Source organism: Lutra lutra, chromosome 11 (genome assembly GCF_902655055.1).
Source record: "Lutra lutra chromosome 11, mLutLut1.2, whole genome shotgun sequence".
NCBI lineage: Eukaryota > Metazoa > Chordata > Mammalia > Carnivora > Mustelidae > Lutra > Lutra lutra.
This window is the reverse complement of record NC_062288.1, coordinates 81444809-81588987: the sequence shown is the minus strand read 5'-3', so window position 1 is coordinate 81588987 and position 144179 is coordinate 81444809. Positions and strand designations below refer to the sequence as shown.

The 144179-nt window shown below is 39.2% G+C and overlaps 1 protein-coding gene and 1 long non-coding RNA gene across 3 annotated transcripts; both read left to right on the top strand.

Moving 5' to 3' along the window:
- Nucleotides 1-29815: 29815 nt before the first annotated feature.
- LOC125081432 (uncharacterized) lies at nt 29816-107427 on the top strand. Of its 2 annotated transcripts, none has more exons than XR_007121680.1 (3): nt 29816-29898; nt 35333-35469; nt 106462-107427. It is a non-coding gene; the product is annotated as an uncharacterized LOC125081432 (long non-coding RNA). The 2 variants fall into 2 exon arrangements; XR_007121681.1 differs by lacking the exon at nt 106462-107427 and adding an exon at nt 53293-53620.
- TMEM229A (transmembrane protein 229A) lies at nt 90083-94299 on the top strand. The gene has a single exon (XM_047696075.1). It carries the CDS (start codon nt 90330-90332, stop codon nt 91845-91847), a length of 1518 nt encoding a protein of 505 aa, XP_047552031.1. The 5' UTR covers nt 90083-90329; the 3' UTR covers nt 91848-94299.
- Nucleotides 107428-144179: the final 36752 nt, after the last annotated feature.

Genomic DNA, 144179 nt, shown 5'->3' with positions numbered 1-144179 from the left:
AATCTTCTTGATGAGTAAATTGTAAAGTGGTAGAGACAAAAGTAACTTTTCATTATGTTTATTGCCCAACTATGATGCTGCTTCAGTGCACCATCCACCCACACAAAAATCCCATGCGAGGCCCTGTGCTAAGTACCATATGACTACCACTAATCAATATTGAAGGATGTCTGTAAGCCTGGAATGAGGTTCTTTACATAGATATGAAGTTATGTATGTATGTATAGATATGTATGAAGTTCTTTACATAGATAATCTCAATTACTCCTCACAACAACTTTATGAAGGATATACCATTATCACACCCATTCATCTAATTAGGACAATGAAGGACAGACATCATGTTAAGTCATGTTCACAAGGTGACCTAGAAATTTAAGTAATCAGCCTGGATTTTATTTCATTTCTCTAGCAGCGTCATAGATATCTTTATTGCTTTCCACAGAATAATTTTCTCTGTACTATTAAAGTTTTCTTAGAAAGATTAGTGTTAATTTACGGGAGGGCTCACTGGTCTATTGCCAAATTTTAGTCATCCTGTGTCTAGAAGTAGTCCCATAAAACTTGATTCCATGTTATCAAGGAAAACAGTGCTCCAAGAAGAAAATTTGAGTCCAGGTTGTAATAAACTCTTGGTGGATTTTACAAAGCCACGTTTCAATGTTGAGAGAGAATTCCATTCCATCTAAAAGTGAAGCCAATGACAGAGTTTTCTCTTACCCACAGGGCATGTGTGGTGCAGCATTCAAACAAGGAACTGGGACTTCATTCATTAACAATTAGGACAGCTGAGCAAACAGCTATTAAATGGAAACCACAGGACCCGTGACTTACATATGCCATGTGAGCAAATAACTTTATATCACTCTATAATCACTGCATGCCAGATATGATCACTATACAAAACAAGCCCATAAGGCAAATGTAGAGAAACATGTGTCTAAGATACAGTTGGTAGAACTAGAATCCAGTGGCAATTCCCTCCCATTAACATACAATTCTCCAACCCAAGTGACAAGCTAGGCACCTTTAATTGTGTACCAGATAATAAACTGTACCCTCATCACTGGCAGGTTGTGGTCATTAATAATGAAAAACGTGTTTGGATTACACAAATATTTTTCCACTTACATTTTTAGGCCTGATGGAAGAGTTCTTTTCCTATAATACAAAGAATGAAAGCTGAAGACATGACTTACACATTTAGTTTCCAGAATTAAAGACTAAGCAGAATAATAATTCATGAATTCACAAATCATCCGTTCCTGTCGCAACTATTACCTGACCATCAATACATTAGAGAAGTCCTATGTTTACATGTGTGTTACAGTTTTATTAAATTGCTAAAATGATGTGCCTACCACCTGGGGTGCAATTTTATTATTGTTTTCTGCTATAGATTTTCATTTAGCCTTTGGATAGAATCTATATTCACAAAGTGCTTTGTAGTTGTTTTGTACTACTTTTAGTGGCAGCACTCTAAGGCTATGTATAATATTGAATGAGAAACCAACTCTCTGGCTTTAAAGAAGGCTCAGGAAAGCCAGGGGAGAGAACATTTACTTTTTTTTTCCTGTGCTCACAAAATCTGAAATCCATATCTTGTCCGGTTTAAAAAAAAAAAAAAAAAAACAAAGAAAACAAAAACCCTCTATTTTGTTAGGGCAGTGCTCTTGAAGTTATTTGTGAAGATTTAAAGCACAGGGCTTTAAATATGTCTCCATATTGGAAATATGAAGTCAGTGGTCTAGATTCTAAGATCAGCAGTTTCTTCACTCATTTTCTCTGATGTTTTTCAAAACATGATTTTACATGCTCAATCCCCCTAGGACTAGTAGACAGAGCAGACAGCAGCCCCCTTAGGAAACTGACTTCATTTATTTAATAATTTGAATGATATTCATGCTGCTATATTGAAACACGCATGGAAGCAGATGTGTCCACGAAGTTCTCTAGCAAAGAACAAGCTTGCCTTGCCATAAGCCAAAGTTCATCACATCCAGTTGCCAAGCAAAGGAAAAGCAAAAGCAAGCTCTGTTTTCAGAGATTCTGAAAGCCAGACTTGTTTTGCTCAAGTTCTTCTTAGAATTGACTAATGGAAGCCCACTATGGGCACCACCCTGGGCTCTTTGCACACCACTGAGTGGGAATAATATCTGGTAAGGCCTTCAGGATCATCTTTCTCCATGTTACATGTGAGGAAGATGAAGCTCAGATGCAGCTATTTTCTGAGCTCGTCTGTGTTCTACTGTAGTGTAATGAAACACTAAAGAATTCACATCGACTACTTGCCTTCACCAACTTGGAATATCACTCACACTTAGCACTGAAATTTAATTCTTATTGTAAATTATTGAAAAAAAAAATGTTGTTTATCCCTGCCACCTACTAAAGTGTTAGACTAATACATGTAGATTTCCTTTTTTAAAAGTCAGGTAGGGGCACCTGGGTGGCTCAGTGGGTTAAAGCCTCTGCCTTCGGCTCAGGTCATGATCCCAGGGTCCTGGGATGGAGCGCCGCATGGCATCATGCTCTCTGCTCAGCAGGGAGCCTGCTTTCCCCTCTCTCTCTGCCTACTTGTGATCTCTGTCAAATAAATAAAATCTTTTAAAAAAAAAGCCAGGTTAATTGCATTTACGTTACAATTTATAGGTCTTAGTGTCACAGAATGTTAAAACATTCTTTTTGAAAAAAATTTTTTCTTTTGCATTGTCTTCATTCAAAGATAATTTGAATAAATCTCACAGAATAAATTCAAGTCAGTACCTACCATAGTCCTAAATGGCTTTACACATATTACACTATAGTGTTACAAAGAAACAGTTTGGATTCTGACCATAAAAAAGTTGAAATCATTGTAACTACTCCAGAGTGCTGTAATCATGATCTGGCCATGGGCAGAAGGACAGCATAATAAACTTTGTTTACTCTAATCCGGTCCCTGCCAGGAAGAAACTTGTTTCCGTTTCTTTGGCAAGATTGTAAGGTTGGTTTTGTTTTTGTTTTGAAATAAATTAGTAACTATGAGGCACGAAAACTGATTTCACATTATACATGAATGAATGCAAGAGTAAAAAGGATGCATAACCCAATTTTCTCTGGTTTCTGCCTACAAAGCAGCATATAGTACCCTCTGTTAATTATTATACACCATTTTAAAAGTGAAATACCAAAAGAATCATTTTTCTCCTAGATTTTGAATACTAGCACTAAGCATAGATTTTACATATTTACTAATATGTAAAAATGAATATCTTATAAACACTTGGTAGAATAAATTATAACAGGCTCACTATTATATAAATCAATATAGCATGGAATGCAGTGTATATTGGATACATATTAACGAACCTTAATGAGAATATATAATAAAGAAAGTAGCACATGAGCGTCTTTACATCATTAATTGAGTACTAAATTGTCAAGCTATGACTTTGAGAGGTACCACTGATGTTTTATTCTGATGAGAAATCAAGTGTGTATATGGTATCATTCCATAGGACATTTTCCAGAAGAAATATTTCAGAGGTCTCTAAGACATTCAACACACATCTCCTTCTTTTACGTATGCATCATTAGCTTGTACATTCAAGAATGCAAACCTAAATCAGATAAAATTGGATCATCAGCCATTTCTGTGTTTAAAAAAAAAATCAAACACTGGTCAATGGGTAAGTAACAGTAAATTCATGGACATGGGGATTCAAGACAGAGACACAAATATAAATGCTTCTGCCATTCCATGACCCCCTGGTAAGTTGTGCTTTTGAAACCACTTCTATCTGCAAAGTTTGGACATTTGAGGTTGATTCTGGCCCAGGCCAATAAGCATAGAATATAATTATAAAAGAACGAGATGGATTTGTTTATAATAAGGGTGTATATAGAGAGATGGTTTGGTCCTTTAACCTACAGGCAACCTTTACTTCCTAATGACTGAAATTTTTATAATTGACTAACAGAATTCAGTTAAAAATTCCATGTTATCAACTTGGGTCACTGTATTTTTTAAAGTAAGTAGGATGTACTTGTCGTATTATTTGTTTTGACTATTCATTTCAATTGGTTTTTTAGATATGTCCATTTGTGTAGTTTAGAAATTAGGTAAAATTATCTTGTTTACAGGAATAATAAAGCAGAGTTGGTCAAAACCGGCATTTGCCCATTCCACCAGCCCAATAATAGGTACCATAGAAATGAACTATGAGGCTGCTTCTTCATATGCTGTGAGCCAGACTCAGGCTTGGCTGGTCTCATAACCCTCCTCCTACCCTTCAGCCTTCCCTCATGGCCTCTGACACACGCACCAGAGTCTGTCTGTGGCATTCCTCAGACTGTTGTTTTCCGTTAAAGGGCAAATGAAGGAAAGAGGAGGAGGAAATGAATTGAGAGAAATAGGAAAGGGTAGGGGTGAGAGGGGAGTACACAGAAAGAAAATAAAATTATTTCTCTGTGTGTCTGGTACAGTCTTTTAAGGTGATTCTAAAAAATGAAGCTCCAGAGTTCAAAGCAAGGATGGAGATGGAGAATAACCTTCCTGTCCACCCCGGCCTGCTCATTCACCTTGCCCTGTCTGGCTCAGGCCTTTATCTCTAATTCGGCTGTCTCTTCCCATGCCTGTATCCCCAGACAGCAACACAGACTGACAAAGTGACATATTGGTCATCTGTGCCAGAATTCAGACTCTCTTTCCACTATAAATTCATGGGCTCAGGGCTCAGTATGGATGTCAAATCCAAGACCAAAGGATTCTGTCTTCCTGAAATCTAAAAGTAGGGACACAGATATTTCAATAGCCAGTAAGAAAATTTGAACTGAAAGACCAGATGTACCTCAGGATTAAGCATAAGTAGCCAATCTCTAAAAAGAAAAGAATGAAGCCAATGTACATTTAAGACAAAGATTGTATATGTGCCTTGTGTGTGCCTGTGTGTATATGTAAGAGAGAGAAAGAGACAGGGAAACAGAAAGGGGCTTGATGGTTTTCTCCTTTTCAGCTCCTCCAAGGACCAGCTGCACTTGCTGCATTTGGATCTTATAGAAGTCCCTGTATCCTCAATCATCCCCATCATAACCTCCTTGACTTAAGGTAATATTAAAAAGTAAACGGAGGCACATTAAAATTTTTGAGTTTATTTTGAGCAAAATTCGATTCGAAATGTGTTTAGAAGCACTCTGCTGACAAGAACGAGGGGAAACACTTATCACAGAGAAAGTGTGGAAGCAAAGAAAAGCAAATATTAGATCAGCTACAGCTTAACGCCCCATTGGCTGTTTGTGATTGGTTGCCCTTGGCATTTTTATTTCATAACCTTGAGGCATTTATAAGCTCAGAGTTTGGTTTTATGTCAGCCATGATGATGCGAGGCCACGTCAGTATAATGGCCTCCTTATTTCATTAATTTAATAGTAGTTTGAGGAAATTCTTGCTTCTTGTTATTTAGCTATAGACCTCCTACCAGCTAAAAAAACAGCTGTTTGGGGGGAAATAAGAAGAATCGTACTCTGGCAACTACTAATATTTTATTAGCCCAAGTAGTCTTTTGTTTAAATTGGTTGCAGATTTTTCATTGGGAGGACAAACATCCACACAATGGCTGGTTAGTAGTTTTAACACACACAGCACTGCGATCCGAGTGTCCTGGATAACAGAGAGATGTGGGTGCTTCTTCACTTGGCAAATGTTCAATCAGAAACATCCTGCAAACCTGCCATTCACGTTAACCACCAGCATTCTTTGCTTTCAATGAGGTCACATTTCTTCCCAAAGATGTTGGTTGGATTTAAATACAAAACTCATATTTTCTGGGTAATATGTGCTGTAACTATAAATTGGAAAAAGTAAGTCTAGGGCACCTAGGTGGCTCAGTCAGTTAAGCATCTGCTTTTGGCTCAGGTCATGATCTCAGGGTCCCGGGATTGAGCCCCGCATTGGGCTCCCTGTTCAGCAGGGAGTCTGCTTCTCCCTACCCTCTGCTTGTGTGTGCTCGCTCGCTCACTCTCTCCCTTAAATAAATAAGATGTTTTTTAAAAAAGGAAAAAATGTAAGTCTAATGTAGATTTTGCATTGGAACTTTCTTCTTTCTTTTTTTCAGTGAATCATTATTTTAACCACTTTTATTACTTTCATACACACACACAAAAAAACCCTGCACTGGAACTGAATTTGGTTTTACAAATGAATGATTATTATTCTAAAAGCTGAGGAAGTTTCTGAATAAAGGAACGTAAAAGTGGGCCAACATATAAACTCATTTTCTTAATGGAATTTTTATTACTTAAAAGAATAGTGAATTCCAGTCTACTTACATTTAGAATCCCAATGTATACTTTAACCAGATAAAGAGATGGGATTAATGAGTGAATTTTTCTCATACAGAAAACCATAAACACTGACTAAGGCATACTTAAATGCTGGGGCATTATCTTCTGTCAAATATTAAAAGTTAGTGGAGTCACTCAGCTAACTCCCTTTTTATCTCACCGGCTCTCCTTTTAAGTTCTTTCTGACACTCAGCCAAATGATTATATATAATAATAAGAGTATGAAATAGCGATTTAAATTCTCAAAAAAGATAGCCACACAAAGGTACATACTGAAAAATCATTAGGTAGACTTTGGATAGATAACAAGAATATAGTTTCCCACAAATCAGCTTCTCTGGTAGTTCAAGTACATTACAATTTTTTTTTTTTTGCATATTCTGCTTTTCTAAGTTTGTTTATTTATTTATTTATTTATTTAAGCAATCTTTACACCCATTATGGGGCTTGAATTTACAACCCTGCGATCAAGAGTCACATGTTATATAGAAGGAGCCACCCGGCACCCCCATTACAAAACTCCTAAAAAAATCATAAATGTCGTTGATGGAATTTCAGATCCTAAAGAAACACCTACTGTATCTCAAGCCCAGAAAAGATGCATAATAGCTGTGACAACCCTTTTTGGAGTTGCTATGATGTCTTATCATGGTATCTCTTGTCTCACAACAGTATTTTCTACTGCCCCTTACTTGTGAATTAAATCTGATATTATTTCACACTCTAAAATAATTGCCAACAGACCCAATCAGGGTGTCAAGGACTGGCAATCATCACAGCCCTATACTTTGCCATTTTGTGATGTGGCTTTATCACAAACTCACTAATATAATATAGCACCTTTACCTGCCACGACTGAAACCATGGCAAGGGGAACTTCATCTTTTCAAAGCAGAAAGCAAAAAGCTAGGCAGTTACACAGCAGCACTTGGGTGTGGGGGAATCTTCAAAACCAAAGTCTATTCTGGGGCACCTGGGTGCCTCAGTCAGTTCAGCGTCTGACTCTTGGTTTCAGCTCAGGCCATGATCTTGGGGTCATGAGACCAAGTCCTGTATGGGACTCCACACTCAACGTGGAGTCTACTTGTCCCTCTCCCTCTGCTCCCTCTCACACCCTGGCATGCACACACACTCTCTCTCTTAAATAAATAAATAAAATCTTAAACAAAACAAAATGAAAAACAAAGTCTGTCCTGCCACTAAAAAAAATTGAGATGTTTTTCCTTGGTGTTCTTTACCAAGTTACTTGATTATAAGCAAAAATTGGGGAACCACCCGTAAGACTGTCTTTGAAATGATGACATATTATATGAAGGGTCATCTTTCTTCTCAGCTGACAGAGTGAGGTTGAAGGGTGGCTCAGAAAGTCCCAGCTCATTCAAGATGGTGTATACTCCTTTAATTAAGGAATCAAGGTAAAAGACACCTTGTACACTCAGAGTAAGAGATTGGATCCCAACATGGTGACTTAAGATATAATGAATACTAGTACCTTTGGAATAGTAGGAAAGAGAGACAGTCTAAGAGCTCCTAAAGGACTGGATAAAACAGTCTCTGGAGGAAAGGCAGAACTGTGTGGGAAAAGTAAGCTGAGAGACTTAAAAGGACATTATAACATTGGCCAGGACAACCCCTATTTAATAAAGTTCTTAAGGTTCTTTAGACCTAAATTACTTGGAAGAAATCCAAAATGGTCCCACCTTAAAGTATATTCTATTTTATAGCAAGCTTCAAATGTATTGGCCTTGGTCATTTTTCTCTGCCATAATCTTCCAGCATATGTACCCATGACACGCTTCGCATTTTAAAAATCTTGCATCTTGCTTTATAATGTGTCCATGAAAGGATACGATTCATACCTTTTGTGCTGAAACAAAATATAAAATATTACCTGCTGCTAAAGATGGCAGACCATTTACAAAATCTATGACTGACCAGCACATCTCACTGCCATAGTTATTAACACTGGAGAATATAGAGGTGAGATGACAGTAATCTACTCACAAAAATGCACATACACACACCATCACTGGCCATCATCATTTCAGCTACAATTGTCACAGGGTTTAGTGCTTCAAAAGGGAGTCTTGTTAATTCAAATTCTTTTCTGAAATGAACATACTCTCTTTGATAAAGAAAGCCAGTGTCTCTGTAGAGTTCCAAAAATAATTTCTAGTCTACTTGCCTCAGAATACATAGACAAGTAATGGAATTGGGGTGGTTGTAATAGAAAAAAATAGAAGTCTACGAGGGAAATTATGCAGTAAATAAAAGACATTTAAAATGATATCATTTAGGGCTGCCTGGATGGGTCAGTTGGTTAAGCATCCAAGTCTTGATCTCAGGGTCGTGAGTTCAAGCTCTGTGTTGGGCTCCATGCTGGCCGTGGAGTCTCCTTACAAATAAAATAAATAAAATAAGACAAAATAAAAATAAAATAAAATGATATCATTTAAAGAATATACAAGAAACTGTTAATAGAAGCCTCTCTGATGAGTGAAAATTGGGAGTATAAGAGTGGAATGGGGGAGATATTTTTAATTTTAATTTTAAGGTTTTCCATCCTAATAGTTTTTATCTCTGAGCATGAATCACTTTATAATGAAATCAAAGCCCCCAAAATGTTCCAAGGAATATGTTTAAATACTTAAAAAAAAAAAAGGCAGTGATATTTTATAGAAGTCTTTTGACTGTCAGTGGCATCCAAGGGGAGTTCCTTTGACCCTTTTTTTTTAAAGCTAGACAAGTAGCCTTTGCAAATAAAATTGTCATTCTGTTAGTAAAAAAAGATGCAGAGGAGAGAAGACTTTGAGTTGGTATCTAGCAGTTTTCCACAGCATCCTAGACTCATGCAACACTATGAGGATAACAAGGTGAAAAGATGGGCTTTCAATATTGCCAGAAAGCTTCTGAGCTCAACATGGAGCTGTCTCGCTCCAGAACTTTTGTATGCAATAGTACTACCACTGTTAAAGTCACTTTCTTAGGGGATTCACTTATTTGCAACTGTAAGCTAGAGGACTACTGTAAGAAACCCACAGTCCTATAAGAAATAGGGGAAGTTTCCTGACTAAGACAGCACAGAGCTGGACCCCTGGGCCCCTTGGGGTTTGGAAGCAGTTGTCAATGAACAATGTACAGGTGGATATGCCCTGAACAGGAACCAGATTTTCTGATCTTCTGAACACCAGAGAATATATTCTTCATATGCAGCAATGACTAGCATAAACTCTGTCTCTAAAAGAAATCATTTCTATATGTCAGAATTACCTTGAGTTGTGAGAAATTAAAAAAGCAAGTATCTGTAAAGTAATAATACAAAAGTATAATTAAAACTACAAAAGTCTGCCAATTTGTTCTCTATTTCATGCATACAAAACTGCTATCTTGCTGAAGAATGTATATACATAAATGCATATATATATATCACAAAAAAAACTTATTTTGACTTGTGGAAAATTGTGCATAAGGTCAACAGTCACATAATAATAGTAAGTATCTACTGTGTGCTTATTATTTATCAGATATTACTCTAAGCTCTTCACATATATCAATTCAATTCTTACAACAACTTTATCAGGGAGATGCCATTTTTCCATCTTTACGAATGAGAATACAGAGAGGTTAAGTGACTTCTTCAAGCCCCACAGCTGGGACAGAGCAGAGACGGGATAAGAAGTCAAATAGTCTAAGTCCTACTGCCGGGATCTACTCTACCACTTCTCTATGTTAGTTGGGTACCATCTGTATATATTTCCTCCTTCTCAGGGTTACATCATACAGTCTATATGATTTCTGTATACTCTAGAATCCCAACCAATATATATCTAATGTTTTAACCATGAACTCTATTTTATTTTTCTTATTATCATATGATCATAAAAGAGTTATGTTCTTTCTATATGTATAGCTAGATGGATAGGTAGATACAGAAAGAATTCTTCATATGCAACAATGTTGTTTCTTTTCATTGGAAAACTCACTATAAATTGTGTTTTTCAAAAATGGATTTCGATTTATTTAGATCCACCCAAGCAGTTGCATATCTAATCCACCTGAGGCCAAATGTTTGTGCAGTAATGAGAAAAGAGCACAGGATTTGACCTTAAGAGGACCAACAAAAGATTACTTCAAAGAAAATCAGATATGTATCAACACAGTTCATAAGTTTGATTCATTCTGTAAAACTGACATTTTCCCTTACCTTTTTAGAAAGAAAGCTAAATGCAACCAGGAGAACAAGGAAAGAGAAACAATATGCATCATTGAAAAAAGAGCAAAATAATGAATCCTGCCCAAATTTAACAAGATGAAAAAGGTAAAAGAGGTGTCAAAAGCAGGGAGATGCAGTAGAGTATGAGGAAGAATTAAAACAGGATCTCATCTTAACAGAAAAAGAGTCAGGGTATACATATCCAGAATGCATCTTGATGTGTACAGTCTCAAGTACCAAACTAAAATTAACAAAACTACAAGCATGCTAGAGATGAAAGCTTCAGTTATTCCAGCTTGGTTCTAATAAACAGATTACAGTTAATATGGAATCATTCAGCTAAGCCATATTTGTTAGAAGAAACTGATCTATGAGGAGAGGAGAAAAATTTTGAATGGTAAGTAGACCTTCGGCTCTTGATGTCCTTTGGTTAGAAAAAGTAAGGACTAGGTGTATTCATAAGTGAATGCACTTATGGAAATGCAAGAACATAGGGAAAATGCCTACAATATTGAAACATTGAGTCTATCCTACTTCTAAAGTGTTAGTATAAAAAAATCAATCTCAACTCATTTAAAATTGAGTGATCAAAATGAAGCCAGCAGAACATCTTTTTTAAAGGATACCACAAGTATAAAGGAAGAAAATAATAAAAAAAGCAACAATAAAGAACATATACCACAAAAATATTGCCATAGAGCAGATGAGAAATCTAACAAAATATATCACCTTGAATGCAAAAATCTGGCTGAAACAATTGCTTCTGTAAAGCAAATGGATGACAACAAGATAGAAGGGACAATAAAAACAGGAGGTGGTGACATGCAAGAGAGAAAGGAAGAGGGTAGAAAATATCAGTATGAAGAATAACTCTTGGCCACACAGACCTTAAGAGGATAAAATGCTATCAACTTGTGGCACGAACTTGAAAATTTACATAAAATGGAATATTTCTAGAAAAGCACAAATATCAAAACTGAGACAAGAAGGTAGTGAATATCTGAGTAATCCTACAAACATTAAATAAAGTCTAGCCATAGTTACAAGCCTTGTCACAAAAATATCCCCAGGTATGCATGGCTTTATTAATAAATTCTACCAAACAGTTAAGAAACAACACCAACCTTATACACACACAGAATAGAGAAAAGTAGGGAAAACTTTCCAATTCATTGCATGAGGATAGAAATGCTGTAATATTAAAAACTGGCATTAAAACAAAAAACATATCTCAGGAAAATAAGTTCAAAATCTTAAGCAAAATATTACTAAGTCAAATCAACCAATTACAAAGAGTGTAATCTATTAGAATAAAATTGAGTTTATTCTAGGAAACCAAGTAATATCTTAACATGAACAATTTACCATGAACATGAATAATATAATTCACCACATTAATAGATTGTAGTAGAAAGTATTATTGCCTCAACTCTTCACGTTTCTTTGTATTCATGCCCTTGGTCACTTAAATTTGCATTTCCTTTCACTACATTGATTGGGAATATATTTCCTTTCTTTTTAACTTTGAGTTCAATCATGTGACTCTTCTGGCCAGTGAAATGTTGGTGGGGGGGTCGTAGGAGGGGCAGAGGCTTGAAATGGCTTAAATGGGTAGATTGATACCTACTGTTTCTGCCATCACCATTAGAAAAACATTCTGAGAGAAGATATTTTCAAATGACATATCAGGTAAAGGACTAGTATTCAAAATCTATAAAGAAGTTATCAAACTCAACATCCAAAGAACAAAATCCAATCAAGAAATGGACAGAAGTGGGACGCCTGAGTGGCTCAGTTGGTTAAGCAGCTGCCTTCGGCTCAGGTCATGATCCCAGCGTCCTGGGATCGAGTCCCACATCGGGCTCCTTGCTTGGTGGGGAGCCTGCTTCTCCCTCTGCCTCTGCCTGCCATTCTGTCTGCCTGTGCTTGCTCTCTCTCCCTCTCTCTCTGACAAATAAATTAAAAAAAAAAAAAAAGAAAGAAAAGAAATGGGCAGAAGACATGAACAGACATTTCAGCAAAGAAGACATCCAAATGGCCAACAGACACATGAAAAAGTGCTCCACATCACTCCACATCAGGGAAATACAAATCAAAACCATAGGGAGATACTACCTCACACTAGTCAGAATGGCTAAAATTAACAATTGAGAAAACAATAGGTTCCCTGGGAGGGGAACCCTCCTACACTGTTGGTGGGGATGCAAGCTGGTGCAGCCACTCTGGAAAACAGTATGGAAGTTTTTCAAAAAGTTGAAAATAGAGCTACCCTATGACCCAGCAATCACACTAGTGGATATTTACCCTAAAGATACAAATGTAGTGATCTGAAGGGCACATGCACCCAAATGTTTATAGCAGCAATGTCTACAATAGCCAAACTATGGAAAGAACCTAGATGTCCATCAACTGATGAATGGATAAAGAAGATGTGGTATGTGTATACACACACACACACACACACACACACACACACGATGGAATACTAAGCAGCCATCAAAAAACACTGAAATCTTGCCATTTGCAATGACGTGGATGGAACTAGAGGGTATTATGCTAAGCGAAATAAGTCAATCAGAGAAAGACAATTATCATATGATCTCTCTGATATGAGGAATTTGAGAGGCAGGGCAGGGCATTGTGGCGGGGAGGGAAGGAAAAAAATGAAACAAGAGGGATCAGGAGGGAGACAAACCATAAGAGACTCTCAATCTCAGGAAACAAACTAAGTGTTGCTGGTGGTGGGAGGGGGAGGGATAAGGTGAGATAAGGGGAGGGATAAGGTTATGCACATTGGGGAGGGTATGTGCTATGGTGAGTGCTGTGAATTATTTTAAGAGTGATGATTCACAGACCTGTACCCCTGAAGCAAATAATACATTATATGTTAATTTAAAAAAAGAAAAGAAAAGAAAAACATGCTCCAACTAGACCACTGGTCCCAAGATGAGTCTGATAAACATGAACAGAGCCACTCCAGCTAACCTGGAGACCTGTGAGAATAAATGATCGCTGCTTAAGGCATTGAGTTTTAGAAAGGTTTGCTGGCAGCATTGTTGTAGCAATAGTTAAACAAAATGGAAATGAATGCTACCATCATATGTAGCATTGGTTTGAAACCAGATAGTGGAAAGTGGGAAAATGTTATGAGTCTGAAAAGTGGCAAAGGAACTATTACAGGACACTGAAAAAAAAAAGATGACCTTTGTTATTTAGTGGCAAAACTGTTGCCTAGTATAACATGCAAGATAAAAAATGTACCTAATCAATGTGTAGTCTTGGGAAAGATGTTTTTCAGGCAGGATGTTCAAAACTTCAACTTTTCCTTTTTGCTTGTACAAAATGACACTACAAAGTAAAGACAAATTCAGAAAAGTATGGCCAGCTTATAAGCAGACTTTAGAAGGCATATAAAGAGTCCAGAACTTGCTAGGCTGAAAAATAAAAGTGCCTCTCATCAATGCCTCTCCAGAGAATAGAATATTTTCAAATTATGATGGGGAGGGGAGGCAGAGGAGATTAAAGCAAGACTGTGGCCATTTGATTAAGCTTGGTAGTAAAAAACAAATCCAAGATTAAATAGTCATGCCCTTTGTTAAAAAACTATGAAAAAATTCAAGTGGTACCTAGTAGACCCTTCCAGATGAATAAAAAGACACCTAGAGAGACGCCTGGGTGGCTCAGTTGGTCAAGCGTCTGCCTTTGGCCCAGGTCATGATCCCAGGGTCCTGAAATTGATTACCCAGCTCCTTGCTCGAGGGGGAACCTGCTTCTCCCTCTGCCCCTCTCCCATGTGTACTCTCACTCTCTCTGACATATAAATAAGTAAAATCTCAAAAAAAAATAAAGACACCTAGAAAGCTTAAAGATATGGTTCTATAGAAATAGGATCCAAAAATACCCATAATTAAGCCTAAAGGAAGAAGTACCTTTAAAAGAGCTATAGGGGCAGCATTTGACAAAGGAATTGAGTGAAATCAAATGCAAAGGTCATCAACAAACTTTTAAATAGATCTCTATTAGCGAAAGTGCCACCAGCCTGGGCTAAAGGGACTGATACTCTTGGAGATTAAAAAAAAAAAACAGTCCTCAACTTTCTACAGGCGGTATGCAGGACAATAAAGCTGCGCAGTGCTCCCCCTAAAAGCACACTCTCTAATGCCTTCCTTAGAAGAGTCCAGGAAGGATAATGAGAAACGAGTAATATTCCAGAGCTTAGAGGCAAGAGCCAAAGAAACAGTTGATGGGAAGTCATTGTTAGACAGCAATGTAAGTTGATCAAGTAATATTTCCCACCTCCATATAAGTGGAGATGGTAGCATTTTCAGAATTGTCTTTAACTAGTGATTGCTATAAGCCTCCCTTCTCCCATTATCTGAGAGCATTTATGGTTATTCTGTCCGTGGTTCAATGTTGCCTATAAATGAGGATGATAATTTGACTTTTGTTTATTGGTCTCTAGATCAAGAGGAGCAACATATTGATCTGATCTTAAGCCTCTGGCTATGCATAGTGAGATTCTGGAGATCCTGGATGGGAATAAATGTATTCTGCATGGAAAGGGTTGTGAATAACTGTAGCCAAGGACTGAAGTGTGGATTATCTCTTACTGACCCCTCCCTCTACCCATGCCCTTTGCCATGGAATTTTGAAGTTCTCACTGGTGGCAGAGTGAACTTTCTTCCTTTTATCCTAGGACTAAGCCAGGTTACTTACTATGGCCAGAGAGAAATTAACAGATTTGACAGATGATTGTTGTTTTAAATCACTAAGTTTCAAAACAAAAGAAAGAAAGAAAGAAAGAAAGAAAGAAAGAAAGAAAGAAAGGAAGAAAAGAAAGAAAAGAAAAAAAATCACTGAGTTTTGGGGTGATTTGCAGTTGTTTAGTGACAGTGGCTTTCCAATACAGACTAAAGAAGAAAAAGAATATGATCATTCCAGTGAATGAAGATAAAGCATTTGATTTAATTCAATATCAATTCATGATAAAATTTAAAAATCTCAGAAACTAAAAATAGAAGAGATTTTCCTTATTTTGATAAAGGATCAACATCAAAAAAGAGGAACTACAGCAAATATGTTGAATGGCACAATGTTGAAAACTTTCTAAGATCATAAATGAGATAGACATATCTTCCCTCCCCATTTCTATTCAAATGGCACTAGAGAGAAAAGTGTAATGATTAAAGAGAAAAAAAATTAAACTGTTATTCATACACACATATTACATAAGTAGAAAAATCCCAAAGACGGTGCAGATAAATTAATAGAATTAAAAATCAATATATAAAAATCAATTGCATTTCTCTATAACATCTACAAACAAAACATGTTATTTGTGCAATAAAAAAATAAAAAGTAATGGCACCTGGGTGGCTCAGAGGGTTAAGCATTGTACTTAGCTGAGGTCATGACCTTGGGGTCCTGGGATAGAGCTACGCATGGGGCTCCAGGCTCAACAAGGAATCTGCTTGTCCCTCTCCCTCTGCCCTTCTACCTACTCGTACTCTCTCCCTCTTTTAAATAAAGGCATAAAATCTTTTAAAAAAATAAATGAATAATAAAAGACTCAAGATTTATTCATTCAGCAAATACTGTTTAGAGTATCATTAACAACAATGCTCATTAAAGGAAAAGCCCTTATACAAGAACTAAGATACTACTTGGGGTGTGGGTTTGTTTTTTACCCACTAGAATTTATTCAAGGAACGCTTGAAACTAAGAGTAAGATTTTTACTTAGTTTGGGTACCTCTTTCAGGTCTAACAGGTCTTGTGGGTGTGAAAAGTCTGACAGAAAATCCTGAAGGATATCCACTCAATTTCCTGCCCACAGTCGCTGACTTGTTTTGAACCGGGCGTTATTATCCTCAGCTTTCAAGGGTCAACATCAGGCTCGGATTCAAGATGGCGACGTCAGAGGAGCCTGAGCTCAGTCCCTCCGTGGGACATTCCGAATCTGGAGCTACAGGGGGAGCAGCTGGCTGTGCGACTCCAAAGCATCCCACCACGAGAGAAAGCTCCCCTAGAGGCAGGTAGGAGAGGCTGGACACCGCCTGGCCATAAACCACACCCGGGGGCGCCGCCACCCACACTCGGGAGGGAACTCAAACCCTGGAGCTTCTCCCTGAGAACCGAAGGATTTGAACCCACACCAGGTACCCCCAAACTTTTAAGTCCTGCACCTGAGAGAGGAGCCTCCAAAGCACCCAGCTTTGAAATCCTATGGAGTTCCTGGGTCCAGCAGAGCCCTGGGGTTGTAAAGACCGAGAGGCGGCCGGCGTGCACAGACTCGCTTCTCGCGGTACTGCCGGGCGCCCGGCGTGTGTGTGGGCGGGGCTCGCGGGTTCGGCCTGGAGGGCAGGCGTGGGGTTTGGGGAACGTTTGAGGTCCTGCTAGGGTATTCTCTGAGGACGGAGACTAGCCGGTGCCATCTTTCCTTTTTTCTTTTCTTTCTTTCTTTCTCTCTCTCTCCCTTCCTTCCTTTCTTTCTTCCTTACTTTTCTTTCTTTCTTTTCTCTTTTTTCCCCGTGTTCGTTGCTGGTGGGCCTGTTCTCCACTCGCTGTCTGCGTCGCTGCGGCTCGCTGGTATCTCCACAGGGAACACGCTGGTCTGGAGCCCGGACTCTAGCAGCCCCAGCCCAGGCGGCCCCTGCAGATCACCTAGCACTGGTGGCCGTTGGGGCTCTGACCGTATATATTTTTGTATATATTCGCACACTGAGATCAACCCCTTCCGGTCCCCGACCGGTGTTAACACACCCTTAACCACTGGGGGCCATTAAAGAGAAAATTAGTTGCTGGGACAATCACCGAGGTTTGAAGGGACATCCAAAAGGTAGGCCAGGGTGGAAAGGTAAGGCCGCTCCTTCACGGCAGGGAGAGGTGACTGTCTTAACGGAATGCATGGAAACCCACACAGAGTCAAGCAAAATAAAGAGAATAGGTTCCAAACAAAAGAATAAAATAAAACCTTGGAGAAGTCAGCGCGGTTTTCAGCTTTGTCATAAAAGGCCTTGTCAAATAGAAACAGATTTCTTCTATAAAATTGTTGTATCATGGTTTTATTAGTAAAAAAAAAAAAAAAAGCCTCTTTTTCTATGTCTACAGGTGTTCCTTGGTCAATGTAAGTCCCAATAAACTTAAACAGGGGTTTAGGTGTCCTTAATCATCTTTACTCCAAGATAGAATATTGTCCCTTTGTGCTCTCACACTGGAATTTGGTGGTCTTTGAAAGTGTTCTGGCATGAGCTAGCCCCAAACATTAGTGGTTCCTTGCTTTTAGTTTCTTATCCTTGTCTTCAAGTTGACCAGACCCACTTCTGAGTGCAAACAGCGTGCACTTGTGGTCATAACATCCAGGATTTGTTGAAAGTGATTAAGTTTTAGAGTATAGGTGAGGTTCAGTGGCATGGAGTCCGGAGCCGACGACCAAGAAAGAATTCTTGAGACGTCTTTGGTGCAAAATAGTGATTTATTAAAGCACGGGGACAGGACCCGTGGGCAGAAAGAGCTGCTGCCCTGGGCTTGTGAGGGGTGGCAGGTTATATATCATGGGGTTGGGGGAGGTAAGGAAAAATGGAGGTTTCAAAAGAACTTTAATATGCTAAAGAGGACCTACAGGATATCAGATACCAGAGGTCTTGCCATCCTCAAGGTTTTCCCCTCTAGCAAGGCTAAGATAGTTGGGAGATTCCTGGAAGAATGTCACACATGTCCCATCCAGGAAACGGGGGGGGGGGGGGGGGGGTGCAGGGTGTCAGCTTCTGCTTTGTCCTCAGCTTGCCTCTGTTCCCTCATCAAAAGGTACATCAGATCAGCCAGTGAATGGAGTTTTACAGTTAGGCACGTTGGGAGGCAAAAACAGTACTTGCCTGCGGTTTGGCTTTGGTTTTATTTTGTATTTTTATTTCTGTTTCAAAAGAGACCACTCTTAAAAGGCATCAGAGATGAAACTGTGTCTGTTCTGTCGATTAGCACTGTGTTCAAACTTCTAGTGTACACAGATGTAAATAATGCAGTTCTCATTAATTACACAAAAATGGGAGTATGGGGAACAAATAGCTTTCTGAGCAGCATGTTGGAAACAAATGTCTGATTTTAGCAATATCTGTACAGCTAAGGAGCTCCCCTTTTTACCCACTCTTCTCAGAAGGAAACCCACAGCTTACAAAAGTGAAGAAAAAAAAATGCAGGGCAGTTAGAGGGGGCAGCACAGACTGTCTGTTTCCAATTATCTTTCTCATTATGAAGGACTGTACCTTTCATATTATTTTGCATCAGCTTTTAGTGCGCTGAGTTGAAAAGCAGTTTCACCTTGCTCTGGGAAAATAAGAATCTGAATCCCCAGTTGAAGAAAAAGAAATGTGTACCAGCCATCATTATTTAAGCACACCTCGAGTTTCGGATTTGACTAAAAATGTGAATAGCAGGAAAACACAAAAGAGTCCATTCTTTGTAACCGTCTGAAACCAGGAAGTGATGAATCCCACTGGAGCGGGTTTGTTTCTACTTGGTTCCAAACCCAGTTTTCAGATGAAAGCCTTTGGAGAGGTAAAGCCTTGCTTTGTTAAGCAAATGGTCGGCTTACCTCCAATGCTTTTACCAGCAGGCCTTGTTCTTTCTATTCTGTCCTGAACCAGTTTCAAGAGCTAAAGGATGTTTGTTGTTTCAGGATTGGATGTTATGAAGGACCTTTGGAAACCAAATAGTTTCGAGTACATGCTCTCGCATACCAATGTTTCTAGAACTCAGCTGGCTTTCGCAGATAATTTAAAGTTGCATATGTCCTAAAATAGTTGAGTATGTTTCTCTCTTGCTATAGCACATTTTAAAGAAGGAAAGTAACTAACTTAACATTTTAAAAAACCTAAAAATTATGAAAAAAATAGAATAAAATTGAAACTAGGACTCTAGATATAAAAAGAAAAAATAAGTCTCCTTTTTTTTTCTCTATTTGGAAATGAAGACAGCATAAAAAGAGAAAGATCAAGTTGGATGAGAAGGAGGGAGAATGAAAATATGAGATAGACTCAAAAAATCTGGATAATGGGGTTTGTACCTTGCTGAGGAGGAAAAAAATTTTTATCTTCCCTTTAGAGTTCTTCTAGCTGGCTCTAAGAATCAAATTGACATGAGACAGATTAACAAGAGAAAATCAGTTTAAGGACATGCTTCTGTACACATCGCAGAGGTCCTGGAAAACTGAGTAACTCCTCAAAATGGTCAAAGATATCACCTTAAGTGCCATCTCCAGCTAAAGGAGATGTTGGGAGTGGGGAGTCCGTTGTGGGACGTTACCAGAAAAAGCACAGTGAACAAGGGCAAGGTTGCTACCAGATTTAAGTGCATGCCTTCTCCATTGATAATAGTTCCTAGAGATTTAAGTTAAGAGTCATCCCCATCTCCCCGGTACTGAGGGAGATACTCTTAACAAATGGAGGTTTCCCTTATACTTTTAAATGTCTCTTACAAAAGGGTAACTTCTACTTAGTTTCCAGAGCTTCTCTTGTGTCTGCAGTTTTCTTAAAAATAACCAGTCTAAGGGGTACCTGGCTGGCTCAGTTAGAAGAATATGTGACTCTTGATCTTAGGGTTGTGAGTTGGAACCTCATTTTGGGTATAGAGACTACTTTAAAAAAATAAGTAAATAAACTTTAAAAAAAATCAACCACTTAAGGAAAACAATATACAAAAAGGCATATCTTGGGGAGGCAAAATTTGCTCCCATGTAACCTATATGAAAGAAACAGACATTGAAACACAATAAAAAATGTGAAACATTTCCATGTTATTCCTCTTTTTTTCCCTCCTCCATATCACAATATATATTGGCATGTTATTGTTTCTTGTAAATCATAGTAATTTAATCAGGGCAAGGCCACTGGGAAATGAGGCCCAAGAGTTTTCCAAAGCCTATCATCATAAACCAGAATGTACAAATTAGCCAAATTTCTGTCCAAAATGACTTCAAAAATAATTTTATATACATTTTTTTCCACATTCTAAGCTCTAATATCTTCAGCTGTTTAATTCACTACTGCATTGACAAGGACTCTGTCTTTGACCAAAATCTAGCCAGGCTCCTGAGTCCTCCCCTCACCCCTACTTCTCACCTTGGGCTACTGAACTCAGTTGGGTTTTGTTTGTTTGTTTGTTTACTTTAATTAACTTATAAGGTATTACTTGTTTCAGGGGGACAGGTCTGTGATTCACCAGTCTTACACAATTCACAGAACTCACCATAGCACATACCCTCCCCAGTGTCCATCACCCAGCCACCCTATCCTTCCCACCCCCTCCACTCCAGCAATTCTCTGTTTCCTGAGATGAAGAGTCTCTTACGGTTTGTCTTCCTCTCTGGTTTCTTCTCCTTTCATTTTTCTCTCCCTTCCCCTATGATCCTCTGTCTTATTTCTCAAATTCCTCATATCAGTGAGATCATATGATAATTGTCTTTCTCTGATTGACTTATTTTCCTCAGCATAACACTCTCTAGTTCCATCCATGTGGTTGCAAATGGCAAAATTTCATTTTTTGATGGCTGCATAATATTCCATTGTATCTATATACCACATCTTCTTTATCCATTCATCAGTTGATGGACATCTAGGTTCTTTCCATAGTTTGGCTATTGTGGACATTGCTGCTATAAACATTGGGGTGCACGTGCCTCTTCATATCATTACATTTGTATTTTGGGGGTAAATACCCAGTAGTGCAATTGCTGGGTTATAGGGCAGCTGATCTCAGTTTTAACAAAGAATCCTGCTAAACAAGTTAAACAAGAATCCCCACCCTTGATATCCATTCTAACTCCTTTTCCTTCACCCTTGATGTCTAATCAACTTCCTCTTTCTCTCACCCTTGATATCTAACTAAGTTCCACTTAGTAATTTTCTATCCACTGCCTCACATTACCCATTGGTATACAGCTCAACTTGTCCCAATTGTATTCAAAGTTGAGTTCATTCTCTCTCTTGCATTGCAATAGTCTGAACCCCCTACTGCAATAGTTTTGAATAAAATCTTTCTTGCCATTTTAAACAACTGTACAGTGCAATTTTTTTTCATAACAGCATCTGACTCAGGATATCAATGTGGTTAATATTGGTGTTCTGCAATAGTCTTATTGGGTTCAGGTCCAACTATAGCATTTGCATTGGACATGATATTTATCTTGTGAAATTCTAGTTTTCTTACCCATAAAGTAAGAATAATGGTTTTTGAGGGGGCCAAGGAAGAGGATCTTTGGAAAGCTGTCCTTGTGTTTGGTGCAGAGTTGGCTTTTGTTTCTTTAGAAAGGAACTAAATCAAAAATCAATAACCTTCTCCTTCAATATGCTGATACTACTGGACAAGCCAGACCATCTTCATTTGGTATTAGGCATCATTAGGCTTTCCTGATAGCCAGTGCTTTTCCCTGGATATAGGAAAAAGAAGGATAAACCACGAATAGCCAGAGGACCAAACATATGTTCTGCTTGCCGCTATTGCTCTAGCATGTGATGTTGAATTGAAAGCCACCAACGGCTCCAACCATTCCAGCAGTAACCAGTCTTCAATCTTTCTTTGCAGAAACTTGAGTTCTTAACATTATGATATCTTATCTTTAGTTTTTAAGTATATCTTCATTATTCATTGCACTCATACTATGCATTTATTCCCTAATAAATAATAAATTCAAATCGTGTCTCCTGTTTTCAATGGAGTGGACTAAGGGAGGGAGAGATGCTGGATGACTTCCAGGGCAAGTAAGATGGCTAGAAAAATGAAGGGGTGAGATACAACCTGAAAATATGTAAGTGGGAAGGATAGATGAGGACTAGACAGAAAGAGGGAATATTGAGCATCACTTTAGGTTTGACCCACAAGCTCAGTACCTGGCATGATTTTCCACTTCTACCTCGAAGCCTTCTCCACTTGACTCTGCAGAATTGGTTAAAAACAGTTAAAACATCAATTCCTACTAAAGACCGAAGGGGGCAAGAAGTTCTTAATTGACTGGTACACCGTACTCTCTTCTCACTCTATGGGTGTGCCAGTGGTTTAAAACTTCTCTCCTGAGTACTTTCATGGTTCCCTGGAGCTCCTCTCACCTGTTGACCAAGATGGCCTTAATGATCCTCTCAGCCGGACTTAAGTTTAGACACTTTCTTTTGACCTATAGGCCCTTGACTTCTGTTTACTTGGCAAATTTGCAAGTCTAAATTCTTCTGTGCCTTTGAGATGTAAATCTTCTCCCAGAAATGTAAACATCTATAAGGTTAGTGCCCTTATCTCCAAGTCCCTGGGACAAAGTTAGGAGCTCAATGATAAGCACTGGTGGACAAACCCTGGGGCCTAATCACATTGACAAGCCCCCTCCTTAGGGTCCTCCAGCACTCTCCCAGCAGCTCATGCCAGAGCTTCTGAACTCACCTCCCTTTTGTTTCAATGTAGTTGACCCACATTGCAGTAGTTTGAATGGAGTCTTAACATTTTTGACAAGCATCCAGAGCAATTTTTTTTTTAATATTGTGAATATTTCAGTTGGAATTTCTTAGGCCAGCCTGAATGAATCTCTGTTATCATGTCTTGTGGTTCCTCTTTCAGCCCAGAAGAATCCCAGGAATACAGATTTGCTGATCTAAAGACAACTTAAATGGGATACGGATTCTCCCATGCAATTCATTAGTTTTGAAAGGAGGTCTGGAGTCGCTTGCACTGATAGTATATCATTGCAGCAATGGCACTCTACCGCAGAAGGTCTAGCTGAGGAAATTTCACATTTGGAATTCTGGGCCTCCTATCTTCTGCCTTGCAACTCTTTTTTTTTTTTTTTTAAAGATTTTATTTATTTATTTGACAGAGAGAGATCATAAGTAGATGGAGAGGCAGACAGAGAGAGAGAGAGGGAAGCAGGATCTCCACTGAGCAGAGAACCTGATGTGGCACTCGATCCCAGGACTCTGAGATCATGACCTGAGCCGAAGGCAGCGGCTTAACCCACTGAGCCACCCAGGCGCCCTGCCTTGCAACTCTAGCTTTTATAGAGCCTGTAGCTTTGTGAGGGCAGATAGGGCAGGCAGTGCTGAGGCTATTCCTTTAAACTGGTTACGCAGTCAGGCTGTCCTAGTGAAGAGGCTCATAATGCAACGAAGATTCATTTTTCTCCAAATTAATATTCATGCTCTAGAAAGTACTAACCAGGCGGTTCTATAATCATGCCACTGGTCAGAATATTCCCTTCATGGCACAGGCAGACCATCTTGGACTACAAGGAGCCAGTTTAAGACTGTATGTATGCAACCTGAAAACAATCTAAAATAGCCAATAAAATGAATTCAGGCCAGAGTCCTTTGCACAGAACCTAAGAGCAAAGACAGAATACAAGTGGAAATGCCTACTCCAAAGGGCAGGAGAAAGTGAGGTCATTAGTTAAAGACAGTGTTTAAGTTCTAAACATACCAGGTCTAAAACCTAGTATTAAATACTTAAAGCAGTAATAGTTGAAGCACAAAGGAGGAGAGAAAGAAAAGTAACAGGGAATATTCACCTTTAGGACTATGGATAAATAAATAAAGGATAAATAGGATAAATAAAAGGATAAATAGGATAAATAAAACCACTACATGTTAAGTTTCCAATATTCACCTGTAATTATAACTATATCTGTAATTAAAGAAAGGAGCAGAAGAAAGATGGAGCCAACGACTAGGTGTTATTATAGTACACTGTGTCTGCAAATAAATTTGTGTTGCAAAAAAGAAGTCAAGACAGAGCTTATAAATTCTAATTATAGGCCAAGTCATTCAGAACAACTTTATACCTCATAATCTAAAAAAATTCTCAAATAACTGCCTGTTAAAACGGCATCCAAATATCATACCAGATGTAAAGGGAAATCTGTAGTTTGGTAGGCTTTTCAAAGATGGTCTCTTAGCAAATATACCTCTAGGTTTTTGTTTTGTTTTCTTTTAAGTAGTTACAGTGACCAAGTAATTGCATCAATTTGGCTTTCTGCTGTTAAAATCAACAACTTTAACACATGTCTAGGGTTGAAAACAATATTTGTCAGACCTAAATTGGCTCATTTTAGCTGCAATTTTTTTGAATTGGGACCATTTGAACAACTATGTTCAATTGAAAACAGCCTTTGAAACAGCCTAAGTAGTGTTTAGACTGTCATTTAAATATTTTATAAAATATTATTTTCTGTCCAAAAGAAAACCCCTGCTTTTGAAACATTTATACCACATAACTCTTTAATTTTTACCTGGATACTCTTAGAAGATAAAAATTCTTTTTCCAAATTTTACAAGTTCCTCAGTTTTTTTTCTGAACATATATAATATATATATATATTCTTGTTCTCAACTTGATAGTTAACTGAATACATGGTTTCAAAAATTCATTTAAATTTTTTTATTTGCAGATATAAGTGCTTGAAACTGCAGTGTTGTATCTTCTATATTATAACATTTAGGAATTAAGAGAATACTTTAGAATTGAACCCTTAATGAATGTTAGCACAATTTAATAAATTCTAAAAAGCAGCATTTTAAAGAGATTTTTTTCATATCATGAAGATACCTTTTAATTTGTTTTATTAATTTTCTATCACCCAATTTTAATTTGAAATAATCTCATAAGAAAGGTTGCAAAAATACTACAAGATAGGACCTATGCTCTTCACCCAATGTCTCAAGTATTAGCATTCTACGTAACCATTGTGCAGTTATAAAATCAGGAATATGTTTTTCTCCAACCATTCACTTTGAGTCTATATTTGCCTTTATATTTAGAGCAAATTTTTTGTAGACAAATACAGTTGTGTCCTATTTTTGATCCATTTATAATCCCTTAGAACTGGTGCATTTAAATTGCTGACATTCAAAGTGACTATTGATACACTTGGATTATTGGCCATATTTGTTGGTTTTCTTTTTGTTACTCTTGTTCTTTGTTTCCATTTTTGTCTTCCATTTCCTTTTCTGCCTTTTGTGGTTTTGAGCATTTTATATCATTCATGTTTCACCTTTCTTATATATCATTTATACTTCTTTTTTTTTTTTTTTACTCTTTTTGGTGGTTATCCTAGAGTGTGCAATATACATTTACAGTTTGTCAAAGTCCATTTTCAAAGAACACCATACCACTTCCCAGGTTGTATGAATACTTATAGTATGAGTAATTGTATTATAATATAATATATAATATAATATTTTATTATAGTATGAATAATAATAAAATAATCCTAATTCTTCCCTCTCATCAGTTGTGTATCATTGCTCTCATTCTTTTCACTTCTGTATAAGCGCTTTCAAGGGATAATTTCACAGAGTTCAGAATTCTAGGTTGGTGGGAGTTTTTCTCTCAATATTTTAATAATCATTACACTCTCTTCTTGAAGTTTGTATGGTTTCTGAGGAAAAGTCTGCTATAATTCTTATCTTGGTTCCTCTGTAGGTAAGGTTCTTTTTCTCCCTGTAGCTTCTTTCAGGATTTTTCCTTACCTTTGATTTTCTGTAGTTTGAATATAATATTCCTAACTGTAGCTTTTATTATTATTATTACTATACTGTTATTATTACGTTTATTGTTTGGTGATCTCTGAGATTCCTGGATCTGTGGTTTGATGTCTAACATTAATGGAGAAATTCATTATCGTTTCAAATATTTCATCTGTTTCTTTCCCTCCTCCTTCTCCTCCTGGTATTCTCATTACATGAACATTTGTAGTTGTAGTTGTCCCACAGGACCTTGAATATTCTGTTTTATCTCTTTACAGTCTTTGTTTTCTTGGCTTTCAGTTTGAAGATTCCTATAAAGATATCCTTAAGCTCAGAGATTCTTTCCTCAGCCATGTCCAGTCTATTTATAAGCCCATTAGAGGTATTCTTCATTTCTCTTTCAGTGTTTTTTGTTGTTGTTGTTTTGTTTTGTTTTTAATCTCTAGCAGTTCTTTTTGGTTCTTTCTCAAACTTCCCTCTCTTATAGTGCCATCTGTTTTTGCATGCTGTCTACTTTCCATTAGAGCCCTTAGCATTTTAATCATGGTTGTTTTAAATTCCCATCTGGTTTTAGATTTTCCATAGTCCTTTAATTCCAGCATCCCTGCCATGACGGTTCTGAGGCTTGCTCTTTCTCTCCAAGTTGTACTTTTTGCATTTTGATATACCTTGTAATTTTTTTAAAAGATTTTATTTATTTGAGAAAGAGATAGAAGAGGACACACACATGAGCAGGAAGAGGGGCAGAGGGAGAGAGAGAATTGACTCCCTGATGAGGAGGGAGCCAGACACGGGGCTCGATCCCAGGATCCTGAGATCACAACTTGTGCGGAAGGTGATGCTTAACCAACTGAGCCACCCAAGTGCCCCTGTAATGTTTTCTTGATAGCTGGACACAATGTACTGAATTAAAGAACTACTATAAGTAGTCCTTTAGTATTGTATGGAAAAGTGTGCAGGAAGGGAAGGCATTCTATAGTGCTATGCTTAGGTCCCAAACTTTTAGTGAGACTATAACCTCTGGACTGTGAACTTCACAAGTATTTTTCAGAGTTGTTTTTTTTTTTCCCCCTCCCCTTTAGGGAAAGGCTGACTAGAGTAGACTGGAGTGAGTATTTTCCTTTTCCCAGATTGGTTAGTCTCTCATAACACCCCAGCAAGATAGCCTCTGGTTAACTAGTTTCTCCTGAGGGCAGGCCTTGTTAAGAAACTAAATCTTAAGAGTCTCTGTTCCAGTAAGCTGTAACTCCTTGTATTCACCTGACTGCCTGTCCATTTTGGGGGTTTGCCTTCTGTCCTCACTTCTCTTAAGAATTCAAGAGTTGATTTTTCAGCCTGTTCAGCTTTTTACTTGTTAGGACAGAGTGGTAGTATCCAAGCTCCTTACATGCAAAACCTTCAACTGTCCTTTAATTTGTTAGAGGTACTCTTTACATGCAAATAATTATATTTTTTTGTAGTCAAACTTTCAATTTATTTATTGCCTCTAGATCTTGAGATTTTATTTATTTGTCAGAGAGAGAGAGTGAGTGAGTGGGCAAGCAGGCAGAGGCAGAGAGAGAAGAAGGCTCCCTGCTGAGCAAGGAGCCTGATGCAGGACTTGACTTCAGGACGCTGGGTTCATGACCTGAGCCAAAGGCAGCGGCTTAACAGACTGAGCCACTCAGGCCTCCCTGCTTCTAGATTTTGAATAGAGCTTAAAAACCTTTCCCAATACTGAGGTAGGGGAATAATCCACCTATGTTCTCTTCTATTACTTCTATGGTTATCTATCTATTCTCTATCTATTTTTATCCCTTTGTGTATGTTTAGATTAGTATACTATCCTATAAATAGTATAGGAGTTTATTCTTGTCTGTAGCATAAGGTCTAAAATCTAATTTTGTTTTTTCTCCATATTGTTACCCAGTTGTCTCAGCACCATTTACTATAAAGTCCATCTTTCCTGTGGTAATTTGAAATGCCACTTTTACCTTATACTAATTCCATATGTGCTGTATCTATTTTTGGAATTTTTTTTCCAGTTCTTTTCCTTTAGTCTGTTTGTCTATTCAAGAGCCAGTACTGGGTTGATTTAATTATGGTGACTTTGTGGTGTGTTTTAATGTCTCATAGGGCTAGTCCATCTTGTAATTTTACCTCTTCCTTGTTTTCATGGCTTTCCTTGAATTTATTTAATATAAACTTTAGAATCAATTTGTTCTGTTCCATTAGGTATTTGTTGGTATTTTTATTGAATTAAATTAAAATTATAATTTAGGGAATACTGACAACTTCATGAAGGTGAGTCATCCTACCAAGAACAGGGAATTTTTTTTTTTTCATTTGCCCAAGTTTACCTCTGTGTCTTTTAAGAGAAATTCACTGTATAAGTGTATATGTAAGTGTATATTCATTTAACAAGTCAAGGACAGTAATCTTTCCAATCCAGATTCCTCTTGGTTATATCCTGAGACCCAGAGCCCAGTAGAAATCCATGCATGGACTTCAAGATGATAATGAAACCCTTAAAATTATATATAAAACTCATGTGTGTGTGTGTTTTAAATGAAATTTCATTTTATCCTGTTTTCTCTGAGAGGTCATTGTAGTTTTCCTCTGCATCCTTACTCAAGTATAAACTTTCTAGTGTGTGAGATTTCCCCAACAATAGCAATCTTATATGTTTATAAAGAAAGAAACAAATACACATGACTTGTTTGTTGTTAGTGCTTCTAAGGCCAATGACCCAAGCAACAAATAGTTTCTCTCCACCCAAAACTGAGCCAAGCACTATGATAGAAAAAGATATGAGAATGATCCTTATACTCAAAAAAAAAAAAAAAAAATGCAGCTTATCTGGGACAAAGCACTAAAATCGACTAGAGAACCACAGCAGTCACAACCTAATTCAACACGAAGTTCAGTAAGGAAGAGATCACAGAAAGAACACTGCAGAGATGCCTTAAACTTAGCCCTTTCTGTCTGGGAAAAGGAGAGAAGATGTTCCAGATAACATGATGTAAGTTATAAAAACATGACTGTATTACTGCTTTTTCCCAACATTTTCCACATTAAGGATTTTCATTTCCCAACAGTGACAACAGAGTCAAAGGTATGGAACGGAGGGTGAAGGAAAACGTGGTTTCTTTTTTTTTAATGGAGTAATTGTCTTCATTAAATCTCCCAGATGCGTTGACAAGTTGAGTTAGAAGGATCCCCACCAGGGACACTCTATTCTTCTGTATTCTTCCCAGATTTATAAGTTAGATCTACTCTCTTTTACTTTTTTCCCTTGTATGCTTTTCCACTCCAGGCTTATGCCCATACCTTTCACTAGTGTTAAGAATGTTGTTTATCTTAAAAATTTAAAAAAAAAAAAAAAAGAATGTTGTTTATCTCCAGTAAAGGTTTTTAGCTTTATTATCCTCTTGGTTATCTAGATTAGTGGTTTTTAACCTTGTCTATACCCTAGAATTGTAGAGCACTTTTTAACAACTACTAACATCTGGGTATACCTCCAGAGGTGGTTTTAGTTTGTCTGGGTGGGGCCCAGCCATTGCTATAATTCAAAATTCTCCCCAGTGAACCAGATATGAAGCCAGAGTTAGTAGTACTGACCCAGAGTTACAATCCACCTACAAACTAGTTCTGTGCAAGAACCAGTAGATTAACTTTTCATAAGGCATGAAAACCTGTCAGCCTGTATCCCTTAATGGTTAAACTTCAATTACGTTTCCCCCTTACTCTATAGTTCTATTTGGCAGCCGTAGAATTTTAGAACTGTAGTATCCATAGATTATCCCACTTAATTTTGTGACCTAAACCCCAGAGAGGAAAAAACCCTTTCCCACAATCAGATATCTTATAAGTGAAGTACCAGGACTACAGTAAGTAATGCCATTAAACTATGGTTTTACCACTTTATTTTTTTTATATTTTTTATATTTTTTAAGATATATTTATATTTTTTAAAATAACCCTAGATACATGTTCAGTTGTTATTAGCTCTCTCTTCCCAAACCTCTGTCTTCCTTTTTGCTTTCAAGCTTGTATCCTTCCCACCCTGTGATAATAAGATTATGACCTTCTATTTGTCGGGAGAGCTTTTAGATATTTACTCCTCTCACTTTCTATCACAAATTCTTCCTCACTGAAAATTTCATTCCTTCTTGCAATTTCACCCCCAAACTCTGCCTACATCCATAAAATAAGCACACAAAGTCATTAGGTAAAGACTTGGTAGCCCAGAGGACCATCTTAAAAATGACAAAACGTGAAACATCATACTGCTTTGACTTAATTATCAATATAAGGAAATGTGAAATGTTTGGCAACATAAAAATCTGAAAGCAAAAATACACTGAGAGCGCCATCTCCTGGAGAGAACATTCAACTTGTGCATGTGCCCGCCCTCTCTGCCACATGGGGAGTATTTTGCTGTCATTCTTCATTTTATTAGTTCATTGACTTATTACTGTTCCATGGTAGATTGAAGGTAGCGTACAAAATAGAGAAACAGAGAAAAGTAAAAATTTAATTTAAAATATCCATTGGAAAAGAAAGCATAAGACCAGGAGGAAAAACAAAATGCTGATAATGAGGATTTCCACACAGCAGCAAAGGAGGTATAAATTTAGTGAAGGGTTTGGAAGAGATAAATGATGAGTTTAATTTATCTTATAAGTTTGAATTGCCTGTAGGAATGCATGAGGAACTTTCAGGTGTGTGCTGTGTGTTTAAAGCTCATGAGGTAGATCTGAGAGAGAAATATGGCTTTGAAGGTGATCAGCATGTGATCACTGAAGCATAGGGCTGCATGGGATTGTCCAGAGTGTGGAGAGAAAGAATAAAATAGGATCCAGCACAGAGCCCTGAGGAATATTGATATTTAAAAGATAGTCAGTATGGGGCACCTGGGTGGCTCAGTGGGTTAAAGCCTCTGCCTTCAGCTCAGGTCATGATCCCAGGGTCCTGGGATCGAGCCCCACATCGGGCTCTCTGCTCCGCGGGGAGCCTGCTTCCTCCTCTCTCTCTCTGCCTGCCTCTCTGCTTACTTGTGATCTCTGTCTGTCAAATAAATAAATAAAATCTTTGAAAAAAAAAAAAAAGATAGTCAGTAAAAGCAGGTGGTATAAAATGTATGGCCTTTGGAGCCAAACTATATATATATATATATATTTTTTTTTTTAAGATTCATTTATTTATTTATTTGACAGATAGAGGTCACAAGTAGGCAGAGAGGCAGGCAGAGAGAGAGGGGGAAGCAGGCTTCCCGCTGAGCAGAGAGCCTGATGGACCCTGGGATCATGACCTGAGCTGAAGGCAGAGGCTTTAACCCACTGAGCCACCCAGGCGCCCCCGAACTATATGGTTTTAATCCCTGTTCCTCTACTGACTAGGAATAACATTTAAGCACATTGAAAAAAATAATTTAAAATTGGTTTTGCATATAACTTCATTATGTTAAATTGACTTAGAGGAGTTTTTCTTGTTTGCTTGTTCTTAAATCTTTCTCTAACCAGGAATTCCTGAACACTTTGGAACTACTGTTCCTGATACCTAAAACTCTAATCTCTGACCTGGGAGGGGTCTGGACCAAAAGACTGGTCTTCTGGACACAAAATAATTGTGTCTTATATTATTTCTATTTCTAAAGATGGATGTCAGCGGGGCTGACTGGCTTTCTGTCCTTCTCCACCTGCCTCCCAGGCTGTATAATCCTAGGTGAGGCAAGGAACAGAGGCCTCCGTACCTCTGCCTGTCTACCCTTGCCAACAGTCCTTCTTGGTCACTTACTCAGCTATAATACGACTTCCTGCTCTTGAGAAGGAACATGGGAAGAATGGCCATGATTTTCCTGGCTGCATCTTACTTTCTTGGAATTATTTAGAATGCTTTTCTTTTTGCTCTTTTTAAATATCTCGTATGCTTATGAACGTTGCTTGTTTCAGTACAAACCTCATTTCAGTTATTTTCCATTGTGAACCAGATGATCTATTTCACTGCAACAGTCACACTGCCTCATTGAATTTCAGGTCACTTGCAATTTCTTTTTTCTTAATTCCACAGAGAGAAGAGGACTGAATTCCTAAAAACGGCACTACTCTCACTTACCCTGCCCTGGTAGAGCTCCATTTCAGTTGAAATTACTTCTTTTTCTTTTCAGGAGTGTCTTCAAAGGAAATATCTTCTATAGAGCCTGGAAACTTGGATAAATGGTTCTGTAACTCTTTATGACCAATTCCTTCAGCATTTTCCCTCTCAGAGCTCTGTAATGACTTCTATCCAGGTTTAAACGACGAGTTATAAATTTCCTTAATCTACTGGAATGTTCTATGCCTTTGACTACTTTAATCTATTAGAAAAATATGGCCTTTCTTTCCATCTGTGCCAGTAGCATAACCAGCTGCTGGTATTTCTTCCAGCCTAGGAACTGTAGCATTTTCCTCTAGCACTTTCCATATGTTCACTTCATATAGGTCTTTTATCTACTTCAGCTCTCTTTTAATTCCATTCCATACTTAAATGATGCATTTTATCTCTAAGGTAATATTTCATATGTATACTCTGAATTTCCTTGTTCAATTCAGGGGTAATTTTTAATGTGGAATCATATCATATGAGCAGCCCAGGAGATTGCATATGAATTCTTAATATGAGTAATATTTACTTAATAAAACCAAACGGAAGGAACAAGCAATTTAATAACAATAAGATTTAAAAAAAAGAGTTGCTTTTGAAATTTTGATTGTATAACCACATTATTCCGTTAGCACTTAAGGTGAAAACAAGAGTTACAAGGTTAAAAGAAAGTATAAAGTAGGGATGCCTGGGTGGCTCAGTTGGTTAAGCGTTTGCCTTGGGCTCAGGTCATGATCACAGGGTCTTGGGATTGAGTGCTGCTTTGGGCTCCCTGCTCAGCAGAGAGAGTACTTCTCCTTCTCCTTCTGTTGCTCCCCCCTGCCTGCTTGTGCTCGCTCTCTCTCAAATAAAATACATTTTTTTTAAACTATAATATAGGGGCGCCTGGGTGGCTCAGTGGGTTAAAGCCTCTGCCTTCAGCTCAGGTCATGATCCCAGAGTCCTAGGATTGAGCCCCGAATTGGGCTCTCTGCTTAGCAGGAAGCCTGTTTTCTCCTCTCTCTCTCTGCCTGACTCTCTGCCTACTTGTGATCTCTGTCTGTCAGATAAATAAATAAAATCTTAGAAAAAAACTATAATATAATAGATAGTAAGAATGACTTTTTAAAAATAATATGGAGGTGAGAATTTATCTTTATTAATAGTGATCTGATATGCATTTTCTAATTATTAGACTAGAGGTATTTTAAAGATGTATAGTATCTTTCTGAAAATATTTATAAATCATGATGAATACCCTTGGATCATGTCTCACCAATGAAAAGGTAGATACAAGTCAGTTCACGCAGAGCTACTAGTCAACTTGGAAATACAAAATCAGAACTTGAAAGTAAATTCATAAATCTTCATAAAATAACAGCAAATATTTCCTCAGCTCTACCTAGAGATTTGGGAGATGTTCTTATTATATAGAGAATATGGTATAAGGATTAGCTAATCTTAGAATCACAGAATGTTAAGAGTAGAAAGGATGGCCTAAGTAGTCTGACTCCATTATTTTATAACTGAGGATAGAGGCCGTATCCAAAATAACAGCTTACCCAGAATCAGAGCTGGTTAATGCAAAGCCCGGATCAAACCATAATTCCTGCCTTTTGGGTAAGTTTCCTTTTCACTCTGTTACACCACCATATGCCAGTTTCCAGCAGCTTGGCTCCTCTGATGCCAGGACTGGGCCCTTTGTATAATTGCTTGAGCAGAACCAATCTTGTTGGTCTCTCCTTGTATCACTTGTCCCTTCCCGGCTCTCACAAAACCTTTCCCTGCTGTCATCCTGCCCATTCCTTCTCTACTAAACTCATCAATCCTTTATCTGATCCTCTGAAGAATCCAAAGTGGCGGCTTACTAGTCTGTTCCATTAACCAGGTAAATGTGCTCAGAAAGAGACTTAAGGAAATTTTCCCCCCATGGATGTGTTTCACTGTAGCCTTCATAGAGTAATGAACTAATGGTAAGCAGCTGGCATGAGGGTTTACTGATTTACAGACTCCTTTTATTTTTCCATTTAGTCTAAAGTAACTGAATTAACTTTGATAGTCAGAATGTATGCTCTTATAATTTAGATCACGTTATCTACTTCAGTAAGTAGAAAAATATTTTTGAGAAAGTAGCATTGATTTTAACCAAAAAAATATTAGTAGCTAGGCATATTTGGAAAGATTCATTTAGCTCTCTAATCTTTCGTCTAGAAATTAGATCACTAGCCATGTGATCTATTTATAGGACTGATGATACAAATTATTATAGATACAAATTACTTATTACTACCAACCTACTGACAATTTCAGAACCAGCAATTCCAAGCCATATATATATATATATATATATATATATATATACATATATATATGTATATATATACACATACATACATACATATATATGGAAGGCAACCTTGTGGCCTCTGAATGGCAGATAGTTGTTATGTGGGAGGATAGACAGTGTCTTCCTGAGCCCCTGGGAATACACACACTCCACATATGCACAGATTCTGCCTTGCCGAGGGTTTCATATTCTGTAATCATGAGTGGAAATGAAACTGGGCCCTCACTAAAATATATATAGACACACACAGAAAAAGAGAAGCAAAGTCATACAATAATAGAGAAACAAAGGAAAGACAGAATGTCAACAGATATTGTAAAGTTTTAGTTGGCACATGTACAAAAAGTCATTGTCCCAGCCAGGCGACCATATGCCTATAACGTGGCAGAACCTTCTCTGGGCATGAATCCAGGGCTCCAGTCTACCACTCTCTAATTTGGATTAATAATTTATTGTATTATTTGAAAAGGTTGTATAATATACCGAATCACCAAACCATAAAGAATAACTCATCCCTAGTTACACATACAGTTTTTGATGTTAACCTTGCAAAACAGGTCCCTACTTTCATCTGTCCATGGTAATAGTATTCCCTTAACGAATGTCAAAGGAAGCATCTCAACGGTGATTTGGCAAGAGGTGCTGCAAGGGAGAAAGGGAGGGAAGAGAGGAAACAAGGGAGGGAAGAAATCAATACGTGTTAGATTCCTGCCATGCACCAAGCACGCTGGGAACATACAGTCCTCACAACAATTCTGTGAAGCACATGAGAGTACTCCCGTTGGAGAGATGAGGAGATTAAGATTTAGGAAAGATTAAGTAAATTGCCCATATACATTCATCTATTTGGATAGACTCCAGATTCTTCATGGAAATGACCATCTGAATGGGCAAAGAAACCTATCTAAAAAAGAGGAAAAAACTGCAAAAGAGCTCCAAGACAGCATACGGGCAGACATCTGACCTGTGGTAAAAACCAATTACACAAGTGGTGAGGACATTTTAAATAATAGTAATCAAATAGTGTGGTAACAACCAGTCAGAATGCTTCATGGAGATAAAGCTTGACTTGAGTCCAAAGCTTCTCAACTTTTTCAATAATGAGTTGCTCTATATTTAAATGCTGACCTAATTCCTGAAGCTAAGAAACACCAGATGAGTGAAAATTAAAAGTACTTGGGTTGAAACAGGAGGAGATCCAGGCTGGCCAGAGTAAAAGTTTTAAAATAGCATCTTTGTGAGGAAAGAGGAAGGAAGCAGACAAGACAGCTCCTTCTTCCAGCAGAAAGCTATCTAGCTGGCTGATAGATCACATCTGCAACAAGAGGCATCTTTTACTTCTTTACTGTGTGAGTAATTACAATTCATACATGCAGATGTATCAGCATTGCCAACTTTAGAAATTCATGGGTCCTAAGAAAGGGATTTTACTCCTGTCAAAACTTTCTTGGTTCTTTATTATCTCTTCTTCCTTGTAAAAATAAATTAACTTTAAAATTCCAGAATTACACACTTAAAAAAAACAAAAACAAAAAACTGGCTACCATAAAGTTCGTGAATGAGACTCATTGACCTGCAAACCATAGGTCATTTTCCCCCTGACCTCCTGTTGAAACCCTTTCACTTTCTCTATCATGAATTTTCACTTATTTCTCCTGGTGGAAAGACAGGCAGATCAACAGTGAAGTCTTTTGGCAGCATGGCATTTCATTTCTCCCTTCACTGTGGAAGCACTGCTGAGAGCGAGGGGGAAGGAGAATGTCTTGACTCACGTCTTCAGTTTTTGTATGCTTGATTGTAGGGGGCTAGAAGGAATGATGTAGAAGATTTCGCCTAAATGTAACACTCTGTGATTCTATAGACCAAGGCAGGTAAGGACTGAAAAATATCCTTGGGATTTAGCAAGTAGCAAGTTAATTCAGTAGAGAGCAATTTCTGTGAAGGAATTTGGGATAAGGACTAAGAGGTGAGTCAGGGAGGGTCAAGCTGAGATGAGATACACTAAAGAATGAATGGGACATGAGCACCTGGTTGGCTTGACCCTCAGACGAACGGAAGGAAGTTGGTTGGAAAGGAATTTCCAAGTGGTGAGATAGAAGAGGTTGCTTGCTTGCTTGCATTTAGTAATGGGAGAAATATAAATACATTTAAATGTTGATGGGAAAGACCTTCTAGAGAGAAACAAGCAGAAAGTATGTAAAAAAATGAGGTCCCTGAAAAGGTGCATGTGGAGGGGTTTCAAAGTATAAGAGCGAGGATTCACCTTGGAAAGAAGGAAGTGATCAAACGATTCACAAAGATGGTTAACTCCAGAGACGCTTGGGTGGCTTAGGCATTAAGCAACTGCCTTCGGCTCCGGTCATGGTCATGGTCCCAGGTCCCAAGTGAGCCACCCAGGTGCCCCAAATACAAGCACACTTTTAAGCTTCCCTTTATAGTCTAACATTGGTCAAATCGGTATAGCATTCCAAGCTCAATTTTCTCATCTCTGAAGTGAGAGGGTGGACTTAGAGAACTGTATAAAGATCTTTTCAGATATAAGAATCCTCTGACTCTAAATTAGAGGACAGCTCCTAAACAGTGAACAATCTGGTTTTAACCAGGAAAATAAACAGAGGAAATATTTCTCTTGGGTTTTTACCTTGAAATTTGTGCTTAAATTAAAACAAACAAACAAAACAAAACACAGAGTTGAGACTTCTTTTTGATAGAGCTTATATTTTACACAAAGTTCTTTTCTACTATTGCTTAGTTTTGTGAAGTCAAATACCATAACTGTCATTTTAGTCTTTAATACAGTTTATTATACATCAAGCTGAATGTTTTTTCTGTGAAAATAATGGAGTTTAATTCAAAATAAAATTATTATTTTTTTGGCCTGTTTCATTCCTACAGTATACTTAAAATCAATCCAAACATCCAGAGAAACAGAAGTATATGTACTAATAAACTTGGCAGAACCATTAGTCTCTTTCAAGAGTTCTGATTTCTAAAAAGGCTCAAGAAAAAGGAGATCAGAATTTGGTAAACTACAGTTTACATGATTTTTATTCACATGAGAACCAATTTTTCATCTACATGGGAAATGAAATGTGCCCCGTGATTGCCTTAGATAAAACCCTGTAGTGTGAAAAACTGAAACCTACTCAAACCAGCCTGAGTCAGAAAATTGGGGTATTGTTAAAAGGATACAAAGGAATCTCATTGAAATGACAAAACAAGAATCTCAACAAGAAAAAAAGTAAGGCAGAAGTGGGCTCTCCCGGGATATCTGTAGCACGGGCCCAAGAGTACATTGAAGACTTATCTACCATATGAGCAAATATTTGAAGTGATAAGTCAAAATACTAATATATTTGTTAAGTAAGATATATTCGGTCCTTCTACTTGATAAACCTGATAATTTTTTTTAATGTACACTATGGTCTATTATGACTAAAAGTCAGCAAGATATCGTATATAAATGAATTTAATTATTGTCCATATCTGGGTATATTGCTGGTCGGCACATGTTTGGATGACTAATAAAATAAAGATATACATAAGCAATAAATAATATTTGTTTTACAAAATTAATTCTTGCTTTTTTCCCTGCAAAATTGCTGATTAATATTGTTACTATCAAAATGTTCACTTAATTGGTGTTTTATCAATGGTAATGCTAAGTTAGACAAACAACTCCTGAGTCACTATAGCTCTTAAATATAGTTGTATGTTTAACTTGGACAAACACTGTCCTTATGAGACAGTGGTAACAGGAAGTGTCAATAACGCAGAAGTGAACCAAGAATTCTATATCCCATAACTTAAAATTTAATGGGATTGCATATGAAAATTATTAGTCCACAAAAAATATAATAAAATATACTAATTTTATAATATCCATAAAATTTATATTTCTGTTTTCATCAACTCTTTTTACAATATCTAGAACCTCTCAGTTAAATAAAAAAAAAATCAGTATTATGTGTGTTACAACCCATATTTATATACATTTATAAATGATATGAATTGTTTCATATTATAAAATGATCCTTTCCCACCATGCACAACTATTCTAAATACTATACTAATTTGTGAATTCCTCTGGAGTCACAAATTGGAACATTTGAAGAAAAACAAAAAAGTATACATTCTACACTATTATAAATGACAATTTCTTGTGCAAAACGCTATTGCACTCATGCTGGCTGAGAGAAACATTAGACAAGTAAGACAGGCTTTCTCTGACTCTAGAGCTTCTACCTGCCCCAGGCCGCCTTGCATTTTGAAACAATGCCTGTCTCTGAGATCAAAGAGACACAGGAACTGGTACTGTTGCTTTTGTTTTCAAAGACACAGGGCAAGAGATACAGAGAAGCATTTCCATTAGGACTGAATTGTTAGTCACAAGAATGTATGTTCAGAATTTGGCATCTTGCTGTGCGGATGGGAAGTATTGGCTATTGGATGATAGAAGTGCCCTTGAATTCTTTAGTGAACTCATTTTTCTTGTGTGAGCTTGTGAAACATGGGCCCCACGTGCTTTAAAGGGTCCGTGGCAGGAGTCCCTCTTGTGTGAATCTACCAGCAATCCTACACAGAAAGTTTGGAAAATCTGGAAGCACACACCTCTGTTTCTCAATGACCCGCAAGGTCTTAGTGCTGCTTCTCTGCATTTTTTCCATATTTTCTTACAACTTTCTCCAAATTGGCTTTCTGTGCTTTATATGGTTCCACCTGAATTTTAGGTGTTTGTTGCTTTGGCATACAAAGGCTCTCACTGCCTCTACTGGATCTTCCAGTTTAAGCCCCATTCATCATGTGGTAGTCCGCTGGCCCATCATGCATCAGCTGTCCACCTCTGGTTTAGTTGGGGCTAAGAAAATCATAATATATAGTGTGGTGTCCGATTTATATATAAATCTTTAAATTTTTTTTATATTAATCTTTTAAAAAGTCAGAGTTTATAACCTGTTGGCAATTGGAATCTTCTTTGCACCCAGGAAAAATACTATTCAAAAGTTAAATGTTTCCTCTTGTGTTTTATCCTTCATGAGGTGAATAGTTCAATATCAAGAAGATGATAAGAATATAAACTTACTAAAAGGTAATTTAACTATTGAAAATACCAGATGTCAAGATAGTGGTTTTGCTGTTTTGATTTTTATTTTTGCAGTGGGGCGTATTAAATAAATGAAGGGGTGAATGAATGACAAATCCCTTTTACCTTCTATCAGATGTTACACAAAGTCAGCCCTATGACTTCTAGCACTAATTAGCTGAGTGTTTCCAGATAAATCTTGTACTGTCATCTTTCTCCCAGGAAAGCTCAAGCTCTTTTTTCTGGCTTACCATTTATTTACTCTGCCTAGACTACTCTTTTTTTTTTTCTTTTTTTTTTTTCCTTTTTTAATTTCTTTTCAGCGTAACAGTATTCATTGTTTTTGCACCACACCCAGTGCTCCATGCAATCCGTGCCCTCCCTAATACTCACCACCTGGTTTCCCCAAACTCCCACCCCCCGCCCCTACAGAACATTCAGATTGTTTTTCAGAGTCCATAGTCTCTAATGGTTCACCTTCCCTTCCAATTTCCTTCAACTCCCTTCTTCTCTCCATCTCCCCTTGTCCTTCATGTTATTTGTTATGCTCCACAAATAAGTGAAACCATATGATAATTGACTCTCTCTGCTTGACTTATTTCACTCAGCATCATCTCTTCCAGTCCCGTCCATGTTGCTTCAAAAGTTGGGTATTCATCCTTTCTGATGGAGGCATAATACTCCATAGTGTATATGGACCCCATCTTCCTTATCTATTCGTCCGTTGAAGGGCATCTTGGTTCTTTCCACAGTTTGGCGACCGTGGCCATTGCTGCTATAAACATTGGGGTACAGATGGCCCTTCTTTTCACTACATCTGTATCTTTGGGGTAAATACCCAGTAGAGCAATTGCAGGGTCATAGGGAAGCTCTATTTTTAATTTCTTGAGGAATCTCCACACTGTTCTCCAAAGTGGCTGCACCAACTTGCATTCCCACCAACAGTGTAAGAGGGTTCCCCTTTCTCCACATCCTCTCCAATACATGTTGTTTCCTGTCTTGCTAATTTTGGCCATTCTAACTGGTGTAAGGTGGTATCTCAATGTGGTTTTAATTTGAATCTCCCTGATGGCTAGTGATGATGAACATTTTTTCATGTGTCTGATAGCCATTTGTATGTCTTCATTGGAGAAGTGTCTGTTCATATCTTCTGCCCATTTTTTTATGTGATTATCTGTTTTGTGTGTGTTGAGTTTGAGGAGTTCTTTATAGATCCTGGATATCAACCTTTTGTCTGTACTGTCATTTACAAATATCTTCTCCCATTCCGTGGGTTGCCTCTTTGTTTTGTTGACTGTTTCCTTTGCTGTGCAGAAGCTTTTGATCTTGTTGAAGTCCCAAAAGTTCATTTTTGCTTTTGTTGCCTAGACTACTCTTCCCAATAATCATAGAACCCATTCATTCTCGAGCTTCTGGTCTGTGGTCAACTGTGAACTCCTCAGAGGCCTTCCCTGACTGGTTCGTGGTTACTTAGGGTACTTTTCTCTCTCATCTCTCAGTTGTTGCTTTTATGATAGTTATCCAGATCTGTTATCTTATTTCTCTGGCTGTTTGTCTTCTCTGCTGTGACAAAAGCCCTACATCCCATTATCTAGCTATTACCTTAATATCCAGATATCATTTTAGCATATAAAGGTGCTATTTAGTATTTGTTCAATGCATGAGTTTTGAAATAAGAAGCCTAAACTGGCCCTAGTAGATCACAATACTAAAATCACAGTTGTACAACATTAGCAATGGTGGGCAATAAAAATCATAAGATCATAATTTCTTCTTACAATGTAATTATGGGACAAGACTGTTGAACGAGTTGTTCATTGCATAAGAAGTTAAGATCTAATGTTGCTTAATCAAGAAATAGGAATTCCACGAAAACTTCATTAAGTAGACCAACATCATATAATTTCTATTGTGTAATATGTAAATCTCAAGTATCCATGAATCTGTTTACAATCTGATCATAGTAAATAGTAACTCAGGAGTAGGATGGTGCAGGGTCAGTGTAAGGCTACAAAATGAGTATTGAAAATATTCATCTTTCAACTCATTGTTTTGTCCTTTAAAAGTAGATAATTTCCAGCGCCTGGGTGGCTCAGTTGGTTGGGTGACTGCCTTCAGCTCAGGTCATGATCCCGGAGTCCCGGGATTGAGTCCTGCATTAGGCTCCCAGCTCCATGGAGAGTCTGCTTCTCCCTCTGACCTTCTTCCCTCTCATGCTCTCTCTCATTCTCAAATAAATAAATAAAATCTTAAAAAAAAAAGTAGATAATTTAATTGACTAGGCTAAATTGACCAACTATTTCCAAACTATAAGAAAATTGCCTAATTGCAATAACTATCAGGTCAGAAGGAGTGAAGCATTTTATAGCTTTCATTTCATGTTGCTCTGTGGAAAGAGGTGATCCAATTTGTCTTAGCACCAGAGAGAATTGTGAATAATTATCAGTTGGTCGATTGAAATGGAGATAAATTTTCTGATTGAGATCTTTTTCACGTCATGACAGTGATTTCCTTAATAACCATCTTTAAAATTACAAGCAAGTGCTTTCCATATTTCCTGACTAAAGTTTTAGAAATCTGTCTAAATGCCATCCATTAGACTGTGAACCCCTGAATTGGCAGAGTGCCATATTTGTCTTTGAATCTCCCAATCTTGTCTAACTCATTTTAGATAGTTAGTGTTTGTTGAATTAAATAGAAAGTAACTGTGAAAATAAACATATATAAAATGATATTTTTTTCTGGACTACTATGAAATTAAGAACTTCATTCTAAGCCTAAATGATCAGTTAAGTTTGCCAAGTCAGTAAAACAAAAGCCTCAAATTAATGGTTCAGTATTATGTAAACAAAGTAACAAGTTGAATCCTCTTTTTTACTTTGCTTTCTTTCTTTTCTTTTTTTAAAGATTTTATTTATTTATTTGACAGAGAGAGATCACAAGTAGACAGAGAGGCAGGCAGAGAGAGAGGAAGGGAAGCAGGCTCCCTGCTGAGCAGAGAGCCTGATGCGGGGCTGGATCCCAGGACGCTGGGATCATGACCTGAGCCAAAGGCAGAGGCTTTAACCCACTGAGCCACCCAGGCGCCCCTCCTCTTTTTTACTTTTCAACCAGTTCTTCAGACATGGCCTCCAGTATAGATTCAGTTCTTTCATTTGATTACCTTATTAAAATTTAAACACTATAAAAGTACTAAAGGGAAATGTTTTTATCTTAATAATTAGCAAATGGAATATTTAATAAAAGAATTATTATGCTTCATAGAAACCCCATGAATCAGACTAGGAATTTTCAAAAAGTTTAAAAACCTACCAGGAGATGGGGGAGAGCAGAGGGCACTTTGGCATTTATCAAAATTATTAACATACATTCCCTTTGACCTAGGAGTTCTTCATCTTTGAATGTGGAAAAACTTGAACGTGTATGAAATGACAATATGTATAAGGTAATTAGCATAACTTGTAACAACATGATATTAGAAGCAACCTAAATATCCATCAGTAAGCAACTAGCTCAGGTTGTGATCTCAGGGGTCATCAGATCAAGTCCTGCATCGGGCTCCACACTCAGCACAGGGTCTGCTTGTTCCTCTCCCTCTGTTCCTCCTCCCACTTGCGTGCTCTCTCCCCTCTCTTTCTCAAATAAGTAAATAAAATATTAAAATAAGTAACTAGCTAAATATATCACAGTGTCTTCTTCTAAAGATTTTATTTGCTGGGGTCCAGCCTCAGCAGGTCCAGGTGTCCCCGAAGGAGGGGTGGTGTCAGCGAGATGAATGGGAGAGGCACGCAGTGAGTTCTGCTCAGTGGTCAGGCATCTCCATTTTATTTTGATTTTAGAGCTTCTTATATAGGCAGTTTAATGGGGTAGGGGATTGCATTTGTGCAAAGGATATTAAAGGACTCAAGCACTCATCAAATAATTTCCCTTTGTTCAGCACATGTTATTCTAGTTAAGCTATAATGGGTACAGACTGGCACCAGGGTTGGGGGACAGGGTCTTGCTTCTTGAGTAATCATGTCCCTCAGAAAGCCTTGGGAGGTAACTTATTCTGGGGTCTGCAGGAAAACAGGATATAAGTTAATGGAAAACGAGGAGCTACCTGAAGAAATTAAGTACATAGGAGAGCAGTAGGAACGAGAAGGCATTCCCTTTGCAGGAGGCAGGTGTATTTTAATGGCTCAACTTGTGAAAGCCTTTGGACAAACATCAGCCTAGGTAGGAGACCCTCTGTTGTGGTACACATCTAAAGTTCTCCATACTCCTAGGAACAGAATAATTTACCTCCTTGGAGTTGCTCCAGCCCACAAGCCTGAGAGATGTTTGTGGCAGATTAACAAGGGGTTCTTTGTTTGAGAGAGATACAGGGATCAGAGGAAAAGGCAAGAGACTAACAGACCATGTTCATCTGCGGGGGCAATCCCGCCCTGGGCAGGATTAGGCCTGCATTAGTTCATACCTTAACCTAGTGGGGCAATGCCCTTGACCAGGTCTCATGCCTCCCAACATTTCTTTTTCTTTCTTTTTCTTTCTTTCTTTCTTTCTTTCTTTCTTTCTTTCTTTCTTTCTTTCTTTCTTTCTTTTTCTTTCTTTGTCAAAGAGAGATAACACAAGCAAGGAGAATGGGTAGCAGAGAGAGAAGCAGGCTCCCCGCCAAGCAAGCAAGGAGCCCAAGGTGGGAATCAGCCCCAGGACACTGGGATCATGACCTGAGCCGAAGGCAAATCCTTAACCTACTGAGCCACCTAGGTGTCCCTAAATATATCACAATATATATGTGTGGTGGAATGCCTTACAGCTATCAAAGAAAAATAACTAATATGCAGAAAAATTAAGGTGCAAATTATGTGCTTCCACGTATATAAAAGAAGAGAAAAAGAATACCTGTGTGTGAGTGAGTGTTTATTTGTATAGGCAGAAAATATCTCTGAAAAGACACAGAAGGAACTTGATCTTGCTTTTCTGTCCAGAGGAAACTGAGTTGATAAAGGATAGATGTGGGAGGAGATTTTTCTCTACATTCCATTCTCGAGTTTTGGATTTTGGTCTATGTGACGATATCACCTAGACAAAATAAAGAAATGCATTTAGAAATACAGAAAAATAAAACCAAGAAATATTTTCCTCACATAGTCGTAGTCTAGATTACACTGATTTCTCCATAATCCTCCCCTCATTTGATTTGCTGACTTTCCATCACCATTGCCACCTTCTTAAAAATAAACTTCTAGGAACAAAAAAGGAGAGAAAGAGAGCATATAAAGCAGGGACAAGATGAAGGAGGAGGAGGAAGGGAAGGAGGAGGAAAAAGAAAAGCAGAAGGAGAAGGAAGGTGGGAGGAAAAGGAGAAGAAACAGAAAGATGGCTTTATATAAGGACAGAGAAATTCCTTCAGATTCTTAAGCCAAGGTTTTGAAAAAAGTACAGTATCTCTGATGTTTATTATTCATTCCACTTGTCAATGTCCCAAGAGCTTTCATGGGAGACCTCTATATATTTTACCCTTTAAGAGTTTCACAGTGTATTCATGATGTAGAGTTCTGACTTCAGTGACGTATACCAAAGTCTGAGAAGCAGTCACTCGGAAAAAAAAACTCAGAAACATGTTCTACCCTGGCTTACCCGAACCGGTCTCTACAAACCCACACACAAAACCACGCTCAAGCTAAGTGAAGGATGCAGATCAGGCAAGTAATAAAGTCAACAGTTAAGTTTGTGTTTTGTGGGTTGGTTGATCGGTTGGTTGGTTTCTATTTCAGAAATAACTTGGTATAATGTGAAGAAAGACTGGGCACCGAATCTGGTTGTGCTACTAAAATCTATTGGGCACTCCTAAGCACTAGATAGATATTCTGTGAGGCCCTGGAGATACACCAGCAAAGAAAACAGAGTTTTTGCCTTTGAAGAGCTCCTCCTCTTGTAGGAGGGAGAGATTTGCATATAACCAAGTGAAGCATAAGGTGATAATCGTCATCCTGGCACCGTCTGGTGCCATGAAGAGCTGAGAAGGGAGAGCAAAGTTCTACTAGGTTGGGGGAGGAGAGCTGCTCATAGAAAGGAAGTGATATTGGAGTTCTGCTTTGAGGAATAAGCAGATTTCTTTTCCAGACAGGGAAGGAGTGAAGAGCATCTCAGGCAGAATTAGGGAACAGTAAGTCACTTATGGGTTGCAGCATGGATGAGACGAGGCATATGAAATTTCCCAGCGTACTAACTGCTGTGTGCTCCTCTCTTTCCCCACCAAGCAATCAGTGGTCAGGAATAAAAGTGAGAAGTTACCGTTAGCAGTAATGCCCTCTGCCTTACCAAAAGACACACAAACAAATAAATCTGCAAAGCAGTACTTTATTTTTTTAAAGACATGGGCTGTGACTTTCGTACTTGAAAACACTTCCAACCAATCTCTAAGATCACTCTACCTCCACAACCATATTAAGATTCAGATGGCAAGAAGGTGATATTTTGTGCCATTTCAACCTTTTTCACACCCCCACTTCTCACCCCCTACTCCTCTCTTTTTTAATCTGTCCTGAAAATAGAAGAAAAGTGGTGGTAAGAACCCCTCTGAGCCAGGAAAAAACAGAGAGGTCCCAAAACTAACCCTGTGAACCAAGACCTAAAAGAAGTGCTAAGAGCTTCAGTAGGTTGGTAAATTACCGTGACCTCCACACCAGAGACTAAATTCTGGTGCTTCTGTTACACACAGGTCCCCAGGGCTTGGCATATCTGGGAGAAGGAAAGCTAGTCCTTTTTATGTGCAGATGGCGTTCATTAGCCACAAGCACCTGGCCGAGTGGATCCGCTGATAAAATCTCACTGGCAGTAGAACCAAGGAGCCATCCTGGTCGGAGGCATTTCGCTTCAGAAGAGGGAAACCGATTTCTGGCCCCAGATTCCCCTAGCCTGATCCAACTTGCTTACATCTCCAGAAGAAATGGAGGGAAAGAATGTAAACAACTCTGAACAGCATATTTTCACTGTTCAAAATGATTCAGAGGTTATACCAACAATTCAATGACTCATTCAAAATTTGAGTGGGAAAATAAATTTGTCAACAGGAGTGTGTTTGGTGTGAAGTACAGAGTCCTGGCAGTGTTAGCCCCCAGGCTGGAGTTACTAGCGTGTTGTCTTCTCTCTAATGGTCCCAAAGATGATGAGTGTTTTTAACACAATTCAATTTTAATAATACATGGTGAGAGGGGCAGGTGGGAGGGAGAGTTTAGTAATATGTTACTTCTCATGAAGCAATTTCCTTTTTTCTTTGTTGCTGGAGAATGTATTATTTTTCTAATAACTGAAACCTAGATGAATCATCGGGCTCCTTAGTACCTTGTAACAGCTAACCCACCACTCCTCTGCAAAACTTCCGCAGTTCTCCAGCTCATCCTCATCAGCTTCCCAAGGAAAGGTACTTGGACGTGACATTGAATCAGCATTCTAGGGTCCTATAATAGAGAATGACATATCACTTCACATAAGCGGTAGCCTGAAAACAGTCCTGTAACCTGGGGCCAAGAGAACCAGAATTTTTATGGGTTTTTTTTCCCATACTCTCAGTCATCAGACTCACAGTCTCAAGTATTCAAGTCGGAAAAGATTTGTTCTGGGGGAAATTATGCAAAGATAGATTTTTATATGCTCATAATATGCAATATTTTATATTATCTTTCACATAAGCAACATCATAAAACCGTTTCATTTATGTAGCTTTATAGAAGAATGAAGTGGCAGTGGCAATGAATTTTACCAAAAATAAAGCTACCACTTAAATATCAACTGATTTAAATATATATAGTGGTTTTTTTAATGGATTCTTCTAAAAGAAATTATATCTTGCCCTTATTAAGCAATAGTTCTTGGATATCATTTACATTTTTTTTAATGCAGGTTCCAACTTTTCTTTTATATATTTATTTATTTGTTTATTTGTTTATTTATTGACAGAGAGAGAGAGATCATAAGTAGGCAGAGAGGCAGGCAGAAAGAGTGGAGGAAGCAGGCTTCCTGCCAAGCAGAGAGCCCGATGCGGGACTTGATCCTAGGACCCTGAGATCATGACCTGATCCAAAGGCAGAGACTTAACCCACTGAGCCACCCAGGTGACCTCATTTACATTTTTCATGCTGATTTGGAGGTCTTGATTAAGAATAGATCTTATTAAGAATGTATTTAGATTGGGGCGCCTGGTTGGCTCAGTGGGTTAAGCCTCTGCCTTCGGCTCAGGTCATGATCTCAGGGTCCTGGGATCAAGCCCGAATCAGGCTCTCTACTCAGCAGGGAGCCTGCTTCCCCCTCTCTCTGCCTGCCTTTCTGCCTACTTGTGATCTCTCTCTCTGTCAAATAAAAAAATAAAATATTTTTAAAAATGTATGTAGATTAAGTCTGTTTTCTTTTTTATTAGCTCTTCTTGCCTTCTTTCAAGTTTTTTGTTCCTAGTTTCCTGTTCATAGAGAAATAAAGTTTTTAATACTCTGGTACACACACACACACAGAAAAATGTTTGTAGAATCCGTAATTGTTCAGGACATGGATTTAGTGCAGAGGTTTTATGAAAATTATCTAGAGAACTTAGAAGCCTTTTCCACATAATTCCAATTCAGGACTCTGTTCCAAGGGTTTAGGTTACTGGCAAGTAATTTCATACTAAATATAAAAGCGCCTTTGAAAATTTTTTACACACCTACAAATTAAATTAAATTATATGTAAATGGCATTTCTTCTTAACCTGATAAGACTCCTTTCCCTACATACCAATCAAAGATGCACTGAAGGTTCAATTGTAATATTTCTGGCTCTGTAGTGGACTGAAAATATGTTACACTGTGAACACTTGAAAATATTTGGTCTCCTATTCAAGATTTAAATTTAGGAGTTATCAACAAAACCTATATTATTCTATGTGAAGGTTCATAGACAAAAGATAATAAGTTCTAAATTATAATTCCCAAGGATAATTCTGTAGTAGCCTAATTTTGAATAATATTTGAATAATCCAATTTTTAATATACTTGAATATCTGAATATTAGGTAAATATAAGCATCAACTTCAGTAATTTTTTGTAGTTTTTCTGATACGAATCCATACCAAATCACAAGCAGTACTTACTTATGCTTAGCATATCTTTAAATTATATCCCTATTTTGCTGCACAAAAATACAGTAACTAGGGCACTTGGGTGGTGTAGTTGGTTGGGTCCAACTCTTGATTTCAGCTCAGGTCATCATCTCAAAGTCATGAGCTCCTCCCCTGCTTATGGCTCCATACTCAGTACGGAGTCTGCTTGAGACTCTCTCCCTCTGCCTCTACATTTCTCCCCCCCAGTACTCCCTCTCAAATACATAAACAAATCTTTTTTAAAAAAATACAGTAACAATACTTAGTAAGCAAACATGTGAATGCTCATTAGAAACAAACACTGAGAAATCTTAACTAATCATCTCCATTTTAACTTTCTCTCTCTTTGAAGCAATGGTGGTTCTGAAAACTCAAAACTCATTTCACAGACTCGTGCCAAATCTTTAATATTCTATCTCTGAGAATTCTGAACCTCATCACATTTTGTTTCATATGTTTACAGATGGTTAGGTTTGATCTGGAAAGATGCTCTCTGGGGTAGTCTAAACCTCATCACAGTGGAATGACAGTGTATTCCATTTGTCCAGGACCATCCCTGTTTATGTGAATTATCACAATCTTAAGTTTTTCAAGATCTTATTTATTTATTTGAGAGAGAACATGAGCAGGGAGAGGAGTAGAGGAAGAAGGAGAAGAAGATTCCCTGCTGAGCAAGGATCCTGTGCAGGGACTTGATCTCAGGACTCCAGGATCATGACCTGAGTCACCTAGGTGCCCTTCACAATCTAAATTTAATAGGGCCCCCATGTCCCTCAGAATGTCTGGTTTAAGCAATAAATTATGTAATTGCCCTATCTATTAGTTTAATTCAGGGACAAACAAGAAATGGAATGGTTTTGCTTCTTCAACAAAACTTGATCAACTTGGATTCTTAGGAGGAGAATGTGGAGGGGTCAGGAAACAGAGAAGGGCAGAAAGACAGGGAAGATTCTTTGGTTTCCCACTGAGTGAGAAGAAGGCAAACATCAATTTGGAAAGACTACATTATCATTCATCCAGTCTTAGGCTATTTCTAATCTGGCAGTTCAGTAATATGGCATACTGTCCAAGAATCAAAATGACATATTGAGTACAAAGATACTTAGAATGAGGTGAATTGGGGACACACATTTGTGAGCATCTCTGGGTTTAAAATCTTGAAGTGATATTGTACACTCATCATTTTGGTTGGTGCCATTTCCCTTATAATATGCCACCTTGTAATCCAAGGATATATGAAAATTTTTAAAAGACAGATCATTACTTAATTTTGTGCTGGGGTTACTTATAGCTTTCATAACCCCCATACTACCTTTAGCTGGCAATTTTCGGTAATAGGGACATGCAAGGACCAAGCATTAGCTGCTGATGCTGCTGCTGCTGCTGCTGCTGCTGCTGCTGGCGGCGGCCCCCAGTGGTCAGACAGGGGAAATCAGTCATACAGCATGGCAGGTAGCCAGACTCACATTTGGGAAAAGTACCAGGAATAACATCCAGAGACTTGGAATTAACCATGCCATTTGTTAGTTATGTGAACTTGAACAAAATCAAGACCAGATCACAGCGAATTGAGGGTTTGTACAATTTTATTTGCGAAACAGGGAGTTAGACCTCTAAGTGTAGATCCAGCTCAAACAACCTGAATATCTTGAACTTTGTTTTTAGTGGTATAAGCAAAATATATCTATTTTCTGACTCTGGCAGTTGGATCGTCTTCACATTCAGCACATCAACCCCAAAATTTCCTGCTAGAGTTTGCTAAGGGGCCTCTCTCACAGAAACAATTACACTAAAGATGCAGCCATTGTCTGCCAGGAGTTGGGTTTTGTTTGTTTGTTGTTCGTTTGTTTTTTCCATTCAACCATTCTTTCCTTTCTCCTTCATTGAAATTCCAGAGTGAGTCCAACTTCTTTGTTTTCTAAAAGTCTGTCCTATATTGTTTCTCTAAGGTATCAGTAGTTATTAACTGTGATATTTTCTCTCCGTCTCCTTCCTGACCTTTGATCTGTCTCCATCTCAAATTTAAATTTTAGTTTTCTGACACAGAAACTGTATCTACAACTCAGTATTTCATCACAAACATTGTGCTTGCTCTGAAAATACAGCTTCCTCTCACTGACATTTTTTTTTAATAGAAGATTGATTCCTTTATTTATTTCCAGGTCCACTCCAATATCATACCTCTATGTAGTGTCTTTTTACTTATACAATTGTACTTATACAATTGTAATTAGCTGAACTAATTAATTCTCTTTTAAATTGTGTTTTTTAAAAAACATAACATAAAATTTACTATCTTATCCATTTTAAAGTGTTCAATTTGGCAGTATTCAGCACATTCACATTATTGTACCACAGATCTCCAGAACGTTTTCATCTTGCAAAACTGAAATTCTATAACCCATTAAATAGCAATTCCCCGTCTCTTCCTCCCTCAAGGACCTCATAGGCCCCATTCTACTTTCTGTTTCTATGAATTTGACTACCTTATTTATTTGTGTTTTTTTTTTAAGTTTTATTTATTTGACAGAGAGAGAGCACAAGTAGGCAGAGCGGCGGCAAAGGCAGAGGGAGAGAAGCAGGCTCTCTGCTGAGCAGGGAGACCGACGCACGGCTCAGTCCCAGGACCCTGGGATCATGACATGAGCTGAAGGCAGCTTCTTGACCAACTGAGCTACTCAGGAGCCCTGATGAATTTGACTACTTTAAATAGCTCATATAAATGGCATTTTTAACAAAATCTGAACTATATTTTTATTACATAAAAAATCAGAGAAGTCATGGCAATATGATTTTATATGTTAGTGTATTAGCACTTCTGTTGTTTCGAAGAGCTTCCGTACATATTAAGTCTCTCTTTATTCAGTACTTTCCTGTCACCCTTCTTCTCAGACTTCCCACTCTTCCACCCCTTTTCATCATGGCCTTCAAAACTCAATCCCACTATAAACAAGCACTCTATACTCTTAGCCTTAACTAAAACTTCACTTTCCCTGGAGAATCCCTCTCCCTCTTTCTACACCTATAATAGCAACTCTTTGTTCTCTTGTAATCATATAGTCCAAGGCCATGGTGGCAGGGTGTAGGAAGGAGTATATTAATTACTAACCCTTTGGTTATTAATTATAGAGACCCAAACTCATATCTGGCTTAAGCTTTAAAAAAAAATAAGTTACTTCTGGACTTACATAACTGAAGAGAGGTATTCTCAAAGATGCAAACAAATAAAGAAATATTATTCTAGCTTTCAGCCATCATTTCCACTTGTCTATGCTTAAATTAATTTTCTCAGGCTTCTATGGCAATTTTCTTCTAGATAGTTGGCGAGATGGCTACTGATAACCACAAGATCACATCATCTTTACCCTTTTCTTAAGGAGTACATCTATAATACAGGAGTATTCTAGTTAAAATAGCTTGGGTAATAAAACTATTCTTGATCCAGTTACTGTCTATGGAGAATACTATATTACTGATCCATCCTGGGACATGATAAGCCCACTAATTTGAGAGACTGGACACCATAATTGATAGCTCCTCCAAAATCACAAGACATTCTATATCCAAAGAAAAACAAATGGGCTATCTAGTAGAGAAGAAATAGCATTCCCTGGCACCTCATCTTAGTTTTTGTTTGTTTGTTGTTTTTGTTTTTTTTAGAGTCTTTTTTATTTTTTATTTATTATATATTTTTAAATTTCTTTTCAGTGTACCCGAATTCATTGTTTATGCACCACACCCAGTGCTCCATGCAATACGTGCCCTCCTTAATACCCACCACCAGGCTCACCCAACCTCCCATCCCCCACCCCTTCAAAACCCTCAGATTGTTTTTCAGAGTCCACAGTTTCTCATGATTCATCTCCCCCTCCAATTTCCCCCAAATCCCTTCTCCTCTCCATCTCCCCATGTCCTCTCATCTTCATTTTAAATCATTTCTTCTCTACCTTCCTCTAATAAAAGCTAACAGACCTTTCTTCCTTTGAGACATGTTATCCAGCCTCTTTTCTCAGCCATCTCCTGCCCTTGGTCAATATTTAACTTTGATGGTTGGGACACTAGTCTTTTCAAAATATCCATCAATCATAGTGTATGACTTCAGTTGTCCATTTTGATGACTTCTCCAATAGTCTGAAGTCCTAGATTCATAGTGCCTTAATCTCCTAAAATCTAGTCATCTTAACCTTCTATTTTCTGAATCTCATCACCATACAAATCTGTTTAAAAACCTTGAGATTCTAATATTAACCTCTCTGGCCACAGACTCCAACTTCCCTACTAGCATGTCCACATGGGTATCTGACAGAAACATCAAATTTGATATGTCTAATTGGTAAATGATGGCAGCCTGAGCTAAGATTGTGCCCCAGAGACTACTACAGTGCATGCACCTTGTCTCTGACCTGCTTGTCCACCTGACAAGAGCAGCTAGCTGCCCATCAACAGCGATTCCAGCTCCCACCAGATCTCCTCCTCTCGATCTTCAGAGTTCTAGTCTAGGTGCACGTGCAGCAGCATGCGAAAGGCACCAGCGGCATCCATATCGCCACAGTTAGATGCGGTGAGAATCAAACAGGGTTCCCTTCACCCACATGAGTTCCATTTTGTCTTCTCAGGTTCCACTCCTGTCCCCTCGGATCTCAGTTTGCACCTTCCTTTCCCTATGCGTCATACTGACCTGTACTGACTGCAGGCCCAACACCTCATGCAGAGGAGACTTCCAGATATTACTTCTCCAGTTTCCCTTCATGTCGATGAGTGATTTTTTCTCTGATTTTCCAACCATCAATTTTAAGATCTTTATGTCTCCAGTTCTTGTAGGGATGATCTAATCCCTACAATAATCTATTCCATGTCATTCATAGGAGTTCTCCTTCCCTGATCAAACTATAACTAAGACACCAGACGGGAGGTTATTGTACAAAATTTTGAGAAGTATCTATAGAGAAAGAAAAGGCCTAAAAAAAGCAAAAGAATCCAAGTAAAAGGAGATTTTATATTCTTAGATGTGTTTGAAAAGTTCTGATTAATTGAAGTGAGGGGAGTAGCAGGACTGAAAAACAAGGTGTCACCCATGAATTTTATGTCTCCAAATCACTTAGGATGCTATTTCTGTGTATCCTCATCCCTTTCTGTTCTCTCTACATAGTATCTAAGAATCATTAAGAATTTTTTTATTAACTGGTCCTATGTTTTTCCCCATCAACTTCAAACATTGTATATTAGATTTCAGTACAAAAGGGTAGACTCAATTCATTTTCAACTTTTTCTTCCTCTGTATACCCCATAAGATTATAATAAGGATTATCTAAAATGATAATAAAACACAATAAACTAAAAGAAAATAGTGGGATCACCCAAAAAACAAGTGGCTTAACACATTTCTGGAATATGGAAATTACCGTGTGCTATGCTCTAGCCCAAAATAAGAAAGAAGGAGGCTTCGGCAGATACGGAAGCACCTTGCCCTGCAGAAATCGGGATGCTTCAGAATAGAGACTACAGGTAGAAGAAAGTTCAGGAGAAAGTGGAGACGAAGACAAGGGATTAACTGAAGACCTGTATAGAACACAGACAACCTGTCTTCTCACACAGGATGACCCGTAGTTAGGCATTTCACTGGTGCCAGAAAGCAAAGCCCTCCTTCTTCTAGTATTTGCCAAAAGAAAGGAAGCTGGCTCACCTCGTTCTCACTATAATGTAAAAACTTACAGCCACCAAATCTTTTCACATACAGAGCACACCATAACTTTTTAATTCCCTCAGTTTTAAATATAGATGGACAATAAATGAGCACCAGAAAACTGAGAGAAGGCTGCAAGTGGAACAGAGAAAAACCAAGATAAATAGAAAAATTATCCCCTAAAGAAAGAGAGAATATTCAGGAAGCAGCAGAGGAGAGCCTTAAGTAAAACTTAAGTGTCCTTAGGTAGAAATACTATATCCAGAGACCAAGAAAAACAACAACAACAACAACAAAAAGAAGTACTTTTAGAAATTTAGTTATTTCCTAAATCAAAAAATTAATTGAAAATTTGAAAGATAAAGCACAGGCACTCTCTAAGAGGTTAAAAACAAAAGAAAACAAAAAGAACATATGAAGGTAAAGATAAACAAAATCAAGAATCAATACAGGAAGTCTAATTATTAGTAATTCTGAAGAGATGAGAGCAATTATCAAAGAATTAAAACAAGGTAATTCTCCAGAGATGAAAGGAGGCTCTTGTCTCCAATCTGGTAGGGATCACCTGCAACCAATAGTATGAATTTAAAAAGAAAGAACCACATGTGGACACATTATTATAAACTGTACAACTCCAAAGGTTAAAAGATATTACAAGCTTCCAGAGAGGACTGGGAAAGGAAAATTGTGTACAAAGAAATTAAAATCAGAAGCATTGGTTCCTTTTTGTTTTATTAGCAGCACCAAAAAACATAGCAATGTTTTCAAGTTTCTGTGGGAAGATTTTTTCCAACTTAGCATTCTCTGCCCAGTCAACCATTAATCAGGTGGGAGAGAATGAAAATAAGTTTCTGTCTAAAAGCACTGACAGATTTATCTGCATACCCCCTTCCTGAGGAAGTTCCATGAGGAGTGGTGACAGGTATGAGAGGTTGTGTGAGATAAACCCTCATGACTCACAACAGGGCGACACCAGAAGTGTTGAGGTTGGTAAGTCAGGAAATCCCATTATATATGATTTATTTGGAGACATAGAGCTACCACTAAAATAACTAAAACTGAAGTTGTAGAAGTAGTAACTTCTAGAGAGGGATATTAGTTGGTAGGGTAAAACCTTCAGTACAACTTTACTGTCTTAACCGTGTACATATCTATATATAAAAATATATCTTTTTAAGATTTTATTTATTTAGTTGTCAGAGAGAACACAAGCAGGGGAGCAGCAGGCAGAGGGAGAAGCAGGTTCCCCGCTGAGCAAGGATCCTGATGTGGGACTTGATCCCTGACCCTGGGATCATGACCTGAGCCAAAGGCAGATGCCTAACTGACTGAGCCACCCAGGTGTCCCAACCATGTACATATGTTAACTTTAAGTAATTTTTTTGTGTCTTACCAGAGCTCCAATTAAAGTTTTTGTTTAATATTTTATAATAAACTACATGGACTTCAGTAAGCAGAACAATGGCCCCACAACGAGAAACACATCCTATGAGTATGTTACCTTATGTGGCAGGGAGGGACTTTGCAGATAGGATTAAGGTTCAGGATCTAGAAACTGGGTGATTAGCCTGACTTATCCAGGAGGCCACAGTGTAATCACAAGGTCCTTAAAAGTAGAAGAGGAAGGCAGAGGGGAGTCAGAGGAGACGGGACTAGGAAGAATAGGCAGAGAGATGCAACATCGCTGGCTTTAGAGATGGAGGGAAGATCCCAAAAGTGTAGGTAGTCTCTAGAAACTGGAAAGGCAAAGAAACTGATTCTCCCCTGAAACTCCAGAAAGCAGTGCAGTCCTGTGGATGCCTCAATTTTAGCTCAGGAAGACCCAGGATATGCTTCTAACCTACTGAAGTATAAGATAGAGTTTTGTATCATTTCACCATGTTTGTGGTCGTTTGTTACAGAGGCAGTAGAAAACTGATACATGGAATTAGATCTAATAGGAATTAACTCCTTTGGTGTTTTCCCATCTTAGATTATTATTTTCCTTTAAGTTTTTAGATCAGGTGTCCTGTTTAAAAGGGCAGCAAAACAGACCCTTTGCTTTCCTATTTTATAGGATGAAATAGGATCGATTTCCTGGGGGTTTTGGTGGTTTTTTGGTACATTTCTAATGTTTTATACATTTCTTTTTCTAAATCTTAGTTAAGTTATACCTGGGTATCTTTGGAAAAGATGCGAGCTACCACCATAAGAGAAGGTCGTGTACTTCAGTATTTCAAAATATTTCCACAGGCTGTTCTTTTTGGAGTTATATGTTAGGGTTTTTTTTTTTGTTTTGTTTTGTTTTTTGTCCTATTTCGATGATTTAAAGCCACATACATAAAAGATACTAAATCCTTAGCTATGCTACTAACTGATTTTTTATGTCATCCTTCAAATTATGTGAACTATATTTCTCATGCTATTAGTATATATTTAGTCTGTTCTTTCAAGATAGTTCTAAAATGTCACCAACAAGGTTCGTTGGACTTTTAAATCTTAATGTGGGTCTGTACTAAAAATTCCACAAAGGTTGGATTTGTTTTGTTTGTTTCTTTTTAAGGTAAGTTGTTTATAGCCCACCGAACAGCAGATACTTTTTCTGTAACCCTCAGAGTGAGAATGAATCTGTATATTCGTCTCTCTTTCTGTCAGTCATTCTTGCACGTTATAGAGGCTGCACAGTGTAGGAGCAAGAGGACTAAACCGGGAGGCCAGATGTGTGAACTGGAGATTATCTGAGCATCAGTGGTGTGATCCTGTGTGATCCTGAACAAGTCACTTCATGACTCTAGTGCGTGTGTTTTTCTTACACAAAATTAGGTTTGACATAGTTGTAATATTAAGAATGGCCAACGGCAAGTCTGTGGCATAGAGCAGAGAAAAACTCTGTCACACCAAACTTCAGCCAAGGGAATTACACAATCACCAAGGCCTTACAGAATACATGACTCAGCAACAGCAAAGTATGTACCCCTTGAACTCTTTTCTTTTATAGATTTTGCTGTCGCCATATGTACTTGAACTCATTATGTTCTCTCTAAACCCAGACAACAATCAGTCAGTGAAAACAACTTCTCAGGTAGCTCTAACAGTGAGCAGGCTAACGTGGAGATATTCCAATTACTCATCCAATACAGTTCTCCTTTCAGTGACTTCTCCCTGCTCAGGTATTTCAGAAGTTCCGAAACCCTATTTCCTCACTGACCTGATTTTGCAAGCACGCTATAGTATAGAACACCTTTACTTTAGTTCCTTGTGCTCATCACACTTTTCTTTCTCAAAGCAGTGGGTTATTCTAATAATATATTATAAGTAAATGATCAAGTTTTAGGAAATAAAAATTTAAAAATATTTTCCAACAAAGCAAAAATGTACCCATAACTTATTTAAGCAAAATTTTCCTAAGGAATCAAAATATTAAAAATTCATATTATTACAAATACTAAAACCTGCCCAAGAGCAACTAGCTTACATTGTAGGTGCATTCACTTCAACGTGGACAGACACACTGGGTCATAAACTGGCCCCCATACACAGAAAGAAAGGAGAGACCAAGGAAGAGGCAGACCATTCCAGATTGGTAGATGGCAGGTTTAATAACCAAGGGAACTTATTGATGAAGTTTGTCTTGGGTGTCCTCAAGACAGCAGATCTCTGAACCTAACCTCCAGGATCTTAAACAGTCACATATCCAGTCCAGATGGTCTCAATAACACAGTACTCCCCGAAAGCTACATCCTTGGAAACAGCTCCCCTATGGAAACAGTGGGCAGAACATGCAAGGGCACGGGAGGCAGTGAGGAGCCTCCAATTGCCTAGGTACAGATCAAGAGTCAACTGGTGGTCGTGTTCTCTCAGTGACCTCCTTCAACACATAGTAAACGTGACAATCAAAGTAGCCACCAAGTCGTTTCTTTTTCTTGAGTACATCTCAGCTGGAGGAAGTGAGAACTGCATAATTTAGGGAGAGGAAAGAGAAAGTGTTGGGATCCTGCTCATCTACTATTCTATGGGTTCAAAAAATATATATATCTTCAAATAAGGCCCTTTGTTTCTTGTGGCCTGATCGCTAGGAATGCTTCTTAGAAATCTATCTTTAGCTTCTTATTCTACTTCTGATTTCAATCTACATCCTTCCTTTTCTCTTCTCTTCATTTTCATTTCTCTGGGTACATGAATTACGTATATATCTATTTACCGCCCCCCCATAGGTGCTCTTTTGTATTATCTGCAAATCTCTTTATACTACCTGTATCTGAAAACTTCTCTACATTCAGGAATTCATTAAGCAGATGTCTAATACCATAAAAGTTAGACACAAACCCTGTCCTTACAAAGCGTATGGTCTAAAGGAAACAGATAATAAGCAAAAATAATGTTGTTGGTAAATGCTCTGAAAAGTGAGTTAGAGGGTCTTCTAGAAATGCTTGGTAGGGCCTCCATAAACCAGTCTAGGTGGATCTAGACTGGGGGATTACATTTGAAGCCTTCTTGGCTTAAAGACATCATCTTCAGAGCTATACCCTGCCTTACAGTTGGAAATCTCTCTATTCCATCTGTCCCCTCAAGTTCCAAAATCTAGAGGGTAACATCTGACCTTGTCTTTAATTTCCATATAGAATCATTGCCATGTTCTGCCACTTGATAATATGGAAATACTATGGATACGGTCTTCTTTGTGAACAAAAGTCTAGAATACTTAGGTTCAGTCTCTGTCGATTGCTTACATGAGCTTTAAAGTAAGCCTAGTCAGCAGACAGTCATGTTTTTTAATAAGCCAAATGCTCTATTTATATTTTCTAAACTACAATTAACTCATTTAAGATTGTTTAGCATTTCAGGCAGTTTACCACCATAATATCAAGTCTTTCTTGGTATCAATTTTGGATCCATTATAATGTGTCTATTTTTAGTGAAGCTATGACGGAACACTTTTTGATGATCTTCTTTCCTGGAAACCTGAATAATTTCATCTGATTGCCCATATCTTTTGTCAAGCTTCAATAACTAGCAACAACATTTTCAGAAATGAAAAAGAAAGTGATTAAGTAAAAGAAAAAAAAATGATTGTCTTTTCCTGACATGATTACAGTTTTACTTCTCTATCCCTATATCAAGTCCTGTAGACACTAACTTCAGGTGTCATAGCAAGGTCAGAAGCTTTTGCTAAACACTCCACTTAGTAATCATGTATTTTCATTTAATTATCCCTTAAAGTATTTTATGGTTGTGTATATATGTACTAACCTTCACCTTCTCTACACTGAAATTCTCTTTCCTTCTTTATGGGGGAAAACATGGGTTTAGAGCTAAATATATCTAGCTGCCAGCCTGGCTCTCTCATTTATAGGCTACGTAACCTTGGGCATGTTATTTAACCTCTCTGAGGTTTTTTTTCCATCTATAACACAGAGGCCGTAATATTTATACTGCCTGTCTCCCCTCTGCACTACTGACATCTTGTACCAGATAGCTCTTTAGTGTAAGGAGCTGTCCTTTGCTTTATAAGATGTTTTTCGCACCCTTGGTCTCTCTCTTCGTTAGATGCCGGTATAACCCCTCCCCTTGGAACAATCACAAGTTCTTTCCAGACATTGCCAAATGCCCCCTCGGCAAGTTACTTGATTGTTGAGTGGGTTAAATGAAGTTATATATGGGTCATTTAGCACATTTTGGCACATAATATTACACAATAAATATAATTTTTTGATTATTGGTAGACCTGGATTCCCAGTAATAATAATGACAACAACCACATTGTATTGTACAAAAACAAAGAATGAGAAATCCAAGAAGGAAAGACTTTTTTTACTATCAGGGAGAAGATTGGCTGTAATTCAGGAAGGAAATAATTTAGTGTTAGTTCAATTGGAACTTTTAGTTGTGCCTATTCTGGAGGAAAGAAAGGAGGAAACCCGAATAAGTTAAAGCATTTGTGAATTTGACACATACCAACTTCAGCACCAGCTGATATATTTTTTTTAGTCCCTGAAAGCATATCCATTGGAATTTCAAACTAAATTTAAGCCTTAATTTCCAGGTGTCTGATAATGTAGAAAGAGCTCAGCTTTGAGAAACAGAAAGATCTAGGTTCAAATTCCAGCTCGCCATTTAGTTGGGAAATTTCAAACCATTCTAAGCCTATTTCCTGATCTGCAATATAAGGAACAGAAATATTACCATTGATAGTGTTTTACAAATATTCTGTATTTTATCTGGCAATCTAAAATAGAACTCAAGCATTAAGCACTTGAAAATCCTATCATTTCTTGGTATCTGCTATGAACCAGGCATTGGTCTAAGAGCTTGGCACATATTAACTCACTTAATCTTTAAAACAAAAATAAAAACTCCAAGAGCAGTACAGCACTAAGCTAACCCCCTTTAGGAAAGGCACTGGGGTGCTAAGGAACTTATCAAAGGTCACATGGCCAGGAGGTGATGGAGCTAGAATTACACCATTGCAACTCCAGAGTCTAAACTAACAACTAAAGTTTCCTAACTCTTATCCTCTCCTGGTTAGGTGCATATAGCTGGAATCTGCATTAGGTCCCTTACATTGAAGGAAATGCCTTTTCAAACAGACTATTGGGTTAAGAAATTAAGACTGACATGATAATTCAGATTCCAAATTCTGGATTCAAAGACTTGCGTAAGTTTGGATCACAGCAAAGGAAAAGAGTCTGAACATTTAACAGACCAGAAAGGAGAGTGATTAGGAACTTACAGTGACCAAATAGCTAGGGCTCAACTGCCTATAAAGCAAGTTTATTTTTATTACAAGAGATTAATTCATTTATGGATCATGTGCAAATCTTTAGCAAAGTATGGGGGAGAAGTTGGAGCAAAAGCAGATATCTCTGAAATGGTCTCAGTTTCCTGAGAGTCTATAGGCTTCAGAGAGAAGATTGTAAATGAAATGAATATAAATGAAAGAACATACATGGGTTCCCCCCACCCCAGGGCAACTGTTTCACTTGTTGAGACACATAGAGATGCCCTATTCAGAAAAGTGTTTCTGATTTTGCATTGATTGCAGTATTTAAGCTAGATGCCTATGTAGATTTTTATCACAATCTTTGTTAAAAATTAAATCCTGTATTAAACATTTGTTCAAAATTTGCCGAAAATTTTGAAAAAATTTCCCCAAGATTAATTAATTTATTTGACAGAGTGTGCACAAGTGTGTGTGTGCGTGTGTGTGTGTGTGTGTACAGGAATGGGAGCAGAAGAGGGAGATGCAGTTCTTGATCCTAGGACCCTAGGAAAATGACCCCAGCCAAAGTCAGAAGTGTAACTGACTGAGCCCCCGAGGTGCCTCTGTTTGCTTGTTTTTTTTAACACAGAGTACAAAGCATACAAGGTGTGTTGGGTTGGATACCAAGTTGGAGTCAGACTAGGAAGGGCCCTGAAGAGTTGTGAAGTTAAAGTAGTGAATAATGAGGGTAGAAAAAAAGAGGCTGTATCCGAGGGACATCTCCCAAGGAGAACAGATGTTCTTCAAAAACTGCTTAGATTGTAGGAGTGTAGCAAAATGGGGAGCAGAGGAAGACTTCAAGGTGGATAGGTGGTGATGCCATTAACCAAGACTAGGAAAGGCAGAGATCATATTCTCTGAGGGGAAACAGTGAAAGAGAGGGAGTAACGAGTGATCAAATGACTTCATTTTCAGAAATGTTGAGGTGGCACTAACACCCAGCTGTAAATAGCTGATGGGATACTGGATATATGAATCTGAGTTTGCAGTGGTGACGATCGTAAGAGTTTTTGTTGCTAGGTTCTACGCCAAGCATTTTGTACTCTGTAGCAGAAGTTGCTATTTCTAAACATATTCCTCCCTCAATAACTATACTCCCCTTTATCTATACTAAGAGAACCCATGGTTTGTGGCTAGGTACATTGCTACTTGGAAAGAGACTATGTGTCCCAACCTTCCTTGGCTAGCTGTCATTATGCGACTAAATTCTGACCAATGCCCTGGAAATAGAAGTGTTCTCAAAAAAGCCCTTTCCTTATCCTTCTTGATGCAAGAATGCAGACAACTACATGGCTAGGAGAGACAGATACTTAGAAAAGGAAGTCCCCCATAGTACAGCAACCACATGAGCTAGTACCTGCATACCAGGAACCTAGTGAGAACCAGCCCCGGGCACCTAGTGAGAATTATTCATGAGACAAAAATAATTTGTCTTGTTTGGACTACTAATATTTGGATGTTTTGCCTTTTAAAACAAAACCAAATCATAACTAGGGCATGTACATTATCTCATATAATCCTCATATCAACACTATCATTATAACTAATTTAGAAGTGAGGAATGAGGTTAGGAGAAATGAGGAGAGAGGTTTGCCCAAGGTCATCCAAACAGGAAGAAGTAGAGCTAGGATTCAGTCCAAATAATCCGACAGCAGAGGCCATAATCATTATCAATAAGCGTTAGGAAACATTCTAGCTCTCTGACCATTCCAAAGGTACCCCACACAGATAAAAATCAGCTGTTCCTTTTTTTTAACTTCTTATTAAACTATATATCTGTAGAGAAAAGAGCACATCCTTATTTTTTTAAATGAGGAGCATATTCAGCCAAAGCATTATCTCGTTTCTAACCTATATTCTTCCTCCTCATTCATGTGCTCATTTTCCCTCATCCCCAGATAAAGGCCACATAAGCACCATTCTTTCCATGTTTATTTTATGACCCAGAAACACATTATTAAAGTACTCTAGAGACTTCTCTCTTGCAGGCTAAAAAGCCGTGGGTCCTTATGCCTTTCTTTATAGACTTAATTTCCTAACTACTTGAATTATTCCCACTGTAAATCTTTAAACATTCTTTAATTCCTCTCAATCTTTTACCTAAGTGCCACTCATGGTAGCAAAACGAGCAGCATATAGGGCTTGAGAAGGAGTTTTTCATGGCACTTCCTTTGTGCCAGGCCCGCATTCACGCATTAGCCCACCCATCATATCGAGCAGATTTAAATACTTGGTGAGTTAAGAAGTACTTTCTGTTTTTCAGAGACAAAGAGAGCTTTGTGTTATTGCTGAAAAACCACATAAATAACTTGAAAACAAAGGGTTTGTCAATTACAATCTGTTCTTTATGTTTCAGGATTTGTATTTGGCTAACCATAATCCACTAAATTCATCCGTGGACAGGAGGGCAATGGGAAAAAGTGGTACAATAGTTCTTTCTGGACAGATCCAGTGGGTCAGCGGACAGGGAGAGGTACTCCATGCTAGAGAGGTAGATTTAGAGCAGGACAACTGCCATGGGTCAGGTGTGAAGAGGAATAACTCAGGAAATACAACTTGCTATCACACACCCCCAGAAAAACTCCAAGGGCCCAGATAGCTTAGATTCTGCAGAAGATCTATGCCACTGTGAAATTCTAAAATATAGAAGTTGTTTTCAGGTATTTGGGTAAAAAAAAATTCAGAAAAGGGAAGTGGCTTTTGCTAAGAAGGAGTACTCAGAGGGAAGATTAGGATTTCAGAAAGTACCCTAAGATGCTTCAGAAATATGGAAAATTAGGACACCTGGGTGGCTCAGTCATTAATGTGTCTGCCTTTGGCTCAGGTCATGATCCAAGGATCCTAGGATCCAGCCCCATGAAGGGCTCCTTGCCCAGCAGGGAGTCTGCTTCTCTGTCTCCCACTCCCCCTGCTTGTGTTCCCTCTCTCACTGTCTCTCTCTCACTGTCAATAAGTACGTAAAATCTTAAAAAAAAATGGGGAAGAAAGAAATACGGAAAATCAGAGGGAAGTTGAAATTCATTGACACTGTAAGGTAATTACAGAGATGAGATAGAAAAGAAACAAAGGGTAATTATAGAGATAAGAAAGAAACAAAGGGAGTATCATTATATGCCCATAGATAAATAATCTGAAAGATTTGCAAGTTCTGAAATCACTATCATTAAAAATGATTTTTTATTTATTTAATATAATGGCAGGAACATGAAATTTCAGAGGTCTTATACATCACACAAAAAATGAATTTCCCTAATACATGAAAACTGTTGTTGATAAATTTTAAAAAGACCTATCACCCCAATGGAAAGGGATATGAAAATATAGTTTATAGAAGGAGAAAGACAAATAGTTCATCTATGTTTGCACAATGCCCCACTGTACACAAAATATGACAATTAAAAATTAAAACTACCAATGAAATACTGAAGCATGAAAATATGTAATAAAATATTATTGGCAAGATTATGTGGGAATAGGCCCTTTCATAATCCTGGTGGGAATGCAAATTGATCCAATTTCTTAGGAGAACAATTTGGCAATATCTATTAATTACAAAGGTACACATCCTTTCACCTAATAGCCTCACTGCTATATCTTTAAGTCATTTATACTCCTACATTGTGAAATGACTTGTGTTTAAGGCTTTTTTATTGTAGCATTTTTAAAATCTGAGTATAGCTGACACAGAGTGTCACGTTGGTTTCAGGTGTACAACATAGTGATTAAAAAAAGTTTATACATTATGCTATGCTTGCCACAGATGCAACTATCGTCTGTCACCATACAATGCTATTACAATATCATTGACTGTATTCCTTATGCTGTGCCTTTTATTCCCATGACTTATTCATTCCCTAACTGGAAGCCTGTATCTCCCATTCCCCTTGGCCCACTATATAGGCCTGATTTCTCCTTTTTGTTTGTTTATTCCTTTGTTGCTGCTTTCTTTCAGATTCCACATATGAGTGAAAACATATTTGTCTTTCTCAGTCTGACTTACTTTACTCAGCGTAATACCCTCTAGGCCCATTCATTTTATCTCCAGAGGGGTACGATCTCATCCTCTTTATGGCTGAATAATATTCCTCTGTGTGTGTATGTGTGTGTGTATGTCTCACATCTTTCTTATTGATCTGTCTATCCCTGGACAATCAGGTTGCTTCCATATCTTGACTATTGTAAATAATGCTGTAGACAGAGGGTTGCATATGTCTTTTCAAATTAGTGTTTTCATTTTCATTTCTATTCTATTCTATTCATTTCATTTCTATTCATTTCTAAATAAATAAATAAAATCTTTAAAAAAAAAAAAAGAATGTTATGCAAATTCTAACCCATTTATTTCTGAATTGTTGATTCTGGCTCCAAACAATGATTTTTTTTTTAGCCTTAAACACAAAAAAGAACTCACCTCATGTCATGTAATATTAAAAAATAGTTGTGTGTAACTCAGAAAATAACATCCTTAATGTATTAGCGAAGCTTGTGCTCTCAAAAATTCTACTATGAGGATTTGCTTACCAGAGAGAGAACTTATTATTGATTTTTTTTTTATTTTTTATTTATTTATTTGACAGAGAGAGAGATCACAAGTAGGCAGAGAGGCAGGCAGAGAGAGAGGAAGGGAAGCAGGCTCCCCACTGAGCAGAGAGCCCAATGCGGGGCTCGATCCCAGGACCCTGGGATCATGACCTGAGCCGAAGGCAGAGGCTTTAACCCACTGAGCCATCCAGGCACCCCGAGAGAGAACTTTTATAGAATAAACAGTTACCCCAATCATGAGAGCATATGTGTATAAATGCAAATGACATATATCTAATTTACCCAAAAAAGAGATAAATGCCCCATATACACTCTAGAATGGAAATGCCACATACAATTCATTTTTCTTAATTGATGATGTCTTCTTATATCATTCTTTTGAATGTGATTCAGAGGCAAACTCTGGACTCAAACTGCTGTCATAATGATGTCTGCTGTGTACGTGAGCGTAAGGAATGGTTGGATGGCCAGACACGATCATGCTTACTCTCTACATTTCTACATGTTTCTCCTTCCTTCTTCCTTTCTGCCCTCCCCCACCATGATTTTCTACAAAAAGATTCCTAGGTAAGAGGATTCCATGATAGAAGGATTTATGCAGCCTGGTAGTGAGAAGGAAAGAGGTTCTCCTCCCTAGAAATCCTTAGCAGAAGGAGAGGATGAAGAGAAGGAAGAAGACCTTGTTTGGAACTCAGTTAGATGTTCTATGCTCTGGCTAGTAAAATGTGGAAGGGGAGGAGAAATGTACATGACCTAGTTCATATCAATATTATTAGATTTTATCTACATATAATCTAATTGGAGAAGACTGAGAATGTCCAAACAGTAGCTCACTTAAATCAACATCAGAATCCACAGAAATTGAATGACCTCCTCTCTGTGTATGTTTCTGTCCTAGGAGTTATAGAGATCCTGACAGTGTTTGTGACTCAAATAAGTTTTCAATATAACAAAACACAGATATGAGACATTCTAAAAAATTCAGAGTAACAATAAAAGCAATACATGATGGGGACACGTGGGTCGGTTAAGCATCTAACTCTTGATTTCAGTTCAGGTCATGATCTCAGGGTCGTGGAATCAAGGCCTTTGTTGGGCTCCACACTGGGCACAGAGCCTGTTTGGGATTCTCTCTTTTCCTCTGCCCCTTCCTACACATGTTCCCTCTCCCTCTCTCTCAAACAAAACAAAACAAAACAAAACAAAGGCAGTACATGATAAAATTCATGATATATCAACAGCCAGAATACTTCAGGCAGGTGAAGTCTGGCCCAGTTTTATGGAGGTATCGATATGAACAGACCTTGGCGAATGGATAGGATTTACTGAAGTAGGAGGGGGTCCAATGAAGATTATTAAAGATGAGAACAAGAGATAAGGCTGCAAAAGCTGATCATTACTTGGTCTTGATGATCAAGAAAAAGAGCTTGGGTTCTGGGCTATAAGTCAGGGAAACCTTTTGAAAGTATTTGATTAGGGTGATGAAATCTTAAAATCTTAAGGGAGGTGACGCTGATAGCAGTATCCAAGATAGACTGGAGGAGGATAAAGAAACTTGGGCTGGGTACATCAGCCTGTTACTGGAATAGTTCTGTCTGAGGTGACAGTGGTCTGCACAAGGGTGATAACATTGGAAGTGGAAAGCAGACAATAAACTATAAAAATGTTTTAAAAGAGATTTTGGAGAGTAAAATAGTATACAATAATTGCTAAATTATTATTTCGCAAAGTAGCAAATAAATAATTGCTAATATGGGGGCTGAGAGATATTCAGGAGTCAAAGTTAGTATATTGGAAGAGTAGAAAGATCCTATTTCTTTTTTTTTTTTTAAGATTTTATTTATTTATTTATTTATTGACACAGAGACAGCGAGAGAGGGAACACAAGCAGGGGAGTGGGAGAGGGAGAAGCAGGTTTCAGCTGAACAGGGGGGCCTGATGAGGGGCTTGAACCCAGGACCCCAGGATCATGACCTGAGCCAAAGGCTGATGTTTAATGACTGAGCCACCTAGGTGGCCCGGAAGATCCTATTCCTAATTAGAGTCTGGTCCCCTTTCCTGAGTGTGCAAACACACTCAGGCTTTTCTTTGTCATTATTTAGCTTTGTAGTCTCTATTTATCCATCTCCCTCACTAGATGGTGAATGCTTGAGCATAAATATCATATTTTGGTTGTGGCATAACTGGCACAAAAAGTGTGTATACAGGAGGAGTCAAGATGGCGGAGAAGTAGCAGGCTGAGACTACTTCGGGTAGCGGGAGATCAGCTAAATAGCTTATCTAAACATTGCAAACACCTACAAATCCAACGGGAGATTGAAGAGAAGAAGAACAGCAATTCTAGAAACAGAAAATCAACCACTATCTGAAAGGTAGGACTGGCAGAGAAGTGAATCCAAAGCGACGGAAGATAGACCGCGGGGGGAGGGCCGGCTCCCAGCGAGCGGCGGAGCAACGGAGCACAAAATCGGGACTTTTAAAGTCTGTTCCGCTGAGGGACATCGCTCCAGAGGCTTAACTGGTGTGAAGCCCGGGCGGGGTCAGCGCGGCCTCAGGTCCCGCAGGGTCACAGAAGGATCGGGGGTGTCTGAGTGTCGCAGAGCTTACCGGTATTAGAATGGGGAAGCCAGCTACAGAGACAGAGCCGAGGAGTGACTCTCAGCTCGGGGTTGCCTTGAACCGGTCGCAGGCTCGGTCAGCTCGGAGCGCGGCCGGAGGCCAGGGTGGCGGGAGTCATTGGGCGCTGTTCTCTGAGGGCGCACTGAGGAGTGGGCCCCGGGCTCTCGGCTCCTCCGGGCCACAGACAGGGAGGCCCACCATCTTCATTCCTGCCCTCCGGAACTCTACGGAAAGCTCTCAGGGAACAAAAGCTCCCGAAAGCAAACCCAGCAACCCGAGCGGATTACTCAGCCCGGCCCGGGTAAGGGCGGTACAACTCCGCCTGGGGCAAAGACGCTTGAGAATCACTACAACAGGCCCCTCCCCCAGAAGATCAACTGGAAACCCAGCCAGGACCAAGTCCACCTACCAAAGAGTGCAGTTTCAATACAAGGAGAGCGGCAGAATTCCAGAGGAGAAGAAAGCAAAGCACGAAACTCATGGCTTTCTCCCCATGATTTTTAGCCTTGCAGTTAATTTAATTTTTTTTTCTTTTTCAATTTTTTTCTCTTCTTCTGCTAAATTTTTAACTTTTACCGTTTTCTTTTTTAACGTTTTTTAAATAGTTTAATATATATATATATTTTTTCCACTTTTTATATTTTTTCTTTATCGGCTTTCTTTTTTTAATAGTTTCTTTTTTTTTCTTTTTTCTTTCTGAACCCCTTTTTATCCCCTTTCTCCCCCCTCACAATTTGGGATCTCTTGTGATTTGGCTAAAACATATTTTCCTAGGGTTGTTGCCACCCTTTTAGTATTTTACTTGCTCCTTCATGTACTCTTATCTGGAAAAAATGACAAGGCAGAAAAATTCACCACAAAAAAAAGAACAAGAGGCAGTACCAAAGGCTAGGGACCTAATCAATACAGACATTGGTAATATGTCAGATATAGAGTTCAGAATGATGATTCTCAAGGTTCTAGCCGGGCTTGAAAAAGGCATGGAAGATATTAAAGCAACCCTCTCGGGAGATATAAAAGCCCTTTCTGGAGAAATAAAAAGAACTAAAATCTAACCAAGTTGAAATCAAAAAAAGCTATTAATGAGGTGCAATCAAAAATGGAGGCTCTCACTGCTAGGATAAATGAGGCAGAAGAAAGAATTAGCGATATAGAAGACCAAATGACAGAGAATAAAGAAGCTGAGCAAAAGAGGGACAACAGCTACTGGACACGAGGGGAGATTTCGAGAGATAAGTGACACCATAAGACGAAACAACATTAGAATAATTGGGATTCCAGAAGAAGAGGAAACAGAGAGGGGAGCGAAGGCATGTTGGAGAGAATTATTGGAGAGAATTTCCCCAATATGGCAAAGGGAACAAGCATCAAAATCCAGGAGGTTCAGAGAACCCCCCTCAAAATCAATAAGAATAGGTCCACACCCCGTCACCTAATAGTAAAGTTTACAAGTCTTAGTGACAAAGAAAAGATCCTGAAAGCAGCCCGGGAAAAGAAGTCTGTAACGTACAATGGTAAAAATATTAGATTGGCAGCAGACTTATCCACAGAGACCTGGCAGGCCAGAAGAGCTGGCATGATATATTCAGAGTACTAAATGAGAAAAACATGCAGCCAAGAATACTATATCCAGCTAGGCTATCATTGAAAATAGAAGGAGAGATTAAAAGCTTCCAGGACAAACAAAAACTGAAAGAATTTGCAAATACCAAACCAGCTCTACAGGAAATATTGAAAGGGGTCCTCTAAGCAAAGAGAGACCCTAAAAGTAGTAGATCAGAAAGAAACAGAGACAATATACAATAACAGTCACCTTACAGGCAATACAATGGCACTAAATTCATATCTCTCAATACTTACCCTGAATGTTAATGGGCTAAATGCCCCAATCAAAGACACAGGGTATCAGAATGGATAAAAAAACAAAACCCTCTATATGTTGCCTACAAGAAACTCATCTTCAACCCGAAGACACCTCCAGGTTTAAAGTGAGGGGGTGGAAAAGAATTTACCATGCTAATGGACATCAGAAGAAAGCAGGAGTGGCAATCCTTATAGCAGATCAATTAGATTTTAAGCCAAAGACTATAATAAGAGATGAGGAAGGACACTATATCATACTCAAAGGAACTGTCCAACAAGAAGATCTAACAATTTTAAATATCTATGCCCCTAACGTGGGGCAGCCAACTATATAAACCAATTAATAACAAAATCAAAGAAACACATCGACAAGAATACAATAATAGTAGGGGATTTTAACACTCCCCTCACTGAAATGGACAGATCATCCAAGCAAAAGATCAACAAGGAAATCAAGGCCTTAAATGACACACTGGACCAGATGGACATCACAGATATATTCAGAACATTTCATCCCAAAGCAACAGAATACACATTCTTCTCTAGTGCAACATGGAACATTCCCCAGAATAGATCACATTCTCGGTCCTAAATCAAGTCTCAACCAGTATCAAAAGATTGGGATCATTCCCTGCATATTTCAGACCACAATGCTCTAAAGCTAGAACTCAATAACAAGAGGAAATTTGGAAAGAACCCAATACATGGAGACTAAACAGCATCCTTCTAAAGAATGAATGGGTCAACCAGGAAATTAAAGAAGAATTGAAAAAATTTATGGAAACAAATGATAATGAAAACACAACGGTTCAGAATCTGTGGGACACAACAAAGGCAGTCCTGAGAGGAAAATATATAGCGGTACAAGCCTTTCTCAAGAAACAAGAAAGGTCTCAGGTACACAACCTAACCCTACACCTAAAGGAGCTGGAGAAAGAACAAGAAAGAAACCCTAAACCCAGAAGGAGAAGAGAAATCATAAAGATTAGAGCAGAAATCAATGAAATAGAAACCAAAAAAACAATAGAACAAATCAACGAAACTAGGAGCTGGTTCTTTGAAAGAATTAATAAGATTGATAAACCCCTGGCCAGACTTATCAAAAAGAAAAGAGAAAGACCCAAATAAATAAAATCATGAATGAAAGAGGAGGGAGCACAACGAACACCAAAGAAATACAGACAATTATAAGAACATACTATGAGCAACTCTACGCCAACAAATTTGACAATCTGGAAGAAATGGATGCATTCCTAGAGACATATAAACTACCACAACTGAACCAGGAAGAAATAGAAAGCCTGAACAGACCCATAACCAGTAAGGAGATTGAAACAGTCATCAAAAATCTCCAACAAACAAAAGCCCAGGGCCAGACGGCTTCCCGGGGGAATTCTACCAAACATTTAAAGAAGAACTAATTCCTATCCTCCTGAAACTGATCCAAAAAATAGAAATAGAAGGAAAACTTCCAAACTCATTTTATGAGGCCAGCTTCATCTTGATCCCAAAACCAGACAAGGATCCCAACAAAAAAGAGAACTACAGACCAATATCCTTGATGAACACAGATGCAAAAATTCTCGCCAAAATACTAGCCAATAGGATTCAACAGTACATTAAAAGGATTATTCACCACGACCAAGTGGGATTTATTCCAGGGCTGCAAGGTTGGTTCACATCCGCAAATCAATCAATGTGATACAACACATTAATAAAAGAAAGAACAAGAACCATATGATACTCTCCATAGATGCTGAAAAAGCATTTGACAAAGTACAGCATCCCTTCCTGATCAAAACTCTTCAAAGTGTAGGGATAGACGGTACATACCTCAATATTATCAAAGCCATCTATGAAAAACCCACCGCAAATATCATTCTCAATGGAGAAAAACTGAAAGCTTTTCCGCTAAGGTCAGGAACACGGCAGGGATGTCCATTATCACCACTGCTATTCAACATAGTACTAGAAGTCCTAGCCTCAGCAATCAGACAACAAAAGGAAATTAAAGGCATCCAAATCGGCAAAGAAGAAGTCAAACTATCACTCTTTGCAGATGATATGATACTATATGTGGAAAACCCAAAAGACTCCACTCCAAAACTGCTAGAACTTGTACAGGAATTCAGTAAAGTGTCAGGATATAAAATCAATGCACAGAAATCAGTTGCATTTCTCTACACCAACAACAAGACAGAAGAAAGAGAAATTGAGTCCATCCCTTTTACAATTGCACCCAAAACTATAAGACACCTAGGAATAAACCTAACCAAAGAGACTAAGAATCTATACTCAGAAAACTATAAAGTACTCATGAAAGAAATTGAGGAAGACACAAAGAAATGGAAAAATGTTCCATGCTCCTGGATTGGAAGAATAATATTGTGAAAATGTCTATGCTACCTAAAACAATCTACACATTTAATGCAATTCCTATCAAAGTACCATCCATTTTTTTCAAAGAAATGGAACAAATAATCCTAAAATTATATGGAACCAGAAAAGACCTCGAATAGCCAAAGGAATATTGAAAAAGAAAGCCAAAGTTGGTGGCATCACAATTCCGGACTTCAAGCTCTATTACAAAGCTGTCATCATCAAGACAGCATGGTACTGGCACAAAAACAGACACATAGATCAATGGAACAGAATAGAGAGCCCAGAAATGGACCCTCAACTCTATGGTCAACTCATCTTCGACAAAGCAGGAAAGAATGTCCAATGGAAAAAAGACAGGTTCTTCAATAAATGGTGTTGGGAAAATTGGACAGCCACATGCAGGAAAATGAAACTGGATCATTTCCTTACACCACACACGAAAATAGACTCAAAATGGATGAAGGATCTCAATGTGAGAAAGGAATCCATCAAAATCCTCGAGGAGAACACAGGCAGCAACCTCTTCGACCTCAGCCACAGCAACATCTTCCTAGGAACATCACCAAAGGCAAGGGAAGCAAGGGCAAAAATGAACTTTTGGGATTTTATCAAGATCAAAAGCTTTTGCACAGCAAAGGAAACAGTGAACAAAACCAAAAGACAACTGACAGAATGGGAGAAGATATTTGCAAATGACATATCAGATAAAGGGCTAGTGTCCAAAATCTATAAAGAACTTAGCAAACTCAACACCCAAAGAACAAATAATCCAATCAAGAAATGGGCAGAGGACATGAACAGACATTTCTGCAAAGAAGACATCCAGATGGCCAACAGACACATGAAAAAGTGCTCCATATCATTCGGCATCAGGGAAATACAAATCAAAACCACCATGAGAGATCACCTCACACCAGTCAGAATGGCTAAAATGAACAAATCAGGAAATGACAGATGCTGGCGAGGATGCGGAGAAAGGGGAACCCTCCTACACTGTTGGTGGGAATGCAAGCTGGTGCAACCACTCTGGAAAACAGCATGGAGGTTCCTCAAAATGTTGAAAATAGAACTACCCTATGACCCAGCAATTGCACTGCTGGGTATTTACCCTAAAGATACAAACGTAGTGATCCGAAGGGGCACGTGCACCCGAATGTTTATAGCAGCAATGTCTACAATAGCCAAACTATGGAAAGAACCTAGATGTCCATCAACAGACGAATGGATAAAGAAGAAGTGGTATATATACACAATGGAATACTATGCAGCCATCAAAAGAAATGAAATCTTGCCATTTGTGACGACGTGGATGGAACTAGAGGGTATCATGCTTAGCGAAATAAGTCAATCGGAGAAAGACAACTATCATATGATCTCCCTGATATGAGGGAGAGGAGATGCAACATGGGGGGTTAAGGGGGTAGGAGAAGAATAAATGTAACAAGATGGGATTGGGAGGGAGACAAAACATAAGTGACTCTTAATCTCACAAAACAAACTGAGGGTTGATGGGGGGAGGGGGGTTGGGAGAAGGGGGGTGGGGTTATGGATATTGGGGAGGGTATGTGCTATGGTGAGTGCTGTGAAGTGTGTAAACCTGACAATTCGCAGACCTGTACCCCTGGGGATAAAAATATATGTTTCTAAAAAAAAAAAAAGTGTGTATACAACCTGGACATAAAGGAGAGATAATAGAAGAGAGGGCAGGAAGTACCTGTTAGAGGGAGAGGTGAGCAATGGAATTTTATATGTGGAGAGATAGAAGTAACAGTATATTGTTCAAAATAATAAATATATTTAGATTTTTTCACAGCGTATCTCTATTACTGTCCAATCAGTACCACACATCACATGGCACATCCCAAACGTATATTCTCAACACCAAGACTCTACCATAAGGCCAGCCACCCACCAGCCATGACTTCCTAGTCTCATTCTACAAAAGTTTTCAAAGGTGCCAGCAAGGCTACTGGTGAGCTTTTTAGTAAAAGCCAAAGCCTTAAGATGTGTATAACTTTGATTCTCCATTTGAACTGTAAAGTATGTAGTCTACGTAAATAAACATGGCTACATGAAAAAAATAATTAAGGGAATGCTGTCACATAGACATTTATAATAGCAAAACTTTTTGAAAAAACCTAACTAGCCAAAAATTGGGGATTAGCTAAACAAATTATGGGCTATCTCTACAAAGGAATCTTTTGTCATCATAACCAATGATGTAGCAGATTACCAAATGGAAAGATGACCCCTAATCACCAATAAGTGACAATAGCAAATTACTAATTATAAAGAAATGCATAATGTAATCTCCTTTGGTGATACTATAATATTGTTAAAAGACTACATACCAAATACTAACAATGGTTATCTATGGGTAATGGTATCATGGGGAATGTGCACTTCTTTTACTTTCTACTTTTATATAGTTCCAATTTATTCAATAAACAAGTATATCTTTTATAGTAGCTATACTTGAAACTTCAGGAGTAGACTTTGCTATATTCATTTTTTTATCCAAGGTATAACACAAAATATCACACATACATATTCCATAACTTTGTTGAATGAAGAAAAATATATGTAAATATACATTTAGTTTTTATAAATAAAATTTATATAGGATATAAATATAAGAAATACATATTCCCTAAAGCAAGAGTTGTAGCAGTCATCACCACAGAGGAAAGCAATATGTCACCAACATGACTCACAGAAGAAACACGGTCACACAGGTCAGGCCAAATAACTACAGTGAGAGGAAGAAAACCACCCAGTAGCCCTCACCTGGCAGGAAACAGAACCAGCAGTTTAGCTAAGGAAGGCCAGGAGTACCCAGAGTTCTAGGAATCGCATCCTCCCCAGAGACCAAAGAAGGCCAGGCTATTGGCCAGCAGGACTGACTCAGGAATCCTTCACCTGTCTTCTGGAATTCAAGTGAAAATCACTCCCCTATTCTGAGTGCTGATCAGTGACCTTGTTTCACACAGCCAGTGCAGGCACTGAGAACCCTCCAGTGGGTGGGAGACATTTTATAAGATGGGGAGTGTAGTCTGGAGGAAGGAGGTTTTGGAGTTTAGGTGAGAAACAACCCTGAGGTGCCTGGGTGGCTCATTCAGTTAAGCAGCTGCCTTCAGCTTGGGCCCTGATCCCTGGGTTGTGGGAGTGAGCCCAGCATGGGGCTCTCTGCTCTTCAGGGAGCCTGCTTCCCCATCTTTCTGCTGCTGTTCCCCGTTGCTTGTGCTCACTGTGTGTGTGTGTGTGTGTGTGTGTGTGTGTGTGTGTGTGTGTGTGTGTGTGAAATAAATAAATAAATAAAGTAAATACCTGCCTTAGAAAAAAAGAAAGAAAGAAAAGAAGAAGAAAGAAACAACCTTGCCACTAACAGTGTGTGAGTTTGGCAAGTTGCATTTTCTGGTTTTGCCTGATAAAAATGAATTAGAAAAATACCTCTAGCTCTGTTGCCACAAGACTGAGGGCAAAATCAGATACTGACTGAAAAAAAAATTTAAGACGTGCATAACTGTTAAATTATAAGATACGTTACTTTTAGTACTCATTGGTTAAGTGATTTTATAACACTCCGACAGAAGAGGAAAGAACCTTTCATTGTGGTATTAGTGTAGCAGCCAACAAGTCTCACTTGCCCTACCAACCTCCCACCTACTTGCCTACTTCTTGATTATGGAGATGGAAACAAGTGAGCAAGGGCTCTGTCCTTTATGTAGCAAGGAAGTGAGTAGTTGGGTTGTTGTTTGTGAGGATGGACCTGGCAGTCTAGCATATTGGCAGCTAATCAGATCTAGAACTTACCATCTTGCTCGTAATGATTATGAATGAACACCATAACCTAAACTGTGATCTCAGTGAGGGGAAGTTCCATGTAGTGCTCAGCTTTACAGTGTCCATTCATAGCTAAACACCTAGAATGCAGTAGGTGCTCAATAAATAAGCATGACAGAGTCTGAGCACAAGTAAAACTTAATTTCTATTCCATAACCTGTTTTCTTTGACTGATGTATGTGCTCAGTTAACTTTCATCTGCCTCTCATCACACCTCACTGCAAAGTAAGCCTTTGAAAAACTGGATAGATTTTCCCCCCACATCCCAGATTAGCAAACAATTGTGTTTGGCAACTTGTATTTTTTTTTTCCTATACTGAAGTACAGTATGCACTTAGGTATTTGGAGACCAGGTACAAATAGACTTTGTTAACTAGATGAACACATGCAAGTCTTTCAGTTAAACCACAAATAGGGGCGTTAACTGGAACCACAGGATGTGACTTTGCTGAACTTCAATATCTAGAGACACGTCCTAACAGGCCACAGGAATACATTTGCGTTCCAAACTTAACTTTCCTGTAATCTGACCTCTATCTTCTATTTCACAACAGACAGCAACCCCTTCTGTATAGCTCCATTTGTACAAATAAATAGCCCTTTACTAATTTGTAAAGAAACCCAGAAGGAAAGGTGGGGGGGGGCAGATAAACAAGTAAAGCTACGGAACAAGTACAACGAAAATATGAGATGATTATGTAGATTGATGATTAAAATAAAATGTGTGATAGCCAAAGGGGTGGAGGAGCTGGGGGAGGGACTAGGGATTCTTAATGCCCACTATAAACTTAATACCCACTGTAAACAGGATGGATCTTTTTTATTAAATTTGCAACTTCAACTCATTCAAGATGGCTTTAATGTGAGAACATAAGAAATAACACACTGTGTCTTGCAAATGAGCTTTGGTCTCAAGTGGAAATGACTTCATAGCTGGCTAACACCTTGAGCGAGTAACTTTTCTGAGCTTCAGTTTCAGTATCTGTTAAAAATTAAGAGAACAGGGGGAGGAGGCAAGATGGCGGAGAAGTAGCAGGCTGAGACTACTTCGGGTAGCGGGAGATCAGCTAAATAGCTTATCTAAACATTGCAAACACCTACAAATCCAACGGGAGATTGAAGAGAAGAAGAACAGCAATTCTAGAAACAGAAAATCAACCACTATCTGAAAGGTAGGACTGGCAGAGAAGTGAATCCAAAGCGACGGGAAGATAGACCGCGGGGGGAGGGGCCGGCTCCCAGCGAGCGGCGGAGCAACGGAGCACAAAATCGGGACTTTTAAAAGTCTGTTCCGCTGAGGGACATCGCTCCAGAGGCTTAACTGGTGTGAAGCCCGGGCGGGGTCAGCGCGGCCTCAGGTCCCGCAGGGTCACAGAAGGATCGGGGGTGTCTGAGTGTCGCAGAGCTTACCGGTATTAGAATGGGGAAGCCAGCTACAGAGACAGAGCCGAGGAGTGACTCTCAGCTCCGGGTTGCCTTGAACCGGTCGCAGGCTCGGTCAGCTCAGAGCGAGGCCGGAGGCCAGGGTGGCGGGAGTCATTGGGCGCTGTTCTCTGAGGGCACACTGAGGAGTGGGCCCCGGGCTCTCGGCTCCTCCGGGCCACAGACAGGGAGGCCACCATCTTCATTCCCGCCCTCCGGAACTCTACGGAAAGCTCTCAGGGAACAAAAGCTCCCAAAAGCAAACCCAGCGGATTACTCAGCCCGGCCCGGGTAAGGGCGGTACAACTCCGCCTGGGGCAAAGACGCTTGAGAATCACTACAACAGGCCCCTCCCCCAGAAGATCAACGGGAAACCCAGCCAGGACCAAGTTCACCTACCAAGGAGAGCGGCGGAATTCCAGAGGAGAAGAAAGCAAAGCACGGAACTCATGGCTTTCTCCCCATGATTTTTTAGCCTTGCAGTTAATTTAATTTTTTTTTCAATTATTTTTTCTTTTCTTTTTCTCTTCTTCTGCTAAATTTTTTTAACTTTTACCGTTTTCTTTTTTAACGTTTTTTTAAATAGTTTATCTAATAAATATATATTTTTTCCTCTTTTTATATTTTTTCTTTATCAGCTTTCTTTTTTTAAATAGTTTCTTTTTTTTTTTTTTCTTTTTGAACCCATTTTTATCCCCTTTCTCCCCCCTCACGATTTGGGATCTCTTCTGATTTGGCTAAAGCATATTTTCCTAGGGTTGTTGCCACCCTTTTAGTATTTTACTTGCTCCTTCATAAACTCTTATCTGGACAAAATGACAAGGTGGAAAAATTCACAACAAAAAAAAGAACAAGAGGCAGTACCAAAGGCTAGGGACCTAATCAATACAGACATTGGTAATATGTCAGATATAGAGTCAGAATGACGATTCTCAAGGTTCTAGCCGGGCTTGAAAAAGGCATGGAAGATATTAAAGCAACCCTCTCGGGAGATATAAAAGCCCTTTCTGGAGAAATAAAAGAACTAAAATCTAACCAAGTTGAAATCAAAAAAAAGCTATTAATGAGGTGCAATCAAAAATGGAGGCTCTCACTGCTAGGATAAATGAGGCAGAAGAAAGAATTAGCGATATAGAAGACCAAATGACAGAGAATAAAGAAGCTGAGCAAAAGAGGGACAAACAGCTACTGGACCACGAGGGGAGATTTCGAGAGATAAGTGACACCATAAGACGAAACAACATTAGAATAATTGGGATTCCAGAAGAAGAGGAAACAGAGAGGGGAGCAGAAGGCATGTTGGAGAGAATTATTGGAGAGAATTTCCCCAATATGGCAAAGGGAACAAGCATCAAAATCCAGGAGGTTCAGAGAACCCCCCTCAAAATCAATAAGAATAGGTCCACACCCCGTCACCTAATAGTAAAGTTTACAAGTCTTAGTGACAAAGAAAAGATCCTGAAAGCAGCCCGGGAAAAGAAGTCTGTAACGTACAATGGTAAAAATATTAGATTGGCAGCAGACTTATCCACAGAGACCTGGCAGGCCAGAAAGAGCTGGCATGATATATTCAGAACACTAAATGAGAAAAACATGCAGCCAAGAATACTATATCCAGCTAGGCTATCATTGAAAATAGAAGGAGAGATTAAAAGCTTCCAGGACAAACAAAAACTGAAAGAATTTGCAAATACCAAACCAGCTCTACAGGAAATATTGAAAGGGGTCCTCTAAGCAAAGAGAGACCCTAAAAGTAGTAGATCAGAAAGAAACAGAGACAATATACAGTAACAGTCACCTTACAGGCAATACAATGGCACTAAATTCATATCTCTCAATACTTACCCTGAATGTTAATGGGCTAAATGCCCCAATCAAAAGACACAGGGTATCAGAATGGATAAAAAAACAAAACCCATCTATATGTTGCCTACAAGAAACTCATCTTCAACCCGAAGACACCTCCAGGTTTAAAGTGAGGGGGTGGAAAAGAATTTACCATGCTAATGGACATCAGAAGAAAGCAGGAGTGGCAATCCTTATAGCAGATCAATTAGATTTTAAGCCAAAGACTATAATAAGAGATGAGGAAGGACACTATATCATACTCAAAGGAACTGTCCAACAAGAAGATCTAACAATTTTAAATATCTATGCCCCTAACGTGGGAGCAGCCAACTATATAAACCAATTAATAACAAAATCAAAGAAACACATCGACAAGAATACAATAATAGTAGGGGATTTTAACACTCCCCTCACTGAAATGGACAGATCATCCAAGCAAAAGATCAACAAGGAAATCAAGGCCTTAAATGACACACTGGACCAGATGGACATCACAGATATATTCAGAACATTTCATCCCAAAGCAACAGAATACACATTCTTCTCTAGTGCACATGGAACATTCCCCAGAATAGATCACATTCTCGGTCCTAAATCAAGTCTCAACCAGTATCAAAAGATTGGGATCATTCCCTGCATATTTTCAGACCACAATGCTCTAAAGCTAGAACTCAATAACAAGAGGAAATTTGGAAAGAACCCAAATACATGGAGACTAAACAGCATCCTTCTAAAGAATGAATGGGTCAACCAGGAAATTAAAGAAGAATTGAAAAAATTTATGGAAACAAATGATAATGAAAACACAACGGTTCAGAATCTGTGGGACACAACAAAGGCAGTCCTGAGAGGAAAATATATAGCGGTACAAGCCTTTCTCAAGAAACAAGAAAGGTCTCAGGTACACAACCTAACCCTACACCTAAAGGAGCTGGAGAAAGAACAAGAAAGAAACCCTAAACCCAGAAGGAGAAGAGAAATCATAAAGATTAGAGCAGAAATCAATGAAATAGAAACCAAAAAAACAATAGAACAAATCAACGAAACTAGGAGCTGGTTCTTTGAAAGAATTAATAAGATTGATAAACCCCTGGCCAGACTTATCAAAAAGAAAAGAGAAAGGACCCAAATAAATAAAATCATGAATGAAAGAGGAGAGAGCACAACGAACACCAAAGAAATACAGACAATTATAAGAACATACTATGAGCAACTCTACGCCAACAAATTTGACAATCTGGAAGAAATGGATGCATTCCTAGAGACATATAAACTACCACAACTGAACCAGGAAGAAATAGAAAGCCTGAACAGACCCATAACCAGTAAGGAGATTGAAACAGTCATCAAAAATCTCCAAACAAACAAAAGCCCAGGGCCAGACGGCTTCCCGGGGGAATTCTACCAAACATTTAAAGAAGAACTAATTCCTATCCTCCTGAAACTGATCCAAAAAATAGAAATAGAAGGAAAACTTCCAAACTCATTTTATGAGGCCAGCATCATCTTGATCCCAAAACCAGACAAGGATCCCATCAAAAAAGAGAACTACAGACCAATATCCTTGATGAACACAGATGCAAAAATTCTCGCCAAAATACTAGCCAATAGGATTCAACAGTACATTAAAAGGATTATTCACCACGACCAAGTGGGATTTATTCCAGGGCTGCAAGGTTGGTTCAACATCCGCAAATCAATCAATGTGATACAACACATTAATAAAAGAAAGAACAAGAACCATATGATACTCTCCATAGATGCTGAAAAAGCATTTGACAAAGTACAGCATCCCTTCCTGATCAAAACTCTTCAAAGTGTAGGGATAGACGGTACATACCTCAATATTATCAAAGCCATCTATGAAAAACCCACCGCAAATATCATTCTCAATGGAGAAAAACTGAAAGCTTTTCCGCTAAGGTCAGGAACACGGCAGGGATGTCCGTTATCACCACTGCTATTCAACATAGTACTAGAAGTCCTAGCCTCAGCAATCAGACAACAAAAGGAAATTAAAGGCATACAGATCGGCAAAGAAGAAATCAAACTATCACTCTTCGCAGATGATATGATACTATATGTGGAAAACCCAAAAGAATCCACTCCAAAACTGCTAGAACTTGTACAGGAATTCAGTAAAGTGTCAGGATATAAAATCAATGCACAGAAATCAGTTGCATTTCTCTACACCAACAACAAGACAGAAGAAAGAGAAATTAAGGAGTCCATCCCATTTACAATTGCACCCAAAACTATAAGACACCTAGGAATAAACCTAACCAAAGAGACTAAGAATCTATACTCAGAAAACTATAAAGTACTCATGAAAGAAATTGAGGAAGACACAAAGAAATGGAAAAATGTTCCATGCTCCTGGATTGGAAGAATAAATATTGTGAAAATGTCTATGCTACCTAAAACAATCTACACATTTAATGCAATTCCTATCAAAGTACCATCCATTTTTTTCAAAGAAATGGAACAAATAATCCTAAAATTTATATGGAACCAGAAAAGACCTCGAATAGCCAAAGGAATATTGAAAAAGAAAGCCAAAGTTGGTGGCATCACAATTCCGGACTTCAAGCTCTATTACAAAGCTGTCATCATCAAGACAGCATGGTACTGGCACAAAAACAGACACATAGATCAATGGAACAGAATAGAGAGCCCAGAAATGGACCCTCAACTCTATGGTCAACTCATCTTCGACAAAGCAGGAAAGAATGTCCAATGGAAAAAAGACAGGCTCTTCAATAAATGGTGTTGGGAAAATTGGACAGCCACATGCAGGAAAATGAAATTGGATCATTTCCTTACACCACACACGAAAATAGACTCAAAATGGATGAAGGATCTCAATGTGAGAAAGGAATCCATCAAAATCCTCGAGGAGAACACAGGCAGCAACCTCTTCGACCTCAGCCGCAGCAACATCTTCCTAGGAACATCACCAAAGGCAAGGGAAGCAAGGGCAAAAATGAACTTTTGGGATTTTATCAAGATCAAAAGCTTTTGCACAGCAAAGGAAACAGTTAACAAAACCAAAAGACAACTGACAGAATGGGAGAAGATATTTGCAAATGACATATCAAATAAAGGGCTAGTGTCCAAAATCTATAAAGAACTTAGCAAACTCAACACCCAAAGAACAAATAATCCAATCAAGAAATGGGCAGAGGACATGAACAGACATTTCTGCAAAGAAGACATCCAGATGGCCAACAGACACATGAAAAAGTGCTCCATATCACTCGGCATCAGGGAAATACAAATCAAAACCACCATGAGAGATCACCTCACACCAGTCAGAATGGCTAAAATGAACAAGTCAGGAAATGACAGATGCTGGCGAGGATGCGGAGAAAGGGGAACCCTCCTGCACTGTTGGTGGGAATGCAAGCTGGTGCAACCACTCTGGAAAACAGCATGGAGGTTCCTCAAAATGTTGAAAATAGAACTACCCTATGACCCAGCAATTGCACTGCTGGGTATTTACCCTAAAGATACAAACGTAGTGATCCGAAGGGGCACGTGCACCCGAATGTTTATAGCAGCAATGTCTACAATAGCCAAACTATGGAAAGAACCTAGATGTCCATCAACAGACGAATGGATAAAGAAGAAGTGGTATATATATACAATGGAATACTATGCAGCCATCAAAAGAAATGAAATCTTGCCATTTGCGACGACGTGGATGGAACTAGAGGGTATCATGCTTAGTGAAATAAGTCAATCGGAGAAAGACAACTATCATATGATCTCCCTGATATGAGGGAGAGGAGATGCAACATGGGGGGTTGAGGGCGTAGGAGAAGAGTAAATGAAACAAGATGGGATTGGGAGGGAGACAAACCATAAGTGACTCTTAATCTCACAAAACAAATGAGGGTTGATGGGGGGAGGGGGTTGGGAGAGGGGGGTGGGGTTATGGATATTGGGGAGGGTATGTGCTATGGTGAGTGCTGTGAAGTGTGTAAACCTGGCGATTCGCAGACCTGTACTCCTGGGGATAAAAATATATGTTTATAAAGCGGAAAAAAAAAAAAAAAAGAAAAAGAAAAAAGAAAGGATGAATACCCAAGTTTTGTAGCAACATGGACGGGACTGGAAGAGATTATGCTGAGTGAAATAAGTCAAGCAGAGAGAGTCAATTATCATATGATTTCACTTATTTGTGGAGCATAACAAATAGCATGGAGGACAAGGGGAGATGGAGAGGAGAAGGGAGTTGAGGGAAATTGGAAGGGGAGGTGAACCATGAGAGACTATGGACTCTGAAAAACGATCTGAGAATTTTGAAGGGGTGGGGGGTGGGAGGTTGGGGGCACCAGGTGGTGGGTATTGTAGAGGGCACGGATTGCATGGAGCACTGGGTGTGGTGCAAAAATAATACTGTTATGCTGAAAAAATAAAAAATTAATTAAAAAAAATTAAGAGAACAGTTAGTTATATGAATTACTGATAAGCTCTGTGAAGTGCACAGCTGACATGTAGACGCACATTAAGTAGTATCCATTACCAGTGATGACCTCTCTTACCAATAAAAGGGTTTACCAATGTACTCAAGTATTATTATTCAAAATAAGCTACTTCCTTTGAAAACATAATGGTATTAACTGGGGAGAGGACAATCCTGGGCATTCTAAGGTGAGGAGGCACTGGCAGGCAGGGAAAGGTTACACAAAGGGAGTATTACTGATTTGAGTATTGCTCAACGTCAAATTTTATTTTTTAAGCAAGATTTTCCAAAACAGCTTGTTACTGTTTTAGTTTTTCCTTAAGCTTTATAAATTAAAAGAATTTATTCAGTTTGTTCCTTAAGAGCCCCACTCAGTAGAATCTCAGGGATAATCCTTAACTGAGACAGTTTTATGGTGAAAACTAAGAGCTGGGACAGAAAGAAAGCCTGAAATTTAAAATGACGATATAAAAGTACATAAAAAGCTACCAGGAGGAGTTACAAAAGGAAACTGTCCTGATATCAATGTGACTCCCCATTAATCAGATTATCAGAAAGAAGAGTAAAAGGAGTACACTTAAAAAGAAGGAGCTTTGTAAAGGAATGCAGTAGGAACAGTAGGAAAGATTTCCAGGATGATCCCCTAACAATGTCATGTTCAAAAAAGTTTCCATGCTCCTATTTGATCTTTCTGCTGTTTTCGATGAGCACTAATAATTTATTAGTTGCTTCCTAATGGTCCATTTGCTCTCACAGATGTTTAAGGAATATCTAAAACAAATCTTTAATTTGGAACTTTAGCATATGACAAAGGAAAATTAAGAAAGAATAGTATAGGTAAAGCAAAACTATAGACACATGCTTACAAATATTTTATACAGCTGTGTTCTTGAACAATCAGTCAGCCTCTCTTTCCCTTCCCCTGGGATGAGCATCATTTTAACTACACTACGTGTCAACCTTACCTCCTCGTTACCTTTACCTGTCATTACTCAAATTACTGTCCTCAGATTCCATGCTGGTCCTCACCCTTAGATTGTTTGAACCCAAGATCATGCATCTACATCTCCAAAGCTTATTGTCTGTGTGGCCATGATGTTATTGTTTGGCTATCTTCATTAACATGTACTGTCTTCATCAACACAACTTTATTATTCTAGGAAGCTCTGGGCCAGTGAGATAAAAATTTATTATTTATTCTCAACACTCTGAAACTCTCGCTTCAAAGCAGTAGTCTTGTGTCCACCAATCCTAAACCATTATATCATAGTCATTACCTAATTCTAATCAAGCCCTTGTATTGAAAGATCCATCTTAAACCAGAATCCAAAAAACCTCACAAATGGTACATTGTCCTTCCCACTACAAAATGCTATTAAAACTTTGTTGAGGAAGAAAGCTTCCTTAACCATGGTAAGCAAGAAACTCAGTTTTGCCTTAGCAACAAGTTATTTTGGTGGTATTTTTAGGGAGCCACCATTCAGCAGTTGTAAGCATTCTTGGATGAATGTGCTCCTTCCTTAGTCTGATGATTATGACATATAAGAGGGGTGTGTGTGCATGTGTATGTAATTCGATCCATAATAAGAAAAGTTTTTATATCTACTGTTAATGTGGCTGCTGCCTTTCACTGTTTCTTCTGTCATTACATTCATTCCTTACCCTATTGAACTTACCTTAAGCTTTCTTTTAAATGCTGTGCTTTCTGTTCACTGTCCTTTGTTCTCCTGGTGTGCAGTGGAAAGTCTGGGGCATTCCATACATCTAAAAGTCTACAACCATGACCCTATGGCCACTAGACAGTTCACTGAAGATTATCATAATTCTCCAGAAGGCCCTTCTCCTAATTAACAGATCTCTCCCTAGTCACACTAACTACCCTGCCCCAACCTGGCCAGTCCAGTAAGGTTAGTGTTGGCTCCACAGGATTTATTGTATCTCTACAGACATGGTTACTCAGACTGCTTCTTGGTCTCTGAAGTCAAGGAAGGCTGTGTTTTCCATGGAAGAACAGTGTTTCAGATCAATTTTGAATGGCTGCTTTCTAACCTAAGGAGTCTCAACCCAATGTTATTTTTTTTTTAAAGATTTTATTTATTTATTTGACAGAGAGAGAGATCACAAGTAGACAGGCAGGCAGAGAGAGGGGAAGGGAAGCAGGCTCCCTGCTGAGCAGAGAGCCCGATGCGGGACTGGATCCCAGGACCCTGAGATCATGACCTGAGCCGAAGGCAGCGGCTTAACCCACTGAGCCACCCAGGCGCCCTCAACCCAATGTTATTTTATTGCAGATTCCTGTTTCGTACTTTTAACCTCCCCTCAAGACCACCAACTCCCAACAAGTTGCTGCTTTTACAGGTTTATCTTTGCAACCTAATGTTTGCAGTAGCAAAGACCAGCACAGAAAGGTTTTTACACATTTTATGATCATGGAGTCTGATGTGAGGATTGTAAATTATAAAATCATCATGGATCATTAAACCCATGCTGCAGTTTTCCTTTTGGAAACCCAGCAATGAAGTGTTTAAAACCAAAGAACAATGTGAAGATGAAGCAGAAACAAAAATTAGTATCATTGGTGGGCTAACTTTTCAGAATGGCAGAAGATACTCATTTTTTTTTTAAATGAGGCAATGAGTGAAAAGAATGAGGGCAATTTACTAATGAATAGTTTTCTTGCCCTTTGTCTCATGCCTTTTTTAAACTTTTCCTTTTATCCTTTTTGTCTACTTTTTTTTTTTTAAGTTAATGTTTCATACATTTTGAAGTGGTGTAACTAAGGAGAGGCCTCAACAAAAATATAAAAAGAAACAATAACAGGTAATAGCTGCGTTTTCTGCTATGGCTTTATAACTGTTAATTTATATTTTACATCACTTCTCCTAAGATAAATGAGAAACATTAAAAAAAAGGACCCAGAACATTGAGATTTTTAGTAATCTAACCCACTCAGCAGAGCAATACATTGACAACAGTAGTGAAATACAGACTATTACATATTCCCGAATTTTAAAAATTAGCATGTTTCAAATATGTGTGCTCAGTCAGTTAAGCTTAAGTGTGTGCCTTTGGCTCAGGTCATGATCCCAGGGTCCTGAGATGGAGTCCCATGTCAGGCTCCTTACTCAGCGGGAAGCCTGCTTTTCCCCCTGCCTGCTGCTTCCTCTGCTTGTGCTGTCACTTTCTCTCTCTCTGACAAGTAAATAAAATCTTAAAAAAAAATTCAAGTTCAGTCTAGTAAGTTAGTGTATGCATGTTTGAATGCCTATATTTATGCTATCATTATGAAGTGCTTTCCCTTGCAGAGAACACGTGCATTTGTTTTTAATTTCTGATAAGTTGGGTCGAGGGTTGAGTTTATTTAGTAAAATAATAATTCAGAGAAATGTATTCATTGGTATATATAGTAGTTCCCCTCCTTGGCCACAGGGGATATGTTCCAAGATGCCCAGGAGATGCCTGAAACCACCAATAGTATTGAGTATATACTATATATACTATGTTTCTTTTTTCCAGTATATCCTTATCTATGTCAAAATTTAATTTCTAAATTAGGCATAGTAGGAGATTAACAACAACAATAATAAAATTGAACAATTTTAACATAATACTCTAATAAAAATAATGTGAATGTGGTTTCTCGCCCTCAGAACATCTTATTGTACTATACTTATCCTTCTTGTAATGCTGTGAGATGATAAAATGGCTACATGCTGTGACGAAGTGAGGTGAATGACATAGCATTAGGCTACTACCGACCTTCTGATAATATGTCAGAAGGAAGATCATCTACTTCTGGACTGTGGAAAGTGAAATTGTGGATAAGAGGGAACTAGCTGATCATAATTATTATTAATAATAATCATAGGTAGGGGGCGCCTGAGTGGCTCAGTGGGTTAAGCCTCTGCCTTCGGCTTGGGTCATGATCCCAGGGACTAGGATCGAGCCCTGCATCGCATTGGGCTCTCTGGTAGGCAGGGAGCCTGCTTCCTCCTCTCTCTCTGCCTGCCTCTCTGCCTACTTGTGATCTCTGTCAAATAAATAAAACAAATCTTAAAAAAAAAAAATCTATTATTTGGGGTGCCTGGGTGGCTCAGTGGGTTAAGCCTCTGCCTTCAGCTCAGGTCATGATCTCAGGGTCCTGGGATCAAGCCCCACGTCGGGCTCTCTGCTTCATGGGGAGCCTGCTCCCCCTCCCCCCCTGTCGGCCTCTCTCCCTACTTTAACTTGTGATCTCTGTCAAATAAATAAATTTAAAAATAATAATAATAATCATAGGTAGGCTTTACCCAGATATGATAGCTTATTATCCTATCAAGTAGGTTATACACTTCTTAGAGAGTGCATCTTATAACCCCTTATTTCCCCAGTGTATTTAGCATATTGTATACAGTAGGTGCTCATGAAAATGTTTACAGTGTTTAAAAAAATAATACGGGGCTCAATAGGGAGTCACTTGCTCCAAGCCAGCAAACCAAGACTTACAGAAATGCAACTTAAATACCATCTGTAATTTCCTGATCAGCACTAGTGTATCTGCGTGATAGGCTCCCTTGCAAAGGAAGGTTACCTTGCCTAAAACAGCTCTTTCTTTTCTTTTACTAACAACTTTTGTGTCTTGCCTTGTCTCTGCCTATAAGTCTTCCATTTTGTACAGCTCCTTGGAGCTTACTTCTCTTTATTAAACGGGATGCAGCCCAATTCATAAATCATTGATTAAAGCTGATTAGATCTTCAGAGTTACTCAGTTGAACTTAGTTTTTTAGCATTATTATTTCTCTTCATTGTACTTGCTCAGGCACTTGGGCAACTAACCGTCTCCTGTTTTGTGGCTGGTTTGACAAGCCTGTCCCTGAGGCTTCTGTCCCTGGCATGATGTCCCTGGCAGTTTCCACCCACTGACTTTTGACAGTTGTCAAAGGAAGTCTGCAAATAAACCTCATGCTAACAAAGCTGAAAAAAAAAAATCGTTACTTTGACCTTATACAAGTGATACTACTTTAACAATTTTTCTTCTCACCATACTTTTATTTCTCTCTTACCTAAATCACAGACAATTTAGCAACTGTAGACTAACATAGGGGTTGAAATAAATAAGGGGAGAGAATGGGGAAGAGAGTGTTTTAAGAAATGAAGGTATGGCCTCAATATTTTTAGAAAATCAAAAATGTTTTAATTAGTTAAAAAATTAATTTAAAATAAAAAAAAATCCCCAGAAAGCCTTCCATCCAAAAAACCATCCCATCTCCTTACAGATCAGAACTGTTATCTAGTTTCTGCCTAGATATGATGGGGGCAGGGTGGGTATAAATCAGTATAATTGACCCCTAAGGTTCTTTTCAATCCTTTTCAATTCTAAACCCGAGTTTTGGATTTAGAATCCAATTCATAATTGGATTCAAAAGTGCAGCCTCCAACATACCAAAGTTCTACATTCCCCCACCCTCTCTTCAAAATAAGTAAGTAAGTAAATATCTCACCCTCTATTTCACCCTCCATCTCTGCGATGACCTAGTTCTGCAAGGAGAAAAGCAGCACTGGGGGGTATGCCAGTGTGAGCAACGGTACTGTTCTTGATAAGAGGCTCTGTCCAACCCAGCTGGCTTCAAATCGTTTCATAATTCTGGGGGGCTCTGAATTTCTGTCTTTGGCCCTCAGTAGACTAACCTAGGAAAGCAGACTGGTAGGGGGAGAGAGTGAAAAAGTGAACCAGGCCCCGTGACCACATTTCAGATGCTGGGGCGTGCAGGCGTGGAGTCTCATGTTTATTCTTTGTGACTGGGACACAGCTGGCTTTGAATTAAAACATTAAATATACAGCACCACAGTTTGGTCTCTGGCCCGGCCTCTGGTTTGTGGCACTAGGCCATTCGCCTTTGCCAGCCAGGCCCTGGCTCTGGTTCTTCTACACAGGGATTACCCCTCATCTCGCAATCACACCTGTTAGGTGTTTCTCCTCCGCCCCAACAAACACCTCCCACACCGCCCGAAACCCAGGTGCAGAGGGGGCGGGGGAAGAGGGGAAAGGGGGCGGAGAAGCAGGGCCCGGCCTTCGCCAGCGGACCCCCTCGGGACTGGGGACCCCCTCGGGACTTCCGAGGGTGGGTCGGGGAGGGGACCCTGCGAAGGCGGGAGCGGTGGAGAAAGACGGAGAGGGGCATGGGGAGGGCCGGGGAAAGGGGCGTCGCTGCTCGCTTTACGCTTCAAGAGCCCGCCGCCCAGGCGGCGGGGCTGAGTGGTGGAGATGGGGTTTTGCAGCAGCCTCTGCACTCCTCTTCGCAGCCCCAGCACCACCGCCCCTCGCCGGGCCGCGGCGCCGGTTAGGCCACGCAGAGTGAGAGCGGGCGCCGGCCGGCTGCTCCTCACCCAAGACTGGAGGGCAGGGTGCGGTGGGTCCGCGGCAGGGGGACTCCGCGAGTCGGGCGACCCGCGGTGTCCCGAGCACACCAGCTCCGGCTGCCACCCGGCCGCGGCCGGAACGGAGCTCCCTGCGCGCCCCCCGGGGGCCGGCAAGACCGGGAGGCGGCGCGGCGCGGCGCTCGGCCCGTCGGCCCCGCAGCTCCACGCACCCAGCGGCGGCGGGGGCCCGGGCTCGGGTGCCCGGGCAGCCTCTGAGCCCATGGCGGGCAGCGATGCGGACGGCGAGGGTCGCGCGCGAAGGAGCAGCGCGCCCCGGCGTCCTGGGGAGCCCTGTGGGCCGGGAGGCGAGACTGCGGCCAGCGGCCCAGAGCCGCTGTCCACTGCTGAAGCGCCGGCCGACGGCGCTGAGCTGCCCGCCTGGATGCGCCTCTACTTCTACGGGATGCACGGGATCACCCTGGACGTGCTCGTGTCCTCGGCTCGGCGCTTCGCTAGCAGCCCGGACCTCCGGATGCTGGGCTTCTCCTCGCCCTATCGCTGCCTGCTACACTCGCTCACCCACTTCGCCCTGGAGAAGGTCTACCTGCAGCAGCGGCGCTGCCCCAGCGCCTTCGTCTTCAATTTTCTCCTCTACCCCTCAGCGCACGTGGCACTGCAGACCCTGGCCGGCCAGGCGCTGCTGCTGGGCCTGCGCAGCGGGCCGGGGGGCGCGGCAGTGCCGGGGACACTGGACCTAGTGCTGCAGTACGTGCTCGCTCTCTACCACTGCCATGTGTTTCTGAACCGCTTCCTGCGCTTGCGGTACCAGCGGCCGCCAGAGCAGCAGCAGCAGCAGCAGCAGCAGCAGCAGCAGCAGCGTGGGCCGGGCGCGCCCCCCGCCCCTCGGGGCGCTGGGACCCCTGTGGTTGCAGGTGGCCCCCGCCACCTACCCCGAGGCGGCAGGGGCGTCGGGGGAGCCCCCAGTCACGGGCTGCCGGGCCTGCTCCGCTTTCTTTTCTTCGGAATGCACGGCTTTTTGGATGAGATCTTCTTCACTTTCTTCTTTAATTTACTGGGGCAGGGAGATGGGGTAACCAGCGGCCACACGTCGCTCTGGTCCTTCTTCATGTACGGCAGCTGCAGTTTCGTGGTGGAAAAGCTCTACTTCCATCTCCACTGGAGTCGTGGCTGGAGCACTTGGAAGCGGATACCCATCTACGTGATCTTCATCTACGTTTGGGAGTTGTCCTGGGGTCTGGGACTCCGCATGTGCGGCGCTTGTTCCTGGGACTATTCTCACTATCCGCTCAATTTCATGGGCCTCATCACCCTGATGTATTTACCTGGTTGGATATTCCTTAGTGTGTACCAGGACCTACTTTTCAACGTGTTATGGCGGGTGCAGTACATACCAACTAACTAACTAACTAAAAAACAAAACAAAACAAAAAAAAGCCACTCGATTCCCACGAACCAATTCGATTTATTTTTACATGTTAAAACGGAGTGGGTTTTTTAGCCTTTTAATTTTTATACATTTTACTAAACTCTTTCAATATGTTCTATTCGACATTTTAGTTTTTCTGACACTTTGGGACCTATGCATAATACAATATTTTGAAATATTACTCAAAACATAACTCAAAGTACTTGTCAATATTTTAAGACCCCTTACGAGCCCAGATAGCAAAACCATTATACCTTAACATCAGGAGCTGTAGTATATTCACTTATTTGGGCATAGGTGGGTGATAACTACTAATCTTTTTTTAAGCAAAGAAGTTATTCAAATCAGAAATTACTGATCATTGCGAGATTTGGCGAAATTTTCTAATTTAACGATTTGTTTACTTTTTAATACAATTTCATTTTAATTCCCTGCCATATTTACTAATCACTGCTGAAACTCGGTGTCTTGCACTGATAAAAGGACCATTAACAACTCTTAAAGTGCCTCCCTCTAGCACACAAGTGGAAAGAAACTGACAAATGTGAAAATACATCCTGTGGATCGATTTTTAAACAAGAAATCTTTTCTAGCAACCCAGACAGGCAACACTGTGTTAAGAAACTTGATCTCCATCCTGGAAATGATTGTTTTTCCAATGTGGATTAGCCTTAAACTAATGCCAAGTGTGTTAACATTGATCAGATCCTGTGTTATCTATAGCTGTAAATTTTGTTCTAAAATGTTTACCTTATATGCCCAAAGGCGAAGCAAAATTATACCACCCTCAATAGTATTCTAACTCTAAGGACTCTTTCTACATGAAGTTTCAAGGATAGAAGCAGTTCTGTAGAATAAAATGAACCTGAATCTTCATTATACTCGAATTAGGCCTAATGTTTACCGTTATGTGTTTTCAGTGTATTTCTGTCATGGCTCACTTGTAAACATCTTTCTTTTTCCCTCTGGACCCACAGAGTTCTTGGGCCAAACCTGATGTGCTAATGTGCATTATAAATCAATGATAGCATTTTGGTGACTCATTATTAATGTCTGGAAGCTCCAAAGTTAAATGAGATGATAAAAAACATTTTAAGAAATCTTGTCTAATGAATTAATAATGTCCTTTAAGGTTGTTTGTTGTTTTATTATATTTAGAAAAGGCAAGTAGAGTTGAGTATAGCTCAGCCAAGGATGACTAATACTTTCTCAGTTTTCATTACAAAGATAATTAGGAAAATTTAGAGGGTGTACAAATGAATAGTTTCCACTTCAAATTATTAGCTTGTCTATGCTATGAAAGGGGACTTCTTTCTGTTTTCAAAAAATGCTTGCTGTGGCAGTAGAAACGAATATGTCCTTAGGCGATTGTCAGGAATAATTTCGAGAAGGCTATTTTAAGCCACTGTCTGAGGTTGTGAGCTAAATTGTTAGTAATGCAATATAATCAACCCTACTTCTGAGATGGATCATGTTAAACTGATTATTAGCTGAGTAGCAACTAATAAAAGTAAGCCAAAGGTTTGTGGAAAGTAAAAGTGTCACTTTCTGACACTTGGCTATAGGTGAAGGATTTCTGAAAACCCTGGTAAGGGAAAAGGATAAGTATAGACACTAAAGTTAGTCAGATGCTACATAAAATATTTGTAATACAAATGTGACACGTGCGTAGGAATCTGAGTTAAGTGTGGTACCATTCCACACCACATATTCCTGTGAATTAACCAAATCCTTGACTTCTAGAATACTTGCTAAAATACACGTTTGCACTTCCGTCGTCCTTCCCGTGCCGCTCCTCCGCCCTGCTCACCGGCATTCTTAGGGTCAGAAATCTGTCAGAAGTAGGGAAGCCTCTTACTTTTTGTTTGTTTTGCTTTTAATGTTAATCCTATTTTAAAGAAAAGGTTGCAGTTTCCATTCATTCAAGAAACCGTTATTGTGTACCTACTCTTTGCAAGGCATTTGCCTGAATTCTGCAGATACAGCAATGACCCAATACAGACAAAATCTCTGTCCTTGTGAAGCTCAGGTATTAGTGCTCTGATTTATAGCAGGTTATACCTACTTGGAAGGGTACCGTTTCAGCACTAGGCAAAGAGAGGCAGTTGCCAGGAGGGTTCTCATCAGGGCTGTCGCTGGAATATCAATCTATCATCTCTAAAACAAAAGCCCATTAACAGCCCCTCTGCTAGTTCTACAAAGACTTCATTCATATGTAGTCAGGAAGTGATTATGCTGTCTATTAACTCAGCACCTTGCTGTAGGGCTTCTCATTCTGTTTATTCAATTTCTTAAATGACATTTTGCTATAACTGAAACTTTAAAGAAAAAAAGGGCAAGAACCATTAGATCAATTTTGTTAACTCACCAGCAGTTCAGATATAGAAGTGCTGAGTCAATATAATAATATTTAAGTAACACCACCTGCCAAAAAATGCTGCTGTGTTACATATATAAAATCTGAAGTAAATATATGTATGTCTCCATGTATATATCTTAAATAAATATATATCATATATATATATCTTAAGTAGATACATATAATCTTAAGTAAATATATATCCATATATATTTTGAAGTAATACATACATATAAAATATATATATTTCTTAACTACAAATATATACACACATACATATATATACATCAGAGACACATGAACATATTTATTTAAACCTCTAGCAACCCTCTTTTTACAGATGAAGACAGTGAAATTAAAGCCTGAAGAGGTTGACTTGTAGCTCAAGTCATACAGCTATTGAATATTATGATGTAGGAAAAGATGTTAGGGTTCGAAGCCAACAGCCAAGACCGAATTCCTGAGAAAACTTTGGTGCGAAAAGGTGGTTTTATTAAAGCAAGGGGACAGGTTCCCTGGGCAGAAAGAGCTGCCCTGGGGTCATAAGGAGTTCGGAGGGGGTTAGGGATAGCTTAAGATAAAGGAATTTTGGAAGCAAGGTTTCCAGGACCTTGAGGGGGCTACCTATAGTTGGGAAAAGGTCATTAATGACCATCTAATTAAACCTTAGTCATGAGACCCTTCAGATATATTTGTGGGCCATATGCTTGGGGGATGATTGCCAACACACATCTTGGGGGGTTTAGAGATAAAGGAATTTTCTAAAGGTATTTTTATATGTAAAGATAGACTTATAGGATCCTGTGGGTTGGGTTAATGTTGCCTTTTTGCCCTTAGCAAAGTACTAACATTGAGGCAGCTGAGTCCCCAGAGCAATGTCACTCTGCCTGTTTTAAGGACTTGTCAGTGGACTGTGGGTAGTAGGGAAATTTAATAATTTTTCTTCTGCTTTCGTTTCCCACATCATTTAGACTTGAATTCAAGTACACTGTACTCCAGGGTCTGTTCTTAACAGCAACACTGTCATACCTCTGTCTACTGACATAGTGATTTTTGGATGTTCTGTGGATTTCACCTTACAATTTGTATTACTCTTCCCTTTCAGTATCACAGATACAAGGGTAGACGTTTAAAAGCCATGCACTAGTAACAAAAAACATTCTATTCCATGGAAAATCACAAGGGAGCTAATACCAGGATCCATAACTGAAAACAGTCTAGCTCTAATCCTTAGATGATAGTCTTTATATTCAAGCAGCGTCTGAAAGGGAGTTCTTCATTTGAACTTTGACAATCTTTTTGATATAAGAATAATACAACAAAAGGCATGATACCTTATATCACAAGCTAGGGAAAATACATACAATGATTGCTACATGTTTAACATAGCACATGGAATGAGCAACCTTGTAAGAGCTAAACAACCCAAAAATTAAAATTAAATTGTTTACAACAACATTTATTCTGAGTTCAATTAAACACCTTAGAGTTAAAGACAGTCTTTACAGAAAATATGGGAAAAAAGTAACAAGTATGAGTTTTGCTCCATGTTTAACTTATATAATACTAAAATTTTCTTATAAAAGTGCTTTAAATTTTAAATCAATTCTATCTGGGCACTGAATCTAGAGAAATATGACCTTTCCAGTTTTTCATGTCAACAATAAACATGAAAGTTTTTAGGTTCTGCAGAGATACCAATAAGGTTGATAATCCATTTCAATATTTCAGACATTTCAGTGACTCACTGTACTTAACTTAGAATATTCTATCAATATTTGACATTTCATGTTTCAACCCAGCAAAACACAGAAAAGTATGACGTCCTTTGTTGTTTAAGAAACCTTTCTAATTGGTTAATCCTATCCTTCTGAAAAAATAATTTTTCTATACTGTTTTAAAATAGACTGTTGGCGTAATAGACTTGGTTTTGTTTAAGAGAGATGGTGAAGAATTTTGGTAGACTGTTTTGGTTCTGTTTCCACTTCCAAAATACATTTAAAAATCAATATACTTGGAAAGGAAGTTATATTCATGCTACAGACTTGGAGTGACAAATAAATCATTGTATTCTAATTTCTGAAAGTGTTTTAATAAAATCAATTTTTGTTTATGTTAAAGGCATTAAAGACACTTTATATTTTAAATTAATTTTAAATATACTGTCTCCAATATATTTTCCAACCTTGCTTAGTAGAACTAAGCTCCTTTACTGAGGGAAAATAAAAGAAACACTCTTCCCCTCCCTTGATCAAGCACATGCCTCAGTTTATGCTAAAGGGAAAGATGGCAGTAAAAGATTGTTCTGTTGTGTTGCCAGTTTTTTTTTTCTTTCTATTCTTAGACTTGGTACCAGAGGAACCAACAAAATAGCAATTGTTTGTGCAGACTTCTATTCACTAGAATTGGCCTCATTCTGATTTTTAACATTGAGACATGAAACCATTACATAGGCAGTGACGTCTAGACACTAGCAACCCAATTATAAATTAAACTGGGATGAGTGTAGAGAATCTTTCCCTAGAGACTTTTTCTCTTAATATACAGGGGAATATAAATTTAGAGACTTTTCCCCTTAATTTGTAAATTCTCTTTGCAGTGATAGTCAATTCTTAGACCGTCTTTACAGAGAAAGAAAGAACGAAAGAAAGAAAGAAAGGGAGTGTGGGAGTGAGGGACTAGTCTTTGACATAAAGACTTGATTTTCATCTTTTAATGATTCCATTAGAATCCAAATGTCACATGGACCAACTTTCTCATTTGGAAAAAAATCTTTACCATGATTAAGGAGAGTCAGGGGTTGAAAGAAACCATGAAGGTTAACATCCAGCCTTCCATCCAAGGCAGGAATTTCTGAGAACATCTCTAACAGATGGTTTCTCAAGTCAGCTTGGACTGTTCAAGGCAGTATTAATTATGTCTTTCATGCAAAGACTGAATGAGGGGAAAGCTGTCAGCAGCTGAACTGACAAACCCTACTGTCTATCAGTGAAGGAAGAAGGCTTTTCAAAGCTTTCAGGAGCTAATATATATCATTCATCCCGCTTGTGTATTGCAATGAAAATTTTATGAAACTTTCCTTGTCACTAAAAAAAAACAACAACAAAAAAACCCAGTTCATTCATTTTATCATGATACATATGGTCTTGCATCTTTTCAAATGATGCTTTATTCACTGAGTCTAAGCAGCAAGGCTCTGAGGACTTTGAGAGTAATTTGACATTTCTTCAGAAAAATAGGAAACAAGAAACATTGGATCACCACAGTGTCAGGATGGCTGGACCCTGGAAGACCCTTTGGTTGCTGCTCAGGTCTACCTACAGAATGTCAACTGGGGGACTTTCCTGGTAGCTTCCTCTGGCAGACCTGAACAGCAGCATTAAGAAAGGACTTGAGGGCACCTGGGTGGGTCAGTCAGTTAAGCATCTGCATTCAGCTCAGGTCATGATCCCAAGGGTCCTGGGATCGAGTCCCATATTGGGCTCCATCCTCAGTGGGGAGTCTGCTTCTCCCTCTCCCTCTCCCTCTGCCACTTCCCCTTGCTCCTGAGTGTAGTCTCTCTCACTCTCTCTCTCTCTCTATCAAATATATAAATCTTGAAAGAAAGAAAGAAAGAAAGAAAGAAAGAAAGAAGGAAAGGAAGGAAGAAAGGAATTGAGAGGCCACAGGTATCACAGAAGCCGATAGCTAGCCAGGAAGGACGAAAGATGCCACAGATCAACTCTCCCAATCAAAAAAAGAGAATTATATAGAAAAAACGAGAACTAGCCCCACTTTTGATGGGATTCCAACAGGTATTTATATTATGTTGGAGATAATAACCTATTATTAATATCCATGATGAAAATAAGATTAGTCTCATAGGATCACAGATTCAGAACTTTAAATATTTGAAAAATAGTTGTTGGAGAAAAACAGTATAGAGGGGAATATGCAGAAAGTTTACATCATATCCTTTTGATTACCCAATAACTTTTAGGAACTAAAGCAAAATTAAATATGCTTTTGTACATTTCTTTTTTTTTTTTTAAAGATTTTATTTATTTATTTGACAGAGAGAGATCACAAGTAGATGGAGAGGAAGGCAGAGAGAGAGAGAGAGGGAAGCAGGCTTCTTGCTGAGCAGAGAGCCCGATGTGGGACTCGATCCCAGGACCCTGAGATCATGACCCGAGCCGAAGGCAGCGGCTTAACCCACTGAGCCACCCAGGCGCCCCAGCTTTTGTACATTTCTGAAGGAGAACTATTTTAGTCTTAACCTTTTATTAGAAACAATGAATGGACAGGAAGATAAAATAAATAAAAGTGTTCCTTGGAGTCCATCAAAGCAGGTTCTTAAATCCCAAATACTTAAAAGCAAGCATTTAACAAAATTTACCATTGTACTTACTTGTAATGATGAAATTTTCAACAAACAAAACAGAAACAAAAGAATAATGAAGGCAGAAATAGAAGATATGGTGGAAGGGTTAGTATTCAATAGCTTTAGAGAACCCATGGATCATTTTTCTATAGCTAAAATAATTCAGATTATGAATGTTATTCTAAGCCTTTATATCATGTAAGATTTGAATTGCAAAGAATATGTTAAGTTCCTGAAATACTGTATACCCTAGGTTTGGTGGGGTACCAAAATGTACACAAAATTATGTTAATATTTATTCAACAAAATTTCTGAGTAATTTTTTGCATGTGTAATGATGTTACTGGACATGCTATAAAAGTTTTAATAATGTGCCTTTGAAGTGTCTACAGAATGCACAGGTAAACAGTATACAGCTTACTAAAATCTAAAATCATGGTTGTTCAGGGTTCCCGGCTGGTTCAGCCAGTAGAGCTTGTGACTCTTGATCTTGGGGTTGTAAGTTTGAGCCCCATGTTTTGGGTATAGAGATGACTTAAAAAAAAATGAAGATCTTAAAAAAATAAAAATAAGTAAAATCATGGAACTTTAGAACTTGAGGAGAGAACTAAAGATCATCTAATTCAACTCACAGACAACAGAATAATAGGTGTACTTCCACTCTCTTCTTTATCACATCCAATGAGGGAGATTATGGCACTTACTCTGAGCTCCCAGGCCAACCCATTTCTTTGTTCTATTGTTTGAATTGCTAGAAAGTTCTTAACGGTAAGACACATCAGTAATTTTCACACATTTTCCCAAGTTTTCACACAAAGAAAGAAGACCAAAGGTTTGAAGAAAGTTTTCAAGTGTGTCTTAATTGTTTTACTCCAGGTAAAATATCCAAGATCTTTCAGCAATAACTAATAAAGTATGCAACTGGGAAATTATTACCTACTATGATCAGGGAACTTTATTTCTGCAAATGGGAACAACATTAAGCACTCTTAGCTTTTTTAGCAGCTCAGACCACTTAATTGTTCCTTTTTTGTTGTTTTTAAAGATTGATTTAATTTTGAGAGAGAGAGAGAGAGAGTGCACTTGGGAGGTAGGGGGAGGGGCAAATGGAGAGGGAGAGATAGTCTTAAGCAGACTCTGGGCTGAGCGTAGAGCCAGATTCAAGGCTGTTTTTCAAGACCCTGACGTCACAACCTGAGCTGAAACCAAGAGTCTGATGTTCAACTGACTATGCCACCCAGGCACCCCCCACTTTATTGTTTCAATTGAATTTTCATTTCTCTAAATACTCTAAGTCTCTTCCCTGTAAACTGCCATTGAGCTGGTGATCCCTTTGTGCACCTGCACATTTGTATAAAAATAAGTGGCACGGGTCTGTGCTATTCCCATACTCCATGAGTTGGCCCAAAGGTGAGTGAGAGAGAAATGAAGGCAAATAGAGTGAAGAACAGAAAATCTGCCATTGAATTCACTCTTCATTTCCTTCATTCCTCTGATTTTCCTGCTCTTGTTTTGAGAGCAGGCATATGTCATTCTCCACACTTAGCAAGGAACCTAGCACAGAGCAGGTACTCAAATTTTGTTGTTGATGGTGATGAACTTACCTGAATTCTCATATCAGACAATTCAGTAGTGGAAGCAGGAATTAGGAAGGTGCCATGTGGCCACATGAGATTTCAGTAGGACATTAATTTATGGAACACACAGAAGACTCATCATGTGCTTAGATAAAAGGTGGGAATTATTTAATCTCTCCTCTTCCTCCCTCTTCTGTTCAGTAATTTTTTTTGTCATATGCAGCACTCAGGTGGTTCTCTATGAGAGACTTTTTTTTTTTGTAATTTTATTTTTTTTTCAGTGTTCCAAGATTCATTGTTTATGCACCACACCCAGTGCTCCATGCAATATGTACCCTCCATAATACCCACCACCAGGCTCACCCAACACCCCCCCAAAAACTCCCCTCCAAAACCCTTAGTTTGTTTCTCAGAGTCCACAGTCTCTCATGGTTTTTCTCCCCCTCCAATTTCCCCCAACTCACTCCTCCTCTCCAACTCTCAATATCCTCTGTGTTATTCCTTATGCTCCACAAATAAGTGAAACCATATGATAATTGACTCTCTGCTTAACTTATTTCACTCAGCATAATCTTCTCCAGTCCCATCCATGTTAATACAGAAGTTAGGTATTCATCCTTTCTGATGGAGGCATAATACTCCTTTGTATATATGGACCATATCATCTTTATCCATTCATCTGTTGAAGGGCATCTTGGTTCTTTCCACAGTTTGGTGACTGTGGTCATTGGTGCTATGAACATTGGCATACAGATGGCCCATCTTTTCACTACATCTGTATCTTTGGGGTAAATACCTAGTAGTGCAATTACAGGGTCATAGGGTAGCTCTATTTTTAATTTTTTAAGGAATCTCCACACTGTTTTTCAAAGTGGCTGTACCAACTTGCACTCCCACCAACAGTGTAAGAGGGTTCACCTTCTCCACATCCTCTCTAACACATGTTGTTTACTGTCTTGTTAATTTTGGTCATTCTAACTGGTATAAGGTGGTATCAATGTAGTTTTGATTCGAATCTCCCTGATGGCTAATGATGATGAACATCTTTTAATGTGTCTGTTAGCCATTTGTCTGTCTTCTTTGGAAAAGTGTCTGTTCATGTCTGCTGCCCATTTCTTGATTGGATTATTTGTTCTTTGGGTGTTGAGTTTGATAAATTCTTTATAGATTTTGGATATTAGTCCTTTATCTGATATGTCATTTGTGAATATGTTCTCCCATTCTGTCAGTTGTCTTTGGTTTTGTTGACTGTTTCCTTTGCTGTGCAAAAGCTTTTGATCTTGTTGAAGTCCCAATAGTTCATTTTTGCCCTTGCTTCCCTTGCCTTTGGCAATGTTTCTAGGAAGAAGTTGCTATGGCTGTCGAAGAGGTTGCTGTCTGTGTTCTCCTCAAGGATTTTGATGGATTCCTGTCTTACATTGGTCTTTCATCCATTTTTAGTTTACTTTTGTGTATACTATAAGGAAATGGTCCAGTTTCATTCTTCTGCATGCAGCTGTCCAATTTTCCAAACACCATTTGTTGAAGAGACTGTCTTTTTTCCATTGGACATTATTTCCTGCCTTGTTTTTTTGTACAGTAAAATTTATCCTCACTTTTTGTTACAACACTGTAAGACAGTCTGTAACATTATTAAATTTTAATCCCAAATTTTTTCAGGTTGCTAATCTATGATATGATGAAATAGGAGAATATTTTCACCTGCATTTTGGCAATTAGGTATATACTTTTATATATTTTTTCTTTTTTCTTTTTTTTTTCTTTTATTTTTTCAGTGTTCCAAGATTCATTGTTTATGCACCACACCCAGTGCTCCATTCAATACGTGTCCTCCTTAATACCCTCCACCAGACCTTCCCAACTCCTTACCCCCCTCCCTTCCAAAACCCTCAGTTTGTTTCTCAGGGTTCACAGTCTCTCATGGTTTGTCACCCCCTCCATTTTCTCCCAACTCACTTCTCCTCTCCTTCACCTAATGTCCTCTGTGTTATTCCTTATGCTCCACAAGTAAGTGAAACCATATGATGGTCTTTCTGCTTTGTCGAAGATTAGTTGACCATAGAGTTGAGGGTCCATTTCTGGGCTCTCTACTCTGTTCCATTGATCTATGTGTCTGTTTTTGTGGCACATAAATCTTTTGTAAGAAGTATCTTTTTTTTTTTTTAAGATTTTATTTATTTATTTGACAGACAGAGATCACAAGTAGGCAGAGAGGCAGGCAAAAAGTGAGAGGCAAGCAGGCTCCCCGCTGAGCAGAGAGCCCGATGTGGGGCTCAATCCCAGGACCCTGAGATCATGACCTGAGCCAAAGTGAGAGGCTTAATCCACTGAGCCACCCAGGTGCCCCAGAAGTATCTTTTAAATACAATGAGATAGCAGTTTTTCACAGGAAGTCTAATCCTTAGTAGTAAAGGAAGGAACAAGCCAATTCCAGCTTAAGCATTAGCAAGTTGTTGACTTTGGATTAGTTACTTTCCTTCTCTGACTTTGTTTCCCCAACTGTGAAAGGCCAATTTTTGAGAAGACTAGAGAAAGTAAACTAAAGTCAGCTAGTGCAGTGCTTGTCATAAGAATGGTAGGCACTTAGGAATCATTATTTAAAATTTGTAATCTCTTCAGAGAACCCAATACCCTTTGAAATATGAATTTGAAAAAACTGACATGCACATGAAATAGTTGGCAATATAAATATTACTACATGACAGTTCCCTAAAGACTGACTTACTCAGTTTGCAGCTTATTGATTCCTCTTGATTTTAATTGTTTTTTACTGATGATCCTCTGGGTTTTGCCAATTTTTGAATAAAAAATAAGAATAAAATTGAAAATTCATTATATTTAGAAAATTGCTGCTAGTGGCAGGTGGTAAACATTTATGTTTTACTATCTATGTGTCTGATCACTTCTTGCTGTATTTCCAACTCCAGATATTATTGCCAGATTGTATTAGTTAGGGTTCTTTAGAGAAACAGAATCAATAGGAGATACATATCTATAGGTAGACAGATGTAGTGACAGATAGATGTAGAAATAGAGTTACACAGCAAGAAAGAGATTTATTATAAGGAAATGGCTTACACAGTTTTGGATGCTGACAAGTCCTGAGACCTGCAGGCTGAGTCTACAAGCTGGAGACCCAGGAGAGCAAGTGGTGCAGGTTCTAGTCTGAGCCCAAAGGCCTGAAAACAGTGAGAACCAATAGTGTAGTTTCAATTCAAGACTGGCAGTGTTAAGACCCAGGATGAACTCTGGGTTCATCCTTCAGTTGGACTCTGAAGACAGGAAAATACCAATGTCCCAGCTAGAAGGCAGTGAGGCAGGAAGAATTTCCTCTTATTCAGAGAAGGTCAGTCTTTTTGTTCTATTCAGGCCTTCAGCTAATTGGATGAGGCCCACCCACATTAGGAAGAACAATCTGCTTTGCCTCATTTATTGATTTAAATATTAAACTTGGGACACCTAGGTGGCTCAGTCAGTTAAGCATCTGCCTTCAACTCAGGTCATGATCCCAAGGTCCTGGGATCAAGTCCCACATCGGGGTCCTTGCTCTACAGGGAGCCTGCTTCTCCTTCTCCCTCTTCCTGCTGCTCCCCCTCCTTGTGCATGCTCGCTCTCTGACAAATAAATAATCTTTTAAAAAAATAGAAAATTAAAAATAAATAAATAGTAAACTCATCCAGAAATATCCTCACCAAAGTACTAAGAATATTTGTTGAAATATTCAAGCATCCTTGGCTCAGTCAAGTTAACACATAAAATTAGCTATCATACAGATCAAAACATTTGAACCAAAGGATTAAAAATGAGCATGAGGAAAATTCGGGAGAGTTCATTCATTCACCTGTTCAATAAATATCTAAACGTGTACTGTGTGTTAAAAAGCAAATAAGATACAGATAATTCTTTTTCTCATGGAGCAAAGGATACAGATTTTAAAACCAAAGTTTATGTTAGAGAAAGATGCTATTGCAGGAAATAACAGGCCAGCCACTTAGACTGGAGACCATGGTGGCGAAATTCTAGAAAGAGGGTCCAGGATGTTCAAAGTCCTGGCAAGAGTGAATATCAGAACACTGGGTAACTCAGAGCCCTTGGAGTCAGAATTAGGAGAGTAGCAGAGGGATGAGTGAGAGCTAAACCCAGAAAGGTAGGCAAAAGGTAGGTCTTGAAGCCTTGTGGACATATTAGAGGAGAGGGGCCATTTCCTAAGGGTGTTGACAAGTTACAAGGGTTTGAGCAGACAAAGGGCTGATCCATTTGGCATTTTTGAAAGAAAACTGAAAGAAGACAAGATGAGAGATAGAAAAAGCCAGTTTTGAGGCTGTGATACAAAATAAAGTGAGAGTTAAGAGCACCTGGGTGGCTCAGTTGGTTAAGCCTTTGGCTCCTGGTTTCAACTCGGGTCCTGATCTCCTGGTAGGGGAAAGTCAGGATATCAAGCCCCACGCGAGGCTCTGTACTCAGCGGGGAGTCTGTCTCCCCTCTCCGTTGCCTCTGTCCCTTCTCCCCTCCCCACCCATGCACTGTTTCTCTGTCTCTCTCTCAAATAAATAAATAAATCTTTTTTAAAAAGTGGCTATAAAGTAGAGGGAAAAGACTGCCCTATAGGCAAAGGGGGGTAAGAGGTCAAGGAAGAGTTTTTTATCTTCTGAATTGGGAGATGTGTGCATATATAATGTTGCTGGGAAGGAGCTAGTACAGAGGTTGAAGGTACAAAAGAGGAAGGGTTAGAAGGTCTCTGGCTAAAGCATGATTCAAAATAATTGATAACTACTAACCTTGATGAGAGCTCACTGTTTTTGAAGCATGTCATGTATCAGTTTAATTCCCAGAGCAGCCTGATCATGGGTACTATAATTACCCCCATTTTTACATATCCACATTTTATATACTGACACACTGGGGAATTAACCATCTTGCCCAAAGCCACAAGTGGTAGAGCCAAGACTTGGACCCAGGCAATCCAGATCCCAAGTTGCATTCTCTAAACACCTACATAGTCAAGTGGAGGAAAACGGAAAAGGGACAAATAGAGAAGGGAAAAGAACCCGTGCTGCCCCATTTATGCAATAATAAAGAACATTGAGAAAGCATCTGAAACCGGTTCTATGCAAAGAGAATTAAATGCATATCTGTTGACTAACTTTTCTGTTTTTGATTCAATTATGGATTCATTCATTCATTCAGTAAAGATTTATTGAGTATCTACTATGTAACAGGCACTGAGAATGCTTTGGGAATAAAAAATGGACAAATCTGAGGGCGCCTGCATGGCTCAGTCAGTTAAGCATCTGTCTTTGGCTCAGGTCATGATCCCAAGTTCCTAGGATTGAGCCCCACATGGTGCTTCCAGCTCAGCAGAGAGTCTGCGTCTCCCTCTCCCTCTAATTTACTCCCTGCTCATGCTCTCACTCTCTCTCCCTCTTTCTCTCAAATGAATGGATAAAAGATCTTTTAAAAAGAAAAAGATAAGAGCAAGTCTGACAGGGACCCTACCCTTGATACCCTTGATACCCTACCTTATTGTATTAGTCAGCTCAGACTGCCGTAACAAAATACCACAGACTGGGTGGCTTAAGTAACAGAAATTTATTTTCTCTGTTCTGGCGGCTAGAAGTCCAAGATAAGGGTACAGCAGGATCGGTTTCTAGAAAGCTCTCTTCCTGGCTTGCAGATGGCCGCCTTCTCACTGGGTCCTCACATGGCTGAGGGATAGCAGGTCTCTGGTGTCTCTTCTTATAAAGACACTAATCCTATCAAGGTCAGGGTCCTATCCTTCTGACCACAGTCAAACTTAATTACCTCCAGAAAGGTCCTATCTCCAGATACATTTGCATTGGTGGTTAGTGTTTCAACATATTAATTTGGGGGGGATAAAATGCAGTCCATAGCATATGTTCTCCCTTAATTGCCACAGTGACCTTGTATGGTGGTGGTTATTATTTATTACTATTATTAATACACAGTTCATAGATGAAGTCACTGAAACCCATCTGCCTCACAGCTCGTAAAGGACAGGAATGAGACCACATTTCAGTATTCTTTTTAGGCAACATATCAGCCTCTCAGAAAGTCCGGGGTGGTATTATTAATCCAGGGGGAAAGACTCTAGAAAAGAAGGAGCATCCTGGTAGTTTTATCCGTCTCTAGTTACATAAACCAATCATCATTGGTTTTTATTCTCTCTAGAGATAAGTTCTATTTTGTCCATGTCTAATTTTACCCTTTCTTAGTATTTATACACAGATTTCTAAGTGAGCCCCTCCCCATTTTCATTTTTTTTTTCCGCAGAGTTTGTTTGTTACCCAGAAAATTAGCTCTCTGGAAACATCTGATTGCAGACACTGTGTCTCCAGGACTCTCTACAAGCTGACACAGAGGCTTTAAAGGGCAACTATACTCAGAGCCAATTCGCTTAATTTCATACAATATATTTTGGGATTAAGGTTTAAAATAGTTGGCCAGTGATATTCAAGAGTACAAAATCAATTTTCAATGTATTATAGCTTACTGGGTAATCACACTTCCATTAAGTTTATAGGGTGTTTATTTCCATTTCAGAGACATGAATTCCTAATATTATTTCTAGATGATCTATAAATAACTCTAGATATGCTTGCCAGTGCGTTGCTTTGCTTTTGATGGCATAAGATGGAAAACATAAATAACAAAGTATTCCATTTTCTTAGCCAAAGGAAAGAATTCTTTTTTTAATCCAGAAAATTGTGTATTACTTTGGAAGCTACATGCAAATCAGGTCATTTAGACACAATATCAAAAGGAAAGGTCTCCTAGGGAACTGTTTGCAGTTTAAATGTTCGGTATGTTCCTTCTTCAATTAAAGCACAGTACAGTAAAGGGACACATCCCTTGAGTCACCCCTGGTGTTAGAAGTCATTAGCTTTCCCCAAACCCTAGAAACAGTCTGAATGAAAACTTTTTGTTGAGGCAAGTAAAATCTTGGAGGGTAAATAAATTTCAGATTTTAAGATTCACCGTACAAATCACATTTGGGCGGTAATATGTTTAATTTAATGGTAAGGAATTCTGTCAAGTGTCAACTTGCTGCCCCCAAATGATTTAAGGAAGTCAATGGAAACTTTAGAATGAAAAGGTCAGTGATTGAAGTTAGCTATTCCAAATGGCCTTTCTACAAAAACACTATCTTTTCCAATAACAAACTTTCTTGAATAGGCCCATTCACTAAACTAAATAAATGCTGATAAATAATTTGATAGTCAACTTAACTTTACACCAGTACGATCCAATAGAACATTTGTTTTGCTTTGTGTTTTGGCCTCTCACAAAGTACACTTGGGAAAAGTTGGCCTAAATGTATCAGCTAACATTCAGCCTATGCCATGACTCACTCTGATCTTACTGTTGGTAACTCTACAAGGAAAGCACTCCTTTCCCCAGGATTTAAATGTATTTTTAAAAGTTTGTCAAAATTTAAGAGTAGTTTGGAGTTCCTTTTTGGATAACTTATATGCAGTCAGGAACCCAGAATTTTCTCTGAAGTGATCATTTATATTAACTTCTTTCCATTCTCTCAGCCTCCAGAGCAAACAGAAATCTGCTCTAACAGTCTCATGCTTTATCTCCCTACCCCAGTTTCTGTACAGCTCAATGTCTAAACTAATCTTAGAGGACAAGAGCAGGAGCTACATCTTCCTATCGTATACCTTATACCTGCAATGGACTTTCAGCAAAGCAGCATCATCCACTGTTTTAAATGAACAGTTTATTTTTATGTTACTGCTTTATGATTTGCTTTATATTAACGTACAGACGCATTTCCATTTTATATTTGTGTAGAGCTACAAATACAAAAAGTTTCATCCCTGTTTTTGTTTATTCATTATTTAATATCCATGATAATTTTTTTGTCTTCCAAGGAAATTTCTGGAAGGATCTTTCATGTAAATGCCAGAAACACACTTGGGCAATTTCTGGATTTCATATACTGCTTTGTGGAAGACCTTGGTACTTAAAATTGTGGCTTTATCTAAACAAAACTTTGAAACAATGGTTTTGGATGGAGATTCAGCTGCATGTCTGACCTTCCCTGAACACTAGAGAAGCTCTTCTTCACACCACTGCATTTCTTACGCTTTTTATGAAATGAGGGTGGGGGCGCGGGGAAGGATAGGAAAATAGAGAATAAAGGAATGAAAAAAATAAAATATATAAGCTTGACATTAAAGCAAAATCCTCTGTATCCACTTATAGTAAATCTCTTAGGAGATCAACATTTTGAAATTCAAATATAAGATTTTGTGTATTAGAAGGAAATAAGTCTAAGTACAAATTTCACTTATCAATGGGTATATGGGACAGGAGTGGAAGGGAAGATATAAAGAAAGCCCATCATTATTCAGAAACAATAGGATGTCCTCCGCACATGGACTGTGCTTTTTAAGAGTCCCATGATCTGTTAATCTCTTTGTTTTTAGAAGCTTTCCTCCACTGCCCCTTCCTCCCTGGTAGGTACTGTCTGTGGAATTCATTCAGCTAGATGTGGTACCAAACACTTGGGCCCCACTGTGATCAGTTACTATTTGATTAATGAATGACCCTCTCCTCTGGGACCAGTCCCACAGGAAAAAATCAGGTTTAAATTAATCTTATCTTTTTGTATTCAGTCTACCTTGAATTCTTTACTTTATTGACCAAATATATGGTGATATAAAATTTTCACGGGAAGATTAAATAGGTAGATTTTAAGTTGGGTATGTAACTGTGTAAACTGACACTTCAATTCACTTCCTTTTAAAAACTGGCTTCAAGGGGCGCGTGGGTGGCTCAGTGGGTTAAAGCCTCTGCCTTCAGCTCAGGTCATGATCCCAGGTTCCTGGGATCGAGCCCCACATTGGGCTCTCTGCTTGGCAGGGAGCCTGCTTCCTCCTCTCTCTCTGCCTGCCTCTCTGCCTACTTGTGATCTCTGTCTGTCAAATAAATAAATAAAATCTTTAAAAAAAAACTGGCTTCAAATTAGAAAGGAAGATTTAGCTATGGTTTATCAGGGATGAAAAATTATTCCATAAACCACACCAACCAAGGCATTAGCCTTTGCTGTGTGTTTTCTCTATTGTATATGAGGTAGCACTTTTTTCCTTTCTCCCAGTTTTCCCCTCTACCCATAGGCCACATCTCACTTAATTCCAATACCAGGAGGCACTTTTTTCTTTTTAAGATTTTATTTATTTACTTGAGAGAGAGAGCATGAGAAGGGGGAGGGCCAGAAGGAAAACAGACACCCTAATGAGTGGGGAGCCCGACACAGGACTCAGTCCTGGAATTCTGGAATCAGGACCTGAGCCAAAGGTCGTCACTTAACCTACTGAGCCACCCAGGTGTCCCCAGGAGGCACTTCTTAATAGATATTTTTAAGTACATTTTTACTTATTGGGGTTAGGTTTAAAAAAAAACCCTGCATAAGTGATACATTTTTTATCTCAAAATTCCACACCTAAAAGACTTCCTTTTAAGTCCGACTGGAATTACACTGTACTTCCAAGTTCATTGATGAGAGAAGGTGTTAAGTACCCTTTTTCTGTAACCACAAGGAAACAGGTAGCTACATCCTTCACAGACAAATTCTGTTCTTTTTTTTTTTTTTTAAGATTTTATTTATTTATTTGACAGACAGAGGTCACAGAGAAGCAGGCAGAGAGAGAGGGAGAAGCAGGCTCCCCACTGAGCAGGGAGCCCGATGCGGGGCTCGATCCCAGGACCCTGGGATCATGACCTGAGCCGAAGGCAGAGGCTTTAACCCACTGAGCCACCCAGGTGCCCCGACAAATTCTGTTCTTAATCAAGCATGTGGGTTGACACTTAGCTGGGGTGGGAGATGGAGATCCTAGACACTCTGGTCAGAGGTGGAAAGTCAGGGACTCAAGGTAGGAGTGGCTGCAGGGTGAAACTGGAAAAGGGGACAGGCTATTTAGAGATGTGTCTTCTATGACAGGGTTGGATTTATCCTATGGATATTGGGCATTAACTGAAACAGGAGAGTGAACTGTCTGTAAGCAGATACAGATTTTAGAGGGATTAGTCCAATCAGCAGGGAGGGAGTAGTAAATGACAGAGAAACCAGAAGGTCACTGTGATAATCCAGGTAAGAAATACTGAAGGTCTGAGTAAGGCTGTGGCAGAATGGACAAGACAAAGTTATTTGGAAAGTAGGTTCTGGAGATTAACTGGAAAGGGGGGGTGGGATTGGAGGGGTTGGGATGCCAAAATTTTTAGTCTTAAGCATGTGCCAGATGAAACCCAACTCATTCTCTTCCTTCTATTTCTCTCTCTCTCTCTCTTTCTTTCTCTTTATGACATACAACATTTTATTAGTTTCAGCTATACAACATAATGATTGAATATTTGTATATATTGCAAAGTGATCACCACAGTAAGCCTGGTTAACATCTGTCTTCATATGTAGTTACATCCTGTGATGAGGACTTTTAAGATTTAGTCTCTTAGCAGCTTTGAAGAGTGCAATACAGTATTAATAACTGTAGCCCCATGCTGTACCTTATATCCCCATGACTTTCTTTATATTTTTGTCTTAAAATGTAGCAGTGTCAGACTGACAGAATTGCCACTTGTAATGGCTCCCTGTGACTTTAATGTGTTCTATCTAAATCAGGTAGCTCACCTAATTTCTTTTTCTTGTTTTAATTTTAATACCCATTCATTTTGCCTGATGCTGGCTTGCTTCCTCTTTTAAAGTGCTTTATATATATGGTGTGATATTTAAAGGCCTAAGCTGTCTAACAACTTTGTAAGGTAGTGCTTCAGGGTGGGATGAAGTTGGAGAAGCACCTCAAAGTATCATTGAATGGAAACGGACTCATCTTGGGCCATCACAAACCTGTTCCCTCGAGGGGCACTGACACGCCCAGGGGTCTTTCCTTGGCCCACTCCCCAGAAAGTGCAGCTGTCAAAAAATACTTCCATTAGCACAACAGTCCTAATATTTTCACACCAATTGAGAGGCACAAAGCAACTACTGATAATTGTAAATTAAATGGCTTTATCAGTAATCTCAACACAGCACAGGTCTGGGCAACTTCAGTCTGTTCCCAGGAAGAAATATTAGAAATGAAAGACTGGTGTTGACAAGTTCCAGGACCTGGGCTCAGCAAATAAGCTGAAGCAGGATTTCCAACCAAGGTACACTGTTTGCTCCCCATCCTCTGTCGTCTCTTATCCTCCCTGAGGCTGCTGTAGGCTGGGTTTTATAGTGTGTATTTTTAGGAGGAGAGGTAAGACAGCCCTCCTGATTGCAGCTGGCAAGAAAGCACTATGAGCAGAGCTATGTTTTAAGGACAGTTCTCTGGGAGGGCACAGGTCTAATGGCTACAAATCCTTCACTGGGTCCCTCGTTTTCTACCCCAGAAAGTATGTGTATGATCTGGTTCTAAGCCTATTTACAGACCAACCCATTCTATAATTTACTGACCTACATGGGAGTTCTAACAAGGGAAAGTCCTGGTACCTGACCCATTTCCACATAGTCTAAACAAAAAGTGAAAAATCTGTTTAGCCGTAGGCTATAGCTGTACAAATAAGAAAGAAGGAAGGATTTAGTAGTAGAATCTCTCTGACTGGATTTATGGTTGTATAAAAACACTTTGTTTTTCTACTTGTCTTTCTTACCTATTTTCTCAGAGTTGAAAGATATCCACATTAAAACAAATACAGCATCATAGAAAAATAACATTATTATAATATTACCTGATAAATGATGAATATAAACATAATACATAGATATGTTAATAACTTTCCTGTATTAGTCTGGAGGCTCTTTTGATTACTTTGCATGGTACATTACGTGATTTATACAGTCGAGCTCTTTTACATTTTTTAATAGACAGGGATATCTTAAGGTAATTTGCTTAGCATTTTCAAACAGAAATTTGCAAGTCTTAAGTCTTTTTAAATGTCCTTGCCCTTGCTTTCTTTTTGAATATTTATCATTCAGTGGCTCATAAGGAATGGTTACATTAGCACATTATAGTAGCATATTTTAAAAATATGGTGTTATATATTTGTAGGGTATGGTTATGGTTAACTCTGGGAATATTATCTAGGAATAAAATTGATTTGTGTATTTTCATCCTTCAAATATTAATGCAGTCTAAGAGCAAGATACTTTAGTGCTCTACTTTAAAGTTCAAATAAGTTCAATTTCATTGTTTATAACATTTTATTTTCAAATGGATATGTGCATTTATATGGCACAACATTTAAAAACTACAAAAGAGAGCAAGAAAGCAAATAAAATCAGATGGAAGTATTTTGATACATCTAATACTGCATTGCAGTATGATTTTAATGCCTATATATTTTCTGTAATAATTCATGGTAGAGGGGCCCCTGGGTGGCTCAGTATTGAGCATCTGTCTTCAGCTCTGGTCGTGATCCCGTAGTCCTGGGATCAAGCCCCGAGTTGGGCTCCCTTCCCAGCGGGGAGCCTGTTTCTCCCTCTCCCACTCCCCCTGCTTGTGTTCCCTCTCTCACTGTGTCTCTCTCTGTCTAATAAATAAATAAAATCTTAAAAAAAAAAAAGTTCATGGTAAAAACTAAGGAAATTGCTTGAGTCTAGCAAAAAAGCAACTAATTGAGACATCTCAAGGTAACTGATATATGTGTTTTAATCATTAGATTTTTTTGAAGATTTATTTATTTATTTTAGACAGAGGGTTGGAGTGGGAAGGAGCAGAGGGAGAGGGAGAGAGACTAACTCAGGCAGACTCCCCACTGACCCACGAGATCACAACCTGAGCCGAAGCCAAGAGTCTAGCACCCAACTGACAATGCCACCCAGGTGCCCTAATCATTAGATATGTTGATAAGAGTTTCTTGTCATTTACACATATTACTAGTTTGTCAAGGTGCTAGATACAACTTCTTTTGATTAATATTTGCTATCTCCCACCCTACCCCACACCGGTGGGTGTACTGAACTTTCCTGACCCTTGACTTTGGGTTTGGCCGTGTGACTTGCTTTGATCCATGGGAGATTAGGAGGATGTGGTAATCAGAGGCCAGAAAGCACTTGCACAGTTGAGTTTGTTTTCCTGTACTTTTGCCATCCCAAAGAGAACATACCTGGGCCAGCTCGTAGGTTAATGGAGCCCATCTGCCTGTGATGAGCTGTCCCAGCCAAGCCCAGCCAACCCCAGACACGTGAGAAATAATACATGATTGCTTCTTGAGGTGCTGAGTTTTGGGGTGGTTGGTTACACACCATTACTTTGTCAATGGATAATGTAGAGGCTGCTTTTAGGCAACCAATTTGAACAACATCAGTCTGAGTAAGGTAGAAGGCCCACAGCAACGACCGAGCTGCGAGCAAACACAGTCATTAAGTGACACACCTGGAAATAGCCTCAGACCTAACTGACTAATTACAACCAGGCACAGTTCCTAAGATTACCAAAAAAGGGAAAATTCCACACCTTCCCATCCTCCCATCCTCCCTCACTCTGCCCTATAAATGTGGCCCCTCGCCCCCACACCCCCTACACCCCCCACACCCCCGCCTCATCGCAGTCTCTCTTTTACTGTCCTGCCCATTTCTCCCTTGCCATGTATCCAATACACTTCTCTTTCATTCTGCATTAGGTGATTACTTTCACCACTCGAGGAACTGGCCTCCACCCAGTAAGGAGGGCCCCACAGGTCATCAATGCAGATGCCAGCAAGAAATTCAAGGGACAAGGGCCCTGCCTGGGTTTGAGTTCCAGCTCTGCCATAGATTCCTGTGTGACCTTGGCACATTTAACCTCTCAGCCCGTTTTGCAGCCTTTTCCAACTTGGAACATAAAGACAGAGGGCTCTGGGGTCACCTGGGTGGCTCAGTCGGTTAAGCCACTGCCTTCGGCTCAGGTCATGATCCCAGAATCCTGGGATGGAGTTGCACATCGAGCTTCTTGCTCAGCAGGGAGGCTGCTTCTCTCTCCGCCTCTGCCTGCCACTCTGCTTGCTTGTGTGCCCTTGCTCTCTCTCTCTCTCTCTCTCTGACAAATAAATAAATAGATAAAATCTTTAAAAAAAAAAAAAAGAAGGCTTTGGAAAAGCATCTTCTCCAGGAGAAAAAGAACTTTGTACTAATTGGCAAGTTTGACAATGTGGAAATTATATTGAGAGACTAATTGAGGATGTAGGAGGATTTAATGGTAGTTACACAGAAAAGTATGTAAACGAAAAAAAAATGAGTCAATGATTATCTTCATGAGAAGCAAGTTACAGAAAAAGAAAACATAATCATGGTACATGACTTGGCACAACAGTAAATAATCGTAATAATTTAAATGCTGAATATCGATATAAACAAAAATCGTGCTGTATCTAAGTTGAAAGGAAGGAGTGATGAGAATATCATGATGCTATATTTGCATTTACCCCTCAGGTTTCTCAACCTTAGTGTTTTGAGCCACATAAGTCCTGTGCATTGATGATGTTTAACCCTGGTCTCTACCTACTAGAAGCTGGTAGCACACTCCCTAGCTGAAAACCACTGGTGTGCACTAGGAGAGGTATCTGTAATGCCCAGCACTACTGAGGTTTTTGTGTTTTTTTTAAGATTTTATTTATTTAGTTGTCAGACAGAGAGAGAGAGAGCACAAGCAGCGGGGAGGGGCAGAGGCAGAGGGAGAAGCAGGCTCCCTTCTGAACAGGGAACCGGATGTAGGTAGGGCTTGACCCCAGGACCCTGGGATCATGACCTGAGCCGAAGGCAGACGCTGAACTGACTGAGCTACCCAGATGTCCCACTATTGAGGCTTTTAAGATATTAAAGTGTGTTTGGGGGCCCCTGGCTGGCTCAGTCGGAAGAGCAGGTGACTCTTGATTTCAGGGTTGTGAGTTCAAGCCCCATGTTGGGTACAGATATTACTAAAAAGAAAGAAAAGAAAACTTTAAAAAAAGATATAAAAGTGTATTTCAATTACTGGTTTTGCATCATCTGTTCCTGATTTGTGAAGTCCATTGTCTCTGAATAATAAATTCTCCTGAAGCCTGCAGCACAAGAGATGCCCACGTTCAGCTGTGCTCTATAATAAAATTTAGACTAACTTATCATTTAGGCTAGAAAAGAATCCTCAGATTAATAATAATGTGACTACGTTAGTTTCCTAGAGCTACTGTAAGGAATCGCCATAAACTTGGTGACTTAGAACAGCAGAAATGTGTTTTCTTATAGAAGTGATCCAAGTACGGGGCCCCTGGGTGGCTCAGTGCGGGTTGGGCATCTGCCTTCAGCTCAGGTCTTGATCTTGGGGTTCAGGGATCGAGTCCTGCATTGGGCTCCCTCTTCAGCAGGGGGTCTGCTTCTCTCCCTCCCTCCCCAATGCTTGTTCTGTCTCTCTCTCAAATAAATAAAGTCTTAAAAAAAAAAAAAAAGACCCGAGCGAGAAGCTTTTACACCTTGTAGACAAAGAAAACAACTTTGTGAAGAACTGACAAAGTGAAGCGGTTTGGAAAGAAGTAACTAGAAAGATAAGGGTTTGCTTAACTAGGTTTATTTACAGATTTCTCTGGTCTCTGGGTTGGTAAGAGTCTGCCTCTAACAAAAGGAGAATCTATTTTCTGCCTTTCAGTAGAAAAGGGGGAGCTTTTTCTGCATTTACTACTTTTTAATTATCTTCAGCCTGAAAAAAAAGTTATGTCAAAGAAGAATATTTTGAGGTGACATACTCTGGTTTCCTTCACATGCATATAACTTTTTCTTTCCTGTCTCTCTCTCTTGTACATCTTTCCAGAACTCCAAACCTGGAAAAATCTGCTCTATTCCAGGTCTTCACTCAAGCAGCTGATGATGGAGAGAAAGGAGCCATAAGAACTTATATTATTGTTTAGAACTCAAAATCCAAGTGCACCCCAATGCTGACAGGCAATACAAATACTTTTCCCTAGACAAATAGTTCTCTTACTATTTTATAGTAGTGTTTCTGGACTTTAATTCCAACATGTAGGGGGTAAGGGAACCTTCTCCACAACAACGAGCAATTCTTAGACACCAGCAGGGGGTCTGAGAATTCAATTTAATTTAATTCTGACCTCTCTACCCAAAGAGAGTATTAGAGTCCATAGGTTCAGGGCTCAGTCCCACAAGATTGCTCCTACTACCCTCTCCCCCGGCCCCCCGCCCCGCCACCACTGCAGATGCCTGTCACGAGCCCAGACTGTCACCTGTACTTTTCTGACAAACTGGCTGTAAGATCACAGGTTCCAGTGACCTCCTCCTTGGGTTTGATTAATTTGCTAGAGCAGCTCACAGAACTCTGAGAAACATTTTACTTAATATATCATTGGTTTATTATAAAAGGATATAACTCAGGAGCACCCAGATGGAAGAGATGGATAAGGCAGGGTATGGAGAAATTCCATGCCCTCTCCAAGCACACCACTCTCCCCTAATCTTCACCTGTTCACCAACCTGGAAGCTCTCTGAATCCTGTTCATTTGGGTTTGTATGGAGGCTTCATTAAATAGTCACAGTTGATTAAATCACTGACCATCGATCCAATCTCCACCCTCCCCCCCACCCCCACTGCCCCCCCTCCCACCAACCTTCTAATCACAAGGTAGGTTCTCCTGGCAACCAGCCCCCATTCTTCCACGATTTCCAAAAGTCACTTCATTAACATAACAAGAGACACCTTGGTTGCTGTCATCATTTAGGAAATTCTAAGGATTTTAAGAGCTTTGTTCCAGAAATGGGACAAAGATCAAGTACATCTTACTATAAATCACGATTTCACACATAGCTTTCCTTTTTCCTCAAAATTCTGATACTCCTCTCCCATTTTCACATGAGATCCTGACCTTGCTTCTTAAGCACTGAGAAAATAGAGTCAGACGGAAGACAGTGTTCTGATCCCTGCTATCAACCAAACTATCAACCTCCCTGCATTTATAAATCCATATATTCTGGCTTTTCTCCTAGTTTTAAGAGTAAACATTTTGCTCCAATTTAAGGTCAGCTCCTCCACTGGTGCACTGCCTCTGACCACGTCTTACCAATGTCAAGGATTTTGCACCTGCAGTAATCACATTACCTCCTGTAGCATCAAATTTTCTCTCTCTGTTAGATCATTCTCATCAGCTGACATACTTTAATGGCACCCTTCTTTTAAGAAAAAAAAAATTTAAAGAGGCACCTGGGGGGCTCAGTTGGGTGAACATCCGACTCTTGATTTCTGCTCAGGTCATGATCTCAGGGTTGTGGGATTGAGCCCCAAGTTGGGCTCCACACTGGACATGGAGTCTGCTTAAGACGTACACTCTCTCTCTTTCTCTCTCTCTCCCTGCCATGCCCCCTTTCATCTCTCTTAAAAAACAAAAACCAAACAAACAATAACAACAACTAAAAAAGCAGAATAAAACGTGCCCTGACTTCACAGCTCTCCACCTACTGGCCATTCCTGCTGTCCTTCATAGCACAACTGTGAAGATTTCTACCCTGCAGTCTCTAACTTTCTCACAGCTCATTCTCTGTTGAATCCACTCCAACAAGGTTTTGTCTCCACCACTGATAGAAATTGCTCTTGTGAGGCCACCGTGACCTCCAAGGGGCCAAATTGGTGGCCAGCCAGTCTCATCTTCTCCGACCTCCCCACAGCAGGGGCGGCCATGGCACCAGCTCCGAGCTTGCCCTGTTCCTTCTTTGCACACCTTCATGACAGTGTGTATTTGACTCCAGTCTCCTATATCCCCCCTCAGTCTATCTTCAACAATTTCACGGCTTTTTTGTTGTTGTTGTCTTTTGAAAGTGCGATTCTTCCTCCTTTATTTGAAAATTTCCAACAGCACCCTTTTCCTTTGGTTCACCTAAAATTTCTTTGAGGCCTTATTTCCACATGGGGCTAATGTCTAAACCTCGACCTCCTTAACAGTCTAGTCTGAAGAGAAAAAGACAAAGTGTGGAGACAGGAATTCCTTCTTCAGCTTTTCCAAGGCCAGACTCCCTAATCCCAGCTTCCTACCCAAACCCCTGTCTCTTCTTCAGGGATTGACACTAACCGTCACCTCTTTGAAAAAGACCTCTACTTTCTAAGCATGGGAGCGTGGCTTTACACTGTGCCTTCCTCAGGGCATCTGGGTCAGAACAGAGGCCTTGGAGAGAAATCCTGTGTTCCAGTCCCCACTCTGCCGAGTACCAGCTCTGTGACATTGAGCAGGTGATGAAATCCCTCTCTGCCTCTGTGCCTGCCTTTGTAGGACAGGGACAATCATTGTACTTACTTCAGGCGGTGGATGTAAGGATGAGGTAAGCTTATAGATGTCAAATCCTGGAAACAGGGCTCAAGACATAGCAAGGACTTGTCACATTAACTAGCTAACGCTGAGCCATGCCTACTGCCATTCATAGGATATACACAGGTAACCAGGAGAAATGTTCTCTGGCCCAGAATACTGATCCTGGAGGACCTAGTCAGAGTAGCTTTGTGAGGCTGAAAAGGAATATGAAACCGGAGTGTGGCAGAACCTTGACCAGCACACAGTCATCCCCACCCTGCTCTGCAAAAGCTCATTGAGGAATGACAGTTTCCAGTTCCCTCTTCCCAAGTTCCCTGGCCTCATCCCCATTTAGAATTCAAAGCTATTGACCTTCCCTTCTTCACCAGGATCCTTTGAAGTGCAAGTTTTACTCCAATCTTTAGCAGAGCCTCAGGGCCTCCATAATTCATCTGCTCCTTTTATTATCCCACAGTGTTTCTGATCAAACAGAATTTGAGTAAGAGACAATCCTGTCAAACAGTAAACAAAGAAACTTGCTCCTAATAATGCAGGGCTTCACAGGACACCCAGCCGTGGGTGTTCTGGGATGCTCCTGCTCCTTAGTAAGCCACGCTACTGTCTTGACTATAGAAAAGGGAGAAGTCTAGTGTAAGGAGGGTTTGGATGTTAAATGTACCTGTGTCGTGATTACACTGATTGTTAAGTGTTCAGAGATGCTTTAGAAGGATAGCGTCATTGGTAGAAAGGTCAGCACATTTTTTTCTGTCAAAGGCTACATAGTAAATATTTTTGGCTTTTGGGCTACACCATCTTGGTCTTAACCACCCAGATCGGCAGTGTAAGGGAAGGCAGCCACAGGCAACAATAAGTGAACGAGTGTGAATGTGCTCCAGTCATATGCTGTTCACAGAAGCTGGAGTGGGCTTGGCCTGAGGGCCATAATTTACCAAACACGGGCCTAGGATAGTGCTTCTCAATCTGAGGCATGTCCATACCACCTTCATGGCTTTTTTTCTAAACCTATACATATCAGACTATAATGATATTGATTATAACATTATTTAAACTCACTCTATTTTTTTTAAAGGTTTATTTAGGGGTGTCCGGGTAACTTAAGTTGGTTAAGTGACTGCCTTTGGCTCAGGTCATGATCCTGGCCTCCCCCTGCTCTGCAGGGAGCCTGCTTCTCCCTCTCCCGCTGCTTGTCACCACCCTCCTCCCCAACTTGTGTGCGTACCTGTGTTCTCTCTCTCTCTGTCAAATAAATAAAATCTTAAAAAAATAATAAAGATTTATTTATTTATCTTAGAAGAAGAGGGGGAGGGGGTAGAGGGACAGGGCGATAAAGTCTTAAGGAGACTCCCTGCTGAGCACAGAGCCCGACAATGCAGGCCTTGATCTTGAGGTCGCCTCCTGAGCCTGAGCCAAACCCAGAGTTGGATGTTTAACTTACTGTGCCATGTAGGCGCCACAAGTCACTGTTTTTAAATAAATTGATTATAAAATGAAAATAATATTACTAGAGTAAAAGGAAAATGACTATTGCTAGTACCAAAAAAAGTAACCTGAAAAAGGTTAAGTACCGTGAAAACAAAACTTTGCAATTAAAATGCTAATTGAGGGGCGCCTGGGTGGCTCAGTGGGTTAAATCCTCTGTCTTCATCTCAGGTCATGGTCTCAGGGTCCTGGCATCGAGCCCCACATTGGGCTCTCTGCTCGGCAATGAGCCTGCTTCCTCCTCTCTCCCTCTCTGCCTGCCTCTCTGCCCACTTATGATCTCTATCTGTCAAATAAATAAATAAAATCTTTAAAAAAATGCTACTTGAAATTTAAAGAGTAAGTTTTACCACGGATGGTGAAGTTTCTTAGCAAAGCTAGTCTCATTGTGTGCCTCCTCACTGTAGCTAGTCTCATTGTGTGCCTCCTCACTGTAGCTAGTCTCATTGTGTGCCTCCTCACTGTAGCTGCTCTCTCCACCTTAGCCACAGTGGCCTTCTTAAAGTCCCATTCTTGCATTATCCTTACCACCACAGGGTGTTTGCACAAGCTATTTTGTGTGTATATAGTATGGGTGTACATGCTGTCTGCCTACTTGTCCCTGCTTGTCCCTGCTTCTTTGCCTGGTTAATCTAACTCAGCAGGGCATCTTTCCCCTGAATAAGCCAGACCTCCTATTACAGCTGCTCATAGACCAGCAGGCCAGTCCTTGGATGTACATGTCGCAAATTGCTATTTTATATTGGCTGGGAAATTATTGGATTGTTTCTGACTCCCCTGCTATCCTGTCTTCTTTTTAAAGTCAAGGGATCAGGAACTAACACTGTAAGTTACCATAGCAGCTTCTAAGAAATAACTATTACACTGAATGAGTAAATTAAAGAACTAAGATTTTTAAAAATCTAAATTAGTCTCTTCTCGTCACTTTTCTTTTTTGTAATCTAAATCTACATTTTATCTGTGATGCTCTATAAATTCATATTCTTATAACTAGTTAAAAGCCAACACCTTCTTAATAAGGGAAATGTTTAGCTATTTCCAGCAAAGCCAGAGATCAGAATTACTCCCCTCAAAATAGGGAAGAGGAAAGTTGAGTGATTCTGGGCCATTTTGAGGTTTAGTTTTCTCCAAATATTCCCAGATGTCACTCTTTCAATGTCAGCATTCCTTTCTTTCTTGGTCCATACCCTCCTATCTCAGCAGACCTACTAAGGATGTCAATTTAGTGCTTTAAATTAAGTACACAGTTCCTTTTTTTTTTTAAGATTTTTATTTACTAATTTTAGAGAGAGGAAAAAAGTGAGCATAAGCAAGGGGAATGGCAGAGGCAGAGGGAAAAGCAGGTTCCCTGCTGAGCAGGGAGCCTGATGCAGGACTTGATCCCAGAACCCTGGGATCATGACCTCAGCTAAAGGCAGATGCTTAACCGACTGAGGCACCCAGGCATCCCGTAAGTACACAATTCTTATAATAAAAAGTGTTCCTGACTGTACCATTCAAAATGATCTTGCATTCTACAACTTGTGCTGTAGGGAACAAGGGAACTACTAGGGAACAGTGGCAAGTTAAACAGCAAAATTTTGGAATTCTAGTTCTGCTGTTTACTAACTTCTGGGATCCCTTTTTCCTAACCTGTAACATGGGGATAACAAGGGCTATCTCACAGGAATTCAATAAAAAAAACTCACCCAAGTAGAATTTGAAAATCTCATTGGCTTTATTAATCAGTTTGTGAATCAGGCAGCACTGAGCAGGTAGACGGGAGTGCTAGAAGACCATAGGAAGGAAAACATTTTTAAAGGCAGGAAAAGGAAATCATAAACAGAAAAAAGGATTCTTTCAGGTGAGATCACCTTCCTTTGGGGAAAAAAGGTCTTCTGATGTAGATTACCTCATCTCTTTGTGGGTCATAGAGAGGGTCCATGTGACAGACTATCTTATTGATGCCAACCAGCAAATTAATTCCCGACTGACCTGTTTAAGACTACATTTTGGGTGGAGGCTGAAACAGTAATTAGGTTAGATGTTAAGTGCTGGTTTGGTGCCACAGCCTAGCATAAGTGACACCATTTGGACCTCTGGTTTTCTTTCTTCCTTAAAAAAAAAAAATATATATATATATATATATATATATATATATATATATATATATATATAAATTATTTATTTTTTTTAAGATTTTTTTTTTAAGATTTTGTCTGTCAGATTGAAAGAGAGAGAGGCAGACAGAGGGAGAAACAGACTCCATGCTGAACAAGGAGCCTGATACAGGACTTAATCCCAGGGATCATGATCTGAGCCAAAGGCAGAGGCTTAAGCAGCTGAACCACCCAGGTGTTCTTGTGATTTCCTTTTTAACACAGAACTGATCTAGGGATTTTGTTGGGATAATAATGTAGAGTAAATACTAAGCCCAAGATCTTACTAGTATATGATAAGCAGTAAATAAATACTCATTATTGCTGCTACTGTTACTTAGATAATTTACATGCTATGTTCTTTTAAATGTAGCCCTAACTCAATTTCATATTTAAGCGACATTGGTGCAGATGAAAAAGAACAGAAATGCAAAAACTGCTAACCTGTAGATCAAGGATTGATATCAAAAAGGTTAGGTACAGGGAAATTTATGGCACTCTCAGTATTTTTTGTAAGTGTTGTTTTAGGGGTAGCTGGGTGGCTCAGTCTGTTAAGCCTCTGCCTTCGGCTCAAGTCATGATCCCAGGATGACCAGGCTCCCTGCTCCCCAGGGAGTTTGCTTTTCCCTGTGCCACTCACCCTGCTCAACCTCTCTTTCACTCCCTCTCGCTCTCAAATAAATGAATAAAATGTTATAAATAAAAAGATGCAAAATTTTTAATGAAAGTGTTGTTTTAATAAAAAGCGTGTTTCTGTTAAATAAAAGCTCCTTCAGCACTTTGAAGTCTTTGCTCAGATGTCAGTTCTCAGTGACACCCACCCTGACTGTCATGTTTATAATTGTAACCTGCCCCACACCACCTTCTCCTCCAGAAACCCCTGGTTTCTCCCTTACCCTCATCCTTTTCCCTGTTATCTTGCACCCTTCTATTTTATTTGTTTATTATAGTTTATCGTTTATCTCTCCATTAGAATCTTCACAGGAAAGGAATCTTTGTCTCTTTTCTTCTCATATGCCTGCCCTCTGTCTAGAACAGTGCCTGGCCATTATTGGAACTCAATAAATACATCTTGAATAAAAGAATTAAGGAAGACAGAGACTATAGAATGCCTTCTTATAGAAGAGTTATGTACTCCAAATATTTAACAAAATCCTAAGCAAAAAGCAGGGGGAAATGGCAATGTCTAAAAGATATTATCTAGTAACATATGTGAGTCCATACTTGAGGCAATGAAAAGAGCTAGGTTATGGCCCCAGGAAGTGAGCTGGGATTATGTTAATTAAGTGGAATTGAAATAAAAACCTTAAAAAAGAAGTGAGGTATGTTGACTTCTTGGTGCATGTTTTAGGACTAATCCTGCAAAGGAACAAATCATTGTCTCATTCCAGTTCCCAGAATGATTTGCACGGAATTAGCAAGTCTCCAGTTCAATAAGAGATGTTCGCATAGAAATCAATTTCTTGTCTTCCTAGGGCACATTTTGGGAATGAAGCTTAAGCAATCACCCTTTTCCTACAGAGACCACATCAGTTACTTAGTGTTATCATTTGACTTGATTAAACCAGTGTCAAAATTAATAGGAAGTGGAAATCTAATATATGAATAATATCATTATATGGCCTCCAGATATGTCTAGAAACTAGAAAACTACTATACATATAAACCATTCTTAGTGTACCTATGTATTACTTTTTTTAAATGTCATGGGTTCTCTTCCATCTGTGTATACTTATTTCTTTTTAGAAACTGAACATAAATAATTATCCTTATTTTATAAAATAGATTGTTCCAGGCACAACATTTTTAAAGTGATCTAGAGCCAATTCTATCCTATTTTAAATGCTCAAGAAACATCATTCAAATGAACTCTGGAGTTGAAAAAGAATTGCCTTATATAGCTGTTTTTCTGTTAATTTCAAACTTACTAGGTATGTGATACACTAATTTTGCTTCTTTCCTGTTCTCAGAGCAATAGAAAAATCCTTTCACAGCAGGATTTAAGCAGACAGTAGACAATACAATAGAAAAAGCAAATCATCAATGAGAATGAAAAATAGGAAATCCCTTCAAGCAATGACAACTTCCACGTTTTTATTTGGACAAAAAACTTTTCCTTACTCCATACATGTATTTTCTTCTTCATTATGTGGTTTTTATAAAGAATATTCCAGATCTGTACCTTGTGTTCACTCTTACTTAAAAAGGCAAGCCATCTTTGTTGCTTAATACCAAGCAGCTAACATCCCAACTGGGTTCAGGCTTAGAGTTTGAAGAACTGGTCTTCTGAGACCTTCATTTTATGTGCTACTCTGGTGAAGGATGTTGGTAATGAGAGTGGCTGTGTACGTGTGTGGTGCAGGTGGGGTGTGTGGGAAATCTCTGTACCTTCCCCTCAATTCTGCTGTGAACCTAAAACAGCTATAAAAAAATTGTCTTAATTTTTTTAAAAAAAGGAAACTATAAATCAGCACGTGAGTATGATTCCATTTTTTGGGTAAACTAATTAAAATTATATATGTTTATTTATAAGCCTAAAAACTAGTCTGGAGAAAAATTTTATTTGCTTATGCAATTCTGCAATGCTAATATTGTTTTAAGAATTTACTCTTCTTGTACTTAATTTTTTTTCTTAATGCTCAACCAAATGTAACTTAAAGCCACCTAAAATGCACCAAATTATACATTGTTTTTATAAGAACATAAACTTACTTATTTTATATCTGTTGTATGTTTTTACTAAATGGGCATTTAAATCATAGCACACAACCAAATAAGCCCATCAACCCAAGCATTTGCCCTGCTGAGTATCATTTTAATGGATTCTTTCTTATCTGTAAAGAATGTCAGAAACATTGAAAATGGCTAAGGTTAGAATCACAGAATAAGGAACTAATAAAATCCAAAAATTATTGTGCTTAATATTTACCTTCCATTGTTCTCAAATTTTTTCAACTATAACTAGTTTTATCCCCCTAGCAACCTTATTGTTATCTGCATCATACAGCAAAAGAAACTGAGAAATAGAGAGTTTGAATAACATGCCCAAGGTCACCGGTAGTAAGTGGTGGATCTAAGATTTGAAGTTAGCAATTCAGCTGCAGATCCTGAACTATTTACCTACCACTCAGTAACCAGCTCTCCTTCCAGGGGAATTCTTTAGTTTTAACAACAACCAGGACACATCATAGGACAGTTTTTTGTTTGTTTGTTTGTTTTGATGCGGCAGTTCTAGGTATATGAGAGTTTTTGTTTTTAATCATATTGAACCAAAGTCGGCTTCCCTGTATCTTATACAGGGAAGTGGTCTCAGTACTACTGTCTAGAACAACATAACACAAGTCAGAGAATTAGAGATCTTTGAGCGGAAGTTAACCTTAAGTTCAGACATCCGTCAGGTGCTGCTTCATGGAAACTAAAGAAAGCTGGCATATCTCCCTGTATTACTGTGCAAGCTTCACTCCTCCAATTTCTTCACCCTGAGGTGCTGCTTTGGGAAACATGGCAGTGTGTCAAATTTTCTCTTTTTGACATGCAGAATTGACTTTAACCTTCAGGATTTGGCGTATTGCAAAGTCAGAGACATTATTTCTTCATGCAGATAATGCTGTAATTTGAGAGAAAGGACATCCCTGCCCTGCCCATATGTGTGTATCTTGTACTAATGTTAGACTCTTAGGACACAGTTGTCCTGCTGAGGCCAAAGTGTACTCTCATGCCAATCACAAGAATAGAAACCAGAATCTCATTGTGTTGAAGTAGACATTCCCAGTGTCTGTTTTCCATGGAAAAGACACATCCTGGGAATAGAATTAAGACCTGGAAGGGGTCTACAATGTGAAAGAAATGGATCATTTTCCTCACTCCACTCGGGGTCTTCAGAAGGGTTTGGAGGACTCTCAGTTGCTGGGGAAATTAGACGCTGCACACGGAGGCAACTGAATGGTTAGCAAGGAAACATAATGCCATAGTTAGGCAGGGGATCACACCCATAGGGGGTCCTGAGGCAAGCCACGCTTCTGCTGTTTGAGAAGAGCCATTCCTAGAAGCCGATTGTGTACAGTAGTCTTTGTGTGGAAATTCCCTCATTTCCTGGCACCTTTTGTTAAGTTATAGCTTGTGCCAGAGTAAGGATATATAGAATTCAGCTGTTGTTGCCTGTGTGATCTCTTAAAGGATAAGAGTAAAGCTGTGATGTCCAGCTGCTCATCCCTATCTGGAGACTCTCTGTCCACTGCCAAGCCCTGGAGAATTAGTTATTCTATTAACGGAGCTGGTGAGCTTCCTTGTAGCATGCTAATACTTTTAGCTTTTCAACAATTACATTATACCTTATAATTATGATAAATTTCCAAATAGTTAAAGTGCTCAAGATGTGCAGACATCTCTACTATGCATGTACCATATTTGTCTGAATTATATTTTTTAATCAAAATATGAAAGCTCACAGTTTTTCAATTAAGGTTTTTTTTCCCCCCTCCTAATGTCCCAGCATGGCAGGATCATACAGCCAATCTCTGATTGATTTTAGTGTTAGTGAGCCCTCTCTTAGCTTTGGTCACATTCAAATTGGACAAATGTGTTGTTATGCCTTCAATCAAATCATTTGTAAAAAAAGATAAATAAGATAGGGTCAAGGGTAGAACCTTGCTTTATTTATCTGGCCTGCCTTGAAATGAACTCACTTAATATCATCTGGTACATAATTCATGATCAAGTCCTCAAGGAGATCCTAGGAAGCTTATCAAATGCCTTACTGCATTGACAGTACACTGTGTTTATGTCATTCCCTGAGAACCTAGTGATAGTTATTGAAAATCAGAAAGAAGAAAAAATAGGTTAATTTAGCTATCAAATCTATCATATAATTCTTTTGATCAACTTATTCCTTCTAAAAACCAAAGTATCTGCTTAATAATTATTTTTAACTTTTTGCCAAGAATTGATTTCAGTACTAATTGAATTCATATCCCCATTTTTTGACAAGAGCATTAGTCCAGCAATCCATTTTCCTTTTACAGAAGAGAAAAAAATTCAGCAACATAGTAGGTAGCTCTTCCACTGACGTCACCTATTACTGGTTCTTGAAATTTGGCAACAGCAGCAGAGTAATAGAGATAAAAAGCCAATGATCGGAAATAGGCTTCTTCTGTTCCAGTAGTCCCCGAATATAAGTGACCAGCAGAGCCAAGTGAGGAGTGTTGGCTAACCAGTTGGCTGATTTGTTTTAATATATATTCCTTGGAACCACTCTGTGCCCTGCCCCCCACTGCCATGATTCAGCAGGCAAGGGAAGGGATCCAGAAGTCCCCTCATGGTTCAAACAGACAGCCGAGTTTGAGGGCTACCAGGTTCATACCTCTATTTTTTTTTCTTGGATATGATGCAGTAAATCATTGAATTAGAGAACTAATATGATTACTGTATTTCATAGATTCTGAGACATTTTTCTGTACTTAAATATTTTTTATTGGGATATATCTTACAATAGATCATTCTTGGTTTGAGAACTTTTTTTCTTTCTTAGTGGATGCTGTGTCTTATAACGGATGCAGTATTAAATTCAATGAAATAATGTTACAAGTTGAAAGTTAATTTCACTGTTTCAGAGTCACAAATTTATCTGTTCCCTTTAAGTTCTTGGTGAATAAATATGCCTTTTGGATATAAGGTGCGATTAGCTAACAACATGAAGAGGAACTACACATTTCCTCAGGACTGCTGGAAAAAATCAGCACTCTTTGTATTGCAAGAAAAGCTAACAGTGTCTAGGATTTTGGTGACAAAAAGTGAGAAAAAATAAAGAAGTAGGGCCCGTGAGGAATTATAGGCTATTCCAACTTCTCAGCTTCGTGTGGTGACCAGTGAGTTTTTAACAATAGTCACTTGGGAATTATGTTTAATAAGTTACAGAGGATAAAGTTTATTTCTTTTGTTTTCTTGCCTTTAGGAAAGCTTCCTGAATAGGGGGTAATGAAAGTAATAATCCGAGGCCAGGCAGTGACATAGTGATAGGCATACATATTGGTGTCGGCTGCACAACGAAACACATGTGACACAGTCACAGCAGGGGGAAAAGAACTACTGACCAGAAACACTTAAATGTATGAAGGAAGAAAATGAAGAGTGGAAAAAATACCTAGTGACAGAGCAGGAACGGGAAACCAGGAGCATGGCTCTGAGTCCAGTCTCCCTCAACCCTTCACTCTATCAGGCTACTTCTCGTGGCACCTAAGCAAAGTATGTGATTTTCTTTAACCTTGAAAATCAAGACTATTTTTAGAAATCAGAAATTTTCCATAACCTAAGAAGCAAACATCCTCCAGTTACATGATGCTAACTACATTTCAGTGAAAAGTCTGCTTTTTTTTTTTCTTTTTATGGAAGTACAGATTTTTTTCAGCAAAAATATTTTATCCTGGGAAAGAAGTTTGACCTCAATCATTAACCCTTTCATTTCCTGACAAATATTTAAAAAGACACAAAAACAGAACAAAAACCAATTTAAGTTGCTTTCTCAAGACTATGGCAAAAACCCAAGACTGTGCTGGAATTTTGTGGTGGTCTTGGTTTAAGGATCATTAAAATGCATCTTTAAAAAGTCTGCTTTAACAACAGCAACAACAACAACAAGAAGAAAAATTAGAGAAATCTTTTATCAAGGATTCCAGGTACAGAACAAAAAGATGTATAGGTGATAGAAAAGAAAACATTCTTCTCAGGTTTTACTCTATTTGATTAGTGCTATCTAATACCAGTTGGATAAGGTGGCACTGAAGAGTGATGGTCTTAACAAATGGTACTGGTAAAATTCGACATCTAAAACAGATAACCTTACCTTTCACCATAGAAAATAATAAGTTCTAGGTAGATGGCAGGGTGAAATCTGAGAGGTAAAACAAAGTTTCTAGAGGATAACATAGATTTTTTTTTTTTTTTTTGAGAGAGAGCGTGGAGGGGAGGGACAGAGGGAGAAGGAGAGAGAGAATCCCAAGCAGACTCCACACTCAGCGTGGAGCCCAACACAAGGCTCCATCTCACAACCCTAAGATCACCACCAGAGCCAAAACTGAGCTACCCAGGTGCCCCTAGAATAATGAGGGGCTGACCGACTGAGCTACCCAGGTGCCCCTTAGAATAAAGTGGAATTTATTAATGACTTTGGTCTAGGTAAAGATTTTTTAAGCAGAACAGAAAAAGCACTACCCTTAGAGAGAAAGAAAAGATAAATCAGGCTACATTACAGTTAGGAACTTCTGATATTTAAAAGAAACCATTAAGGGAGGAAAAGTGTAAGCCCCAGTGTTGGAAGAAAATATGCTGATAGGCATTAAGGCTGGATTAATGCTGCTATGGGCATTCTTGAACCTGTCCTTTGGTGGGCATTCTATACATTTCTCCTAGGTATAACATAGGACTGGTTTACAAATAAATTAGTGAGATTATATTATAGTCTATCATATTTATTATATAATAGTGAATATGACATTCAAACCACAAAATGTTATGCAACAATGGAAATGAACAAACTACCATCAAAACAGTATGGGTGAATCTCTCAAAAATAAGGTACAAGGGAAAGAAAGGCAGCTACAAAAGGGTATATTTTATTTTTATAAAATTATAAAATAGAAAAACAAATCTGTGATGGTAACAGCCAGACAGTGATTACCTTTGATGAAGGGGACAGTGACTGAGGAAAAAAAAAAAACACAAAGACGTTTCCATGTGAAAATGCTTTGAACTGTAGATGTGTGATCTGTATCCCTTTCTGAATGTATGTTATACTTCAATAAAACAACTATTATAAAAAGGAAAAAAGAAAACAATTACAGTAATAATCATCAGTTGTGGAATTGATTAGGAACTGATAGAGCGGTAAGCTAGAGGTAATTCAAAAGAATCACTGAATTTCAGCTAAAACAATTACCTGACACAACTCTACATATTTCTGATTAAGGAGGACGTTTATTAGTATACCAGTCTTATTCCAGATAAAATTTGTTGTTGTTTTTTAGGTAATTCCGATTACTTCATCTATCAGATGTCATTTAATTTTTTAAATTTATCATCGTCATATTTTTATGTACCTTACTTCTATAACCTAAAGAAATCCTATGCAATTTGATGAATTACAGTTTTTCTTCAAGAGTTGGTTTTTCCTGCTTCATTTTCTAGCGTTGCACTTTTTAGTAGGAATTCTATTCAATGGCCTGCTTTGACTATAAAATGAAAAATTTAGTAGTTCACATGTTCAGACTCTGGAACTTACTGTTTTGATTTCATCTCTCTAGGGAATGTGTATTACTGCATCCTCTTTTGAGTTTGATGGAAAAATAAAACACAGGCTTCACAAGTACATTGGCCAATAACAAAGGCATTCCTTGTTCAAATGCTACTCTTCAGAAGCCCCTCAGTGGTGTGAGAATGGGCTGTGGGGACACCTATAAGGAACCTACTTTGCAGAGTGTCATTATTGTCAGATCATTGGAGGGACAACTAACTAGTTGTCCTAACTAGACAACTAATTAGCTATCAAGATAGAAATGATCTCTGAAAAAGAAATCTGATATTGAGAATGTATCATTTTCTCAGAGATTGGAATGTGACTGAGCAGATTCCTGGTATGGATGACATCCTCATCAACATTTAGGGGATGGCTGACAGCTCTTCCGGCCCTCTAGTTGCTGATGCTTAGGGAGAATGAGTAATCTTGCCATTGTCACAGTCAACGATAATTTTGAGGTCTCTTACTCATCCTTCACATCTTTAATCCCCAAACACTCAATATATATTAAATGAGAATAACAAACCTCATATAATTTGATGAAATTATTAGCACTGATAAAGCAGAAATGAAATACAAACTCCGAAATGACCCTAGTAATAATTATAAATCAGCTAATGAGTTAACTTATTATTATTAATATTATTATAATCAAGAAGTACTTCCTCTAGCCATGTACTGTACTAAATTCTTTCATGCTTTATCTCATGTAATCCTCATCACAATTTCCTGGAAGAAAAGAGGCTTAGAGAGGAATTAACATTTACCCAGGGTCCATGGCTCAGAAGTATGCATCCAGACCTTAAACCCATATTTGCCTGATTGTCAATCCGTGCTAGCTAGCTATGCGGTGAGAATGATGAAGTTAGATATATGTCTCTGTCTTTTCTTCACATTTTGCTCCATTTTGATATATATCTTCATCTGATAGACTTGTGAGTTGTCATAACACATCTTAAGGTAGATGGCACTGATGTGGTTCATGGTGGTCGCTTTCCCAGATGTCATGTGTGATGGCTACCAACGGGCTATGTTGCCTTGGGCAGACCCTCCTGACAACAGCATGGAATGGAGGAGGGAGACTCTCTGGAAGACCCTGACATCTTATGTCAAAACACAAGGTTTTTCTTATCTGTTATCCATTATCTTATTTTGTTCTCATGATAATGATGTGTGTCACATAAGACATTTATTAACATTCTTATATTGGAGAAGAAATTCTTGCCATAAATACTAAGTAATTCCTGCCTGACAAATCCAAGGTAATGGTATAGTAATCATGTTTTTTTAAATGTTCTGTATATTATCATGTTTTGACAACTTAAAACATCTTTCTGGCTAGGGAGAGACTGCTCCTCCTGGGGCTAGCTAATTCTTAGAGACCGCAAAGATCATGCTATTTGATGATCAAAGGAACCAATCCAGAGCCCTATCTATCTGCTCTGTACGCCCCAGGAAGCAGTATTCATCTGTCTTTATCATCTCAGGGCCAGGTACCAGGCAACGAGAACCTACCCCAAGCCTATCAAAAGTATTCAAACTAGCCAATCCCAAACTATTTACCCTGCCCTGCCTTGCCTTTTCCACAGAAACCTTCTAAAGGCCATGACCTAAGTGCTCTCCACCATACCTCTGTTTCCTAACCCAAACCTGCTGTTCCTCATGTGTCTACAAGCAGTGAGCTGTGCCTCTTGTTTCTAGTAGAACTGGGAGTAACATTAACGTTTTCTGTCAGTGGTACTGTAGTCTCCCTGTAGTCACTCAGTCATGTGCATAAACGAAGGCCCAGTCACAAAACAAACCTTTCCCTGCCTTTTTTCCTACTTGGCATCCCCTATCACCATCCCTTTACATTCAGCCCTGTGTCTCCACCTGCCCCGTACCCTACCTGGGGAGATCTTGCTTTCTTTCTGTATCCCCACACGGCCCCTTCCTCATCCCTCCCCAACCTCTGACTCCTCCTCAATCCAAGGAAAGGCATGTGGCGTACTTGGTGCATCTCTGTCCCATGAATTGCAGGGATGACACACTGTGATGTCCAGCCTGGCTGCATCCCACCTGTGCTCCCCTCCTTGACTTTGTTGGGATAATACAGATGGTTTCAAGATCCAGCTCAGTTCTTTCCGTCTGAGTCTGGCTCTCTCTGCCTCTTTTCTTTCTCTGTGACCTTAAGCAAGTCAAACAAATGTTTTACCTCCTGCTTGGAGGAAGATGAAAAATGTTCCCCTTCACAGGGGATTTGGAAGGACTCATTAAAAGCTCCTGAAGGGTTTGGAGAACCTGCCTGGTCTCAGGCAGAGGAAGCAGCCTTGACAGCATGGCTGCACATTTTCATTGTAAACATGGCAGCTTTGGAACAAGCTCTCATGACTGGGCTTTGGAAACAACTTCCTTGAGGTAGGAATGAACTGAAATGAAACTGCGGTGTGGTCCACTGTCACTTCAAATGCAGCCACAATGCAAGGAGCTGTTAGTACTTGGATCCTTGCTGTGTCCACGGTGCTTTGAATATAAATGTAGCATCTTCTTTATTCTGACTTCCTTATTTAGAGGTTTTCATGGAGGAGACCCAACGATTAATATGTGCAAGACTGTGTAAAACACTTTTTACAGGGGACGCCTGGGTGACTCAGTTGGTTAAGCAGCTGCCTTCGGCTCAGGTCATGATCCCAGCGTCCTGGGATCGAGTCCCACATCGGGCTCCTTGCTCATCAGGGAGCCTGCTTCTCCCTCTGCCTCTGCCTGCCATTCTGTCTGCCTGTGCTTGCTCTCTCTCTCTCTCTCTCTCTCTGAAAGAAAAAAAAAACATTTTTTACAGGATAAAGAAGTAATCAGTGAAATTTCAGACAAAAGTTTCTCTTAGATTATTTGGTTGAAGGAAATCACTGCTAATTTGTATCTGTAAATATGCCGGTGACATACAGCTCAAAATATATTGTCTAGTCAAAATGTGGACACTAGGGGCGCCTGGGTGGTTCAGTCATTAAGCATCTGCCTTCAGCTTAGGTCATGGGTCCTGGGATCGACCCCATTTCGGGCTTTCTGCTCAGCAGGAGGCCTGCTTCTCCCTCTCCCATTCCCTCTGCTTGTGTTTCCTCTCTTGCTGTGTCTCTCTGTCAAATAAATAAATAAAATATTTTATTTTTTAAAAAGTGGACACAAAGAAAAAGCAGATAATACTACCCAGAAGGTCCATCTGGGTGATTTGCCACATACTATCTTAAGCAGGAGGAAAGATTACATCCACTGTGGCCAAGAGCATGAGACACTGTTTTCAAATTGGAATCAGAAAAGAATCTGGAAAGTTTATGGGGCTGTGGTTGATGGCACCCTTAGCCCAAATCTTGAGAGTGGTAGGTTGGTCAGGGAGTTGAAATTGGCAAGTCCCAAGATTTATCTTCTGCTTCTGTGCATATCACTCTTTACTGTATTACTTCACAGAATCAACCTAAGTAAACAAAATTGGCAGAAACTAACTGCCTTGCTTTGAATGTTTGTGTTCCCCTCAAATTCAGATGAAGAAATCGTAATTCCCACAGATGATGGTATTAGGAACTGGAGTCTTTGGGAGTTGTTTAGGTCATAAGGGTGGAGACCTCATGAATGAAATTCATGTTCTTATAAAAGAGGCTCCAGAGGGGTTCCCTAGCCCGTCCACCATATGAAGATAGTGAGAAGGTGTCAGGTGTGAGTCGGAAAGAGGTTCTCACCAGAACATGACCATGCTAGTACGCTGATCTTGGACTTCCCAGCCTCCAGAGCTGTGGGCAATAAATTTCTGTTGTTTATAAGCTACCGAGTCTGTGGAATTTTATTATAGCAACCCAAGCAGACTAAAATATCAACGAAGATTCTTCCTATAACCTTGATTTGGGTGGATAAGCTTATTTGACTGAGGAAGATATAAGGGAGGAAATTCAGGAATGTAAACAGTTAAATCAAGCTAGATCCAGCTGGAGTCATTTCCCTCAGGCAGAACAAGCTCCATGGTTGATTATAACCTGACAAAATTCCTTCGAAGAAACAAAAAGAAACCCAGCGTGTGTTTTGCACAGACTCCGGAGAAGCACCTAGCCTCCACTCCATGAGCACCATTTTAGAAAGTCTGTTTTACTTATTGGTGTTCCTTTTTCTTCCCCTTGTTCTCTGTCCTCCCTGTGCTCAGTTTTCTGAACAAACAAGTGAGACTCGGGAAAGCTTCTGCTTAATACAATTTTATGTTACTCAGAGGCAATCCTTTCTAGCATATTCCAGGAGAAAGTATTTAACTTGGGCCTGACAACAGCTTAGCAGTGCATGGCATTCCCTCTCCCAGTCATCCAGGAACCTGTAGTGCTGGGCCCTGGAGGATGCACAGTTACCTTGAAATCCAGCTCAAGTGGCAGCTTGTGTCACTTGCACATAGAGGTCTGTGTGGCCAAGATGGTCTGAGTAAAAGCCTCATGGCAAGAAGTCAATCAGACATGAGCAGACCATCCAAACGAAGCATCTACCTGAAGGGCTGACCAGAGAGGGTGAATCCAGGCATGGTGATCATTGGGTACAATTGAAGAGGACTAGCTACAGGAGGAAATTTAAAACAGACTAGATAGAAGAAAGGGCCTGAATTAAAGGGCTGGCTCTATGGCTGCTGTCTGAGAAATTTTAACTATGTCTCTTAACCTATCTGGACCTGTCTCCTCTGGTCCCTGGGTATCTCAGTCAGTTAAGCATCTGCCTTTGGCTCAGGTCATAATCTCAAGGTCCTGGGATCAATCCCTGCATCAGGCTCTCTGCTCAGCATGGAGCCTGCTGCTACCTTTCCCTCTGCCTACCACTCTGCCAGCTTCTGTGCATGCTCTATCTCTCTGTGAAATAAATAAATAAAATCTTTAAAAATAAATAAACCTGTTTCCTCATCATGGACACAATGACAGCTTCTGCCTCAAGTGCTATGAAATGAAACATGATGATATATGCAAAACACTTAATACACACTTACACAGAGTATAGGCTTATTCTACTCCAGCTATTAGAATGATCAGTACCATTATTGCTATTGTTATGTACCCTCAATGAAGGGGATGGTGGCTGTATCCATTTTCCTAGGATGTTCATATACTTGGTGTGGCAAGGAGGGTTTGGACAAGTATAAGATCCCGGCCCAAACTGACTTTCAGCTGCTATTCCCATTTTTAAAATGAGGAAATAAAGGTAAAAGGAGTTTACGAAACTTATCCAGGGTCATGCAGAAGAATAGCAGAGTTGAAACTCAAGCCTATGTAGTTTTTTCTGTCTTAGCTAAACATTTCCAACATAACTCTTAGCTTCTTCAAACCATCTACACACAGTACCATAAGTTCCCTGGTTTTGGCATCTCCCGTTTCCATTTCTGTCTGGAATGCCCTTTGTCCTCTGAACCTAAAGATCTTCTACTCAGTCTTCAAGTTGTAGCTCCAATGTTATCAGAAACATTTTTAAGACTACCAGGAAAGTGGGTCTTTCTCACCAAGAGGCTCACATCCTTCTGTCACCACATTGGATTCTGCATTTCACTCAAGGTACTGTCCACTCATTTATCCTGGCGTTCTTATCCTGATGTCTGTGGGAGGGCATCAGAGGGCTGTCTGTGAATCAGGTGAATGGATATGCGTGTGAACACACATGGGGACAGAAATGCACACACACATACACATCAGTAATTTTTTATGTGATTTTTCCAAAATATCTTGGTGAATACATTATTTCAGTGTCTACTGTGGCTGTACCCATAGACATGCATTGTAGACTCATCAGAATAGCTTTCTAGTGCTAAGAACTAAAAAATATGTGTCCTGCCATCATGATGATGAGCATCTGTCTTTGTTTACTTCAGGATTGGCTTAAGTTAGAAAATGTCAAAGAAAATAATAAGGAAGAGATGTCAAATAGCTTTTGGCTTTGGTTCCCACGTTGTGTGATAGAACACCAAAGCCTTAGTCCTTTTTGCATGACAACATTCTTGTCAGTGAAAGAAGCATGAAGCCAAAAATGCTGAAGAAGTATTTCATAATTTTTGTTCCAAAAATTTACTTGTGTAGCTCTTTTCTAAGAAAAGAAGACTAGAGTTGAAAAGGCAAGACTTCCCAAATTTAATCTGCCCTGATGAATCAGCCTACTCTTGATATAGCAACAAAGTAAGTGGTAAAAACTGGGTACCCCAGAAGTGGTCAAGTTAGTGTGTTGTTTGGGGCAGAGGAGACAGGCTAAAGCAGTGCCTCCAAAAAGGTGAAATTATTCCATGATGGTTGACTTTTTAAAAATAATATTTTGAGGCAAATGATGGAGGAATTGGAAGCTTTTTTATGCAGCCAGCTGATGCCTTCAAAAATAAATTCCTATTTAGCAAGTCCCTTCAGAAATTTCAAATCCATTGATATCTTTGAAATGCTGAAAAGTTTATTCAGCAAAAACAACTCATGGGCACTTTGTGAACAGACGGAACACCTGTGGTGCTCAGTAACCCAGCTTAGAGGACGTATCTTTATGCAGCAAGCTCTATACCCATTACTTCCCCTGGTTCTGCTGTCTACCACAAGGTGTCAACTTGGTGTATGCTGGCGCCTTGAATCGTTGCCTTTTCAAAATGTTTTCTCATGAAACAAAAGCAGAATATGAACTTCTCTTTTACAAATCGTTGATACAGAAATATTCAGACAACTTGAAACTCCACAACTCTTTCAAGTACTTCTGATAAGACAACCTGAAAACTGAAACATGAATTCTTAATCCTCCCTTTGCTGACATCAACAGCATCCCCTTGCTCAAGATGAAACTCAGTGAGGTGAAGCCAACAGAAATTAAACGACATAAATCCACTATCCACGTCAGATCATCTTGGAATATCTTGGTGTTCTCTTGTCATAAGCCCATTGTATCATCTCTCATGAACTGATTCTATTTGCTACCACATGCTGTTGTAAGCCTGGCTTTTTAGAATGTGTTGCCATCAAAACAGAAAGTGTACAGAGAAGTATATCTGTTGTCATGCCAGAGACCACTCAGTAATTTCAACTTCTCATCAAGCCAAGGGAGAGACGCCTTCTCATTGGAATTTCTTTTTTAGCAAAGGCAATGTTTATGATTTAATTTTATTTGCATTCATTGCATTTCTTTCTTTCCTGCTTCCTATTTTTTGAAATGTTGCCTGAAATTAATTTGGCATGTAAAGAAGGATGGAAAAAGCGCAATTCTGTATAAAAGCATTTTGATCTAATGCAACAAAATCAGCCGTGCACATAATTTTACTTATCATCATATGTAAATATCACCTAGAAGAGAAACTCTAGCTTTCACCAGATTCCCAAGCCTCTATGATGCAAAAAGGATTCAGAATGATAGCATGAAATTATAAATATCTAGGGGTCAGAAAATCTTTATAACCTGCTTCCCTTTCCACAGTAGTTGGGAGAGTGACTCCACTTAATATCCAGGAGGTTGGTCATGGTAGTCATGGCTTTCCCATTGCCTAAAGGATGTTAACTCTAAGTGACAGAATTGGCTGAATGAGCAGGTAAACTCATGATTTTTAATTTTAAAGTGAGTATAAATCTTTTTCCTTAACAAGAGAAGGGAGAAATCTGCTTTTTTAAGAAAAGATTTATTTATTTATTTTGAGAGCGAGAAAACACAGGCAGGGAAGGGCAGAGTGGGAGAGAATCTTAAGCAGACTCCTTGCTGAGCATAGAGTCTGACGCGGGTCTCCATCTCAGGACCCTGAGATCACGACCTGAGCCAAGACCAAGAGTCCAAGGCTTAACCTACTGTACCACCCAGGTGCTCCAAAAGCTTCTTTATTAAATATCTCTTTAAAAAAGCTTTTATTTATTTACTTGAGAGAGCAAGAAAGAGAGAGCACATGAGTGAGGGAGAAGGGCAGAGGGGGAGAGAGAACCAGACTCCCCACTGAGCATGAAGCCTGACACAGGGCTCGATCCCAGGACCCCAGGACCCGAAGGCAGATGCTTAACTGACTGAGCCACCCAGGTGCCCCCTCTTTATTAAAAATCTTATGAATTGGAAAAAGATGACTGGGAGGAGGTAAAATGAAAATTTATTTTCTTTGGTTGATACCACAAAATGGTGGGGCAGAATATGTTTCTTTACTTGTACTGCATTTCCATACTGGATTCAAAGTCAAAGTCTTTAACAATTAAAATAAACATCATTAGGGTATTGATATTGTTATGGGACAAATTATGTCCCTTCAAAATTCATATATTGAAGTTCTACCCCCAGTACCTTCAGAATGTGACTTTATTTGTAGACAAGATCTTTACAGAGGTAATTAACTTAAAATGAGGTCATGAAGGTGGCTTCTAATCCAATATTACTACTATCCTTATACAAAGGGGAAATCTGGACATATACAGGGACTGATGGAAGACATGAAGAAGGGACGGCCATCCACAAGCCAAGGAGAGAGACCTGGAACAGACTTGTCTCTTATGCCCCTTGGAAGGAACCAACTCTGCTGACACCTTGACCTTGAACTTCTATCCTTCAGAACTATGATTTTAAAAATTTCTGTTGTTTAAACCACCCAGTTCAGAGTACTTTGTTAGGGCAACTCTAGCAAACTAGTACATCCAGAATAAGTCCCAGGAACTTCAGGCAAAAGCAATGAATAGCTAGGGGGATGCCGGATGTAACACTAAACAGGGACAGGAAGGCGGATCCGATTACTAATCCCTGCAGCCACTGCCTTGGGAAGGAGACAGCTCTTAGGACCAAATAGATCAACAGCTCTGAGCTTCAAAATTTTAAGTACCTCCATCATACATTAAGTCTGTTCAATAATGCCTCTGGTATTGGAGTCAAGATTCCTGTGTCTAGTTAGTAAATTTTTTTTCACACCCAGAAGTGTAAAATGTAAAATCTCACTGTTAGGGGTAGAGGCTGAGTAGGAATTAAAAGAGCATGGTGGAAAGTCAGTCCTTACCTCCCCGGGCTTCAGCTACACTCAACTTGGCTAGCGGCTGCCGTGCACGTCTGCAGTAGTTTTTCTCTGCCTTTACCCCCAGCTATGGAGGACCCTGGTGTTTCCTGGCTCCTCTCCCTTCCCACTCTCTCAGGGTTTCAGGTATCATCTTAATGGGCTTGGACTTCTGTTGTCCTTCAGGCTTGAGTTTGCATCCCGGCTCTGCCCTTATTTCCCAGTGGGTTGCTTTGGGTACTCATATCAGCCTCCCTGAAGGCTGAGTTTCTTTAGATCCTAACAGTATCGGCAATGCAGGGTGTTACAGAAAGGAAGTAAGAAATTGCCTGTAAGCTCTTAACACAGGTGGGGCCCAGAACCGGTGTCCCATAAATGAGAGCTGAGATACTAATAACAATAATACAACAAGCCAGTATATGGTGCTTACCATGTTCCAAGTACTGATGTGAAAGCTTTACATGGATCAACTCACTTAATTCTCATGGCATATGAGGAAATTAAGGCACAGAGAAGTTACACAACTTGCTCAAACTCACACATCGTCAGCAAATGATGGACCTGGAGCTCAAACTCAAGTACTGTCGTTCCAGATGCTCTCTTCTCATACTATTAGGCAGACTGTATCCCTCGGACTATTATTTTTCATTATTAATGACCCAGCCCTACTTTCTCTTGAGCTTCCAAATCATACAGTTTAAAAACAAAAGACAAATAACAACAGAAAATTATCTGGGTACCCCACAGTCACCTCTGATACAACACGCTCGAAGGAGCCCCCACACCTGCTCCCCGCCCCTGTTCCCCTTCTCAGGAGTAGATGCCGGCGTCCAGGGAGAAACCTGGTGTCACATTAGGTTCCTTGTTTTTCCTAACCCTCCCACACCCAAGTGATCTCCTGATTTCTGTTTCCATCATCTTCTCTCTTTCCCTCATACTTTGCTCATTCAGAATGTCATCATGTCTGCTCTGGAGAATAGCAGCATCCCCGTAGTTAGTTTTCATGCCTTCATGCTCATCTCCTCACCTCTTCTTCTCCACAGATTTAAAATACAAATCTGACCTTTTCGGTCCTTTGGGTGTTCATTATAGCCCTGAAGACCCTCATATCTGAGTCTTATCTACCTTTCCAGCCTCAAAACCACCCCCCTTACCCTCCCATATCTCCTTGCTCTTGAGTAAACCCCTGGTACTCTCTTCACCTCACTCTCCTTCCATCTCTACCTCTCTCTTTGTCTCTCTCTGTCTCTGTCTCTCAGTCTCTCTCATACCATGTTGTTTCACAACTAGTATATCGGAATCTACATTTAAAAAGGGGTGCCTCCGTGGCTCAGTTGGCTAAGTGGCTGTGTTGGGCTCAGGTCATAATACCAGGGTTCTGAGATCAAGTCCCACGTTGGGCTCCCTGCTCCTCGGGGAACCTGTTTCTCCCTCTCTCTCTCCCTCTGCTCCCCGTGCTTGTACTCATTCTCTATCTCTCTGTCAAATAGATAAAAAATAAGATCTTTTTTAAAAAAGAAGAATTACTCAGCTTATCTACCAAGAATACATAAAACAATCACAGGGAAGATATAATCACTTACTTTCCCACCCACCATTTCCCTCACTGCCAAAATGCCCATCAAATTAAATTTGTTACTTGCAGGGAAAAAAAATTGCTTTTAAATCAGTTTTATAAGTAAGCAAATTTAAAAAAAAAATCATCTCTCAAAGACATAAAAATTCTAAAGTAACCACAAACCAGCAATTATTTATATTCTGTTTTTAGCATCTAAATACCCCATGTTTTATCTGACTGATTTTCTTCTGGTGACATAATGCGCTAGCATGTGACCATTACCATTTCTGTTTCCTGAAACCGAAAGGCTTCAAGGACAGAGATGGTTTTGTTGAAAAACCCTTGTGTTTGACACTGTTACCCTACTGCCCCCTGCTGCTGTAAATGGAAAGTTTATCACTGTGTGCCTGACATCCAGACTTCCTCTTTCATTTTTTAAGATTTTATTTATTTGACAGAGAGATAGATAGCACAAGTAGGCAGAGTGGCAGGCAAAGGGAAGGGAAGAAGCAGGCTCCACACCGAGCAGGGAGCCCGAAGCAGGACTCAATCCCAGGACCCCAGGATCATGACCCAACCGGAGGCAGATGCTTAACTGACTGAGCCAACCAGATTTCCTCTTTCTTGGAAAGCCAGTTTCTCCTTTAATCCACAAAAGTTACATATTGGAAAAGGAAATTAAGTGCAAGCCCTTGGTCACCTACGCCGTGGGCCTAGCACACAGAAAAGTTCTCAGTAGTTGGCAGACATTCATGGTCAAATGCTACTATGGAGTAAAGTGAAGAAACCTGAAGTAGTTCTGAGTTCTGTGTGCCATGTTATTTCATCTCATAACCTTATGGGAGGGCAAGTATTTTGTAATGGTGGGATGTACAGGCTGGGAAGTCAAAGCCATCAGGGCCTTCTTTGCGGCTCTACCTGTGTGACCTTGGGGAGTCACTAAATCTAAGTCTCAATTTCTTCATCTGAAAAATAAAAATTAAATGGGAAATTGTATGTAAAACACATAATTAAGTGTCAGGAACAAATGGAAGCTCTTCTTACTTATGAAGAGTTATAAGGCAGTGATTGAAGATTTCAGCAATGGTAGTTCTCAACATCATATGGGGACAAGACATCACTAAAATTATTAGTCACTGAAATAGACTCTCACTGTTCGAGGATTCAAGTTTTCTATATGATGCAAAAAGTACACTTTTGCCTGCTTGCCTTTCAAAAATACTTGTATGTTACTTATTATAATCTTCATGATTGTTTCTACTTTTATAAAAGGATTTAATCCAGAAATCTTTTACCTCTGATCTTCAATTAAAACCTATAAGGGGAAAGTGAAATAATCCATAATGATTTGTTCTCCAAAACTTGCATAATACTATGCTGATCCAAGTCCATCCTTGTCCTTATATATATTATTTAGGATTAGCAAGTTTGTGTGGGGGAAGAAATATATTTCAGTAAAAATTGTATGTGTTACCTCCTACTCTGACATTTGTTATTAAAAATGTGCTGTGGGCACCTGGGTGGCTCAGTGGGTTAAGCCGCTGCCTTCGGCTCAGGTCATGATCTCAGGGTCCTGGGATCGAGCCCCGCATCGGGCTCTCTGCTCAGCGGGGAGCCTGCTTCCTCCTCTCTCTCTGCCTGCCTCGCTGCCTGCTTGTGATCTCTCTGTCAAATAAATAAATAAAATCTTAAAAAAAAAATAAAATAAAAATAAAATAAAAATGTGCTGTAATGCATGCACCCAAATGTTTATAGCAGCAATGTCCACAATAGCCAAACTATGGAAAGAACCTAGATGTCCAACAACAGATGAATGGATAAAGAAGATGTGGTGTGTGTGTGTGTGTATATACACACACACACACACACATATATACAATGGAATACTATGCAGCCATCAAAAGAAATGAAATCTTGCCATTTCCAATGATGCGGATGGAACTAGAGGGTATTATGCATAGCGAAATAAGTCAATTGGAGAAAGACAACTATCATATGATCTCCCTGATATGAGGAAGTGGAGATGCAATGTGGCGGGTTTGGGGGATAGGAAAAGAATAAATGAAACAAGATGGGATCGGGAGGGAGACAAACCATAAGAGACTCTTAATCTCACAAAACAAACAGGGTTGCTGGGGGTAGGGGGTAGGGAGAGGGTGGTGGGGTTATGGACACTGGGGAGGGTATGTGCTATAGTGAGTGCTGTGAAGTGTGTAAATCTGGCAATTCACAGACCTGTACCCCTGGGGCTAATAATACATTATATGTTTATAAAAAATTTTACAAATTATAAAAAAATTAAAAATTAAAAAGACCTATAAATGCATTCTTACTTTTTTTTTAAAAAGTGCTATAATGAAATAATTGGGAACCAAGTACGTGAAAAAAGTTGTATTAACACAATGTGTTAAAATTTTATAGGGTCTAATTAGAAACGTGATACATTAGGCATAAGACAGAAACTCCTAGAGGTATTAATTTTATTTTTATAATATTTGCACATCGGTATAATAACACATTATGCCAGAATTAGGTCATTTGTTTTCAATCACATTAAACGTACTTATCCTTTTACATAAAGGACAATTATAAATAAATCTTACTGAATATCCATTCCTCAAATTGAAATTTTTAAGGCCAGTTTTTTACTTCAAATGTAAACTCTAAATCATCTAATAGAGGGAAAACTCTGGAATGTATATGAAGCCTTCAAATAAATAATGATCTCTAAGTGCCTACCATTCTTATGACAAGCACTGCACTAGCTGACTTTTGTTTACTTTCTCTGGTATTCTCAAAAATTGGCCTTTCACAGTTGGGGAAACAAAGTCAGAGAAGGAAAGTGACTAACCCAAAGTCAACAACTTGCTAATGCTTAAACTGGGATTGACTTGTTCTTTCCTTTACTACTAAGGATTAGGCTTCCTGTGAAAAACTGCTATTTCATTGTATTCAAAAGATACTTCTTACAAAAGGTTTATATGCCACAAAAGCAGACACATAGATCAATGGAACAGTATGGAGAGCCCAGAAATGGACCCTTAACTCTGTGATCAACTAATCTTCAACAAAGCAGGAAAGAATGTCCAATGGAAAAAAAAAAGACAGTCTCTTCTACAAATGGTGTTGGGAAAATTGGACAGCCACATGCAGAAGAATGACACTGGACCATTTCCTTACAACACATAAAAGAATAGACTCAAAATGGATGAAAGACCTCAATGTGAGACAGGAATCCATCAAAATCCTTGAGGAGAACACAGGCAGCAACCTCTTTGACCTCAATCACAGCAGCTTCTTCCTAGAAACATCGCCAAAGGCAAA

Coding starts and splice junctions, on each gene's coding strand:
- TMEM229A (XM_047696075.1), top strand. CDS start 90,330: ATGGGGTTTTGCAGCAGCCTCTGCACTCCTCTTCGCAGCCCCAGCACC.